The 144,179-nt window shown below is 44.5% G+C and overlaps 1 protein-coding gene across 1 annotated transcript; it reads right to left on the reverse strand.

Moving 5' to 3' along the window:
* Window positions 1–2,402: 2,402 nt before the first annotated feature.
* On the reverse strand, window positions 2,403–109,632 carry ZNF608 (zinc finger protein 608; the record flags this gene model as incomplete). The annotated part of the gene is made up of 8 exons (XM_080804537.1): window positions 108,518–109,632; window positions 59,725–59,980; window positions 12,399–12,486; window positions 9,413–11,873; window positions 7,322–7,739; window positions 6,529–6,701; window positions 5,017–5,170; window positions 2,403–2,488 (listed from the first exon to the last, which is right to left on the reverse strand). Exons 1-8 carry the CDS (start codon window positions 109,439–109,441, stop codon window positions 2,403–2,405), a joined length of 4,560 nt encoding a protein of 1,519 aa, XP_080660663.1. The 5' UTR covers window positions 109,442–109,632.
* Between the last annotated feature and the right edge of the window lie 34,547 nt (window positions 109,633–144,179).

Here is a 144,179-nt window from a genome sequence, read left to right on the forward strand (position 1 = left end):
TACCAAGACAACGTCTGTCAACTTCAAGAACTTTGTAGACAAACACCGAGTAGGGGAACTGCCATTAGATACAGGAGCTTACCACACCTACTAGAAAACGCAGTTTCTAGGAGGACAGGAATTTTAATCTACTATGTTCACGGCTATATCCCAGTCCCTATATGGTGCCTAGGATAAAGTAGATGCTTAGTAAGTGTTTGTGGAAGGGAGGGAGGGTGGAAGGGAGGCAAGGACAGAGGCAGTTAATTCTGTATGTGGGATGTAAAATACACTAGCAAAACAACTCAATGACAAGTCAAATAAATGTTTGACTTTTCTACTGCCCACATGTCCCGAGATGGATACCTTTGGAGCATCATTCCCTATCAGAGAAACCCAAATGTACCAATTCGTACTGATGCGATGCTCTGTGTTTGGAGTAAATACCCAGTAAATTTGCACATGTCCATGGAATTAAACACACCACTTGGATGTTACACCGGCGTCTCACATGAGAAAACTCAGTATGCATGTACTTTCTTTTTCAAAGTGAACATTTATATTAAGCAACCTTTCTTTGAAAATGAGAATCACTCCAAGCCATCGAGAAATAACACGAGACAGACAAGAGGCCGTTATAAAAAAAAAAAACCTTTTTAATTCTGATTGCCAAATTATTTAAGGCAGGTATAAAAAAGGAAAGCATTCAATATACATTTTACATAAAATAAACTAGATTACAGCATAAAACAAGTAACCAGGCAATGGCGTTAAAGTCTCTCTCTTCTAAAACTGGATAATTGTAAACATTAAAAAAAAAAAAAAAGGACTGCAAGACTATTCAAGTAATAGAACAATCACAGATGTCTCTGGTACGCAGGCTATTGGGTTATTTGCCATTCAAGATTATCCAAAAAATGACATCTCATTATTCACAGATGCTCATTATTTCCCCATTTTAATCTTTACATTATATACAACACAGTTTTTGTGGTACTGGCAACCCCATGCCTTTCCATAAGTCTTTTTTTTTTTTTTTCTTCCACAACACACAAGTACAAACAGTGACTACAGGAGCATTTCACACTGATGTGTCTTTAACGGGAGCCACCGAATAGACATCTAAATTGTACCCAAGCGTCATCATCACAGCCAGCCTTTCTGAGGGCCTCACGGGGTATCAAGGAAGGATATGCAAGGTTCGGGCACACGGATACAGAACGTCCTTTATTTACAAGTGGAAAGGAAAAGAAAGTAAGCAGCCTTCTGCGGCCAACACTTTTCAACATGACAGATACACTTTTTATTTCTTTTTACTGAGTGGTTTGCGACTTGGCAGCAGACCCTGTGTGTGCGAGCCTGGTTACTGATACAAAAAAGTAAAGAATATATATATATATATATGTATATATACATATATGTATACGTATATATATATAAAACAGAAGTTTAATTACAGCAACATTTGTTACTCTGTGATAAAATCTGTAATTTACAAAAATGAAATGACTGGTTTTTGCCTGCCATTAAAGGCATTTCAAATTAACACCATGGAACTGATGTTTGTATAAAACGCTTTCCCATGTGATCCAGTCACATGACAACGTACGTTTCCGATCTTGTTATTCTCTGCAAGAGAAAAGAAGACCTTAGCACAAGGTTCTTGCCACAAGTGACACTGAAAATACAAAAACCCCAAGACTGACAGACTTATTTATCTCAATTCTACTCGTTCACGGGATTCCCTTCTACAGAGAGGGAATGAACAGGAGGGTAAGGATACACACCACGGAGGAAGGAATTATTTTCCTGTCTCAAACAACGGGAGGGGTAATTCAAAGTATCGAAGAACAAACATGACCTTTAGCTTTAGGAAAATAAGTATCTCCCTTTGCGACTTTGTTTTTTACATAGGCTAAAACAAAAGGGAGTCATGGCGAATTATTCTAACAAAGCTGTGTGAGGACAAACTGAGAGACTCTCAAATGTTTAAAAAAAACACCCATCTCGGGGCACCTGGGTGGCTCAGTGGGTTAAAGCCTCTGCCTTAGGCTCAGGTCATGATCCCAGGGCCCTGGGTCCGAGCCCCGCATCGGACTCTCTGCTCCGCAGGGAGCCTGCTTCCCTTCCTCTCTCTCTATCTGCCTCTCTGCCTCCTTGTGATCTCTGTCTGTCAAATAAATAAAATATTTAAAAACAAACAAACAAACACCCATCTGTCGATTGCTAACCCATATTACAGATAAAGAAAGCAGGGTCCTGGAAGGTAAGCTTACAGGGGAAGCAATAGGGACATAAAAACACATTACAATAATATAAAACCCCAAAGAGCCAAGTTCTGGATCTAAAAAGCCTATACTATAACCCCCCTCCCCCCACTACGCTGTCTCTACTAGAAAGCGGATTCAAAATGCACAGGATATTTACCTTCTTTGTGCAGGAAACATTCCTGATGCAGATGCCTGGGCAGCCACCTGCTGAGAGGCAACGAGGGCAGCGGAGGTCAAGCCTGATGGGGAAAAAATGCAGGTTTTCTGTGACATTGGGAAAGATAAGAGCAGGTACAGGCCCCCAGGTGAAATACTATAGCCATCTGACCTTTCCTAAACACACACACGCAGCAAGGACGAGCACAAGCCGCGTGGTCTAACCAACGTCTACCATTTATCCAAGAGTCCGGTTTTTTAATAGCTATTCCGAGACATTCCATCTCCTGGACTCTGCACGGAGCTAGATGGTTTGTGCGCGTTCCTGAACGGGACGCTCAGCAGAATGGCAGCAGGTCGCAACACGAAGCAAAAGTCACAGTGAACGACAGCAGCAACGCGCTATGTGCTTCGAACATGATACTTTCATAGTAACTTGGGTCACACTTGAACATTTCCCCAGCGAAGGAACACAAGGCACCCCGTCAGGAATTAGTCAGGAATTCACACAGAATCAGTGAATCGAACTTAAAACAGCCTGCACGTCTACTCTGCAAGAGAGAGACGGCAGTGGAGAGAACGGCATAGCCCCAGATGGCATAAAGTTGCCTAGCGGGAAGCGATTTTTCATTCTACAGCAAAAACAAAAACAAAAAACAAAAAACACAAAACAAAACAAAAAAAAACCAGAAAAATAAGAAAACAGAAGTGCCAACCTGGGGAAGAGTATTCTCCCTCTGTGTCCTTTCTTTTTTTTTTTTTTTTTAAGACTTTAGCAACCATGCTAAAGCAGATTTTTTTTTAAGAAGATTTTATTTATTTATTTGACAGACGGAGATCACAAGTAGGCAGAGAGGCAGGCAGAGCGTGAGGAAGGGAAGCAGGCTCCCTGCGGAGCAGAAAGCCCGATGCGGGGCTCGATCCCAGGACGCTGGGATCATGACCTCAGCCAAAGGCAGAGGCTTTAACCCACTGAGCCACCCAGGCGCCCCCTTTCTGTTCTTTCTTAAACTTTTTTTTTTTTTTTTTTTTTTTTTTAATTTTCATTTATTTATTTGACAGAGACCACAAGTAGGCAGAGATGCAGGCAGAGAGAGAGGGGGAAGCAGGCTCCCCGCCGAGCACAGAGCCCGATGCGGGGCTCGATCCCAGGACCCCGGGACCATGACCTGAGCCGAAGGCAGAGGATTTAACCCACTGAGCCACCCAGGCGCCCCCTTTCTGTTCTTTCTTAATGCCACTAGCTGACGGCAAGCAACATGAGATGAATAAACAGAAACGAGTCTTGGCGCCTGCAGAGCACTTCCCACTTTGGGAGGTACTCTCGTTCTCTCATGTTCACTCGTGTTCTCTCGTGTTCACACAGTAAAAGAAGGGTGTGATGTGGCCCGTGTTAGGGGCTGAATGTGTCTTCCCCCGCCCAAATTCCTAGGTGGATGCCCTCACCCCCAGTGTAACTATCTTAGGATAGGACCTAAACAGTTAAGGTTAAATGAGGTCATAAGGATGGCACCGTAATCCACCAAGATCCACGTCCTTATAGACGAGACCTCAGAGGGTAGCATGCCAGACACAGAGCACTCACCACCAAGCAACCGTGCTAGTACCCTGATCTCAGACCCCCAGCCTCCAGAACTATGGGAAGTTATGCCTGCTGTGGAAAGCCACGGAGGCTGCGACATTTCATCCTGGCCGTCTGAGCTAACTGAGACAGCAAGAACCTGGCCAGTGGATCCGTGGGCAGTAATGGGGCCCGGCACCCCTGCCCCCCGGAGGTCACAGAGCTGAGACAAACGGCACAAGCTCAGCTAATAACACCACAAATCGAAGGCTCTCTCTCGTCGAGGCTGTGGCTTCTTCAAAATGTTTCTCCATCTTGAAAGTCACAGCCATAAATGGCTACGAACAGACCCTAAATTAGAGGTGACTGAAAGTGGTAAACCGGGGGCGCCTGGGTGGCTCAGTGGGTTAAAGCCTCTGCCTTCAGCTCAGGTCATGATCTCAGGGTCCTGGGATCGAGCCCCGCATCGGGCTCTCTGCTCTGCAGGGAGCCTGCTTCCCCCTCTCTCTCTGCCTGCCTCTCTGCCTACTTGTGATCTCTCTCTGTCAAAATAAATAAATAAAATTAAAAAAAAAAAAAAAGAAAGAAAGTGTTAAACGGGATTGTGTCGCTCCTATTACTTCCGGGGGGCAGGAAAGCAATGGGAAAGACCTGAAGAAATCACTGCAATGTCACCAAAGCCTCTTGCCATCCCTTCCTTTTTTTCTCCAGCAATTTCCCTCAAGGAGCTATCAGATCTTCTGATTGTTATATTCAGGTGCCCCAGACCCTGGCTGCCACCCTCCGTCCATCAGATAATAGTAAGCCGCCGATAACATCAACCAGCAACAATTATTAAGTGGGAGCCATCTCCTATCTCAACAGAACACAAAAGATGGGGCCAATCGCCTCTGCTGTGTCACTAGGAAATAAGAATTAAGAAACTTACTTACTCCCTGGAGTTAATGTGAACCCAAAGCTCAATATATTTACTTTGTGACACGATAGGTACTTTGCGCAATAGTTTTCCCGAGCAGAATGACCCACACAGTTAACGACGGAGCTGCTGACCTTGGAAAGGGTCATATTGACCAGGGATTAGTGGGTAACCCATGCCAACGTGGGTGTGGTGGTGCGTGTGCAAGTGCCGCTGGCCGAAGGGGGAGTGGCGGTCCCTCTCCCTCTCTGCCTCCCGCTCCCGCTCTGCGGTCGCCTTTTCCACGGGCTGCAACAGAAAAGAGAGATGGGCTCCTCTTAAGATTCTGAAAAGCCACCGACAGGAGTGCTAAAACCACCTCTGTCCCTTGAGCAGTATTTGTCAATGATTAAAAACAAATGCAGACATACTTAACATTCCTAATTAATGGGAAGACAATTTCAAAAGGCATGCACGAGTTTCAGCGGGCATTAGGCCAACACTAAAGAAACGCTCCCACCTAAGAGTAAACCAAAGGGATCAAGGTTTTCCTAAATGCTGGAAGTAAGAGGACTTTTTTTTTTTTTAATGCCTGCGTATAACCTCAAGATTACAATCTACCCAATTTCTTCCCAGAAACAACTTTCGTACTTTGATCAAGGGGCGATAAAAGTAGTTGCGGAGATTTAAGTCAAGTTATCCTTGCATTTTGTATCTATTATCCTTGTATTTTGTTTACACTGGGTATGGAGGATCTATCTCATAACTTTAAACATGCCCGTCTCTAGTTTAGTCCATTGAAAATACGCATCTCAACACTGTATGTCAGTATCGAGTACAGGAAATCGTTGCCCTATGCCTCTGGAAGCATTCCAGAATCCGCCCATTTCTGAAGGCGCGTAGAGAAGCTCTCAGTTCTCCCAAATCACAGTTAAGGACTCTCTCCTATACATTTCCACCCACCAGAACTGAGCCCACTTACAGTTCTTTGTTCTCACTGGGAAAAAAAAAAAATCTTTGCACTAGAAGGAGGACCCACAGAAAGAGACTCAGAAATCATCTTTTCTCACTTACAGAGTCTCTGGTGGACACATCCACATCACAGATCCTACATTTTATCCCGAACTTCTCTTTTCTAGGCAAGAACTGCCATGTCCTTTGTCTCTCTTCACAACAGCCTCTAGAACTAGCAGATGACCTTTTTCTTGGGGTGTGGGGAGGCGGGGAGCAAGGGGGGAGCCATTTTTCGCAAAGACACCTGCTCTCAAGGCTTCGGGACGTTACGGGGACAGGACCAGGGGTCCAAGCCGAAACACAACACACGCAGCCACCAGCATCTGATCAGGCATCCAAAATACTTTGCACCCAAAGCTGGTTCCTATGAACGTCTACCTTCCCCTCACAGGCGCCCTCCTGGTAGTCGAGGTAGTGCATTCTGCCACAGAAAAGCCCACCAGCACCACACACGCGCACTCTGGCCATTTCCCCCGCTGTGTGAAAGCAGCTTACGTTGGAACATTCCATGCTTTATGTGTGAAGATAAAACAGCATCTTGAAATCACCGCTGGGCTCGAAAGCCATTTATATTTCCAGACCGTTTCCTAGCTTGTCCCCTTCTCTCCCCCCAAAACACAGGACTTTTAAAGCGACAACAAAAGGCGGCTTACAGCAGGAGACTTGCTGCGGTACTGGTTGGCGTGCTGCTGGAGCAAGTCCAGGGCTTTCGATTCCGTCGATGTTTTCGTGTTGATGCTAGGGCTGCTATTGACTTTCTCTGCCTCTTCTCTCCCTGACATCTTCCCATAAACGGGGTAATGAAATCCCGGAGAGAGATAGGCCCCTGCAGATACACAACAAATGCCACATCAAGTTACGGGCTCCATCTTAAAAAAAAAAGACGGAAAAAAAGTCATCTGGGTTACATGAATTTGGGATAAGAGTCAGAGAGCTTAAAATAGGGGCTGACATCAAGCATGGGCTACATCATCGTTAAACTGTACGATCGCTCTCTGATTTTCTTCTCCCAGTTAATTCATCCTGATGAACGGAGGTTATAAGCAGAATTGAGCTTACAGCCGTTTCATACATTTATGTGTCCGCTTAAGTGAAAGGAATAGTAAGTATCATGATTATGACAGTAAGTGCTTAGAGTATTTCCATAGGCAATAAAGTATGTGTCGGTCTAACAGCGAGAGCAGACCATCCGAGTCAACGCAAACGAGAGCTCAGGACGCCTGATGTTTGATCTTAAAAACAAACAAGCAAACAAACCAAAAAACCAACCCCCCCCCCCCCCCGCAAATCCTCATATTAAGTTTCACCTTGGGGACTTGACGCAGCCTAAAAATAAGCAAAACAAAGGTTACTGGCGAAGCGTCTCGTTTATCCTGAGTTTTTTAAACCGCTAAAATTTGCACGCAGCCTGTTCCCTCCAATAGAGTGAGAACCCACGACACGTACCAGGGTAACTGTGCATTAGGACGGGAGAGACAGCCCGGTATGCAGGGTGGCTGGGGTCATACATCTGTGGGTAAGGATAAGCATGCAAGTACTGTATGTAGGACTGATGCTGACTCATGGGCGAGGACACCGCCACTCTCGCTCCCCGAGAGTCCTTCCAGTTCACAGGCGTTTTTCCATCGTCATTTTTCAGCTTGCTCTCCTCCAGGGACTGAGAATCAGGACGCTTGGCCTCTTTGGGCTCCTCTTTAATGCTCGTTAGTGATACGGGAAGGCTGGGCACACCCCCGTCCTTGGTGGGGGTCTTCCTGGGACTATCCTCTTTCAATTTCTTGTCCCTATCAAGCTCTTCTGACTTTTGTTGATCCAGGTATTTGGGCTGGTATACGTAATGATGCCATGTCCTTGAATCTGGATCCTGATTTAAAAGAAAAAAAGAAGACGGAAAAAATTTTAAATTTCAATTTTGGAAGCAAAACCCATTAATCACCATGACAGCATTATTACTCTTACTTCTAATACTAAGTTAACACATGTCTGCCCTTGCACTGTGCAAGAGCTTCAAGCTTCCCTCTCTGACAAAGTCATGACATCTAAGATAGGCATCATTATTCATCTCTTCCACACAAGACAAAACCAGAGCTTTTCAAGCTCCAGGAACATTGGGGTCACACTGCTGCCCAGGGTGGGGCTGGGCCGCAAATTTAGGTCTGCAGGAATCCAGAGCTGGGCGCTTTGTGGGATCCTTCGACGTTAAAACAGAACGCTCAGACATAATTTAATCGAAAACTCATTTTCCCTTTACTATCTCATGTAGGCAAAAAGAATTTCAAAAACTCCCAACTCGGGCTAGTTCATAGTAAATTTAAATCATCTTCAAATCAATTAACATCATTTAGTGGGGGAAACTCTTGGTTTCCTAACATATTTTCTTCACCAACAACAGCTGAGGCTTAGTATACAGGCTCCCATCTCCTGTGCAGATTATCTTACTCAAATCACAAAATTTCAAATTAATAGCACACATTATAGTTTTTCTATTAGAAAACAAAGGCACCTCTAAACCCCTTCAAAACCGTATGGCTCTAATGTAGCCCTGTGAAGCCAGAACCTGGTTCAGGCCTCCAGAAGTGGGGAAGTGAGGACTCCAAAAGGCCTCTGTGACTTCCATCCCATTCAGGACAAAAACCCACTGGGAATTCAGGTCCCAAAAGAACAATTGGCCTTGGGCCTCAGTCTCAACTACTGGACAGAAATGAGCATGAAGAGAGGGTTCTATTGGTCTGATTCCCCAGGGATAAGAAGTGTGGGAGTGGAGAGGGGGACAGGACACTGGGAAACCCCAGAGTTAACTCTCAAGAAGTCCACAGTGAGTGAGGATGTGCATGCCATGACAGAAAGTGTCGGCACGTGTGTGATTTCGTGGTGGCTGGTTTTCAGGTGCCTGCCCGTGGAACCTCAGACTGGCTGAGGTTCCCAGGGGGTTCTCAGGAGGACTGCAGGAGGCCCACGCACCCAGATACTCCCCACCCCTTCGTCTCACAGACCATGGACATTGAGCCCTGAGCCCCGCTTTGGGACAGGCATCTCGGACACCACGTGAAAGACATCTGGGCCCCAAGTGTTATGAAAGAGACGAGTGGGAAATGTGGACTGAAGGGGTCCAGCCTTAATATTCCTTGAAGGCGCCGGGAGAAATGTGGAAATACGATAGAACAAACACGGTAGAGACCAGACTCAGGATCTCAGCGGCCATGTGGTAGTACTCCCTCACTCTGGACTCAGTAAGAAATCAGGGGACCTTGTCAGATGCACAGTGAATGAACGGCAGGGAACACCAGTCTGCCAAGCGCTGGTCTGAAGTTCCTTTCACTACACAACACGACAAGGCAATAGTGGGCAACGCAATGCTTGCAAGGTAGGCAGTAACTCCCGAGGGAACCTTTTCAAGTATTTTTCAGGAGGAGAGGGACCAACCCTGATGAACCCTTGGCTTATTTCCTTTGAAGACGGCTAACCAGATCAAGCCCAGACACGTCCAAGTCTCAGACTCGCTCTCTCCCTGTGGGGGGCCACGCTCCACAATCTTACTTGTTTAAATCTCGAGGTTGGGTCTACACCTGTCTGCTTCATAGAGTCCATGACAGATTTCATTTCTACAGCCTCCTTAATAAGCTGGTGGTTTTCCATCTGCTTAGCTTTGAAGCTGTCGGCCTGAAGGTGCTGCTGGTGACCGGGGAGAAGCTGTGATTTACCTGTCTCCTCAGTTTTATTAGGCACTGGCGGCCCTAGTTTAGAATGGGTTTTGTTAGGCTCCGGGGTAGAGGGAGCTTTTGAGATTGTGGCAGACGGCAGGATTTTCTGTTTACTGTCCTCCTTGCCCAGCTCTTTCAAGGGGAGCTCATTTTTCCTGTCGCAATCTCCTCGGCCAGCTTGGGCCATTTTCTGCTCTGCCAGCCTCTGGTCCTCATAGTACTTCTCGTACTGCTGTCTATAGGCAGGGCTGGTGGCCATCAGGGACTTCTGGTCCATATAGAGTCCATAGGCATACTGGCCATAGTAAAGGGACTGCGCTAGGGCTGGGTGTCTCTGTGTGATCACCGACTGGTGCTGGGGCTGTAAGGGTGCTGAGGTATGGTCCACCTTCTTGGCATCAAGCTGCTCCACCTTGTCTTTCTTTTCTGCGTCCTCCTCGGACTCCTTCTTGATCTTCATGGCCTGCGCGCTCCCGCCATTCCCAATGGCAGGGGCTCCAACCTGCCCGGGGTGCATGTAACTTGGAGAATAGTAAGGGTCATAGCCGTGGTAGTAGGGAGAATGGGACTCTTTCATCTGAGATGATTGTGCTGTAGCCGAAGGATGCCCTTTGACAACACCCTCCTTACTGGAAATGATGTCTGATGGGGAACTGGCCTTGGACCGCATGCCCTCCGACCGGCTGTCGGAACCACCGTCGTCCGCAGCATCAGAAATGTCCGAATAGGCAGGGCTGCTGGTCTTGGCCGCCGACGTCTCTGCGCCGTTTTGGGTGAGCACATGCAGCGGGGCCATGGGAGCCTGGCCATTCACCAAAGTGCTGCATTCCATCCTCGAGGCACTGCCTATGGACGGGCTAGGGGCGTTGTCCGTGAAAGTGTAAACCTTATCCGCCTCAGCTTTGATGCTGGCCATCCGGCTCTCCTGAGACTCTGACAGTCCGTTGGCCAGCCCTTCACTCTTGCTGAGGTGGTCCTTTAAAAAATGCCCAGATAAATCTTTCCCCGCCCCTTTGGTGTCCTCGAGTTTGCCCAGCTTGGCATCCAGCTTGGGGCTCCCCGACTCCTTCCCTTCTTTGTCCTTAAGCTTCCGCTTCTCCTTCTTCTTCTTGTCTTTGAGGGACACAAGAGCTGGGTTCACGGTGATGGGCTCCCCCATAATCGTGGGCTTTGGCTGAATGGGTTTCAACGGAGGGCTCTTTGGTGTGGCCTGCACGACAGTCGTGGTGAGGGAGGGCAGTCCGGGGATGGTCCCCGTGGTGGTGCTCGTAAAGGCTGCAGTGGGTATGGCGATGAGTTGTGGGGGCGCAGGGGCGGGCGCAGGAGCAGGGGCGATGGGCCGGGCAGTTTTAAGCTTGGAGAGATTTTTGTCCATTTTGCAGTTGCTGGCTTTCTTGCCCTTTTCTTTGTCTCCCACAGTCTTCTTATCGATCAAGCCTTCTGCTTCCAGTTTGGGCATCTCCGTGGCCAGGCTGCCATCTGCCGCCGAGCAACTGTCCAGGGCGGCCGTCATGTTGGAGATCACCGGGAGGTTGTTCAGCTCACTGTGAAGGCCCTTCTTTTTGCCAGAGTTCTTGCCCGCTTTAGAGCCAATGACAGAACCCGGACCGTTGCTCATCAGCTCTCTCTTTCCCTTGGGGGTGCCAGGGGGGTGCCCGGAGCCCGGTGAGGCGGGCGCCTTCACCTGCTCGTAAGCCGAGAGGCTCGCGCTGGGCTCACTGCACTCGAGCGCCACATGACTCAAGGCCTCCTCGCAGTCCGAGATCTTGTCCTCGCTGTCGGGCTCGAACTCCAGCTTGTTCTCCGGGTCTAAGTGTGCGTGAGCCTGGTGGTACCTCAGGCCATTAATGTGCTTGTACTTTTTGTTGCAGTTGGGATGGGGACAGTCGATTAACACCGGAGACGAGCAGCCTTGGTCCAAAAAAGTAGTCTCTGGTTTCCCTTGAGGAGTGGTTGGAGTGCTTCTGGAATTCGTGCGGACACGCTTCCCCGGCTTATTGTCCTCAGAGCTGGAATTCAGGTCCAGCTCCATTGGGGGCTTGTTTTTCCTTTTGTTGGTGGAGGAGGGGCTGGCTTTGATGTCCTCCGCGGCGCAATTTGGGGGTGTCCTTCGCCCGCTGGCATTGAGGCTGCCTCGCCTCCCCTTCCCATTGGCCCCCCCTCTGTTCTTGTTCTGCAACCCTCTGGACTCCGTGAAGCTGGCCTCTGAGCCCGGAGCCGCTGCGGCAGACCTGGCTCTCTTCCCTCGGCCCCGGCCCCCTCTCATCTCCAGGTCGCTGGTCGGGGACTCACAGAACCTAGGGAAGCAAGCAACAGAGGTCAAAATGAGCACTCCCAAAAGAGCCAGGTGAAAACACGGAGCACACAATGCAGGCAAGAGCAGCCAACAGCCCCCCAGCCTGAGGGCTGGGCGCAGAGAAGGAAAACACACCCTAGCCTTCTGCTGAGAATTTCACTCCCTGCAAAAGAACCAGCGAGGGAGGATGTATGTTCTTTAGAACACCAAAGAAAAACGACTGGGATATCTAGCTTCAAACCCAGTTCCAATTCCCATTTTAAGTAGAGAAGGAAACAAAGAAGAGAGAGGGAGAAGGGGCAGGGAGGAGAGCTCTCTGTGACTGAAAAGAAATCCCGCATCTGCATTTCACCGTGTGCAATCCTGAACTGCTCCCTTCTCTTTTGCCTGGTTTCAATTACGGGCAGACTTTTATGCATTATTAATCTATCTCTCGGGTTTCTTTGCAAAGAGAGGATGGGGGAAGGTGAGGGGAAGAGGAAGGAGGAGAGAAAACAGAGCCTGAAATAAAAGGCCCGGTGCATACCTGGGAGGGGCCCAGTCGTGCTTGGTGCAGTCCAGGAGGGTCCCTACGTAAGTTTTGTTCCTCCACGTGACGTTGACCACTAGAACACCTGCAAGAACGGGCAATGAAGGAGGACCACGGTTAGCATGGATTCCTCTATTTCCAGATGATGATGATTATGGTGATGATGATGATGATGGTGATGATGATTTTACCAGCAAAGTTCTATTCTCATCCGCTTTCAAAAGCTGTGGTTTGCATTCTTCCTCTTTCTGGTTTCAGTGACCTCAAGTGAAAACCCACAGGAAATAGTGTGTGTGTGCATGCGTGTGTGTGTGTGTGTGTGTGTGTGTGTGACAGAGAGAGAGATCATGCCCATGCGCATGCAGTACAAAAGGGTAATACTGTGTGTGAGAGTGTAATCAAGATACTGCTGACAGAAGGAAATGGTTTTTGCCATGTCCTGCTGTAAAACACCAACACTCACCTCTTAATTTTTCTATTATTACACATAATTGCTTTCGTTTGGCAAGCGGCCAACAAAAACTAAGCGCCAGTTACCAGTGCTTAAACCAGAAGGTGACTGAAAGGCATCGGCTTTGTTTCCAATTCAACAGTATAGAATCGTGGTGATTTTGTATTTAGAAAAAGATTATAGGGGTGCACAAAAATAGGTGTCGAGGGGGAGAGTAGAGGGGCCACAGAGTCCAGAGAGCAGACAATCTGCTATGATTTCTCTTTCCTACTCCTCCCCTCTCTGGCTCTGTGAGACAAGCATCAGCTAGGGTATGGTATCTGTTTCACTGTTTGGTCTTGTTTCATATTAAGGACTCCGAAAATAGCCCTCTTAAGAAAATAAATGTGCACAATAGGTTTGCTCTTGGGGTTACCTTTAGAATCAACTTTAGAAAGCATTTGCCACAGAGGATTAGAAGAAAAATCTCAAAACCAACACACTTGTTTCCTGCAAGCCATTCTGCTTTTCCCAACTGCTTTGCAGGCAGACAATTTAATTTAGCACTGCATCTGTGAATTACTAAACTTAAGTGCACTTAGTATACCAAATGTCACAGGAAAACAAAATAGAACATCCTCTTTATTTCTCTAGAGGACAAGCACCGTATATATTTTTTTAATCACTCGTTAAAAACGTACAATAAAAGAACCTAGATTTTGAGACATACCTAAAATATTAGGGTAAATAAATGAAACACTTAAGTGAGGCTTTGTTTTGTTTTCTGTACCTACAATCCATTCTATCTCAGAAGCACCAAGGGACAGTTCTCAAGGTCTGCTTCTAGTTGATTTGCTCCCTCGCTCACTGCCATTTTGAATTTTATAGAAAACCTGTATTGCACTCCTTTACAGGACGGGACAACTCACAAGGTAAGACTAATTTCCTCGGGAACATTTTCACAGCAGGTAAAAATATTTGAATGGTTGGAACTCAGTCGTGGGGAAGGAAGGATTTCTTTCAAAAAAGTCTCCGAAAGTGCTTTCCCATATGGTCTCTGTTGCTATTAGGTGACAGCTGAATTTACTCACTGTAGCGATGGTGGGAGGTGGGGAGGTGGGAGGGGGACGGGAATGAAGCAAAGCAAGCATTTCCTCAAATCACGGTTGATTCCATTCTAATTCCCTGGGGAAAAATTTTTTTTTTAAACCACTGAATATAAAAATTCATACTGCGATGAGAATCAATGGTAATTAGGCATTTGGTCAAAATTTGCACAAGACAGAACAATTGGAGGAAAGGATTCTTTATGAGCACATCCCTCCAGGAAAAGGGGGGCGGTGGGAGGGGAGGCGAAGGGGAAGACGGAGCTGGTTTTCTCATCATGTGCTCTCTGGGGCCCTGTGTGTGGTGTCAAAGACCTTTGCAGCTGCTTAAAATTCTTTAGCATGTCAGCTATATTTACAGTGCAGGAATATATCTGTATTGCCAGAAGGTTACCGCATTTTAGCTTTAGACGCAATAGGCTGAATCACTGCGTTCCAGAGTCCCTGATGTAGCACAAATGTATAATTAAAATTGCTTGAAAGGAAACATGAAAGAAACAACAAACCCTCCATTCTTGCAGTAATAAAATTAAAAACAGGAAAAGTCTGCACAGACACTTAACATTTGTCTGCAGTGAAAGGCTTTTGTTATTGCTTTTCCCCTAAGGGTTTCGCGTTTCCAGCAAACGCGGGCCGCGGATTGGCCGGCGCCTGCTGGGAACGCGCGCGTCTGATTGGCTGGGCCGAGGGCGGCCGCCCGGGAGCCGCGAGGCGGCGGCCGGGGATAAAGGCGCTGGGCGGAGGGCAGGGGCCGCGGCGGCGCTCGGGGCGCCGAGCACGCCCGCAGGCACGCGGTCCCCGGGACCCGGTCGGCGGTTCCCCAGCCAGGACCCGGGGCACCGTGGGGACCCCGAAGCGGCAGTCCGCCGCTGCTGCCGTGGGGCTACCGCGGCCCGCTGTCGCAAAGGCTGAGCCCACACTGCGGCTTGCACAGCGTGAAAGCATTCCCACGGCCGGAGGCTGTTCCCAGAAGCCACGCCGGCACACCTCGTGGGGAAGCACTAGCGAGACTGCTAGGATCGTCGTTACCGGCCGGCCCTGGGGGTGGGGGGTGGGGAATCCCGGTCGAGCCCATTCTCAACTTCAAAAGGGCCTCCATCCGCCAGCCTGATTTTCCTGGAAGCCCTCGGTATCTGAAATGCTCAAAACAAATGCTCTGCTCCCGGGGAGATTTTGAAGAGTCTCCATCAAGCGGGGCTAATTAAATACGTTTGCCTGTGTCTATTTTTCTTTCTGCCACAGAGGATGTCTATCTGCCTAGCATTCACGTGCGAGTATACACACGCACATGTTTACACAGCCAAACTGGAAAGAAGGCTTAAGGAATGCTTCTCGTATAAACTACAAAGTGTAGTGTCGCTTTGTAAGAAAGTCTGCGTGTAGACAACCCCCCCGCCCCCCCATTGTGAGGGGCCAAGTGGAAAGGTGGTGTTTCAGCTCTCAGACATGCAAATGGTTTGTCGGTTTCTTGCTGAAGTCTCAACAGCTTGGGTACTTGGTAACCCATGGGCATGTAAAGTGGACTCTTCTTTTGAAATAACCAAAATGAAAATTAGTCCTTTTAAAGTTCTACTTTGAATTTCATAAATCTGGGCACAGTTGTATTTCTCATTTATCTTACATACACTGGAAATAAATACACATGTATGCCAAACAGGGCTGATATTTCTTTTAATGCACTTTTAATGCACATTTACTCTTCCAAATGCCTTGCCTGTGACCCAGGTGCTGGGGACACTCTACAACCAGCCTCTTTCATCTTCACATTCTCCAGGATCCCTTGAGGTTTACTGTCCTCCTCTCCTACCCAGGATAATGGTCTTTGTCAAAGTTCTAATAATGCCTGCCCTGCAATGTTTTATATCTGAGAAAGATCTGAAGATCACCGCCAATGAAGGAGGACTACAGGTGAAGACAGCAATGGATAGTTTGAGTGTGCTCACCGCACAGGGTTTTCATATTTTTTTAACGCTTTGTCTTGGATACTGATACAGAATCCAAGCTATGGCCCCATAAAATATGTATTATCTACAGGACACTTAGAAGAATGTGCTTCGCCCTCTATAACCTAAGCCTGTTACCTCCACAAGCCCAAAGAGCCCTGACATCTCCTAAGAATTCCACAGTCACAGGGTTCTAACTCTCATGTGCCCTTGTCAATACTTAGCAGTGAAGTGCTCCCAGAGAGATGATCAGGCCCGCGGACCATTTACTGTGCATCTTCAGGGTATACACTAGGTACTTATTTGGTGCTACGGAATCAGCCACGGTCTAGCCAGACCTCCATCCAAACTCTATTCTGCAAGAGCTTGCAAACTTATCATAAAACCAATACAGGCACACCCTGTCACCCAGAAAGGGAAGGAGAGCTTATGGATGACCTATACCTAGAGAACAGTTCCCTTAATCCATCACATTAAACTAGACCCTGGATAAGATGTTCCTAGGACTTACCCTGCCTACAGTCCCTGCTCAGAGGGTTGTCTTAGGCTACTAGGCTCCTAAAACATGATCCTAACTCTGGCCTCCTTGGATGGTTCCAACAAAGGGCGCCTAAGCTGAGGCAGCCAAACAGGGACTTATTTTGGGAAATGGAATTTGTCACAAGGAAAGGTGATAAGTAGACATCTCAAGGTCATAAGGTACTAGAGGCTGAGAGGTCGACAGTGGGCCAAAGCCCCAAGGATACAAGAGCTAGGATATGAGGAAGCCAATGGGCACAAGACCCTCAGTACCGGTGTGTACGTGTCCCTTTTTCCTCCTCTTCATCAGTGACAGGGGCTCACCAAGCATCCAGGACTGCCCCATTATGCTCCAGCCATCTTGTTAAAATGTCGTTCCTGGTTCTCAATTTAAATCTATCTTTGACTCCCTTGCCCCCAGAGGTGCATTCTGATACCCAGCAGGGAAAGTCTACCCACTGTCCCATGGACAGCCTTTCACCCAGGCAAGGACAACAACTACCGCAACATTCTCACCTCCAGCTCACTTTCTTTTTCCCCCCTCCAGCCTAAAGGAGTTTCTGCAAGCACCATTTATATCACAATTTCAATCCCTCTAAGACGTTCTAGTCCAAATCTCCAAGGAAATCTCCTAATGAATTAGCACCAAAGAGGGACAAAGTCCAATGTTCCCTCTTCTCTGAATGTTCTCCACTCCCACGCTGACAGTGCACGCCACCAAAACACAGCCACCCCCTCCCGAGGCCCCCACAGCACTTCCCTTCACAGCCCTCTGACCAACGGATGCTCACCAGAATCCATGCTTGCCTCTGAATCCACAGCTAGACCCTTCTTAGCCTCCTACCCAGTTAAATGCAGGTCTGTGGCTCACTCAGGTCTATGACAGCTAAGGGAGAGACTGGATGTGTGCCACTTACAGGCCTGGCCCACAACTATCCCCGGTGCATGTCCTTTTCACTTCTTCCTCTTTCTGGCTGGCTGGCATGGAGACTGCAGTGACCTTGAAGGCCACCGGCGGATGGCAGGGTCTCCTTCATCTGGGACCCTGAAGGACAAGGAAAACCCACCAAAGGAATACCAAACCCACTCCATCAGGGATGCAGCAGATAAACTCCTCCTATGTTTGAACACTGCCGAGACTGTCTTAACCTAATGCCCTGTCCCTCCCATGCTGCTATTCCTTAGAGACAGAGGATGCCTCTCCCTCAACCAGAAGACAGGAGCAGCGCCTACACCTGCCCCACCTGCGATCACAGTGCCCGGCGCGCACACAGAGCGAGTGCACTCAACCCCTGGGAACTATGACACGGTGACAGAAGGGAATCTAGATCTGAAGACTTTTTTTCACCATTCTTTTTCAATAAGCATAATCTCCCAGAGCGCAGAGATGACAGAAATTCTCTGTGGAGAGACTGTACTCCAAAGATGTGATAAATATGGTGTATGAATTACTGCTTCTTCTATTCGTGAAGATGTTTCCTCAAGAACTGGGCAATTGCCTGATTTCCCAGCGGATCTAACTCTGTTTGTATTACAGTTTAAAGAGTGTTCCAGAGTCTTTAAAGTGCCTCATCTCTGGGACAGAAGTCTCTGCCAAGCATTGCAAATGCCGAATTTGGAATCACGTTGGTTTTTTTTTTTTTTTTTCTTTTTTGGACTCCTATTCAGACTACCACATCTGGATGGACTTGGCATGCACTCAAGCAGAAAACAGAAACCTCACTCTAATAATACCAAAATGTAACCCTGTTGTGCCACAAACCCCCCCCTTTTTTTTTTTGAAGTTTACACATTTCTTTCCTTTTATATATTTTTTCTAGTGGAAACATTAGTGACAATAAAAGGCCACAATATGCTGTTTTCATGCACCCAGGATGAAGTTCATACATTTCGAGTATTCTATTACCCTACATTTTTATACAATATGACCATTGTACAAGGTATGATTTATCATCACTCCTTCGTACTCCAACTCCCTCCCCTCCCACACTTCACTATTGTGGTTTTGCTGTAACCAATGCTGGGACTTGCTTTAAAAGGTTGAGCTTTGTATAGTACACTTCTTCGATTTTCCTGACTTTAGAGCATCTAACCTTCGGAGAGATCTTTCTTCAAAGGACAAAGTTGGGTTTCTAACTCTTTGGGGCAAATGTTTCACTGACAACGAAGGCTGCCAATGAAATCCCCCACAGCCAGAATGCCTATTTCCCTATGTCAAGTATCTCTGGAGCACGAGGACAAGAAAAGTGTCGTCACATGACCAGAAAATGCAGTATTTTATTATTTTTTTTTTTAAAGAGCTCTACTGCTGAGCTGAATGTTTGAAGAGTCACTTTAACCACATCCTGTAATCAAACCATCTGGAACACAGTGCTGCGATTAGTCACCCTGAACATTGGGCTTTATCTGAACAAATAGCGTACGGCAATGGAGCTTGGGAGATAGGGCAGCACTAACAAAGGGGAGTGTAATGAAACACTTTATGCCCTAGTGTGCCACCACCCCACTCATAAACCCCAGACACGCTCTGCTCTGGTGTTAATGTACTACTTTATGAAAGCACAGTGAGCTTAAAGATTAAAGGACTGACGGGCTAAAAATTGCTGGTTTGGATAGATGTTCCCTGTTGGCGGCTGGACGATGTTGGCACCGCTCTATCTACGTTAATTATAAGCTCTCAGACGACAATTCAGCATTTCTTTTAGGGTTCGCTGTTATTTTCAGGGCATCGGGAACAAGGTTCATTTATGGGAGGATCGTTAATATTTCTTGATTGGCCAGAGGTTCATCTGAACACCGAGACACTGCTTTTTGGTTCCTCCAAACCCTACCCATCAATCTCAAGGGAAAAAAAAATCCACATGAAATCCAAGCAAACTGACTAAGCCAACACCAGAGAGCAAAAGGCAATGGCAGAATGATGTTCTAATCTCCATTTTAAAAGACGGTATTCTTCCTGGACTGAGCTTATCTCTTTCAAAAGTACATTTGATCACTGGGATACCATCTATGGAAATCTTACTTAAAAAAAAAAAACAACAAAACCTGAAAGGCTTTCCCCACACCCCCAACTACCTTGAATAAGCTCTAAGAGGGGAGAAGGCTGGGGGGGAGGGAAACCATAGCTAAAGAAACCTTGTTTCCCCATGGGCCTTATGGTTTAATACACAAAAGAACACACAGCTACTTCCATCACTGTCACCTCCCCCGCAGCCTTTGTTCTGAGGCCTGATGAGCTGTATTGATTTGGGAAAATCATTGAGCTTCTTGGAAAACTAGACTCTCGCTTATTCACTGCCATCTATTTCTTTCCCATGAAGACAGGTGGCCAATACGCAGTTGACTGGTCAGCTAAAAGAGGCTCTTGCTGCTTTTCTTCTCTCGCTTCCCCAGTAACATTACCCTTTCCCACTTCTAGAAAACACAATGGCCTGTTAAAAAGTCTTGTGGGGAAGAAGAGGGAGCAGAAATCAGGCTTTTGTAAGGCACCTCCGGGAACGCTCAGCTGCTGTCCCTGACATTTGCATGGGAGCCTGCTTGGCGTCTGTGGCTGGTGACAGGATTTTCACTGACCAAGCGTTACCCTAGTGGAAGTGTTCGTGAAAACTTCGATAGCCTAAGACAGAACTTTCAAAAATCAGATCCAAACAGATCACTAGAACTTAATGTTAATTTCAGAAAGAGATGCTTTCCTTTAAAAAAAAAAAAAAATCAGTACATACGTTTCAGTAAGTTTCATCATTATAAGACGTCCTAAGTGTCATTACGGATATTTCAGGGAACAAAGAGCATAACGGAAAAAAAAAAAAATCACGGGGAGATCTTGACAAAGCAACTTTAAACTTGACAAGAACAAAACCCACTTGATTTTAAGTTAGGCAGACATGCACACTAAGGAAACAGTATCCTTGATGGCTCAAGGCTACTCGTGAAACAAAGAGATAATGCAACCACTCACACCACAATATTGCTTAGGGGTCAGGAGGCCCTCCAACCTGGGGATAGGCAAGAGGACAAGTTTCAGGGAACGCAGTGGAGGTCGGGGGAGAACCAACCCCCAAGCTTGCTCTGACAGGGCAGCAAGTGACACAGAGGGAGGCTGCATCCCTCCCCAAGGGGAGGCTCTCCAACCTGTGCTCTATCAAGGCTCAGCCATCACACAGGAAAATGAAGTGATACGTACGCTCCAGGAAAAGATAAAAGATGAAGGGGGGAAGCAGAGAGAGGGGGAAAAAGGACAGGGGGAGAAAAAAAACACAACACAAAGTCTTCTGAGACATTTGGAAGAATTTCAATGCACAGAGGGACCCTGTGCACATACAGAGTCTATACATGTAGGTACACACTCATATAAAGAGGTTTCATTTCTTGTCTTTGATCAAACTGTCCAGTAAGTAATGCCTTGCGGCTGGCTGACACAGACGTATGCTACCAAACCACACTGATTTCTGGTGCAAAGTTCCAAGCCCGAATTTTCTCCTGCCCCTTTGCATTCATAGCTCTATAAGTGGGTGAGTATTGATGAATGATTTCTAGTTCCTCAAACCCTCTCTTTTTTAATAAAGATTTTTTTTTTAAATTTATTTGACAGAGATCACAAGTAGGCAGAGAGGCAGGCAGAGAGACAGGAGGAAGCAGGGTCCCCACGGAGCAGACAGCCCCATGTGGGGCTTGATCCCAGGACCCTGGGATCATGACCTGAGCTGAAGGCAGAGGCTTTAACCCACCGAGCCACCTGGGTGCCCCCAAACCCTCTCTTTTTTTAAGGTACCAACTGGAATAGAAGGGTTTCTCATTCCCTCTCCTCCCTATCTTCATGGGGAGACCGGGGTTCAGTGCCAACTATAAGAGAACGGACTCATCCCCCTCCCCCACCGCCCAGGTCTCCCAAGCTTTAATTATTAACTCATTAGGAGATCATTTTTTTTCTTCCTTAATATAGACGCATTCACAAGTTGGGGAAAGGTATCTAGTAAGTACTTACTGAAGCAGGCTTACTCTGAGCCACAATCACGATTCGGTTCTTACTCTGGGACCTCCTAGCATGTTCCTAACATACATCCACGCGTTATTTTAGGAGGCAGCAGCGTATAAAGGGCCCAGGCCCACAGCACATAACCAGGACCCCACCCCCAACCCCACTCCCCGCCCCCGACAACGGAAGGGACACAGCCTCAACACAACGCCACGTTCAGACCCGCCTGCCACGGAAGATGAGCAGCTGAGAGAAGGCGGGCCTTTCGTTTCCCGCGCTCAGTATTGACCACGGCATCTTTTCCGCTTACAACCCCTACAGCCAGGATGTCTATGATGTCATCAGTCCAACTTCAAAAACAGGTAAAGAGAACAACAGGCAAAAAGCCCCTGGCTCCATGCCAAGGCCCCTAGAAGAGAGCATTCTGAGGCCAAAGGCGGGAAGAAGGGTGTGAGATGCTATGAATTTGGAAAGCTGCTTCCGAGATATCTGCAACTCCCCCCAGTTCCAGGTGCAGAGAGAAGTCTGTTTCTGGCTTCCCCCCTCCTGCCAACCCAAGGAAAGGGCAGGGGAGGGAGCAACAGGCAGGGGTGTTAACCCATCACTGGGATGAATGAAACTGCAAGATGCCAGGGACATAAAACCTACGAATGAAATAACTCCTATACTTTGGGGAAGGGGAGCAGACTCAGAAAAAAAATGAAGAGGGAGGGACCGTCCTCCTCTCCTTGCTCACAAACCTCTTGCGCATCCATCAAGGTGGGTGATTAGCAGAGTTTCAGGTTTCAGTGCTAGTGAACTGCTTGTCAAAATACGGATAATATCACGACAGATTATAGGACTGTGTTTTCCAGTCATTTCTTACCCTCCCCAGGTCTCTGAGATACAGGGAGACAGTGGGAACCAATTGACAATTATGCTCACATCAAAAAGCTGCTACTGATGCGTGCATCTCACTGGGACCCAAGAGCCTGGCTTCGTATAAATTATGATGCTTTTTTGAAAGTCAGAGCGCTTATTTGCTTTTGTGCCAGCTCTGGGCCCTTTTCATCTCTCCAGCTCTCCCCGGCCCAGGAGAGCACACATTCCTACGGCTCTGCTGGCCACCAGCTGGGTCCCCCATAAATCATAAATCCTCTGAACAAGCCATTCTTTACAAAGACCAACAGCATTTACTGGAGATGATCACTCTGCTATTATTCCACTTGCTGAAATTTAAAATAGCAATTTACAACAGCAGCTGAAGACCGTGTGTGTGTGTGTGTGTGTGTGTGTGTGTGTGTCCGTCCCCAGCAAGGCTCTGCATGTCTAGGACACACAGAGGCACACATTTTATGTGTCACCTAAAAGTCAGCAACTCTGCCAATCTAAAAAGGAAACAAGGGAGTGCCTCTCAGAGGAACCAGAGTCAGCACCCTCAAAATTAAAGGCAATGGGGTGAATGAGGTCCGTGTTGTTGGTAAATCTCCTTATTCTCACCCGGAGGCAGCTGAGCCCTGCGGGCAGCGTGGGAGGGAGCTCCCACACTCCCATAGTGAGGCCACACCATGGTGGCTCGGGTTCAGAATGTAATAAGGAAAGCTGAAGGAATTAACTCCAATCAAGCTCAGCCTGCAGCGAATTTTACTCTGAAGACTGGGAGGAAGACAGAATGAGAGAGTGTTTGGTAATCCTACGCGGCATCCCAAGCGCCCAAGAAGATGGTCTCTGGAGACAGACCCACCTGGCCCCCGGCCCACTCTGCAGCTGGGGCTTCACCCTTAATGAAGCCTCTCTGCCCCTCCGTTTTCTCATCTATAAAACAGGGACAATACAGATGCCAGGTAAGGTATGGTTTCTGTAAAGCATCAAACACAGGGGCGTGGGTACCAAAGAGTCACCTGGCAAACGGACTCAGGCTTCCTCATCGTGAAACTCCCCTGGAACCCACAGCACAGCTGGAAATGGAGGGAGACCCTTAAATACAAGGAGTTGCACACTGAGAAAATCAGCCGGCAGCCGGCCTGGCTGCGCCCTTGGCAGGTAAAGCACCCTCAGACGGGGCTGCCGGGCAAATTATCCCGGATTCCCGGGGACCGGGCTGTTGGACACACGGTACTGCGATCTCGTAAGCACATCTCACGAGCTGCAAATTCCAACAGGAGGGACTTAGGTTCTTCCTACACCTGGCCCCAACTGCAACCCCCAGGAAGGTCTCCTTCCTGGCATACCCACTGTGGCAGGCCCATATCCCCACCTCCTCCTCCTCACCACTCTGGACATGCAGTTCTAAATCCCTGCGGGCTCCTCTAGGGACGTGGGGTTCGGGGACCGCACATCCCGTCTGCAGGAACAGCGATCTGAACTGAATGCCTGGCATCTGTCTCAGCAACAAAAGGCAAAATTAAAGGTCCCCGGGACCTTGTGGAGAGATGAGCCCCTGCAGCAGGGCTCTGGGGACGCAGAGAGCATTAAAGGCAAACTCATCTTTCCAATTACCATCTGAACAGACTAGATGTCTCCACAATGGTCCGAGGCCCCCTCCCCCCCCACCCCCCTTCCGAAGTCCCTATCTTTTCAGCGAAGAAAAAAGCCCAGCAGAGTTACAAGTATTTCAGTAATGTGCTTAGAGACCAGCTCTTTTCTGTAAACAAGCCTAATGAAGCGTGACTAATAGTGCTCTCCGCAAGCAGAGCAAGGGAAAAGGGCCTTTGTTAGCACTTACTGGAGCAAGTCATCGTTTTGCTGGAGCAGAACAAAACTTAGCTGGTTATTGATTGACCAGCCTCGCTTGGTGTCACCCCGTTGCTGCCCATTTCTGCATACTGTGTGTATAATACATGTGTTTATGTAGACGCAGAGATGTTCATTCACACACACACACACACACACACGCAGCCACCAAGCTAACTTGGGGTGACACTGCCCTGCAGAAGGGATCAAGTCTTCAAGGCTCTGCTCTCTGATATTCGCCTCTCTTCCGGTCTTTGATGGCACCTAACATTTCTCTCCCACCAGCTGTCCGTACTGGGAAGCTCAGTTTCAGAACCTGTGTATACCGACGCTCCCCATGGATGCTTACCGAAGTCACTATGATTTAATCTGACCTATGTATTATATTTGAGGGGCGATTTACTTTGGTTTTTTAATAAATGCCAAAGGGCTGGTGTTTCTTTCCCCCCGTTTTACTTCTCAATTCTGAAACTCCTGAAATCTGGCTCGGTGTATCTACTAAATACGCCTTCCGGGATGGCTCTCGTCCTCTTCTGCGATGAGAGTGTGTCTTAAATGTTATTAACACTGTTAGTAGGGAGATCCGAAGCTGACCTGGACTTCTCTTCGGAACACACAGGAATTCGAGTCAAGACGTGCCCTTCCTTTGCAACTCGAAGCACAAAATTTCCGTATAAATTATTGACTGCACTCTGGCCTCATCTGAAACATTAGCCCTGCAGGCTGATAAGTTCTGACCCCAGGTGGCACAACCACCCACTCCAAAGAGGCTGGAACATTAGTGCTTTGCACTGGGGACTGAGGCGTGAGAGCCCATCAATCAGGCTCCCGACAGCTTTCACGGCCTCTGAGCATTAGGCCCAAGTCAACCTTCGAGATGCCTATTGTTTGCACGAGCCTCTTCTTCTCTGGTCTGATGAAGTTAGGGTTAAGTCCAAGGCTTCGGGAGAGAGAAAGGCTATTGTTAGTAACTCAGTCTTTATTGACTCTGACCTGCAGGGCAGCCAGCGTGAAGTCTCTTCCAGAAAGTAATGCACTGTTAATTGGTGCTCATCATCACGGTGTGTTTTATACACCTCTTTCCAATGAGAGAAGACCTGACTAAACATTTCAGCATCTTTCCCAGGTTGCCTTGTAATTCTCTCAAGAGCTACACACACACACACACACACACACACACACTCACAAGACAAAAATCTGATTTGTACCCATCAGGGTCCCTGGGTTGCTACATTGAATACCAATGTGAACACGGAATGCTGGGCTGGACAATGGGAACATTTGGGAGTTGGCAGAGGGAGCATTAACCTTTTTTTTTTTTTAAGGCAAATTATCTGTGGGCAAGAGTCCATAGGGCAGGAGAGCGCCTGCTGGAGAGACGAGGTAGAGATACCGTATCTCCTACTGAGGTCCTCTGCCTGAAATAACTAAAGAACTTCTTCCACTGAAACTGGTAGCCTGGCGTGCCAGGGGCCAGCCACCCCCTGCGTGGCGAGGGCAGGGACCGTGCACAATGGCCCGTGGGCTTTGTGTGAGGAATACGGCACTCTGAAGGGCTGCAGAGTGACTGGATCCAAAGGCTTTCTGGTTTCCTTTGCAAGAAACACCAAACCATTATCTCTTCTTACCCAAAGAGGCCTCCCCGGGGAGAGGAGGAGGGGTGGGGGTGGCCTGGCAGAGGTGAGTCATCAGAGCACCTCGTCGGCTTCTCCATGGGCCTGGGCAGCAGGTGACCGGACAGGACAGCCCCACAGTAAAGGACCCACAACACTTGCTGAAAGTATTGAACAAGTGTCTTTACAAAACTGAACTCTTTGAAGGAAAGATCACATGGTGACTTTTCGGAAATCCTAGCGGATACAGGGGGGAAAACAAAAACCAAATGGCTTAGTTTCTCACTGAGCTTTCTTTGCTTCAAGAAATTTTCAACCACGGCAAGCCTGGGTGGCTCAGTGGGTTAAGCCTCTGCCTTCGGCTCAGGTCATGATCTCAGGGTCCTGGGATCACGTCCCGCATCAGGCTCCTGCTCAGCAGGGAGTCTGCTTCTCTCTCTCTGCCCCTCTCCCTGCTTGCACACACGCACTCTCTCTATCTGACAAATAAACAGATAAAATCTTTAAAAATAATGAAATACATTTTTTAGCCACAAAATCCTAGCACATTTAACCAAGAGACAGATTACACTGTTTTATTTATTACATCCCCATATCTGAATTAGTACCTATAAATTAATACATACTTTCCCTAATGAGTGACTAGAAAGCCATTTTCCAATTAAACCCTGCTCCATTTGTGGGTTTGACGGTATACTAACTCCGAGATATATGAATGTAATACTTGATCTGATCAGCTTTCTGAAAAGATGGCGGGCAAGAGGGGAAACCGTGCTTTCAGTCCTGATAAAGTGCCTCGCTACAAAGGACTACATTTTCTGGTTTCCTTCAGTTCAACTCAACTTGAATAGTGAGGAAAATCAGAAATTCCTAATTCACTAGGAACACAGCGCCAGAGCAGATTAAACTCATAATGTCATGTGCTATCAAGGCCAAAAAAAAGTTGAGTGGACTCTTCAGGACAAAAGTGAACGTGTAGCCTGTTCTTAGAGAAAAAGAACTTCCTTGGCTATTCCTACTTCGTACAGCCCAGAAATAAGTTCGGAAAGGACGCAGAGAAAACCACCTACAGTATTCAAGCAACTAAGTGCCGTACATAAAGACTTACTCTGATGAAGGGTAAGTCTCAAGTCAGTGAAGATGGAGAGAGTGAGAGAGCACAGACAGGGAGGAAGGGCAGAGGGACAGAGAGAAGCACACTCTGAGCAGGGAGCCTGATGTGGGGCTTGATCCCAAGACCCGAGGATCATGACCTGAGCCAAATGAGCCACCCAGGTGCCCTTGAGAGCATGATTTTCTATAGGCCACAAGAAGAATGTTTTGACACAGATGATCTCATTCTCAGCACCTGTCGGGTTCCTGATGATTACTCTTTTGCTGATGAGCAAAGTAATTCCAAGATGGCTTAACCGGCAGACTTGCCCAGGGTTGGAAAGTCAGAGATGTGAACACAGGCAGTCTGACTTCTGATACCATGCTCCAAAATGCGTTGTGTAAGGTTACCTAAACCTAACTTTATAAGCAACACAATTTCATGAAGGCACTGTATGTGTGTGGATGTGGACCCCTGGGGTAAGCCAGGCCACCTAGGTGAAGACCAGTGGTGTGCTTGGAGTTACATGCCATGGATGGGCACACACCTCTTCCTAGCATCATCTTCAGACACCTCATGTTGGAAGCTTGGAACAGACTGTGGTTGAGAATATACACCACAGAAAACAGCAAACGCTACCAACCAGGGCTCCTGAGTCCTCCACCCCAAAACTGGGTGTTAATTTACCAGTGCAGGGGCACCTGGATGGCTCAATGGGTTAAGCCACTGCCTTCAGCTCAGGTTATGATCTCAGGGTCCTGGGATCGAGTCCCACATTGGGCTCCTTGCTTGGCAGGGAGCCTGCTTCTCCCTCTGCCTGCTCTGCCGGCCGCTCCCCCTGCTTGTACGCTCTCTCGCGCTCTCTCTCTCTGACAAATAAATAAATAAAATCTTAAATTTTTTTTTTTTTTTTTTTTTTTTTTTACCAGCACACCAATGGCTACGGACCTTAATTTGTGGAAATGCTAGTCTTCTTTCCCATAATGTGACATATCAGACAAAACAAGGGTCTGGGGAAAGCAAGGAACTTGGAATCCCTTCCATATCTATGTTTCACTCCTTAGAAAGGATCTGAAGTACGAAACGGAGGGCTCATTCTAGAATTCACCACGGACTACAGTTCTGACTTATCCTTTTTGCTGTCGTTTCGAGGGAGTCACAATTCACAATCCCAGACCTCTCCTTCCATTTAAGCACTCACAGCTAACTGGTCACCAAGGTGTGGCTCTTCTGACTCCCGCTAAAATTCCTGGCTCCATTCCCTCCTCTTCATCCGGACCACGGTCCACACTCAGGCCTCGGTTACCTTTCCTCCGCCACCACTCACCCCTCCTCCACCCTCGTGACACCTCAAAGTGACGTTCAGTGGACCCTGCACACAACAGGTTACTCCAAGCTTCACGCTTTCCTACTACCTTCTGCAGGGAGAACCGGGCCTGCCTTTATGCACTGGAGTCTGAGGCCAGGGGCACAGCTCTGGGAAGCCCTGAAAATGCCTGACCGCTCCTGTGGGTATTTCTACTGCAGGACGTACATGATGTTCAGGAAGCTGAATTTTTATCTGCCGACCTCTGGAGGAGACTCAGCACTGTCTCTCAGAGTGCCCTGCAAAGAGCAGGTGCTCAATAAATGTCTTTCTTTCTTCTTTTTTTAAAGGCAGATGAAATATTGAAATGAACAAAGTGTAAAAGAGTCCCTGTGTTATTATCATGACACAAACCCAAAGGCCGAAGTGAAATCGCAACGGTGATGATCTGTCACCTGATTCCGATCCCTCCCAAGCGAAGGAGCCCATTTCAATCGATTCTTGCCATTTTCAAAATAACCGGTAATAATATGAATGCGAACCATTTGGTTTTGAGTTATCTTCTATTTTTTATTGGAAATTTTTGTGAAGTAAGCGCTCTTACAAGGTAAAGAAACCCGGAACCTTCCTCAAGGATTTCAAAAGCCATCCACTTTTATTGAACTATTACAAAAGCAACTGATGAGGTCCATTGGTCGCTCACCTGATGGCAGAAGCTCCGAACAGAGACCATAACTGCCCAGCCACGGTAGATGCGGACCACTGGCCTCTCCCACTGCTCCTTACAATTTAATGAACAGTCATATCCCACAAATCTCCTCCCAATGGGCCGCCAGGTGGGGATTCTCCCAGAGTCTGGGGCCCCAAAGACAGATGTGTCATTGCTTAAATAAATTTTACAGATGTACTAGATAAAGGCAATAAAGAAAACAGAGCTTTTATAAAACAAAGTTGACAGAGCAGAAAGCTATCTCTCCATAATGGGCGCGTCCGCGTGTGTGTCCCGCGCCGCGTGTGTGTACCAAAGGGAGACAGACAATGAAGGTTAGGAAGCATGAAATGACAGCCTTCTTTGCCTTTCAGGGGACGTAAATTTTATTTGCTGAGTGTAAATCTTCAAGCCATGGTTTTCCATCTGCATGTGTGATCACCAGAAATTGATTTCAAGGAGATAGAAAATTATTTCACTGATGGCTCAGCAACGCAGATCCCACATTATGCGTTCGTGATGACGAACGGGGGATAAGAGGTTCTAAGGTGAGGTTCTAAGCAGTGTCTTCCCGTTGTGATCCTTGCTGGTATGGATTATTCCGCCTGCCTTCTAGGGGCCGTGCTGCTGGAAGTGGTGCTGGGACTGGGAACTAGTACTAGCCGGAAGCTGGCGTTACCGGAAGCGCGCACGTGTGTCACTGGTCCTCAACACGTGGCCCGTGACTTTTAATAGGGCCTCTCTGGTGCCAGACACAGAACTGTCTTTGCCACTGTGCTTTTCGGTATCTCATCTCTCCCCATAAAACAAATAGATTAGTTTACTTAGAAAGCATCAGATCTTCAGGCTATTAGGCTCCTAATCCAGGGGAAAGACAGGAGAAGGACGCTATTTCAATACGGTTGCCTTCACGATGTAGTCAAGAGGCACTTTTTTTTTTTCTCCCAGAAGACTAGTAACTTGTTTTGACTTGTTTCTTCACAACTCAAATGATCCAAGTCTATATCGGAGAGTTGCGTGCATCTTTTTTTTTTTTTTTTTTAAAGGACATGACTTATTTTTTTGACAGAAAGAGAGCGAGAGAGCCCAAGCAAGCGGAGCGGCAAAGGGAGAAGCAGGCTCTCTGATGAGCAGGGAGCCCGACATGGGACTCAATCCCAGTACCCCGGGATCATGACCTGAGCCGAAGGCGGATGCCTAACCGAATGAGCCGCCCAGGCGCCCCGTGTCATATGTGTTTTAATCTGTACAACAAACTGCAGTGCTTCATGTTTAATTCCAGTGAATTATGTTAGTCTAGTTTTACGTTAAGGCATTCGTTTACAAAGAAACTTGGTAAATATGTGTAAGTCACCCTTTGCATGTAAATATTCCACAAAGTACAACAAAAAGACACATAAAATTTTTTTTGAAACAGTCATGCTTTAAGAAAAACAAAAACAAAAACAAAAAAAACTGGGCCATAGCAGCAACCGTGTAAATGCCGGCCATCCATACACGGGTAAATACGGTTACAGATGCAGCGTGTGTCCTCTGGAACAGAAGATTATAAAGATGCAAATTTCCACTCACTTATTATAAATTAGCAATTCAATTGAAAGCAAAAATGAAATGCCTGATCCCTGAATGCATGAGGTACAGAGGATCAATCCTTCAAAATAACTTCTACTTAAAATGCACTTATAACCGCAGTCATTACACTAAGGAAATAGAAGAAAGAAATCTACGAAGATGGGGCTGGGGGCTGGGGAGGACGCAATAAATATTTTTCACAGAGCGTTTATACACAAAGCATGGTTCCCGATCACCTCTTCTTGTTGTTTACATCTAGGTGACCCCAGAGGAAAGCTGCTTCGGACCAGCAGGGAAACTGGGCTCCCGGGGGGAGGAGGGTTTGTTCACTGCAGATCCCGAGACGTGGCCCCTGTCTGACCACAGCTCCCCTCTCCCCTCACGTCGCCTTTGTTGGAAGGACCTGCAGTCCAGACACCTGCTAGCTTGATGTGGCTGTCAGAAAGCAGGCCCATGACAGTGTTAACGCGCTGCGGAGGAATGCCTACTAATAGGAGGGTCTGCCCATCTTGTAAGGCTGGAATCCCAAATTACAGAGGACGTGTTGGCGGGCTAACGAAGGGCACTCCTATCTTTGCCTCGGAGAAATACTGCAACACTGGGAGTGGGTATGTGTGTCCACTGGGAAGTGCATGGAGTGCTGCGTGTTAGGCACTATTTGCAATGTCTTATAGCAGGCTTTCTAACACCCTAATGAGGAGGGTACTCTATTCTCCCCGTTTTACAAATGATGGGCTGATGCATAAAAGGCAGTGAGTTATATCCCAAGGTCACAAGGGCAGGAAGCTGTGACCCTACAGAGGAACCCAAGGGACCTGGCTCCAGTCTGTGACAATTACCCAGTGTCTCCATGTAGAAGCCACCAGAGCATACACAGCTGGCCCTCACTGCAAGGAGTTCTCCTCTTGCACTAATCAGTCAGGGCACCAAATTTAAATGACAAGGTACACAACTGACACAATAAACTTCATCATATCATGTCCTGAGTTCCCACCAAAACAAACAAATCATGTTATTTTCAAGCACAAAAGAATCTTGGCAATCACTTATGCAAAACTTCCTCTCTTCAGGAAGAAGTAAGGCAGGCTCGGAGATTAAATGATGGATCCCAGGTCCCCTGACTAGGGAGGAGAGAGCCAAAAGTACAGCTAGGTCTCTCCCTTTCTTCTCTTCAGGGATCCTGGGGGCCCAGAGAGCAGCACCCAGCATCAGGTAGGTAGCAAGTGGGATGGCAGTTGTGATGGGCTCTTAAGGCTTCTCCAGGGGATAAGAGGTTCCTTTAAAGCTGAGGCCCTTGGGGGAGCCCTAGGGCCATTGCAGAATTTTGCTGCAGTGAGACTAACACACACCCAAGTGATAAAAAGTGGCTCTGGAGAAGCTGGGGGATGGTCAAGAAAAGGCTTCTTTGGTCTGGATAAGGAAGGAGCCAGAGCTCCAAGCAATAGCCAAGGTCCTGTGGTAGGTAACACATGTACCAGGGACTCATCTTTTCATTTAATCAATCCTAAACTGCCTGGCCTAATTAGGAAGGCTGCTGAAGAGGAGTGTCTCAAATTTATGCCACAGAAAATGATTAAAAAGAATCAGAAGACTCCTTGTTGCTGCAAAGGCCAGAGTGGTAAAACACAATTCACTAAGCGCCACATTTAGTACACTGAGGAGGACAAGAAAAGTCAGATAAAGCTCTACCCATTTGCCTTCAGTGAACCTGACCACAGGCTTCCTGGGATAGCACCCTGCTAAGGAGAGAGGTCACAAGTGCCAGAGAAGTCTCCTGACTCCTACACGTTTCCCAGCCCCCTCCCCCACCACTGCCACCAACACCCACCGCCTGCCAGCGAATTGCCATTGGAGCACATCTCTGCACGGTGGGAAGTCACGGGACAAAATAAGATCTAAACTCGCACCGAGAGCCTCTGGTACTTGCTTCATTCTATCACAAAGCTCAAAAAGAAGCTGCCGACTCAGCCTGTAAGGCAGGGCCTGCCTCCCCAGGCGTTCGCTGTCTTTGCTTTGGAAGAGGAGGTGTTCTCAGAATGGCCGTGGGTCATCACAACCCTCTGGCAGGGTGGACAGGGTCCACGGCCAAGGGGCCTGGCAGGCGGGAGTGGATCATGAGCAACACTCAATCCAAATGCAGCATTACTGACAGCAAAAATCCACGGGCCTCGAGGCTCTGGCGTTTTCTACATGTTAAGAATCAGGGTTCCATTTTTGGAAATAGAGAGGTTTCCAGATGTGGGTTCCTGGCTGAACTACAGAGAAATCTGTGAATCTCTTCTCTCACTCAAACACACACACACACACACACCCCCCCCTAGAAGATGGCACATATGGGTTTCAAACCCAGGCTTATCCAACGCTAATGTTTTCCCAAACTCCCTGGGTGATAAAAAATCCTCTTGAGTGCTTATTAAAAATACTGATTCTTAGCTCTCCTCCAAACATCTAAGGTGATTCTTATCAGAGCAACGAGGCTCACAGACTTGAAAGGAAAATACGCACCACACAAAGTAAGACATACATAAACCATGTGGAATTTTTCAAGGACAGAAATGGGGGGTGGGGGGAAGATTTAGATTAATGACTTTCCAACATTCTGGGGGATGGGGCTGCAGGTGGTGACAGGAATATTTGGCGATTCCTTTAGGAAAAGTCACTAAGGAGCCTGGAGTGACGCGGAGAACGTTTCATCTGCCTGAGCCCTTGGACAGTAGTATTAATACAACAGCTTAACTTGGTTTAAAGAAAGAATTATTCCACCACCCGCACTAATCTCTTCTGGCAAGAGGCAGGACTCTTGCCATAGTGACTCACAAAAGATGACGGAGCCTGGCAATCCTTTCTTCACAGAGGGGAACGGGGCCCTTTTCAACATATTAATATAACCTCACTTATTAAGATAAAGCGATGTGCTATAGCACTGGAAATTCTCACACTGGAGACCACTATATATTTTCCTCGCCTTTTCTTTTTTTCCCTTCTTTTAACTGAATGGTTCTATAAATAAGAGTGTCCAATTTTACATCCCAGCCTAAAATATTAACATCTTGATATGCTACGTAATTGTGTGCTCTTTTACCAGCAGTCAAATAATTGGACGGGTCACCGGGCAAGATAAAATAAATTGTAGCTCAGAGCCAAGACTAACGGCGAGGCCAGCTTTTCCACTATTCTAGCTAGGCAGGATTCTCCCGCCAGGGACACACGGGCATGGATGAGGGCGGTGTGTGCCTGAGGGTAATTTCTAACAGCACCTCATCACCTTACAGTAGAGATAGGGGTACCCTGTGCATTTCATGAGGTTTATCGAAGGCCTTTTCTTTTAAAAGGGTAACAGAAAGAAAGACGGACAGACAGAGAAGCAAAGAAGCCAGCCTTTTTCCGCACTGCTCTACCATAAAACCCTCTTGTGAGGTCTGCAAAAATAACAATTCAGCAGAAAGTTGACAGCGGAGCAACCACTGAGTCAGCCCTTATAAGCCCTCTTCAAAAAGCTGCTTTCAGTGAATCAATTTTCAGTGTTGTTTTGGTTATTCTTCGAGAGAAAACTTCCTACCCCCTCATCCTTCTCCTTTGGAAATTTGGTAAGCATAGTTTCTGTACCCTGCTGAGACTTGATATGGAGAGCTGTATTCTACCTGCTATTAAGCTGCTGATAGCAGTGTTTCTGTTGCAATTTATGAGCAATGTCAGTTGAAGGCAGAGAGTATTGTACACACTATATTTTCCCAGCTGGAGATCTCCGTGAACGGAAAGCAAAAACATGAATACACATGCACTGTGGGCTTGAAGGGATAAAAAGGCAGGGGGAAAAGTCAGCAGGCTAAAATCAGGTGGGTGGTCTTGATTATAAACCAGTAGATAATAAAATATTCAAAGGAAGCTCTAACTAAAAGGGTCCGTGGGGGTGGGGCGGGGTGGGGAGCGCACAGAATTCGTAATGGTCTTCCCAGGGACCCAATTCTATAGAGAAAGGACGGATCAGATGACCGGTCAAGAAACCACCCAGCAAAATTACCAAAGAGCCAAAAGACACTTTCTTTCCCTAGAAAACTCTATGGAGAAATACAACATAAAATATTAATAAGTAGCTCATTAGATAAAGTCGTTGATTTACTTCTTTCTTACCGAAATAAAATGCAGAATGGGTCTGTGTCTCTGGTTCCCAATCCCGGTGCACATCAGAAATGTGGGGGAAAGGCTTTTTATTTTTATTTATTTATTTTTTAAATAACCGTGCCATGCTCTGACCTCTAAATACTGTGATTCGGTGTCTTAGCACTTTTTTAAAAACATAATTTTACAACTCTTCCTCCATGAAAATAGTAACTCGCTGAAGAATGAATCAAACTGAGCTTAATTATATCGGTAGGCTCTATTCACTGGGAAAACGGTCTCTAAGTACACGAAAGGAAACATGTGTGCAAAACAGACAATAACAGAAAACCAAAGGACCATTCACTTATTTAAAATGCAGCATAGTTTATGATTTTTCCCAAGTAACACTGGAACAGATGCTCAATCTAGGAACTGACTGTCCTCCTAATCAGAATAGAGTGAGCACTTTTTTGATTCAGACCCTCATCTCATAGTACCAACAATATAAAATAAAAATACTTGAGCCTGCTAAATTTACCAGGCCGGGAGCTAACCCAGGAGAAAAGTAATTACCATTTAAATAGCAACACGAAGTTCTTTGAAGGAACAGCCTTTTGATGTTAGCATCTCCAATGCTAAAAGGCAAAAAAAAAAAACAAAACAAAAAAACAAAAACAAAACCCAAAACCAAAACAAAACAAAAACCCTAACTCAGATCTTAAACATTGTTCATTGTTTTCTAACCCAGAGAAAACAAACACGTCTCCTAAAAGTTCTTTCATCAGAAAGAAGTGGGAACCCCAGTCGTATATCATGGGCTTATATTCGTACATGGTGACAGCAATAAGGTCCTTCTAGATTTCGGTGATTCTCTAAGAAGAAACTAAGAAAGGTAAGTGTAATGAACGGCCTCCTCACACAACGGAGAAAAACAGAACAGGAGAGAGTGGGCATATGCAACAAAGAAGTTTCTGGAGCCGCCACCCAGGGATGGGGAGCTGACCGCCATCCCAGGAAGTCACGACAACCCCCACTCCGCTCACCAGGCAACCTGAGCACCCCTCGTTCACCCTTCCAAGCTCTTTCCGGTAGATTCGGCTGGAGGTTGGCCTCATTAAACTCCCAACTCCTAACTCACAGAGGGGGACAGGGATCTTTTGCCTACAAATGATAGAAACTCTCTCATAAATAACTAGAAACACCAGAGAGTACAATGTAGCAAATTACACTCAGCTGCTACTCTTCAGGATCGCAAGTGATGAACCAGTCGGTAGATCGCACAGGTTGTACATTATTCAGACACTGCAAAACAGGCCTATTTATCCACAAAGCAGAAGGCATGATCTTGTACTTATGATCTCTTCCCGAGTGCCTCACACAACACAAGGCACACAATGGAGTCCAATCAGTACTGTCCAATAGGTCTTGTCTTTTCACTTTTACTCATTATCTATGTGTTTTTAATAGGACCCTACATTTGAGTATCTCCACGAGACTAAAATCATGAAAACAGAGTGAAATGCAAATCAGATAATAGGCTCAAATTTTAAAAGGTCTGGGTGCAGGGAAGAGAGGAAGATTTCCGAGGACAAGAACACTTTTTTTCCATTGGTTTTGGCTTTTAATGACCTATGATATCCCTTCACGTTATAATAAACAGATGAGGCTCTGCCATACCCCCTATTATCAAATGTTTATCTCTGAACAGGCTTTGTATTTCAAGGATTTATGCAGCCTGTACTTTATTATCATTTAACTACAGAAAAAAAGCAATTATAACTGTCCCCTGAAATGTCATTAACTGATATATTTTGCTGCTTGTATATATTCTCCTAAATCTGAAAGCCTTTTGTTTTAACTCACTTCTTTGCTCAGAGGCAAGCCAAGCACGTTATGAGAAAATTCACCCACAACAAATAACATAGGAAAAGACAATACTGACTGGGCTCGGGCCAGGTCCCCTCACTGGAGGGGTATGTGGCACCCCAACCATTTCCCTGGAGATTCAGGAGTGGGGTCCAGGAATTTGCATTTTAGGAAGCATTCCGGGTAAGTTGTACCAACACGCAAAATGATGGAGGCCTTTCTGCGTGGCCTCTAGGTTCAAGCAGCACATAGTTGAGAGCAGTGGTTCAAAGACTGGGACACATTAGCATCACAGGAGAAATCTTTTTAAAAATCCCGAGGCCAATCCTCCTCCAAAACTCCAACCACTGAGAGTGGGGCCCCAAGCATCAGTGTGTCCTCACTTACCAGGGTGATTTCTGGAGGAAGCGATTTTTGCTGCTGTTGTTTGTTTGTTTTTTAAGATTTCATTTATTTATTTGACGACCACAAGCAGGGGGAGCAGCAGGCAGAGGGAGAAGCAGGCTCCCCACTGAGCAGGGACCTGACTCAGGGCTTAATCCCGGGACTCTGGGATCTGGACCTGAGCCGAAGGCACCTTAGCCAACTGAGCCACCCAGGTGTCCAGACAGCCGTGTCTGTAAACAAATCATCTCTTCAAGTGGTTCTCGAGGCTCCCTGCTGATCAGAATAACCTCAAGAGTCACAAAGAAACTAACACACATAAAAACAGTGCTAGACTCCATCCTAAACCAAACAAATTGGCGTATGTGGATGTGCAGCCTGAGCCATGGCATTTTCCCCAAGTTCCTAAGACGAGAAAGGGTCTAGCAGATTCTGAGGTTAATACAAAGTATTTAAACAACTTAGGAAGCTTTTATCCAAACACCCTTTCCCTGCCTGGCACACGACTCTGTTTGTCCAATAGAATCACAAATCACAAAACAAAACAGCCCCTCCTCTGAAGGGTCAGATGACTAATATGCCGAGATGAAAGAACACGGGAAGATTACCAAGTATCAGCCGATGTAAAATTTACAAAACTGAATACCTACCAGGAGAGAGGAAAATAAAAATGTTTTCATTAAGCTTCCAGTGTGCGTCAGCTAGGTGCGCATACCATTCAACAGTGTACGGATTCTGCACGTGCAATTGCTGTGGGAGAGAAATAAAGTCTCCCAGAGCCGTCCAAACTGGCTGCTACTTTTATCTTCGAAGACTGTTGTTTTCCTACAGGGACATTTCTGAAAGATTTTCAAACCCAGTTCCCTTCAACCACCTTTGGGCGACTACACAGGCAGGAACAGTTTACATAATGTCAGCAACACATCTTTCCCCTTGCTGAAAAAGGAATTTTATGTCTACTATTGTTTTCTACTTACTACATCCATAACCCCATTTCACAGATGAGAAAAACAACAAGGCCTAAAGAGTCTGATGACTCACTTAGAAGTCTCTAGTAGCATACATATAAAGACTACAGCCATCTTTCACTTAGAAATATCCTTAATCTGGGGCGCCTAGGTGGCTCACTCAGTTAAGCATCTGTCTTTGGGTCAGGTCATGATCCCAGGGTCCTGGGATAGAGTCCTGCACTGGGCTCCCTGCTCAGCAGGGAGTCTGCTTCTCCCTCTCCCTCTGTCCCTCCTCCTGCTCATGCTCTTGCTCTCTCTCAAACAAATGGATAAAATCTTAAAGAAAAAAAGAAATATCCTTAATCTAGTCTTTTTTTTTTTTTTTAAACCCTTTCCTCAACTCATTTTTCCCCCTTTCTGTGCCCTAGGCACTACACACAGACTCTGGCCCCATATGACATATGGGATAAGACAGGTAACAGCCAGGGTGCCTGGGTGGCTCAGCCAGTTAACCAATCATGGCTCAGGTCATGATTCCAGGGCCCCAGGATTGAGTCCCGCATTGGGCTCCCTGCTCAGAGGGGAGTCTGCTTCTCCCTCTGCCTGCTGCTCCCCTACTTACGCTTACTCTCTCTCTCAAAAAATATAAATAAAATCTTTTTAAAAAAAAAAAAAGGCAGGTAACAGCCAAGGAAACAACAATAATTTTAGGTAGCAAGTCCTTGAAAAAATAAATTAATAAAGCAGTACAAGGGCTAGGGAAGGGAGTCTGGGGATGGGAGTCAAAGAATGTCTTCCTGGGGAGGTAAGATCTGAGCCAAGACTGCAGAGACGTGAACACATGGGAGCTCTGGGAGAAGAGGGCTCTGGCGCAGAGAGAAAAGCAGTGCAAAGGCCTGGGGGGCAGCAAGACAAGGATATAGGAGACATGTTCGGTTCTACTTATTCAACACGCCTTCTCCTAGAAGACACGTTTAAAGACTGGTACTCCGCTCTGGAGAACCTAGTGTGTTCTCGACTTCACATGAAGTTGAAGAGATGTCGTGCGTGGCTGCTGGGGGAATACCAGGGGAGAAGCAACCAGAGCACCTAGCAGCAAGGGCCAACAAGCAACACTCCATCAGCTCAGGGAGGAGAGGTGAAGGCAGCCCATGGAGACAAAGCAGGCACTTCTCACCTATCTTTTCAATCTTAAAATTCCATTTGACTCTTGAAGCTGTCCTTTTAACAAACATTAACGAAACGCATTTCACAGCAGCCGGCACTTTTATCTGGACCCAGAGTAAGAGCGGAGACACAAATCTATGGTTCCTTCGCATTGCTGGGTAAATACACGCCTTTCTTTGAAGTGGGTAATAAATGGCCACCTTACCATCAACTGATACCTGAAATATCTTGCGGCATGCCCTCTTGGCAAAATAAATCTTAAAAAAAAAAAAAAGTGCCAGCATAGTGTTTAAAGTAGATTGGTTTGTTTAAACACTGCCTTAGATACCGAGAGACCGGTTACAAGAATGTTCACAGGGACAATGTTTGAAATTGCAAAGAACGGGCTGTGATCCGAAAGTCCACGGGCGCAAGAATGGATAAATCATCACGGTATACTCAAACACCCCGGCCCAGCAGTGGAAATGAACCAGAGCTCAGGGCTGAGGGGAAACACGGAGCCAAGAGAAGTACCCTGTAGGACTCCATTTATTTGATATTCAAACTATGCAAAACAAACGAGGTGCTGATGTAGGAACTCAGAGGGACACAGTAACACACAGAAACAAGAAACCCCACAAAATGCAAGTTAGTGGTTTCACAGAGAGTGTTAACAGCAGAGTGGGATAAAGGCAGGGGCACACCAGGGGTTTTCAAAGGTCCTGAAATGGACACGTTCCATTTCTTCATGAAGGTGGTAGTAAATACGCATTTGCTTTCACACTGTCCTTTCTACCATATACTCATCTGAAACAGCATTTCTGCATATGGGGTTTGTGTGTATGTGCGTGTGTTTCATCTTACATATATTTAACAAAACAAGTTTTTGGAATGGCCTTTGAGGAGGAACTCAGACCTTCTTCACCCAAATGCTGCTCTGACTTCTTTCACATTTGTATACAAATGCCTTTTTCCAAACAGAAGCTGAACACACCTTCTTCCGTGTGGTTCAGTATGTTGGGGACCACAGCCTGGACAAAAGAGAAGCACCTGAAAAATGCAAGGCAGAGTGCAGGTGAACTCTGTTTTCGCTAAAGAGCTGGTGCTCTGCTCTTGCACCAACATGCAGTCTATGGGACACCGATTTGACACACACCACACAGGGTCCATGGGACACCCCGCAGCGACATCTGCTTACAAGGGAGCATTCTACAGGAAACCAAGGATTCCTTTCCTCAGACCCATAGGCAAGAACTTCCAAAAGCGGGGGAGGTAGAAGGGAAACTAGTCCAGATCCGTGAAAATCAAAATTCATGGAAGAGTGGCAGGCAGCCAAGCCAACTAGCCCAGGTCTGCTCCCCCATCTGCTTGGCCTGTTAACTGTCGAGAAATACAAGCCAATCAGTTCTTCTGCAACTAATTCTCAACGGGGCTCCCAAAAACCAGACTCCATGATGCAACTTCAGTAAGACAGAACAGCTTATTATGATCAATAAAGCAAAGCCTTCCAGCAGTTGCAGAGCCAAAAGCTAGCTCAAAGACCTCTTGAATGGACATGGAGCGTGAACCCCATTCTTCTCCACCGCCCCCCCCCACCCGCCCGCACTGTGGAAGGCCCCAGGGCCAGAAAACGCTCGGATACCAGGAATCAGCTCTGTCCTCATTCCCCTCTACAGATGAGCCCAAAGGCGTTCTCATCTGCTATATTTTATTAGCCCCAATATATGGTAATTAATTTACTGTAGGCTCTTTATTCATAAATGGATCAAATAAAGCCTTACATGGCTTTTGGCAGCCACCCCTTACTAAACTGCGGTGACTAGAAGTTTGTTCAAATGCTGCACAGAAGTCAGCCCCTTCAGCTTGTAAAGTTCAATTAGAGAGTTCTTAGCCTATTGTGTGCCTTAAAGCTTCAAAGAAGGCATTCTTCATGCATTCGCCATTGCCAAAAAGGAGAAAAGCTGGCAAAGAGGCAATTCCTAGAGTGTTGATTCAGGCATTACCAAGAAATTTTAAAACTGCAGCACTCAGTACCCAAAGGCCTCCACTTTGGGACAAAAATCTCAGTGAACTGTAAAAGACGAAAATTAATCTGATTAACCGTGGAAATCTACATAATAATGCAAGTTCTGACCCAGAGCACACAAACAACCACCCACTAGAGTTTCTTTTTCTATATTCCCCCTACAAGTGGCCACTGGCAAGTTCCCATTAATGTGGCCTCAACAGAGTGGGGGCTTAACCAGAGGCCGGAAAGGACTTCCTAGGACCGCCATCCCGCCACAGTGGGCCGCCATCTTGGTTCCCGTGGTCCTGTCTCGAACTGGTGGGCAAACCCAGGGCTAGGGCCTGCTACCGGTGTGAGTCCGACATTTTGGGAGGCTCCGAGTTAGGTGTCAAGTGCATTTTCTGTGTATGCAGTCTGCCTCGGGGAGGGCTTTGCCAGGAGAGCAGACGAGAACTTTCGCTCTGACGCTCCCCTTCCCGGCATGGTTGAGTGACTGGACTCCAGGTCACCTTCCCTCAGGAGGTTCTGTGGTTGCCCTCAGCTATGAGAAGGGGCTGGTGTGCTTTCCCAAGAGCACGCCATTAAGTCAGAAAAAGTCCCCGGCCACCAATCTCCACGCCTGTCCACAAAAGAAGAGTCTTGGTGCTCCCGGTTCTGCAAACCTCCAGCTTCTCCCGCTGCGGGGCAGGAGACTCGGAGGAAAGAGCAGGAAAACAATTCCACGGTGAGCGACCGCCAGGGAGGCCGAGGCTCTAAATCTCCTCGAAGCTGACAACAAATTAGCAGCTTTGCCTGCATCAAACCCGCCATCTGAGAGAGGCTTCTTTTAACTCTGGCGCTACAAACTGCTCCTCACAGATAACACTTTTAAGGATATAAAAACGTTTCCTTCGGCTCACTGCCTGTCACCTATTGACTCGTCTGACAGAACGGCAAGAAACCCACACCCGCTCCCTCTGAGCGCCAACATGGGCTTGAGCCACCCGGGGAGCGGGAACGAAGGAGCGCGGCTGGCTTCCAAAGTCATGCCTGACCTGACCACCTTCCTCCTCACCAAGCATTCATTTACTAGTTCATTCAGATGACCCTTAGGGGCTGGTGGCTGCCCAGGTGCTGGGTACCAGGGACACGTGCGTGAACCGGACAGACAAATAAGAATGCCTTGTATGATAGCAATGTGATATTTACAATCATCTTTCATAGCCGTTCCACTCAACAAGGAAGGACCCTATATTACGCGACAGTGTGGGGGCTGGGGCGCCTGGGTGACTCAGTCGGTTAAGCGTCTGTCTTCGGCTCAGGTCAGGATCCCAGGGTCCTGGGACTGAGTGCCACCTCGGGCTCCCTGCTCAGCGGGGAGTCTGCTTCTCCCTCTCCCTCTGCCCCTGCTCCTGCTAGTGCTCTCGCTCTCTCTCTTGATAAAAAAATAAAATCTTGTGGTGCCTGGGTGGCTCAGTGAGTTAAAGCCTCTGCCTTCACTCAGGTCATGATCCCAGAGTTCTGGGATTGAGCCCCACATCGGGCTCTCTGCTCAGCAGGGAGCCTGCTTCCCCCCCCCCTCTGCCTGCCTCTCTGCCTACTTGTGATCTCTGTCTGTCGAATAAATAAATAAATAAATAAATAAAATATATACCCCCAAAAAATAAATAAATAAAATCTTTATGAAAAATAAAAGTAAAGTAGGGGCACTAAATGAATAAAGCCCCCTTCTAGGCTGAGGAGGAAAACCTGAGAATACAAGTAATGGAAGGTGCTTCAGGTAAGTGAGCAGAGTGTTTGCAGATACAGCCTGTCCGGGGGGCCTGGGTCCACCACAGAAGTCCACCAAGGAAGGGACCTTGGTTTTTATGAGGTGTCTTCAGTGAACCTGTCCTTTGTAGAAGGAAAGGAGTCTTAGAGGTGTCTTAGAGGTGGAGGTATTAAAGTTTTGGTCAACAAACAAGGGAATGAGACTTTTGCTAAACCATCTCAAGGAAATCTGTGACAAAGCAGTTTGGTGGACAAGTTGTGTTGCTAAATACAGATAAAAAGAACAGAAATCAAGCCCAAAGTCATGATCTGGCCAGGACTGATGAGGGCAGCAGGCAGGGATGGGATTGGGAGACTCTATTTCAAAAAGCTACTACATTGTTTTGTTCAGATCACCAAAGGCAGTTAAAAAAGGCAGTTTGTTGTTTCATTTATATGCCTCTGTTTTAAGTTCCCAAACATACAGTCTATCTGGAAACGGAGCCTAACTAAAGCCACACTGGGGGTAGGCGCGTGGGCAAGTAATAAAATGAAGGACTTAATCTCTCTTTAGAAGTTAAGTGATCACTATGATGACACATTCCAAGTTGACTAAAACTATCTCAATTTCAGGTCATGAAATAAATGGCCGCTACCAAGAAAACTCAACAAAGGAACTTAAGGCTCTTTCAGAGTTTTCTCATCCGTATAATGTGGATAATACTATAGTTACTAAACAAACAAAACAACAAAAACAGTAAGGTTCAGTTTTTACACAATGCCGAGTAAAATCTTCACCTTCTTTCCCAAAATTGACACCTAAAAAGTCGGTGACCAGGAAATCAGAGAAGGCTTTTCTGGAGAAACTGATCAACGCAGGAGAAAAGGCATACGGAAACCCCCAGCTGGGAGATCCCCTAGACAGACAATCCACTCAGATCTTCCTATACCATCAAAATGCCCTCCCACACATGTGGGACTTCAAACCAACTTCTGAGCCCATCATCCCCAAGCAGAGGGCCAAGGATCATGAGGTGCTTGAGGAAAATCTCCAACAGGAAAGACTGAGGACAAAGGAGGACAAAAACACAAAGGAACTTGGAAATGAGTCTGCCAATGGAAGGAAGGAAAGAAGGAAGGAAGGAGAGAAGGAGGAAGGAAAGAGAAGGAAGAAGGAAGGTCGATCCTCACATAACTGAGACATTGCATTCATGAAACTAGAACAGGAAGCTTTTAATCCCCGAAACAACAAAAATGAAAAATGTATGAGAGCAGATGCTTTTTTCCAATGAAAATATTTAAAGATAAAGAATGAGAGAACTCCCCAAATCAGAAAATATGTTCAAAACTGTATGTCAGGGCACCTGGGTGGCTCAGCTGGTTAAGCAACAGCGTTCCGCTCAGGTTATGATTCTGGAGTCCCGGGATCGAGTCCCACATCAGGCTCCCAGCTCCATGGAGGTCTGCTTCTCCCTCTGACCTTCTCCCCTCTCATGCCCTCTCTCACTCTCTCTCAAATAAATAAATAAATAAATAACAACCAACACTGTATGTCAGAGACTGAAAAAGGAGAGAAAAGATCAGAGAAGTAAGGGGTGCCTGGGTGCCTCAGTCAGTTAAGCATCAGTTTCTTGATTTCAGCTCAAGTTGTGATTTCAGAGTTGTAGGATCGAGCCCCTATGAGACCCATCTCAGGCTCCACACTCACTGGGGAGTCTGCTTGAGATTCTCTCTTTCTCTCTCTGCCCCTCCCCCCACTCTCTCTAACAAAATCTTAAAAAAGAAAAAAAAAAAAAAAAGGAAGTAGAACTGATACAAGAGGTTCAACATCTAACTAAAAGCAGCTCCAGAAAGAACATGGAAATGGAAATTGCATCCCCACCCAAGAAAGACATCTATAAAATTTCTAACACAATACAGCCTGAGTTTCTAATGAGAGGACCAAGAGAGATTAAAAAAGACTCATGCCAAAGGATGTTACTGAAATGTATCAGAATGCTGGGGATAAAGAAGAGATGAAGGCTTGGCGGGGAGGGGAACACCCATCACACTCAAGGTCTCAAATAGGGATGGCATTGAACTTCTCAAAGACAACACTGGGGAGAGCTCAGAGCAGTGGAGCAAAGCCTTCAAGTATGACAGAAAATTACTGTCACCCATTCCTCACCTAGCCCCTTCATGTGTCCAATATGAGGGGTGAAGAAGAGCCTGCGCAAACATCCAAGATTTCAAAACGTTTACTCCCCGTGAACCCTTTCTTAGAAAGCTACTGGAAGACGGGCTTCACCAAAATGAAAGATAGAAACAAGGGCGATGCCTACGTCGATGCAGGAAACAGGATATCCAACCTAAGAATGGAATCTTCAGGATGGTGTATAGAGAGCTCAGTTTTTGTAACTACTTCATGAGCCTCTGCCTAACCCCTAAAATGCAGGATTGGAGCAGATGGGAAGACTCTGAGAGACTAGTCCAAAAGATAAAATGTACAGAATGCTGGGTGTGTTTCAACAAAATGAGAAGCAATTTATAATTCTGGCATGATGGTTCATGGTGAATTAGTGAGGGGTCCATAGAACACTGAGCAAATAAAAAAGAAGGCAACTAATAACTCCAGGGAGAAAGTCAGGTGAGAAAAGAAAAGTGATCATGGTACACGGCGGTGCTGCAAATAATATATATATATATATATATATATATATATATATATATACATAGTCACAGTAATGTAAACACTGAATACTGACCTGAGGAAAAACTACTTGTGGTAGGCAGCCTCCAAGAGGGCCCCAAGTAATTCCTGCTTCTCAGTATTGACACACTTACATGACATCCTCCCCTCCTTGAGCCTGGGCTGAACTTACGGAGTTCTAATGAATAGATGGCAAAACAATGGGTTTTCTCTCTAATAGGAAGTTATACAAACATCTTGGGTTCAGAGTCCCTTGGATCTTGCTGGGGAGGTAATGTACTATGTTATGAGAAGCCCAGTGGAGAAATTCCTCTGATTCCTGACCCACAAACTGCGGGATAATCAATGTTTGCCACTCTGAGGTACTCTGTTTTAGAGTCATTTGCTACACAGCAATGGGTAACTCGAAACTATATTGGGGGGATGGGCGGCAGTCAAATACAGTTCTGTTGGGGGAGGGGAGTATGCCCTAAATCACTACCTTCCACCTTTAAAAAGCCTAAAACTTACAAAATCACATCACGGAATAGCTACAGAAACGTGTGTTCCAAAATACAAAGAAAATACCAGCTACGAAAGTTTGAAATACTTAGTGGCCTCTGGCAAGCAGGACTGGGTGAAGGGAAAGATGGGGTTTTTCTGCGGTTACAGCCCTAGAACAACTCTGGCTTTTTCGACCATAAAAGACACGTGTAAACTGAATAAAAGAGAAAAATTATACCACATTCAATGTTCACGCTCATGCAACCCATAAACTTTCTATCTTGCACCCATCTTTTGGACACTATAAGGATTTTTTTTTTTTTTAATTTTTAAAGATTTTATTTTTACGTAATCTCTCCACCCAACGTGGGGCTCGAACTTAAAAACCCAAGATCAGGAGGCGCACCCCCACCAATGGAGCCAGTCAGGCACCCCGGGACACAAGGTGTAGATGGAGTAACACAGAAGAGGGGGAGCTCGTGCAGGCATTTTAGGGCAGGGCTTTGAAACGGTACGTTTCAGGAATCTTTTCAGATAATGTCTTCCATGTGCTCATTCTTCCGTGGAATGTACCAGAGCGTAAAATAAATGTCAGCCTACTCAGACCAGACTCCTCTTCACCTACACAACGGCTAATAGTTCAATATAAATGATTTCAGTAAATAAAGTGTTCCAGAAATAGATCCACTTTGGGACACTCATGGGATGGCTACCTGCTGTTCAGCAAGGACTTGGCACGAACCCAGAGGGTGATTTAAGCGTGACGCCATCGAGGCTGACTGTTGGCTCGGAATTTTCCTCAGAAAATTCTCTACGTCTGAAAATGATTCTGGCAAGCACACTCTATGGGATTCACACCCCCTTGTGCCCCAAAACTCAGGTACCATTAAGGAATTAGGTATTCTAAACCCTCCCATTTTACAGATGAGGGAAGCGAGGCCCAGAGTCCTTTCCTGGTGGGCAAGGGACAGTATCTGCAAAAGCTGAGGGAAGCCGCAGGAACACTCTCACAGAACCTCATCGGTCATCATACATACATGTATTTTTATGACACACGGGGCTGGTGGGAAGCAGGAGCGATCAACATTAGGCGACAGGCCACCCTTCTCCCTTTTCCTTTCAACGGGCCTAAATGGATAGATTCAGACCACTGCAGCCAAAAAGATAAAGAATTTTTAATCCAAAAATTATAGGTGCTCCTCGCTGTATGCACTCATGCCCTTCCAGAAGATCTGAATCAACACAGGAGTTTGTATGACATAACTGAATGCGCCTGTCGCTGGCTTCTCATGGGAGATTACCAAAGCGTGTAGCTTTTCGTGTGCTTTCTTAAGTCAAGTGCTGTCACTCAAGAGGATTTTCACTAATCAAGTAACCATCATGTGCGCAGAAAGCTTCAGCTGCCTCCAAGCAATTTTAATGTTCTGGGTTCTAATCAAGCCTATGATGCTTACCAACCGGCCTAGCACTTCTACTACTCTCATTGTCACTTTTCAGTAATTATCAGAATGAAATGAATAGGGCAATGACACCAAACACTGAACCATACAAGCCAACGCTGCCAGAATTTGAAGCTAGAACACTAATTTAGACTCCCTGACAATCCCCTAACACTCCCCTGTAAACACGGGACGACTTTTCCTACTTTCCAAAACAGAAAACAATTTATCCTGAGCAAAAGCCTGGATCTACAGATCCGGAGTGGTCGGGTGGGAGTCAGGCAGGATGGGGGAATGCAGGGGAGCTTATCAGTGAGTCAGAACCCAGAGCCAAAGCGATGTGGGTTAGCTGCCAGGCCTGAATTATTCTCCAGAAGAGGAACCCAATGTGGTCCAGCCCACCTTCTTCTGAAACTTTGACGTGAGCCTTCCTGGCTCACTAGACCCTTCTCAAGCCATCACTGAATCTACTGGAACTCTGTGGTCCCTGATTGTCCTTCAGACTCTGCCTTGATTACCACTCGAGTCATAAATTCCCCACACTTTATTTTCCTCCCTTTGACAAAATGAAGATACAGACGCTAACCCCGCCCTCCGATACTTAACAGTCACATTCAACAAGTCATGCTTGGTTGAAATTCCACACTTGGAAATGAGCTACTGCAAGAAACTGCAGTCTCAGGAGGACTGGTAGGACAGATGATATTTATTTCAAGAAGATGTTTAATTCAAAAGTCAGATATAAAGGGAGATGTCCTAGAGGCCATGTGCTTTGGATTCTCTAGTAAGTGACAGAGGACTTTGTGGTCAGCGCTCTCCTTCTCGATCGCTCAAGATGAATGGTCAGTCAATACAACAGTAAGTACTGGGGTGCCTGGGTGGCTCAGTGGGTTAAGCCTCTGCCTTCGGCTCAGGTCATGATCCCAGGGTCCTGGGATCGAGCCCCGCGTCGGGCTCTCTGCTCAGCGGGGAGCCTGCTTCCCCCTCTCTCTCTGCCTGCCTCTCTGCTTACTTGTGATCTCTGTCGGTCAAATAAATAAATAAAACTTTAAAAACAAAACAAAAACAACAGTAAGTACCTCACTGCATTCTGCTTCTTTGAAAGATGACCCTCCTGGGATCATCTGTTGCATTATCAACTTAGAGCTTACTCCCGTTTCTTTTTAGAACTCCCCAGGAATGTGAGACAGCCTTCTGGTCACCATACTGAGTAGAGATTTTACAGAGGAGACAAGCTCTTCCTTATGGAAGACGGTCATCATTTCAGGCTATGGCCTTCCTAACTTGTCCACGGTTGGGTATTAAGATTCACTGGACTCAAAGCGCCTCTCAGTGCTGGACGACTGCAGCCAGCTCGGTTTCAGCCTCAGAGCACAAAGCCAAGGTCTCCAACCCAATTTACGGTTCTTCTGTGCTTCCAGTACGTTTGGGTAAGAAACCATGTTAGAGGTATCCGCTCGAGGTGCTGGTCAGAAGCAGCTCACCGCTGGGACTGGATTGGCTTCTCATATTCTGAAAAGCTACAAGGTATTCTCCAGAAGCTGAGGAATGTGGTAGAAAGCAGTCTTGGTTGGTTCTCTCTCAACAAATCAGCCTTTGCCGCTCCTCAAGTGAAGTAAGACACGTTCAGTGTTCTCAGTCAGCTCTTTCAACATGACTTATTTCGAAAGTTGTCTGTCAACATGAATATCAAGAAGACAGCAACGTGACAACAGAGAGAGTGTGCAGATGTCCAAGTGAGTCCGTGACGAGCTGGCGGGAGCCCAACGGCCCACAGAGCCAGAGGAACATGTGGCATTGCCTCTAATGGATGGGAAGGGCTTGGCCATTTCTTCTCTTATGATGAAATATGCAATCAAAAACAGCATTTGGGGTACTTTTGTAAAAATATTTGGTGAATATTAAATTTAAAAAACATCTCACTCTATAAGCTGAATTAAGTTCCCACATCGCAGTCAAAACCTCAAACTGACAAGCAAATGGTTATTTGCCTTTTAGCATATTTTTAAAATAATTGGTTATATTCACACACACACACACACACACACACACACACACACACACACACACAGACTTAAAAACTAGGAAAAGCTGATCATGGGAGGTACACACCAGAAATCCAGAAAGGACACACAACCATTTTATTCAGGCTGCCTGTGCCTCGGTTTCTCCGCGAGAGTCACAGGGCTCATGATGGGACTCTTGAACATAAAGCAAAGATGCTAATCAGATGGCGTTGGCAGAGCCATGTAGAGCTCCCCAGGCAAAAGTGCTCTGCTGTTCAGACACACCCAATGTGCCATGTGTCGTGTAAAGAAAGCAGCCGCACTTCTAACGTCCAAGGAATGAAAACACTACGCAACATACCCAAGTTAGAAGGCTTCATGTAGAATGGAGGCCATGTAGGGTGTGGTATGCTTATAACCATCCCATTGCCTATTTGGATGCAAGCAATTATCAAATGGGCGGCAAGGGGCTTGCCTAACTCCCATCGCTTTGAATCCTGCCCTTGTCAGGTCTTGGCTGGATACTCTGCCACTTGCCCATGAGCCTAATTCCTGCAACCTTCTTTGCTGAGAATTCTTTCTGCAACCTCTGATAGGACTTCCCCATAGTATAGCTTCCTTTCCTTTTGCCAGAAGACTATCAGCCAGTCTTATTTGAGGACAGAAGGGCTGGGGAAGGGTACCTATGAGAACACTTTAGTAGATACTATTTTTAAGATGACCTGGAAAATTCCTGCTGCTGTAGCTACACAGGGCAGGAGCCGAGGGAAGAGGCTAGGGAAAAAGGGAAATGAATGTTGGAAGCGGGGGCGGGAGGGATGGTGGACAAGTCAGGGCTAAGTCGTGTCAGCTTGAGTAAGTCAAGTGACAAATGATGTATTATCAACAAATCGCAAGGTGCAAAGGTTTTCTGTAAAGATCCCTCCTTACTCCCTCCTTATTCTGAAGGAGCAGAACCCCAAAGAAGATGTTTGCAAAGACAGAAACAGGAGTGGCTGAGATGGCTTCCAGCTCAGAATGGATGTTTGACAGACCAATTTTTGCCCCTGGGTATTTGAATGCCTCCGAGGAGGTCTTTTTTAAATTCTTTCCCTTGGCGGGGGGGGGGGGGGGGGGGGGGGGGGGGAGGATGTAAAACATCCAGACACAAGCAGAAGTGATATGTGAACCTCTGTTTCACCCAGAGCAATGCCCTCCCAGGACAGGGCACTGGCTGCACGCTGTCTGGGGCCCCTCGGCGGCACACCTGCTGTTCCTGGCTGGTCCACTGTGATTTTTACACAAGGGGAAGAAGGTCGCATTCCCTCTCCGTCTAGGGTAGGACCCTGGATGTGGGCATTGGAGGCTGTGCATTTGACTTATAACTCCATCCTCTGGTCACGAAAATGTCAGTGAGGCCAAAGTTGTCGGGAAGGTTGAGAGAGAAGAGCGTTTTTCAACCAGGGCTATGAGAACTGGTACCGTTTACCAGGACTGCCTTTTGGGAAAGCAGTGAAGCCATCAAACGTTGAAAACATTTGTGTCCTTTGACTGGGTGATTGTTTCTTGAAACCTGATCCTAGAAGAGTAACTGCAAATTCATAAAACAGAACAAATACTTCCAGCACAAAGACAGACTCTGTAGAGCGATATTACTGAAGAAACTGAAGGCAGTGTAAATATCCCAGCCATAGAGGAATTTGAATCAAATTTTGTGTCCATTTCATAAAATGCTTTGTGTCAACAAAAAATGCATCTTAGAAAATGTTTTAAAATCAGAAATGTTTATGGGGGCGCCTAGGTGGCTCAGTCGGTTAAGCGTCTGCCTTCGGCTCAGGTCATGATCCCAAGGTCCTGGCACCGAGCCCCACATCAGGCTCCCTGCTCAGTGGGGAACCTGCTTCTCCCTCTCCCACTCCCCTGCTTGTATTCCCTCTCTCACTGTCTCTCTCTGTCAAATAAATAAATAAAATCTGAAAAAAAAGTCTATGTTTTAATGTTATAATTAAAAGGGAAAGCAGTATTTATCTACCAAATGATCCCAACTTGTCTTAAAAAAAAAAAAAAAGTGTATTTAAAAAGCAAAAAAGGGGCACCTGGGTGGCTCAGTTGGTTGAGCGACTGCCTTCAGCTCAGGTGGTGATCCCGGAGTCCCAGTATCAATTCCCACATCAGGCTCCGGCTCCACGGGGAGTCTGCTTCCCCCTCTGACCTTCTCCCCTCTCATGCTCTCTCTGTGTCTCTCTCTCAAACAAATAAATAATAAAAAGCAAAAAAAGGGAGGGGGAGTAAATCAACAAATTATAGCAGATGCCTGAATAGTGAGATTATAGATGATTTTTTTTTCTTCTACCTTTTGGGTGTTTTCCACCCTGTGGATATCCTCAAATGGCCTTCTATGATCAGAAAATTAAAACCATGCTGAGGATGTGAATGGCAGAAGGGAAAAAAGCAAACCAAATTATTTTGTTTCCCTCTTTTTTGGAGACTGGTCTAGGAAGAGCAAGGTTGGGAGGTGAATTTTAATACGCCGTAATCAGATTTTACACACACACACAAAATCAGTGAAAAAGTAGATTTCTGGAGCAATATTGTCCAGATTGTCTAGGCCAAACTTAATTCAAAAGTAACATATTCTTGACTAGAAAGCTATACTACACACACTGAAACAGGTATCAAGACCATATCACTTTGTTCCGCAAATTTATTCAACATTCAACAAATATGTATGGCATACTGACTCTGTGCCAGGCGCTGGGGATCCAACAGTGAACAAAACAGATGGGATCTGTGGACTAAAGAAGCTTCCAGCCTAGTGGGGCAGAAAGGGATGGTTTGTATACATCAACCCAGCTGAAACTGATTCAGTTACTCCTGCCAAAATCAGATGCGAGCACTATAAAGAATTTCCTATCATTCTGTGCTTAAAAATAAAATAAAATAAAAACTGCGATTACTATGTCATATTGGACTGCCTCCTTCCAAAGCACGCTTTGGGAGATACATGGGAGCTTGCTCGAGTGGAACTCCCAGGACAAGGTGGGAAGTACAAGGGTTCTGCACGTCCAAGGAGGTGTGCTGTCTTGCACAGGTAAATCCCTTTCTAAGTCTCTCCTTTGTACAAGTATGGACAATACCGGTTTACTCTGGACTGTGTTCTAAGGATTAAAGGAAATCATTACCTGGCAAGCATGTCCAGCACAATGCCCAGTACAAACACTCAACAAATCAACCCTTTCTCTCATCCATAAACCACACATAAAAACAAGGAAGAATTGGGGCGCCTGGGTGGCTCAGTGGGTTAAGGCCTCTGCCTTCGGCTCAGGTCATGATTCCAGGGTCCTGGGATCAAGCCCCACATAAGGCTCTCTGCTCAGCAGGGAGCCTGCTTCCCCCTCCCCCCCTCCGCCTGCCTACTTGTGATCTCTCTCTCTCTCTCTCTCTGTGTCAAATGAATAAATAAAATCTTTAAAAAAAAAAAAAAAAACAAGGAAGAATCAAAGACAAGGATGCATTTAGTCAATGGAATGGGGATTGCGGTAAGGAAGCAGTAGTGACTACTAAGGGGGCAGGGTTTCCTCTGGATCATAAAAATGTTCTCAAATTAATTGTGGTGACGGTTGGAGGACTCTTCATACATTAAAAAATACCCACTGAAATATACACTTTAAATGGGTAGACTGGGGACGCCTGGGTGGCTCAGTGGGTTAAGCCTTTGCCTTTGGCTCAGATCACCATCTCGGGGTTCTGGGATCAAGCCCCACATTGGGCTCTCTGCTCAGCGGGGAGCCTGCTTCCCCTTCTCCCTCTGCCTGCCTCTCTGCCTACTTGTTATCTCTCTCTCTCCCTCTCTCTCAAATAAATAAATAAATAAATAAATGGGTGGACTGTATGCTGTGTGAATTATATCTCAAGAAAGCTCTTATAAAAATTCTATTTAACAAGTCAAAGAAATACTTTTAATCAATATGCCCAGGTAGGCCAAAAGCTATTTTTTTGCAACAATGAGAGTATCTCCATTTCGTAATTAGAAAATATATCTTCATTTCAAGGTCACTGTAATATTAAGACACTTTAAAGAGTTTCTTACCAACTTCTATATAAGGAAAAGATAAGCAAGGGAGGACAATACTACCCACACATATCTTGTAAGACAACTTCTTAGATCTTCTACTCTACTCGAGTCTGAAGAAAAGTTTAGTTTGACATGCCTCACATTCTGTATTCACCGAGAAGTTCAGATACAGTATTGACCAACCAAAAGGTTTAATAAGAAAAGGCCTTTACACAGGGAGTTTAAAGCTGACTGCTTCATTCCCTAACACCCAAGGTCAACACCAAAATGTACACACAAATGACACAAAAGAAAAATGTTTGGTCTAAAAACATGAAGCTGAACCCTACCTAAGAGCAGCTTATTTATTTCACACTGACAAGCAGTGATGTGACTATGGTATCGCTTTCCAGCAAAACACACCATCACTCATCATATGCAAATGGTGGCCCCATCAGGAAAGCCTACAACTGGTAGGTGCAAGAGGAAAGCAAACCCAACAAGACGGCCCAGACAAGCCCTCCCTTGGTCCCTTCCTTAGACTCCCCCTTCATTCACAGACCTTTATGGACGACACACTATGAACACCTGGCCTCCGTTTTTCATTTGTGATTTTTCTGTGAAACTGGTAACGTGAGTTTCTGTAATCTTAAAAAACCAAATACTTTGATATGTTTTAGAATTATGTATAACATATATCTTTAAACCAAGTTTATTTTACTTAAAAAAAAAAAGAAAGAAAAACCTTTACCATTGTACCCAGAATCATCAGAGGTAACCAAGATGGCATGCGGTCCAGCAAATATACAAATACGGTTTTCTACTTGGGTTGACTTCCGCATGTAAAAATAGGTGGTTCTTGTACGCTTTGGAAGGCCCATCCTTCGAGCTGCTCTGCCACCAATGGTGATGAATCTCAACTCTTCACGGGCAACCACCACTGCAAGAATGCCCGGGAGGGGGAGGGTCAAGTTTATGGCCAAGACACCAAATGGCACTAACTAGCAGTTCTTCCGGCTTTCTGAATCTCTGTGAGTTCATGGTGAAGATCGAGGCCAGATGCTCTTTCTTACCAGCACACGGATTAACTGACTATGTGCACCTGCCGACCCCCAAACCAGGGGCTGATTTACCTCCACTTAGCCCATTACTGATAGGAGGGAGCATGCTCCTTAGCAGTCTTTAAGTCCCGTCCCGCCCCCCCCCCCACCACTGCTGAGTTAAAATCATCACTGGCATGGCGGGTAATGAAATGCAGAAGTGAAAGTGGACTTCTTACTCGCCTTGTGAGTCAAAGCTGAATTTATGAAATCACTGGGAAATACCTCAGTAAGTAAGAACATTTCACTTAGTTTAAAAAAAGAAAACAAAAACCTATGGCACCTATTCCGTGCTCAGACACCAAAAACACAAAGTGAGCCTGGATTCATATGTAATCTCTTCTCAAATCAAAACTCAAAATGAAAGTTCTATCTCCAGTAATAAGTTCGGCAAGTCAACACCGCAGCACAGGAGTAACGACAACGTATGTCAGCCCCGTCGTCAGTTTGTAGAGGATCGTTTGCCTCTTAATCAATGAACCCGAACCCCCCGATACTGCACGCTGAAACACTGTCCTCTCTATGACTCTGGAGACACAAGAGAAGCAGAAGCACTGACGAGCATCTCCGGTGGTTTAAAGAGAGTCATTTACTTCCCCCGATTAATTAATTACCTTTAAAACAGTAATTCCCAACCTCAGATGAAGAACCTCATACAAAGAACCATTCTGCCTCTTACACCAGGTGGTACGTCTTCTCTCCAACGCCACACTTACTTTCAGAAGCTGCCATTTGCATCTTCACCGTCCCCTCTAAAAGCTAATAGGAAGGCTGCAAGTACAATCTGTTTCATTTGTTATGTTATTAACTTTAATACTCTGGGTTTCTGAACTACTTCAAAAAAATAATTCAGCAGAGAGAAGCCTGGGTGGCTCGGTCGGGTCGGGTAAGTGGCTGCCTTCAGCTCAAGTCACGATCCCAGGACCCTGGGATCAAGCCCCGCATCGGACTCCATTTTCAGCGGGAAGCCTGCTTCTCCCTCTCCCTCTGCCCCTGCTCATGTGCGCGTGCGCTCTCTCTTTCTCTCTCCCCATCTCTGTCAAATAAATAAATAAAATCTTTCTTAAAAAAATAATAATAATTCAGCAGACACCACGGGGAAAGGAAATGAAGCTACCACTTCTGGCTCAGTGAAGGGACAGACAGTAAGGTCCACCCTGCCATATTAGTAAGTCAGAAGAGCAGCACCAATTAGTTGTTCATTAAGTCCCAGACACCCTGTCAAGTCCAAGTCCAGGATCAAGTGCTGGACCCTCTTTCTTACTGGGATGGTGTTTCAATGACGCTTACCTGCCGCACTATAGCTTTTAGGCAAACACTATCCAGGGAGGTAAATAGGGCAGGGCTGTCTGTCCATTTTATACCCAAGAAAATGAGGTAACAACACATGGATGTCCTTAAAGGGAAAAGGTCAAGCAGCTTGCAGGGGTTAGGACATCCCCTCTTTCCCCTGAAACCGTGTTTCTCAATCTTGTTTGCACATCAGAATCCCCTGGAGAGCTTTGGAAAAAAACACCAACGCCAGGTCACCCAACCAGCCCAAACAGCCATCCCTGACCAAGGAAATGCCCGGAAGTGGTGCCTGGACATGTTTTTTTAAATCTCCGGGTGACTCAAAGGCACAGAGCTGAGAACCCCAGTGTTGTAACCTTACATGTTTGAAAGGCCAAAGTAAATTAGAGTTGTAACAACAAAGTGTGTTCTCGGAAAGAGCCAAAAAAAAAAAAAAAAAAAAAAAAAAAGAGGGGGTGAGCCCAGTTAGAAATATGATTTAGTAAAAATCCAAAGGAAAACACGTTCATAAGAGCTAAAAAGCCAAGTTCAGCATGTATGTATTTACACGCTCTGCTGTACACATCATGTTTTTTCCAGTTTGGTCTCCCCTACCCTCGCCCTCCCAAAAAGAGCCAATTTCCAAACAAATAACTATACGAAGGCATGTGCATCCCAAACGTCAGGAATGAAATGCCCAGGAAATTCTTTCCAACATCTGAGAGCAATTCTGCACGAGATGTCACTGCTCCCATGCACTCACCTTCAAGAAGAGAGATCAGAGCCGAGTAACTAAACATCCAAATGCAGTTAATAGTTTTTCTCTCCTCTGGAGCACGCTCTGAAACCCACTAATTATTTCCAGAGGGAACTTCTCTCACCACACATTACTCCTGAGGATAGTCTGGTCCTCAGGCAACCAGGACTCCACATCCTGGCAGCAACACTAAAGGCAAAGCCTGGGACTCAAAGAACCCTCCTCAAATGAGGAATTCCAAGCACAAGAAGCAATTAGTATTTAGTGGGGATTTCATATTGTTGTCTTGCTGGTGCACATTATCCTTCAAAACAGATCATGAGGATACTCCATATTCCCTCCAAAGACCGCAGATAGGAGCTCCTGAAATTTCTAGGATCTCAATACACACACACATAGGATCTCAATACACATACACACACACACACACACAAACACACACACACACACCCCTACCTCTATGAATGCACCTAACAAATTAGGTTTGTGAAAACCACTCCCGGGTATAAAAATCACCTCAAAATGGAAACACCAGGGAAGAGATTTTTTTTTCAACTCCATCTCCAGGAAGTTAATCACAGGCAACCGGCACTTTCCTAAGTGCCTGACTTAAAGCTTGTCGTTAGTGCAACCCCACAGCAGTAAACGATTGTGGCTTCCTGTCCCCTCCCCTTCTTCCCAAACCCATCCCTTTTAGCTCTGCCAAGTAACTGGCTCCAAATGTGTTTGTTCTGTTTCTCTCTTTGTTTTTCCCCAAAGGGAAAAATTAATGGTCAAGTGGATTTAATTTTTAAATTGGTACAAGAGCTTTAAACACACTGTACGGGGGTGCGGGGGGGGGTTGCAGATGGAACACTCTTAAGAAGGGTTGCACATTAAACACACATTTTACGACCCACGCCTTTACCAAGTCGGGTTCTCGAGTTCTGTGGAGGTCGGGAGTTGAGTTTATTCAGCAAGAATAACTCTGTTAAGGAGCTCTGGCTCCTTCTTGTCACCACAGTCGACATCCACACATCCCAAATCCTGGAAAATGTGAGACAGTAACAAGAAGGCTGGAGCTGCAGAAGGCTCCAGTCTTGGGTCTGCAGAGCCTGGAAAGCTGTCAGGGAGCCACAAGAGGGGGGAGGGGCACACCCACAGGATGGGGGCACCGCAGCACACGGACTCGGGAGGCGGACCGCTCAGAGAACACTGTGCAACTCGTGAGACTGTACGTGCATCGCAACCAAACAGAAGGAAGAAAAGAACGTAACAGTAATCCTGACAATACCATCGAGCTCTTTAACAGTTTGCCCAGAGTTCCTACAGTTTCTGAATACATTTGTTTCCCCTAAGTAAACCCGTCTTTTATCAGAAGCTCAGGTTCAAGTCAAAACCAAGCCAACTTCCAAGCGAAGTGAAAAATAACCCAAGACTTATAGGCGTTCCAGAAAGTTTGTAGCTAATTTTATAGCATCTGCCACCCAGTGAGGTCACGCTGCAGGAACACAGTCCTGTCCCACACAGGAGTAAGTAAAGTCAAGACGAGCAATAAACCGACGGGCACTAAGTCACAGCTGGGACAGAAGTGCAAGGCGCCACTTCACCCAAACGAGCACGTGGATTCAAGTGCCAGAAAATCTTTCTTTCGAGTCGATGGAAGATCAACCTTAGCCTTTCCAAATCTTTTTCTGTTCCCGAATCATCAGTACCCAAGCTAATGAACTACGACCTTATTAATGTCTTGATGCTGTCTCTATCTATACTTTTCTCCCCCAAGATACCAGCCGGGAAACCCTCAGTCCTCGCTTCCGCTCTTAGGAAAATCTGAGAAGGCCAAGTGTGTACAACCCAAGGAGAGGCAGGAGGACAGAAGCTGGCTCCCCACATGGGACCTACCTTGTGCCCTGGAGGGCATCTCAATGGACAAGCAAGAGATGAAAATGTGAATTCTAGCTCCTCTTCCCCCAACTCCCCCCAATCTGGCTGCAGAGCTCTATTAAAATTACAAACAGGACGCACCCCCTCACCCCCCCCACCCCAAACACCAGACATTTCTAAGGCCGAAAGCAAACATGAACTATCATTTTGGTTGCGCACACAAGAGAGCTCTTCCCATCTGCCGCTTTCATTCACTTTCTCGGGTTCCTTCATCTGTAAAGACTTTTCCTTACTGATGCTATCTACGAAATTCTGTAACCAGACACAAAATAGATCCTTTAACAGCATTTTTAACACAAGACACAGAATTCTAAGATTCTCCTAAGGTTTTTTGCTTTTCTACCTCGAGACAGCATGTGCTGTCTCTGACAATTGTGCTGGGACAACCTGTCATTTGATTTTCATTCTTTTTTATATATTTTACTTTCTTTCCTATGAGTTGCAACCCTCAATTTTTCCCCTTGATGCAGAGGGACCTAAACAGTGATTCTGAGTCTCGTTACCCTCCTCCCTGTCCTTACTCCTCTCCCAACTGGTCATGATACGGACGCCTGTCCTCTCCCTTATCCTTGACCAACCTAGCTTAGAGGGAAGAATGGGTTGTTCACTCTCCTTTGTTCGCCTGGGGCTTGTTTCTTCCTCATTTTTTTCTATTCCTCTCATTCCCCAGTGGAGCAACGCAGTGCTGTCCTTGGTATTTCGTTTTTAATTACTTAAGGGCCTCTAAGGTCAATGACATCTGAAACACACCAGACCAGGTGATCACGTGCTATGAGATGTGTCCAGCCAGGGTTCGATCCATGGTAGGTATGGTAGAGGCCACATTTATATATTTCTAAGAGCAGTGACAGGTTAATCCTAATCCCCTTGTCTCGTGACTACTGGATTCCCCTTGCCAGTTGGCCTGGGGAGCTAAGGGGCAGGGAAGGTGCCATGTCTCCAGTCACAGAAGAGAAATGACTGGTTCAGCTGGGGCTTAAGCCTCTGAGCTCCGGCTTTGTGAGCTCAGAGCACCAACCAGCCACAGCCACATCACGGGCACGGCTCTCGCTAAACTCAAGAACCCGAGCTCAATTCAGGAGGTCAATTTAAGCTTCAATACCCCACGTCAAGATAAACAAAACAACCATGTCCGGACAGACAGACTGGTTGGCACCAAAGAAGAAAGTGAACTTGAGATCCGTCTGTCGCCCTAATTTCCACCATCCCTCTTAGGGCAAAGGGGAACCCTCACCCTGCTTCCCAGTCTCCCTGTGCTAGCGCCTAAAGTGCAGATCCCTTCCACGGACATCTCATTCACCTTGAACATAAGAGCCTCCGTGTTTATTCCGACAGCATGAAAACCCCTCTTCCCACCTCTCCGCATACCACCAGACCACATCCTCTCACGGGTGGGCATAAACACAGAATGTCATGGGGAAGAGGACACAGGGAAATAGAGAAAAGTAAAGTGTATTTACCTTCTTCTGTTTCATGCCACACGATCCCTTCCAAATTCACACTGGTCCCAGGTTCACAGGGCCCCAGACACTCGGGCTCTGTCACTACTCCAACTTCACACGTATTGACACCCACGGAACGAGTCCGAACCAAAAGCTGCTCGACCGGTGCTGCAATATTGGGTGAAGATGGGGGAAAGTAGGAGGGCAGAATCTGAGGCGTGAGGCTGCTGGAAATCGGTGGTGGCGGCGCTGGCACTGTAAACAGGGGGTCAACCTGAAAGACAGACAGGCTTACTGCAGTGGTGCTGTATTCTCGGAGCCGTTTGCAATGCAATCTGTTTACATCACTTCTAGAATACATCACCGTTCCAAATTCCATTTGCAATTATAATATGCTTTGAGGGTTTGCATAGTGCCAAAAGATAAAGTCAAAGGGAAATGAGCATCTGATTTTTTTTTTTTTCCCCACATGCCAAACAAGGTCAGCATCGGGGCTCTCGCTTCCAGAATGAGAGGCAGGACTTCAACGTCCTGACGTCACCGATGGACAACCGGTCAGCCTCAGTCGAGGTGCGAGAGGTACGCTCTGCAAAATTCAGGCTCCTTCCCTCCTGTAACGAAATCGTACTTCCAAAACTGCAGTATTTTCCAAAGGAGGAACTCCAATAAACACCGCAGATGCATCATTTGGACAGTTAAGCACAGGAGATGGACTGAATTTGTTTCCAACGTACTTTATAAACCATAATGAATTAAATCACTACGAAAATACATTAACTTACTCTGCCGAATATATAAAATACATAAACTTGATTATACACACTCAAACACATAAACTGGATATTATTAGCATGTATTAAGCACCAACTCCTAATTAAGTCTTCTACTGCAAAGTTTAACAAAATTCATACAAATGGGGAAATAAATGTGTGTGCCCCCAACATCAAAAGCACTGGAGTTTCTCCACTGCACCCATCCGTTAGTGGCTCAGCTTGGAGAGATCCCGGATGAATCTGACCGAGACCTGGGATCCCTCCCTCTAAATCCTAGGAAACAGACATGACAGCCAATGTAAGAGCTTACATTGTAAGAGCAACGGTATCTCCGTTGCACCTCTATCTTAGAGAGCAGGCAAGGAGATCGTCCCCATAAAACGTCCAGGACCCCAGACGTAACAAAACCAAAGGCTGTGCACATACCAAATAGGTCAATCACCAGCCACCCCATTCATTCATCAGACTCATTTTAACCACCGTTAAGACTATTAGAGAATTTGTTGGGGCCCTGCTCAAACAGGTGGTCAAAGGCAGACAAGCCCAAGGCCAAGCCCATCTGCACCGTGACTCCACATTCCTCACGCCCTCATGTGACACACAGATACCGCCCACCTGTAAGGGATGACTCCTTGCACACACTATCAGCCGAGCTAACGAGTCGTATGTATAAAAAAGGGCACACAGAAGGTTTTTCCAGCAAAACGCCACCTTAGTCTGCGGTTCCTATGTTCCCAATTAACCTTTGTAAGAAATCGACACTTGGCTACAAATGTACTAGAACATAGTCTTTGTTGTTTAAATACACACACACACACACACACACACACACACAGACACCGCGCATGCATTTCAAGATAAATTATATGAGGAAGTGTGCTCCTAGTTCAACAGCTGAAGCAGTCATCTGTGTGGGCTCCTTGTTCATATGACTGTAGGAACTATTTCTACAGTTTGCCTCTCACTGAAATGATAAACTGACGTTCACTTGCCTGACTGATCCAAGACGCAAGAGAACAGCCCTCCACCCATCTGCATGGGGAAGAAACTTAATTTCCTGCTCTCAGAGCTGCCATAAAACTTTAGCTCCACGCTTTGTATTGTTCTGCGTTCTTGATCACAGAGCCCAAGAAAGAAAAGCGCGTAGCGGCCCTGAGACCCCAGGTCTGGTGATTTATGCTTTCATGTAAATGCAGCTTAATGCGGATCAGAGTTCCTACTGATAGTTTCTATTTTAAAACTGAGCTGACAGAGGAAGAGAGGGGTACTGAGGGAGGAAATTCAAGTGAGGGGTTAAAAAAAAAAATCCAATGCTACATTGTAGTCTTTTCAGCTAAAAGATTGTATGAGATAAGAACCACTTTCCAGGGATGCCTGAGTGACTCAGTGGGTTAAGGCACTGCCTTCAGCTCAGGTCATGATCCCAGGGTCCTGGGATAGAGTCCTGCATCAGGCTCCTTGCTCAGTGGGGAGCCTGCTTCCCTCTCTGCATCTGCCTGCCATTCTGCCTGCTTGTGCATGTTCTCTCTCTCTCTGACAAATAAATAAATAAAATCTTAAAAAAAAAAAAAAGAAAAAAAGAACCACTTTCCAGAATTTAAAAGGGGGGGGGCGCTGAGGGAAATGATAAACTGGCTCCTTTATAGGTTTTTTTCTTTCACATTTGCCAACAACTTCTTAATTTGTATAGTTAGCTGTAAACTGACAATGATTGGTTGCTACATATATAAACTGAAAAGACAAAACGGAACAATATTCTCGAAATACCCTTTACATCCCTTGATCGACAGCCTACATTAATTCTAAGAGAACGAACATGGCTTCAATTAGATATACAAGAAAAGGGGATGAAATAAAAGGAAGTAAGGCATACAAGAGGGCATTAATTCCCTGATATGGGACATCGGGATACAACGAGGCAAAGCCAGTAACACCAAGTTATAAGGACAGGGCGTTGGACACGAGGATTTTGGCCCCAACTCTGACACTAATTAGCTTGTCACTTTGGGGAGGCACTTAACCTCCGCTGAACACCGTCTTCCTCAACTGGAAAATGTCATCTCCAGCCTTCTACTGATGGCAAATACCGAAACAGAGATTTAGTCCAGAAATCCTATCGTCTGGACTAAATCTCTATTTTGGTATAAACTCCAACTACGAATATTCCTTCACACACACACACACACACACACACACACCCCTCTACTATTTGGGATATTTAAGAGAAGTCAAACATCAAATTTCTGAAGAATCTAGAAGGCTTGAGGGGAGAGGCCACGGTATCCTGTGCCTACCAGCAAGTGAACTGTGTTTCTTTCCATCCACACAATCCAAAATGCAATGGTAAGAGCCTGGCTGACAGCATTTACAGAGGGGACCTTGGAGCCCTGTCCCCACGTGTTTCAAAATGAGAAACTAAGGTTTATAGGGTTGGACCAGAAAATATGAACTCATCATAAGCAGTTACCCCATGCGATAATAGGCTAAAACTCTTAAAACTCGATAGAAAGACTCAACAGGTAATACAGTGAAGACATTCAACTCGTTGACTCACACAGTCAACTTCTCGGTTTTTCCACAACACTGGCTTCCTCAAGAGAGCTCACAGCTGCCATTCCTATAGGTAGGTACCAAAGCCTCACTACCAGTGAGAGAAGAAAGGGGAACTCTTCTCCCTTGGGATTGCAGAATGCGGAGTGAAGAACAAAGACCACCCTTCCGGTCTATTAGAAGCTCCACTTCCCCAGAAGTTACCAACCACAGAGGAGGATGGGGAATTACTGCGGCCCCAGACGTGTTTTCTATCTGGTAAGTATGCTGATTCCTAAAACATGACAGGTTTCTGCCAACACAAAAAATGAGGTAAGAGACTGAATGTCTACTACCTCTTAAAATAATAATTAGATAATATGCTAGGCTGGGCCCACATGTCTGGTGGCATCAACCTACAGGGCCGAGCTTCCCTTCGGCCTGGTGGTGACCTGCCCAGCTGCAGGAAGCTGACTCTGCATGTCCAGCTCTCCCCCAAGACAATCACAGAACGTTCTATACCTCAAAGACCACCTAGCCCAACCTCTGCCTGTTAGAGAGAAATATGGCCCATATTAGCAAGAACGCAAGAAGCTATCTCCGGGGGGCAGCCCAAGTGAGTAGAAAGCAGCAGCATCCTAGAAGCAGAAACGGGACAGGAGGAGTTCAAATACACACTCCGGGAGACAAAAGAGGTGGAAGGGAGCAAATTCAGTGTCACTAGTTCTTTCTGCCAGCGAATGTCCCCCTACAGGTTTCAGTTCTCTAACCCGGTCTAACACAAAGCCACACACACCATATGCAAAGCAGGGACCTGGAGGGATTTTCAGGAGTGTTTTTACCTCATACAAAAGATCAGCTCCACTGCACCCTGAGTTCCAGGTCACGGATCCATAGACAGAACCGCACCTTCTTCAACCAATGAGGCTCGCGGAGACAGAGGGCGGCAACGGTCCCTAGGAGGACTCCCTCCAAGTGGCACACACTTGTACTTGGCCATGGTGGATCTCAGGTTCTAATCCTGACCTGGCTGGTACTTGCTGTGGGGGCCCCCTGAGCAAGTTACTTGGCTACTCTGAGGCTCAGTGTCTGGACCTAAGCATGGGAGTAAGTCTAACACATATACCCCCAGTGGGTCAGAGGGAAGACTCAATGAGATAACTCATGCCAAGTGACGGCTCAGCAAAGTGCTTAGCTCAGTAAATGCTGGCTTTGAGAAAGGAAAGGAGAGGGGGGTGGGAAAAAAAGTCCCTGGTCTGATATTACACAGTTCTCTAACCCTGCCTCAACCTTACAAAGCTCCTTTTTATATCCTACTATATTTAACATAAATCTATAATCCCCTCCAAATGCATGGTTAAGTGCAGTTAAAGTGTGTTAAAAGTATAAGAAAAGGGGCTTAACCCTGAGCAGCTCAGCCCAGGGAAATTCTCCTCTTTTCATACATGGGCTTCATCTGCCCCTCAACTCACCCCCCCCCACCCAATTTTATAGCACTTCCTGATGAGTCCTACACACCTACAAAATCCCCTCCTAATCTCTAGTTGCACCCCCTTTTTCATGCAACTCCCCCAAAACCCACCTCTGAGTTGCCCCAACTTGAGCACGTATCCCCCCAATAAACAGTAATTACACACCTGCTATGTGCTAGGCACTGGGTAGCCTGCTAGCACACCAGAAGCAGGTCAAAGCCAAGCAGGTCCCTGCTCTACTGGACATCCTGCCTCATCAAGCAAGACTGAGGCACTCATCAAATATTCCTACAAATGCAGTCAAATTGTCCAAAGGGGCTGACCACAGGGCCTGAGTGCAAAACACAGCATGTAGCAACAGACAGTGGGGTACGGGGCACCAGGCCTCAAAACTGGAATCCCAGCTCTACCTTCAGCTACAGGACCTGGGGACAAGTCCCCTGACCTGTCTGGGACTCCATGTCTTATCTGTAAAATGGAAATAATGAGATCAGACAAACAACCTGAGCTCAGCTCCTGGTACAGAGCAGTACTCAACCAATAAAAGCTGTTGCCATTGTCAATATGGTTACTGTGGTTACAAATACACATGACACCTTAACTAAAAAGAAATCAGTAGGTGGTTTGGCCCTTCAAGGCCAAATACCAAGATCTGCTGCATCTAAAGCAATTACGAATACCTTGGGGGGGCGGGGGTTGTAAGCGGAGAATGCTAAAATAGTACTCACTAGATATTCCATGTTAAAAAAAAAATCAGTGGGGAATTATTAGTGTAATACTACTAACATCTAGAATACAAGATTGTAATAGAGAACCAGACAGTTTGAGCACCGGTTCCTTTGTCAAAGCTCTTTTCTGTCATCTTGATGGGACACTGATGTAACCTATTACAGCCCCAAAAAAAGAGAAGCAGGAAAGCAGCCATCTCCAGTTGGGGCGGGGGGTGTGGGGGACCCATAAGTCTAACAGCTGGTGGTGGCAGCCTGTCAAACCGAGGAAAGTTAATGTCAAGAACAGACGCGCGGCAGTCTCTCACTGTTATTTTTGCATGATTATTCCCAGGTGTTGGTGCACGCTGAGCAGTAGCCTGGCTATTTATCACTCGAGAGAGCCTAAGAGCATGGGAGTGGGGGAGGAGGGGGGTAGAGAGAGGCGGGGAAGAAAAGGTTATTTACACAGATAGCGGCACTTAGTGTATGCAATCAGAGGGCTGGGGGGAAAAGTCTGCAGAGGGATTCTGGCAATATTTTCTCAGTTCACCTTATTTCAAGGGCTTCCTGAGAGCTGATGAGCAAGGAAGGCTCCAGAGCCGACGGTGAGCTGCCTCTTTGCTTCCCTCCAACACTGACTCTGTCAGCCCTGGATGGGTTCCAGGACAGGAAAAATGACAGCCAAAGAGGCAGGGTCGACAGGGCAGGGGTGGGAGGTAGGGGGAAGACGCCCAGGCAGGCACAACTGCACCCCTCTGATCCAGCAAAGAGACAGGCAGGTGATGTGCAGGCAGAGGGAGAAGGGCCAGCTTCAAGGGAAGATGGCCCTCCCACACCCTGGGACCAGTCCGCGCACCCCAAGGGGAGCTTGCCCTGGGGTTTCCTCCAACCAGTGCAATGATCTCCACACTCATCTGACTATTAACCCCCGCTCAATCCTGGGATTCTCAGATCAACAACCACCAGATTGGCCACCATGTTTTATTTTGCTCAGAAAATATTTTTACATTCTTGCGAGCATGCTGGGGCACAATGACTTAATGCTCATGACGTTCTCTCATGGTATTTGGCTGTTTTTACGAGATCGCCCACAGTCACCTCTTTCATGTAAAACGCATTAGACAGAAAGACTGCACTTCATGTATGGGGAAATCACAGCTGTTTGACGGTGACCACTGCCACAGTCTGTCCCCTTGCATTTTCACCGCCCTCGGTGCCTGACATCGCTGCTGCTTTGTCAGCAAAGCGAGAGAAGCTTACAAAACCAATTGCCTTCTGCACGGATCTATTTTCCAAAGTGAAGTGTCAAGGTTCAACTCCCATCCCTGACACAGAAACCTGAAGAGATGTACATTGGTCACTCCCAATACTGGCTTTCCCGAATGTGGCAGAGACTTTTCCTTTTGGAACCAAGACTGAAGCAAGTTCTTCCTTACACCTTGTTTCTTAAGCAACATGGGTGAGTTCTTGGTAAGGGTCTACTGGGTACAAGGCATCGGATACTCTCCATCTCCTTTATGGCTCAACATCCCCATTTTATGGAGGTGATCAGTGAAGATCTCAGAGGACGGACAATTTACTCAAAGCCAAACCTCTCTGACTTCAAAGTTCATGTAAAATTATGAACAGGGACAGCCACTGTTTAGCTCCTATCACATAAGAGGGACTTAATACTATAGATTCTCTCAGTCCATCTTCGCAAGACTGTGAAGACAAGTATTTCCAGAATGAAGAAAAGGAAATCGGGAAAGTAAGTGACTATAAAAGGTCTCTGGGGGTGGTGGCCAGGCCCAACTTGAACCCACAGTAGGGTAAGAAGAAAAGCAAACTCTTCCAAACAACACAAGATGGAAAGAGGCTTTCCTCCCAAGGTAATTTCAGACCCTCCTCTGTATACTGGAAGCCACATGCCTGATTCACCTTTCAATGAAGCACGTTGCTGGGAACACTGCTTCTCGGGGCATCTAGGCAAATCACTGCAATTCCTCCCAGAAAACTCCCTGAACCCAAAGCTCAGGTTTGGTGGTGTTAATACTTGAAATCATCCAATTCTAAATGCTACAACCACATAACAATGGCTGGGAATTATACCATGGCTTTCACTTTCTCATTTCCAGGTCTGAAGACCAGAGGCTGCCCTAAATAAAAGGCCCCAAGGGGGACACCGGGTGGCTCGGTAGTTAAGTGTCTGCCTTCGGCTCAGGTCGTGATCCTAGAGTCCTGGGATCGAGTCCTGCATCCGGCTCCCTGCTCAGCAGGAAGCCTGCTTCTCCCTCTCCCACTCTCCCTGCTTGTGTTGCTTCTCTCGCTGTGCCTCTGTCTATCAAATAAATAAATAAAATCTTTAGAAAATAAATAAATAAATAAAAGGCTCCACGGTTCACCTGCTAAAGTGCTTTTAAAAGACTCAGCCATGGACCCAGTAGGGTCTGACTGGGGGATGGACCACGGCTCTGGCCCCCAGCCACTTCCATTTCCAACTATACCAAAATCATAGAATGCCAGGCCAACAGTGTCTCTGTATGGTGGGGCCCAGGTGGTGGGGGGAGGGGGTAGCAGGCAGCACCAGGAGGAGAAGACTGGGAGGGTGTCACCGCAGAAGTGGCCCTCCGAGCAGACTGCAAAGCAGAGACACCTAAAGGCCAGCAACATATATACAATTGACTTTAGACAAGAGCAAGTACCTTTAACTTCATCCTCTAGACATGACAGCTTTCCAAGCCAAACAGAAGGTACCGTAGGACGCAAAGATAGAGTATAATTAAACTACTCGAGTCAGTGTCTGAAATTTGTTTTTGTTTTGAAGCCAAATCGAATTCTCTGCCAGAAGGCCCTCAACTGTGTAGAGTTCCAGGACTGTGGTGCCCAGAGGGGCGCAGGGGACACAAGGACTCCGTCCTGGGACACACGGACTCCACCAGACCATGTCAACTGTCACACACTTAACTTCCTTTGTGTTCTCTGCAAAAAACCTGTCCAACTGCTGAGCCACAAATTCTTCTATTTAAAAGTGCCACGGACACCTCCCCCTGCTCAGAGTGCAGGCTGTGCTTACAGAGTGGCACGAAGGGACCAGTGTGCTCACATCTCATCCGTAAGGGTTCTCTGTTGTCTCCCATCCTGCCCATTTTCAGAGTGACTCGGACCACAAAAATAAGCCGCAAAGAAAGGAGACCACCACAAAAGTGCTAAGAAAAAAAGAGAACATGTATTTTCTTTTGTTAATTCTTTGCACGAGTTCCCTGACTTTGTAAAAAGCTGCATGACTGAAAATTTCCATACAAATCCTACGTACACCAATTAGACCTGGTTCCCAATCCCCTGTGAGTGAAAAAAGCAGCTCAGTGATAAAACTCTGGATTTTTAACTCTGGATTAGGCTTAGCATGGGGACAACTACAGTTCTAAACCAAATCAATTTCCAAACAGCTGGATAATGACTATCTTAGTACATACACTGATCAGCCTTCCAGTACCCATCTTTGCATGACTCTAATTTCTCCTTGAAATCGGGTTGAAATTAGGGAAAGGTCACCGGCCTTTCATTCTACTTTTCTTTTTTTAAGATTTATTTATTTATTTGAGAGAAAGAGAGAGAAACAATGTGAGTACGAAAGGCAGAGGGAGAGGGAGAAAGAATCTCGAGCAGACTCCTCACAGAGCAGAGTCCACATGGGGCTCGATCTCACAACCCTGAGATCATGACCTGACCTGAAACCAACAGTCAGACCCTTAATCGACTGAGCTACCCAGGCGTCCCGCCTTTCATCCTGTTTGACACAGGCGTAATTTTAAAGGAAAAAGGAAGGGGTTAAAAAAAAAAAGGAAAGAAGGGCCTATTTGGGGGAAAAAACACCTTATTCGTCTTTTCAATAGCAATTCTTTTCTTTGCCTTGTGTTAGGGAATCTCACCTGTCACCTGCTTAGCAGAGTATTTTCAATGAAAATTCTAGACATTTGAATTATAAATGCAACATGCTCATAGTAACAAACTCAATAAGAAAGTGCCTGAGTCACACTGTAGAGGTGAGATGTAAGACAGTGCCTTAGCATGGGTCAAAACCCTGCTTCTCCAAAGCATGGCAGGTCAGCCACAGAAGGTGACAATTTTGACTCGCTGCCCAGGACACCGCCTCAGTACCATTCACTCTCCTCCCTGCAAAATCAAAAACTGCTCACTTAAATTCTTTTCTTTTTTCTTAAAGATTTTATTTATTTGACAAAGAGAGGGTGAGAGCATGAGCCGGGCGGTGGGGGTGGGGTGGGCAGGGAGAGAGGGAGAAAGAAGCAGGCTCCCAGGCTCCCCACTGACCAGGGAGCCCGATGGATGGGGGACTCCATCGCAGGCCCCCAGGTTCATGACCTGAGCCAAAAACAGACACTTAACAGACTGAGCCAACCAGGTGACCTGCTCATGTAAATTCTTTATCACATACCTAAGACGCACAGCATGAATATCTTGCCTCCCTTTCCTCCATTATCTCCCAAATGCTGATCCAAAATACTGATCAACTTCAATAAATGAATGAAAGCTTTGAGATTCTAATTTCATACTGAATCAAAATAAAGGACTCAGGAAAGCTCTCCATGCTCTATCAGAGAGATGGAATGGTGAGAGAGAGAATCACAAACTCCTACCTTCATCTACGCTCCCACTCTCAAGGACACCTCCAAGACATTCATACTCATTCCACCGGCTATCCCAGGGAAGACCACCGTGGCCTCTCCCAAGTTCTGCACCCAAGCTACAACTTTTTAAAGTTTCTCCTCACAAATCCTTAAACAAAAAGAGCTGCTCGTAGGACCAGAATTCTGTCTTCCCTCCTGAGAACAAAGATTCTAGAAGTCAACAGGTCACTCTCTAGGGAGACTCTTTCTTCTAACAGTTTCTTATGCATGCTTTCAGAAATGTTATCCACATAAAAACGTGGCCAGGGGGTGGGGGTTGGGAGGGAATCGCTTTTTGTTTTATAGCCTACAGCATGAATTTTAACGTGAACGGGTACAACGTTCATAATTTTTTTAAAAAACCAACCTTTTAATAAAAAGATGCTTAGGATAAAAGTAAGCAAATGCCAGTGCAGAGGGGAGAGAGCATATGATTAAGGCTATTATTTCAAGTCCTTGTGCAGAAGTCCTGAGATCGGGACGCCTGGGTGGCTCAGTTGGTTAAGCAGCTGCCTTCGGCTCAGGTCATGATCCCAGCATCCTGGGATCGAGTCCCGCATCGGGCTCCTTGCTCGGCAGGGAGCCTGCTTCTCCCTCTGACTCTGCCTGCCACTCTGTCTCCCTGTGCTCTCTCGCTCTTTCTCTCTCTGACAAATAAATAAATAAAATCTTTAAAAAAAAAAAAAAAAGAAGTCCTGAGATCAACAAGACAAGGGTAGTGTAAGGTCTTCTTTTTGTGACAGGAGGACCATGTACTGACTATACACTGAGCCCATGTAAGCTGCTGCTTACTAAACCCACCTCCTTCTCAGGGAAGTCATTTCTTCATGCGACAAATTTTTGCCAGGGAACTACGATGCACCCAGCATGGCTGCAGGAGCCCTGGAGGGGCGCCAAGGCCATGGGGGAGACCAGCAGCCAGTGGGCAGGGCTGAGGTGGCACACTGGGGCAGCCCCGTAGGACGGGGTGGAGCATGTGGAAGATGGATCTGAAGAAGGGCAGGGTGGAGCCTGGGGGACAGGAGTCAGGGACAGAGCTGGGCCATTCTAGACACGACCGTCAGCAAAGGGGTTTGAAGCACAGGGGGTCAGAAAGACGAGTCCAAAAGGGAAAAGCAGGGAGCTCATGATAACCCTCAATCAGGCTCAGAATTTGGGGGGTTCCATGGAATTGGAAGCCAGTACCAAGGCTGTAAATTAGGGGCGTGGGAGGCTCAGACCGTTCCCCTGGTAAAGAGCACATGGGACACTGTGCAGGAACAGAGGAGAGGGGAAGCTGGAGGAAGGAGGGCGGTTGGGAAGCCATGACAGTAGTCCAGGAAAGAGGTGATGGCCGCTGTGGGGAGGGGAGGACAGGACAGGCAGTGCCCCCCATGGTGGGAGCAGAGCGCTAATAAGATCAGAGGAGTGGGGAGGTATGGTGTCCAACACCAGGGAGCAGTCAAGAGAAATCCATACCCACCCCTGAGGAGGTGGACCCGCTGCTACCCCGCCCCTCCCAGAAGAGCAAGACTGACAGCTTTTTAAAGTCTCGTAACTCTTAACAGATCCCTTAATTTCAACAGCAATTGGCCTCCACATAGTATGGCCCCATTGGAACCTTCCGTTTCAATCCTGCTGAAGAAATGGAAAATTAAACAAAGGGAAGTAGGGAAATTCAGCAGGGGTAGGTTCTCAGGCACTGTCACTTGTCATCAACTGCTGACCCCACAGGAAGAGAGGCCCTTGCAGGTGGATACTACGTTACTACCCGAGAAGGAAGAAAGGCTTTCCTTCTCCCCCAGCAACAGCCCAGCCATTCAGAGACAATCACGACTCAGCCAATGAGAAGGCACCATGCTTCTAGCTCCCAGTGTACTCCAATGGACTCTTTGTTTACAACAGCCCTCCCACCACCCCCTATCTTCCATAACCTTCTCCAGACTCCCCTGTGGGTTTTGCTGTAGCTTGCTTGTCCTAGATTGCAATTTGCTGCTATTCCCAAATAATCGCATCTTTTGCTGGTAAAATAACTGGCAGTTTTCGTTTCAAGGTTAAGAAAATAATGATTCAACCCCATGGCTGCAGCCACCTCTTTTCCATTAGACAATTCCTGACCTTTGAGAACTCAGACTCCACCCCCAAATTCCATCTCCCTCCATCTTTCCATGTCCCCGGCAGCCAAGAAGATGATGAGACCTTCACTTCAGGGGGCTTTATCACAAAACCAGTGCATGTCCTGAATATGCTTTTTCAAACTGCCCTCACCTGATCCTGCCGCTCCCTGATGCCCTGAAGTATCCAAGGAACCTCCCCTTGAGAATTACTGCCCCTCCCAAGACAGAAATAAACTCTTCCAATTCTCGGTGCCTTATTAAAAATATGTTCCCTCGTTTCCTATGTTCCCACCCTGCAGCTACAAATCCTGTTTTCTCCAATGCAAACACACCTTACCTTCTTGAAGCAAGGAACCTGTGCAGAGGATGTGTACGAAGGGTATTTTACCCTGGTTGGGCCATCAGTCCAATGTCTATACAATGGTCAGCAAATAAAGGCCCCTGGGTCAAACACCACCCGCTAATGCATTTTACTTATTTCATCTTTAGAGTCGAAAAGGAAAAAGGGCTAATGGGGGGGGGGGGGGTAGGAGGCAGGGTCACACTATCTTAGCATTTGTATTTCCAGAATACTTAATCTTACATGTGTCTTATCTCAGAACAGATTTTAGATGACTATAACAAATTACTAAGATCAATTTTAGAGTAGGGGCACCTGGGTGGCTCAGTGGGTTAAAGCCTCTGCCTTCGGCTCAGGTCATGATCCCAGGGTCCTGGGATCAAGCCCTGCATCAGGCTCTCTGTTCAGCAGGGAGCCTGCTTCCTCCTCTCTATCTGCCTGCCTCTCTGCCTACTTGTGATCTCTGTCAAATAAATAAATAAAATCTTAAAAAAAAAAAAGACCAATTTTAGGGTAAATGACCCAAACTCATAACTATCAAATAATACCTGCTCTAAATCTCGGTCATATAAAATCTTAAGATGATGAGGTTCAAGATAAGTGGATAACCGCAACTTTTAAGGTAGACACTATAACCTGTCCAAGATTTCTTAACCAATGAATAGAACATTTTATATAATGGTGGCTTCCCCTGCCCCACAAAAGAACAGAAAACAGCGGACAGACTCCATATACTAATCTTAAACCCTGTGGGCAACTGAGCCTCTCATATTTATGTTAAAATGTATATTTCTATTATGCTCTCCCTTAATATTACCACATTTCCAGTTAGTCGATAAACACCTGCAGACAGTGTTAGCAGGAGACCAAGCTAAATTTAAATCAAGTTAATTTGAGTCATGATTTAAATCATCAGTCAAGAAGAACTGGTATCTTTTTAAAATTAAAGAATGCATACTTATTTTTGCCATAATCGTAATATACTTCATAAAACTCGTGTATATATATATATATATATATATAAATATTATTTCAAAGTGGCAAAAAAACCTTTAAGATACTCCAATTATCTTTATCTTTACTACCACCACACAGCCCTTACATATGAGTACATATTTTATACAACCAAAACCATATTCAATCTTTCAATAGATTTTTTTTCCTATTTTACAGCTGTATCAGGAACTCCAATACAGCTGCTTTATGTATCAAAACTCAATGAAGAACCCATTTACATCACTAAGAGACTATCTTCTCCAAGTTAATCATGAATATTTTTCCACAGTGTGTTAAAATCAAACAACCATAACCCAAACAAACTTATATTTACATCGCTTTCTTTAATAAAAAAGGGAGGGTAGGGGTAATTTTCCTCAACTACAAATCAGTTTAAGATAAGAAGCCTAGTTAAGCATCTTTATTTTTCCGTGCTAATCAATAAACAGTATTCTCTGATGACACTGCTTATTTTAATTACAGGCTTAAAATTTACTAGGGCCAAGGAGTGCTCAGGTCAAAGCCACTCCCAGGCATTGAAGGCTTAAATGTGGCACCTAGAACTGAGTACACAGGTAGTAACAAAATTGGAGAAAACAGTTTCATCTACGTACAAATGCCAAATATAAAAGACACATCTGTCAAGCATTTACCTAAAATTTTAAGTATCTTTAATAACTCTGAAGCACTTGGAGATCTTACCAAACTTCTCTTTTGTTCTGTTTTGTTTTGTTTGGGTGAGCTATGGGCAATGTGTTTCAGGGAGCTCTGGTGTTAAGTGTACTCTCTTGCATTCTCACCGTTCTAGAGCTCTAGCAACTCTGTAAACTGGGAACAACTTACTAATAAAACCCTTACTCCCAATCTCTGCCACATAACTTTATTCTGAGTATGAGTTAGACATTTTGATCAAATATTTAACTTTTGTCACACCTTAAACCATTATAGACAGCTCTTAAACGCCATGGGCCTTTAAACTCTGTAAACAGAATTCTATTTGTTAAGATCAAATAATTATGGCAGCACTACTTCTTTGAAGTCTAATATCTGGTCTTAAAAAAAAAATAAGTGAAGATGAATTCACTAATGTTAGCAAAGAGAGTCTGAGGGGTTCTGGAGTGACACAGCCCAAGGGTCTGTAGAAGTACAGAAGGAGAAGAGAAAACCCAGCTTGGCCATTACTTAGTTGCTTTTTCTTTTCTTTTCTTTTCTTTTTTTTTTTAAAGTTTTACAGATAAAGTTGTCTCAAAGACACACGAGTTTATGGTAGGATAAAGGCCAAGGCTCCGCTGAGGTTCCCAGTCAAAGCCCACCACGGGCAATGGGCAACCCGGTTGCATTCTGCTGCGCCCAGACCTCTGGGCAGATGGGGGGCTCTGCGTGCGTCTGTGGCAAGCCAAGTATCTCCACCTGGACAGCAAAGCAGAGCAACCAAATGATTTCTGTGGCTATTACCTCTTCCTCTCATAACACCTCCTAGCTTTCTCCTGCTTTCTCCAAACAGCAGAGTCCTACCTGGACGCCCGGGTTCAGTACACAAGATGATTCAACAATGAGGACAATCTAGATTGTCAGAATTCTAGATGGCTCTACCCCAGCCACGTCACCATCTGCGTAGGAGCCCACACTCTGAGAACTGCCTCCCCCGGGGGGCATCTTTCTCTTCTTCTGCCAGAGAAACACGGCCCCGAGAGGCAAAAAGGGACCCTGCCACCCCCACCTGTGCACCTCCCCAGGGAGAGCAGGTAATCTTTCTCTGCCTATCATCCTCCACGTGCCTTGTTGGAGGAACAAAAAAGTCTCTTTCACATGCATAAGGAAGTCTAATATTTTGTCAAACAGGAATGAAAAATAAACCTAATCTAAGCTGTCATAGAATCATGAAATGCCTCTGGCAGTTCTATCAAAGTATGTAGACATGTACAGACTCTTTGAAGAAATGAAACTGCAGTTTATCAAGTGTGATTTATAAGCAACACTGATGTAGCTGGGAGATAACACTGCTGTCTAATCATTAGTAGTCAGACAACAGCCATGTGAACACATCAATTATGGGCCACTGCCAAAAGCCCTTGAGATCTTGGAGATTAACAGCCAATCCTCTGTTTTACAAGCTCACATCAAAAAGAATATTAATAAGAGGAGGGGCTATGTGAAAGCTTGTCAGAGTAATTCAGCCACTAACACAAGGCATTTCTCCCCCTCTTCTCTCTGTTGAATTGGCCCAAGGAGGAAGCTGGCATCAGCTACAAAGTGCGACGCTGCCAATTTCTTGGAAAATGTTTTTCACTAACATATGGGAACTTGTAAGGGTCTGCAAAACTGCTATTTGGTGAAGAAAGACAGGCAAGCCTTCTCCGTGTCCCTTTTTTCATGCTGAAAAAACTGGAATCATTATTGACTCATTCCTAAATTAATATGCATGGCAGAAACACCCACAAGCTTTTTCTCTGCCCTCAAAATCAAAGAATGTTGGGAAACCTCAAGTTTGCAATACTGCCACCCTCCACCAAAATCTAATTCACTACCAGAAACAACCAGTATCAACCTGCACATTCCTGAGTTCCTTCAAATGAACACGGTTCTTCCCCAAGTAGGACAAAAATAAAAATGTGCAGCCTCTGATTTTGAGGACTTAAATGTCTTCCAACTATCTCAGGAAGACAGATACAAATCCCACCGAAACTTCTGCAATTAGCATTAAACCGGCTCTCCCAACACAGACACGGAAAGCATTTGCAAAAATATATGCCACAGGCATAGCGCTTATTTCTGTTATATCAGTATTTAACATATGCACCAGTGAGGCTGGCTGTATTTTTGTAAATGATCAGATTAAACCAAACAGCTGGCAACTCACAGTTTAGTGGGGTTCCAGCAGGCTCCCTAATATATGAACATAAGCCACACTACAAAATGCATGGCCTGGGTCTCCCTTGCCACAACAAAATCGGTTTGCTGTTTTTATTTGTAGAACAGTCTGCATTCACGGAGCGTTTTCCTAATATTTCAATTGTCGTTCATCATTTCAAAATCAGCATGGCGCAGTGGGAAACACATTAGGGGAGGAAAAAAAGAAGCAAGGGGTTTCTGTTGCTTCTCAGTAGTCAAGCTGTTTGGCCCCTAACTAAGTCATTTAATTCAAGGACTTGCTTACAAGCAACTGTTAAATCAAAGACTCTTTACCTGGGGTCCAACACTTGGTGGAGTCTGAGATACCATGCAATTACAGAAGCAAAGGTCTGTGTGTTTACACACGCTGGTGCACTTGCTGTTTCCCTCCCCCAGCAGAGAGAGCACATAGGTGCTCAATAAAACTGTAACCGAAAATAGACTTAAGAAGCACTGAGCTAGTGTCTGTAAAGTCAGGGTCAAGAGCAGCGCTTCCCTTTGCATAATACACACGCTCTACACATGTCTGCTCAAGTTTATCAGTCATCAGCCTGGCTTTCTCATCTCCTAAACCAGAGCACTAACAAGCTCTCTAACAACCTTTAAGACCATCATGAAAACCAACAGGAAACGACTTTAGAAGTACTGAAACATCATTTAAGGCGTTACTGAATTCAACAAACATTCCCGGGGCACCCAGATGCTAGTGGCTGTCCAAAGATAATTACTGATTGGATTTTTTTGATATTAGAAAGGATAGAGTCTTCTGAGCAAATAATTTATCTGGGGAACTTACTTAGTTGGGGGAAGGGGTCTCAAAAGGAGATAGACTATCCCGAGGCTTTGCTGATGGCTATACTAGAAACTCACTCCAAGGGCACCTGGCTGGCTCAGAGGGTTAAGCATCTGCTTTTGGCTCAGGTCATGACATGAGCCGGGGGTCCTGGGATGGAGCAGTCCCACCATCCCCCACCCCAGCACTAGGCTCCCTCCTTGGCGGGGAGTCTGCTTCTCCCTCTCCCTCTGCTGCTCCCCCCGCCTGTGCTCACTCTCTCTCAAATAAACAAACTACGTTTTAAAAACAAAGAAAGAAACTCACTCCAAAAGATGCTGAGTTCTCACTAATGGGCATCATCATCGCCATCTTATAATACATCTAATTATAAGATTTCTTGTCTCACCCCTTTGCCAGCGGGAGTGCTCTTGCCCTCAGAAAGGCACACGACTCAGTGGACACCAGAAAAAGAACCAGAGACGCGCCCTGGCCAAGGAACACAGCAACATCGGAACTCGTTCAGGTGAAAAACACTCTCACAATAAATGTGGGTAGTTTCAATCTATTAAATTATATGGGCTAGTGGGTTTTTTTGAAAAATATCTTTTAATAACATGTTGAGTTTAAATGGCTAACTTCAAGGTAAAAACCAAACCACTGTTCCATTTAACAAGTTATGACTATTAATGACCCATCATTGTAATCAATGATTACACACCAGAACTGTCCAAATGGGCTGTGATCCAAGTTCTTATACAAATTTCACCAAAGGTAAAGGAGCCAAATTCATCCCTGAGCTCCTAAGATCTTATTATACTCCAAACTCCTGGGCTGGCCTTTTTGTTGTTGTTGTCGTTCCCCAAATTAGATTGTTAACTTGTTTAAATTTTCCCATGGTCACACCTAAACTTTTAGCTATAATTGGCACTTCTCTGTAACTTGAATAATGGCCTTTGTTTTTCCCCATAAGAGTAGCCTTCCATCGTAGCCCTGAGGGTTTTATGGGTGACCAAAAAAAAAAAAAAAAATCAGCCAGCCAACAGGATACCACTGCGATCTGTTCTTCTGACACAGCAGCATAACCCTTATGGGTCCACAGACATGCTCGACCAGACCCAGCAAACCAGGTGTAATACAACCAACTTTGCAGATGGCGGTGCATTAAAGAATTAAAAATGCCACATAACGTGAGATACAAAAAGATCCAGGTAACTCCCAGCAAGGGCTTTGGCCTATGATCTCTCCTTGGAAGAAAGACAAAAGGTATGGGCCCATTGGATCCAGCCCCGAGGTCCTCCTATGTCTGCAACTCTACCAAAAGCAGACCCAGTTCAGCCAACATTAACGAAGCAATCCCTACAACCAGGCACAGTGCTCCGTGCTGCAGAGATCTAGAAAGTAAGATGCCATCCATCCGCTCACAGGTCTCAGGAGGGCACGGGAAATGTACACACACACACACCAGTGACAGACAGAAAGAGACTCAAGTCAGAGACTTGGGGGACATGACGATTCTCTTTGGAACCGGCAGGACACTCAGAAGACTACGGAATCCAAGAAGAAGCTAAGGCCCAGGGATAGATACAGTGACATTTACCCAGGATCGTAAAAGTCAAAGCCAACACATCGAGTGGGACCCAGTCTCCCAACTCCTGTTCCACGGCTTCTCCCCTTGGATCAGGACCTAGGCAGAAATGGGAGCCCCACTGCAGAGAATACTCTTCCTGAAGGACACCACGAGCAGGATTTCCTGGCTCTGCTCTGCTGACCAAGAGAGCAAGAAAGCAAACTGGCAGTTTTCTGAAGCTCAGCTGACCAGAAGAGATGACCCCTACAGCAGGAGTATCACGGCAGGCTTTATACGCTCCCAAAACATTTCCTCCCACCTGCGTGGCAATTATCTACATGCTACTAAACCAAAAGGGCTAACTAAGTAAAATCAGTTTGTCTTTACTGCTAAAGCACACACCGGGGAGGATATTTACCTGGCTGTGAATATTCCTAGGGCTGGTGCTGCAAATCCTTTGTCCTTTCTCCTCTACCTCCCCTCTGACCAAGTACACTAATTAACCACCTGCAAAACACTTAGTGACATTATATTTAAAGCAATAGTGTGGGGATTTTTTTTATAAAGAACTATAAAAGAAAGGAAAAAAAAACAAACAGGAGATTCTAACAACCATTCTTAACATTTGCTTTGGGGGGCTGGGGAAGCATCCTCCAATGAGCTGTCTGCAGCTTTTTCTAAATGCACACAAAGAACCCCCCTGTAGAGCTGAAGAGTGAGAACAGTGGTAGGGGACCCAGAACTGCGGGTTTGGGAACAGGAAAAAAATTAAGCATTTTTTGGGTGATTCAGATGCACAGCTCTGATTAAGAACCAGTGATTTAAATTAAAGGTATAAGGATTCTGGATATTTGATCAAATACTATTTATCTTTTATTACTTACAATAGAGGATAATAAACAATATTTATTATAAAAGCTATATGATTCCAAAAGCCAGTAAGATAAAAGTTATGCTCACAGGGCGCCTGGGTGGCTCAGTTGGTTAAGCGTCTGCCTTTGGCTCAGGTCATGATTCCAAGGTCCCGGCACTGAGTCCCAAACAGAGCTCCCTGCTCAGTGGGAAGCCTGCTTCTCCCTATTCCTCTGCCCCTCACCCCAGCTCATGCTCGTGCTCTTTCAAATAAATAAAACGTTAAGAAAAAGAAAAATCATGCTCAACTTTCAGTTGAAGACTACAAAGATAGTCAACTACCACCAGAGTAGTACCAGAAAAGAATTTTAATAGTCTCAAAGAAAAAAAGGTCTTCTCACACCAGTACAAAATCCAGAAGCCGCAAAAGGGAATGAATAACCTGACAATTCAAGACAGTTACACAGAGGGAAAAGAAAGGGAAAAAAAAAAAAAACAACTAACATAAACAGAATCAAAAGGCAAATGAAGAGATGGGGGAAAAATGTGCAAGCACAGGAGAAAATTTGCAAAACGTAAAAAAAAAAGGTATATTTATACATACATTTAATTAACATACATTGAAATACTTTAATAAAAATGTATATTTATATTTATACACACATTTAATATACATCGAAATACTTTAAATTGATTTAAAAAACGGCCAACTCCCTAGGAAATGAGTCAGAGGTTATACATTGTCAATATATAGGAAAACAAAGAGATACAATGGCTTGTAAACATGAAAAGGAGAAATTAAAATTAAATTAATTTAAAATAAAATAAAATAACGGGTTACCATCAGACTACCACAAATGAAAGCCAAATAATTATAATTTACAGTATTTGTTAACTTGTAGAAATACAAACACTTCACATCCCACTTCACATGTCGGTGGGAACACAAGTCAAGCCATCAAGTTAGAAGACAAACTTTGAAATATATTTGTATTAAGATGTCTACTAGAAAAAAAAAAAAAAAAAAGATGTCTACTAGAGCATTCTGAAAATGTAACTGAAAAAGACTGTCAACACCCATAGGCTATTAGTAGAGAATCAGCTAAATTATGGAATTAAAGGTGGAAAATGGGGGCGCCTGGGTGGCTCAGTGGGTTGGGCCTCTGCCTTCAGCTCAGGTCATGATCTCTGGGTCCTGGGATTGAGCACTGAGTTGGGCTCTCTGCTCAGTGGGGAGCCTGCTTCCTCGTGCCCCGCCCCCCCCCCCCCCCCCCCGCCTGCCTCGCTGCCTACTTGTGATCTCTGCCAAATAAATAAATAAAATCTTTAAAAAAAAATAAAAAGGTGGAAAACGAACACAGGATATCCAAGATATCCCTAGTTATACAAAAAGAGCAAGGTACAGATCCGTTTCTTAAATGTGCTCGGAATCTGTATAAGGAGACAAGAAATATAAATATATATGCTTCAACATATGGAGACTATTTCAGGAATGACACACAAAACTGTTCAAAGTAGCTGGCTCTGCAGAGCAGGTCTGCGGGGAAGGGGAGTAAAACCTACTTTCCATTATATAATATTATTTTAGTACAGCTTAAACTTTTATAGATTCAGGTATTGCTTTCTTAATTAAAAAAAAAAGTCAACTAAAAGACATCTGAAGGGGCACCTGGGTGGCTCAGTGGGTTAAGGCCCCTGCCTTCGGCTTGGGTCATGGTCCCACGGTCCTGGGATAGAGCCCCACATCGGGCTCTCTGCTCAGCGGGGAGCCTGCTTCCCTTCCTCTCTCTCTGCCTGCCTCTCTGCCTACTTGTGATCTCTGTCAGGTGAATAAATAAAATCTTTAACAACAACAACAAAAAAAAGACATTTGAATAAATTTAACTAGTGTCTCAAGGCTCTAAACCAGTCTCCCAAATCAGAGGCACATTAAATACCCAACAGGGATATGAGAGGTATCCACTGGAGGGCAAGAAAAAAACATGAGGATTTTTATTTATGCACTTACCCAACATTTTGGAATTATATTTTTTGTAATTTTAGTAATGATTGACTGTATTAATACAGTGACATATGGAGGGGAGACTCTGTGTAAAGGGGGGGTATATGGGCGTACACACACAACCGGAGACACCTGGAAAACATTCATTCTGAGGAAAGTTTAACGGTTGCTTTTTAATGAGGAAGGCACCATTTTGTCCACTTTCTGAAAAAGCAACAACAACAACAAAAAAACAACTTAGTATTTATCATCTTGCCTGAGGAATGGAGGCACAAATCAAGCTTACCGTAGCTTCCCAAACCCTGAGAACTTTCTAGAACATCCATCACAGTGCAGCAGCCCCCGCACCGTGTTCAAAAAGCCTCACCCCTCATTTTCTGAGTCTTACTTGGTTCCTCAGGGCTCCCTGGAGCCTGGCCTCAGACTCTTTCTGGAACTTCATCAGCAAGCAGGTAGGTTCCTCTTAGTCTCATTCAGCTCCAGCCATGCTTGGAATCTCCTAGAACCACACACACACACTCTCCTCCAGGGCTTGTGAACAGTTTTCTTGCCTAAAAGTTCTCTCCCCAGGGGGTCAAATGGCTCCTCCTCACTGTCTACCAGGTCTCTACTCAAACACACAAAAAATAAAAACTCTCCTTTCCCACCATCCCTCTCCACCACCTCCTCCCTCTCGATTCCTTCCTGAAGCACCTAACACCTCCGGAAATACATTTATTTGTCCAGAATTAACTAGAATAGAAGCTTCATGAAAGCAGGAACTTTGCTTGTTCACTACTATATCTCCAGGACCCAGACTGGGTTTGGCATACAGACAATAGGCAGAAAGTGTTTGCTGAGTGAAGGAATGAATGAAGGAAAGAATGAAAGAAGAAATAGAAATCTGCATGGACACTTCCGCCCTTCCTAACATTTCTACCATCAGAACACAAAATGGTCAAAGCTCCCAGATTATTGGAGGAAACAGGACATGAAAATTCACTATTCAGCTGTCGTCCACGACACCTATATTTAAAAGCATTTCTTAAGAGAGCAACAATATCCTGCACAAATGATAAAAATGCAACCTAATTTTTATCCCCACGAAAACCAAACGCCCTTGCATTTCTGTACGTATTTTCTGACTTTTGTCCTTTTGGAGTGGAAGACTCGTCCAGGCTCCGAGAGGCCACAGATGCACCCAGGAACCAGATCTCCCCTACTGCCATCCCACCCCAATTCCAGGGCACCCCGTGCCCGCTCTCTCCAGGAGATCAGCTCTCCTAGTTCCCCTGTGTCATCTCCATCGGCACGCAAACAAGCTATTTAACAGCTATTTAATATTTAACATTAAATATTCCCTGACCCCCTGCTGTCCCTTACAGAAAAGTGTGCTATACTCACTTTTTCTGTGTTCTGTTTCCTCACCTCGTATCCAAAATCCCAGTCCTCTGATCAAACTTACATTTCCTCCACGACCACCCCCCACCTCTCACCCAGGACCGCTTGGATTAGAGATCACCAACAACAGTCATCTTTCCAAAGGCAGCCCTCACTTCTGAGTCTCATCATAACCTGACTGCTTGGCAGTCTCTGACACATGGGAGTACATCCTTCTTGCTAGAAAGTCTTCACCGGCTCTTGGGAAGCACCAGACTGGATGGTTCTCTTCCTCCCCAATGGACACACTGCTAGGCCCCGCTGATGCTCCATGGCTCGGCCCTGGCCTCATCTTTCCCAGCTGGACTAGCTAGGTGACCTCTTCCAGGCCACTGACGGAAAAGCCCACCCACTTCTCCCAATCCGTGCCTCCAGCACTGGCCAGCCCATTGTGCATCATCACTTGGAAGCCATGCGGGTACATCCAAAGTGTGTCCCAACTCTTGACCCCGCCCACCCCCCAAATTCTAGATGTTCTCCTTAAGCGTCATCCTTTCACACTCACGTCTGAGTCTTTCCTCATTACCTTCAACAACAGGAGCGCTTCTCACCGCCTCCGTGACCAAATCTATGCCCTCCTGTCTCTCCAGGACCTCTGGAAAAAACCGTACAATGGAATCCCCTATTTCTCTTCTTGCCTCTCTAGTCAGTTCTCCACACCAGAGTCAAATGTAAGTTTTCAGAAACAACCAAATCATGTCTCTCTCCCTTGCTCAAAATCCTCATCATATTCAAACGAAAATCCCAACTCTTCGCCACGACCTACAAAGTCCTGCCTGATCTGGCCTGCACCCAACTCCCAATCCAATCTGGGCACGGTGTGCCTGGAACACGCTCCATGTGTTATTATCCAGGTGGATTTTGGAGCACGTGCAGTCAACCAAGAGCGAGACCAGGAAGCACATCCAGGAAAAAAAAAAAAAAAGAAAGAAAAGAAAAGTGCAAACATCCAATCGCTGGGAGAAGAGGCCTTGGTTCCCCTCAAGTCATCATCAGGCGCTCAGTCTGTTCTTTCTCTCCCACCTCAAGTTTGTACTTGACATAGCATTCTACCCGGTTCATCTCCTAAATACACGGTGCCTGTCGTCAAAGTCAAAGGCCGTAAAGAAATGTCAACAGAAGAGGTTCTCCATAAGGAGGCAAATCTCCTCTTTGCTTTTTCTAGTGAATCTCTTCTCCGCGGTGTCCTACGGGATTTCCAAGGGCCAAGAATACGTAACTGTGTATTTCCAAGTCAAAGCTTCAGAGAAAATAAGAGGTACTGCTCACTGCCTGCACAATCCTAGGAGGACCTCTTCTGTGGCAAATCGAGAGGAGCTGAGAGATAGACTGGTGAGTTTATGTCCCATTACCTTTCTGACCTGCATCCCAAGAACTCTAGTACCCCTGACCATGTACAGCTGCCCTCACAGACGTCTTCAAGTTACGCACATTATTTCTGTTCCTCAAATCAAATTCATCATACATATTAGAAAATACACTAAGAAAATACAGCTTATAAAAAACCATGTATCTATAAAATACATTAATATAGGAAATAGAAATATATGACATTTATCTTACTCTCAAGTCTATGACTCGCTCTATAACTTAATGGAGGTATCAATCCTCAGGATCTCCTATGCCTATCAGGTCCCTGTTGCAAACGCCCTCCTTACACGGGTTATAAAACTGCCCCTAAAAATATCCATTGTGAAATCAAGGGTGGGGGGGCGTGGAGCCACATCAGACCCTGTTTCAACCTCATCACTTACACCTTGCTGTCAACTCCACACATACTAAGAAACATCTATAGACGAGGCTCTGTCCAAAACCAGCTTTGGGGACAGAAAGATGACTGTCCCAAAGGCATCATGCAATTGACACCAGGAAAGATCTCCTAACTCTCCTCCTACGAGATAGTCCCTACAGAATTTCATCCCTTGGGCCTTCAAAAAGTCTACTCACAATGAGGGAGTGGCACCATCTGAAAATCACCAGAAGGGTCATTCCAATGGATTACTAGCGGAGGGCGAAACTATTGATAAATGGAGAAAAATCAGGCTCTAAGCAAACAGGTAGATAGGAGAAGATAAAAGGATAGTTGTATTTTTTTTTTTTTTTAAGATTTTATTTGACAGAGAGAGACAACATGAGCTAGGGGGTGGGAATAAAGAGTGGAGGGAGGGAGAGAAGCAGACCCCCCCCCACCAGAGAGCCCAATGTGGGGCTTGATCCCAGGACCCCGCGATCCTGACCTGAGCCAACGGCAGATACTTCACACAGAGGAGCCACCCAGGCACCCCAAAAAGAAGGATATTTTTAGAAGGAACTCTGCCATGGCATCAAGGCAAAGACCACTTCTGCTCTGGGGCAGCTGACCTTTTGATCTTGTTCTCCATGCCACCGACGATAAGAGCCTCCAAGAACTACACTCACACCTCCTTGGGCTACACCTTCTCTTGCCCTCTATTTCGTACCCATTCCATAATCAAAATCACTGACCCCACACAGATGGTCCTCTGCTTATCTTCCTCACCGTGAAAGACAACCTCGTGCTCATTCCTTGTGCCATTTGAAAACACTTTGGGCTCAATCATTAAAAGTTAAAACAAAAGATATATGCTAACTGTAACACACATAAATTTGCCTTATTTCTCCATGTTTTCTGAATATTATGAAATCCTAGTTTATCTATAAATATGTGGGCAGATGTCCATTCCTGTGACAGAAATGTGTCCACCTGCTTGCCTTCGAAGCCACCCTAGGCATTCCACTGGAACAAAAGAAGACTTGTCAGCAGCCCAATGGTCTAAACTTCCTTCCGTGATATGTTTACTCTTCTTGCCTCTACCTCTCCTTACAAGGCCAGGTAATATAAATAAAGTTCTCCATGGAGCCCCAGCAGCCTACCAACTTCAAATCTACTTTACCGACCCAAGAGAAAAGGGCCAACTTCTATCCTTCAAGCTCGGATCTGAAGCAACCAGAAAGAAGGTCCTGAGTCACTTTTCCACTCCAATTCTTGGACTCACTCGGTCAGGGCAAGCAACAGTGAAGAACGAATGGATGCAGACAAGGAGACCCATCCTTCCACAGCACTGGGCTCCCTCTGTGAGCTTCATGAGGGCAGTTCTGGAAGAGCAGGCAAGCCCAGGCCTCAGGGAGCACCACAGCGAGGAGACACCCGCCAGGCGACAGTGCCATTTCCCTCAGGTTTTGTGAGGTTAACTGCCAATGCTCTTTAACCAAGAATCGAGGGTGACAGGGAAGCCACATCTTCTCCACACACTTGAGAGGAAACCTATTTTGAGCCCAGGAAAGACCAAACATAGACATATGAACAAACACTTGACACAGAACATCCTACGCCATTAAACGTTAGAAACCCCTTCCTGATCCTCTGTGCATACCGACCACTATACTAAATTCTTCAAGCTTGTCCTGGGCTGTAGGCCCGTAGGTATTACATGTATGTTTAAAAATCTAAAATACACCAATATGCTTTATTTAGTGAGTCCCAGTCACTCTTCATTCTTTTTTGTTGTTCGGTTGTTGTTTCCTGCGCTCCCCCAAAGGGTACTTTGAAATCTTTCCAGTTTTTACAATTAAACCTAACCATCTGGACTAAAATCTTCACATTCACTAAATTAGTCACAGATTTTGTGGGTAAGCTGAGAAAGTAAATGCTGCGCTCAGTGCTAGGATTTAAACCACATCTACCACAGCAAAACAGTTTGCAATAATCTCTCCAATTATGCACGCACATTCGGGCTCAAATAGCACGGAGGCAACCACACCTCATTGCACAGAATATTCGCACAGTCAGGATTACCCCTCAGCTCACGAAGTGAGTTACAACACGTCCAAAATGCAAGTCTCTAAAAACCTGTCAGAGTTTATTTTACAGACAAAAGGTACAATAGGGCCCATTTCTCCCCAACCTCTGAATTCCCTCCCGCTACCAGCGGGTGCGGACAAGCTGCTCACCCAACTCAGGGGTGCTCTGAAAAGATCTGGAGAGCTAAGGAGGGGAACACCACTAAAAATTGGACCTGAAGACACTGGGCATTTTCTGGATTTTTTTTTCTAAGAATGAAAATCCTCGAACCTCTTCAGGTTTCACTGAAAGTGTCAGAAAGATAAAAACTCGATGGGTTTAAGATTCCAGGTACTTAGGGGCACCTGGGTAGCTCAGCGGGTTAAGTCTCTACCTTCGGCTCAGGTCATGATCTCAGGGTCCTGGGATGGAGCCCCGCACTGGGTTCTCTGCTCAGCGGGGGCCTGCTTCCCCCCCCCTCTGCCTGCCTCTCTGCCTACTTGTCATCTCTGTCAAATAAATAAATAAAATCTTAAATTAAAAAAAATTTCAGGTACTTAGCTGAGATCCAAAAAATACAAGGAATTTCGGGTTGTCATTCCATCCCTGGTAAAGAGCTGTAGGTCTGACAGAACCCCGCCCCCCCCCCCCCCCAGTCCATCTCACCCTGCACGGGACTAGCTGCTGGAAGGAACTCTGCAGATGTCCTAGCTCCAGGGAAGTGGAAAATACCTTACAAGGAAAGAAGGTACATGAATTTAGAGTGGGCTTCTGGAGTCATATGCTAGCCTTTCAAGGGAGACTTTAAGTGAGCTTTTAATATGAGTTGAGACAGAAAGGACTAGACTTTGGCATCAAAATCAATTTCAGAGCATCTTAGAGTCTTAAAAAGGTTAACATTCTTCCTTTCTCATTGCAATGGGCAACAAAAGCATCCCCTTCAAGAGTACCCAGAATATGTCAGCAAGCAGGAAGCAGAGAAGAGACAAGGGGAACTCATTACCAGGCAGGAAGCTGAGCACCGACACCTCGTTCTTTCTGTTCCTTATGTCTATATGAACGTGAGCTGAACTCCCTGAAATACCCAGGATGTTCAGGTGGCTTTTAAAACCCTCACAAGCATTCCCATTGGCTAGGCCCTGATAAAATGGTTAAAGTCTTTCTTTCCAGGAGGGATTAAAGCTGTAAAGAGACTTCAAGTGTGCAAAATCCTCTAGGCCGATGGTAACAGGAGCGATTTTTTTTTTATCTTTGCACTTTTGGTTTGGTTTGCTAAGTAAACTCGGGTTGAACACATATTAACAGTCAAACGACACCCAAAGAAATCAAATTCAGGTGAGTGATGTGGGGATTTACTGCTTTAGTAAAACGTAATTTTTTTTTTTTTTGCATGATTGCTTAAAAAACATCTTTTACACAAATGTTATCCATTGGGTGACTAGCACCACGGTGCTAACTTTCATGATTTCAAAGTTTAAAGTTTTAAAAAATTATGTTGGGGAGCGCCTGGGTGGCTCAGTGGGTTAAAGCCTCTGCCTTCAGCTCAGGTCATGATCTCCGGGTCCTGGGATCGAGCTCCGCATTGGGCTCTCTGCTCAGCAGGGAGCCTGCTTCCCTCTCTCTCTCTCTCTCTCTCTCTCTCTGCCTGCCTCTCTGCCTATTTGTGATCTCTGTCTGTCAAATAAATAAATAAAATTTTTAAAAAAATATATTTAAAAAAAATAAAAAATTATGTCGGATGCTCACAGAAGTAAAATCCAGGCTCGCTAGTATAGAAAATATTAATAGAAAAGCATCCGGAACAAACAACAGCACAGTGAAGTCACCAGCTTGACAAGACTGAAACCACTTTGACCTTTTACCCTCTTTTCCTCCTGTTGCTCACCACCCCCCAAAGGAGAAAGATTTGTAAAATGAAACCATCAGCCATGATTTCGACTCAAAAATCAAGCCTTTTTTAAAGTGATCATGACCGGATGCCTGGGTGGCTCGGTCGGTTAAATGTCTGCCTTCGGCTCAGGTTATGATCCCGGGGTCATGGGATCGAGTCCCAGCATCAGGCTTCCCTGCTCAGAGGAGAGTCTGCTTCTCCCTCTTCATCTCCCAGCTCTTGCTCTCACTCTCTATCTCAAATAAATAAAAATCTTTAAAAAATAAAAAAATTTTTAAAAAGTGATCATGATACCAAAATAGTAGGACCAGAACTTATTAAGGAGAAAAATGAAACAAAACAAACCCCAAGATTACATGAAGCCAATTTGTTGTATTTAAAGTTCAATTTTTTCATACATACATCAAATAACAACTTTCCTGGCGTTCCAGAAGGAAAGCAGTTTTTCATGGCCAAACAGAACACAAAGACATCATGTAGCAACAATACTTGTAAGTATCCTGTTTACACACAAAAGAGCACTTCGAGATAAAAGGGTTTCTTCACTCCCAAGAAAATGAATGCGAAAATAAAAACAGTGAACTAAGGAGCTGAGCATTCAAAATGATACTTTTAGAAAACAACACTTTACCAGTATTTCCTTAAGCCTATTACTCATAAAAGGATTAGGAGAGCAATCTGCAACCATGATGGGAACTAACGCTATGATTTCTGGTCTTCTACTGTTGAATATCATCTAGTCCTAGAAACGAAAGAGACATCCTGAAATTCTGGCGCCGGGCAAACAGCGTGTCCCCCCAAAATTCCTTTACCACTTCACTGCCATTGCTGGAGAGTTCCCCTCTACTGAGTACCAAGGCCACGAACTAAAGAAATAGTGGGGAATTTCTGTAACAGGTCTCAATTATTCAAGAGAATGCATTGTCTAGGGCTGTTTTCACAAAGGCTTTCCAATCACCACCTGCTTTCCCACATACCTTCTTTCCACTTTATACTCCCTGTCTCCTCCACCACCACCAAGACCACCACCATTCTCCCCTCATCAGAACAAACAGGGAAATTCACCAAGAGCCATTGTCCCTCTCTCTCGGTTGGAAGAGCCTTAAGTTTTTAGCTTCTGAACAAGACAGCAAAGAAATAACCCGCCTCTCCCTGCCTCCCCTCTCTCTATAGCTAAAAAGTACACTTGGCCAGGCAGTTCTCACCCTTCAACAATTCATTCTTCTTTTGAGAAAAACAGGAGTAAAAACAGCTGAGCAGGATCACAATACAGAACACTGGGCATTCAAGCCCTATACCTTACAGCCTCATTCTTCCACCTCCTGGTCCATAGGATTTGGTGACCTAATAAATCTTAATCTGTAAACAAATAGTTTGCTCTACAATTAAACCATTCATTCCTTTTCTTTTTTCTTTTTTTTTTTAACTGTTTGGCGGCTACCCAATCCAGAGACTTTTAGGTCCCTCCATTATTTAGTGCTCCCAATGGTTAAAAGGCAATAAGCTCATTTGGAGTTTATAAACCTATGCACCATCAACAAAAGCATGTAATGCTTCCAAGATGCACAGTGGCCTCTATATGCACAATGGGGAGCTGTGTGTAGTCTCCCCCAAAGCAAAAATGCCCAGCCCCAATTAAGCGCCCTGGGGGCCTTCAAAGCATTTATGCTAAGTTGCAAATACAGCAAGATCCACTTGAACTCCAACTGTCTTGTGTGCTTTTCCTCCCAAGGTAGGGAAAAAGCCGGGGCAGACTGACCTCATTAATGGGTAATTAGTGAACCCCGGGACTTGAGGGGCTAGCACAATTGTGCCTATTGTGAGCATTTCACTATGGGTCCACTAATTTCTTTTCTTTTCTTTTTTTTAACCCAGGAGGTCTCTACAGGCTGAAAGGACCACTTTTTAAATTTTTAAGGATTTCAATCTGGCTATGTTTTCTACTACCAGTCAGAGAGTAGAAAGAAAAGAAGCAATACAAAGAGTGATCCCACTTCTTTCGTGCAATTCTGCCATAGCTAAAAGTTTTCAAATAAAATAAGTTACATATACTCCATATACAGTAAATATTAAAATAAATTTTGTTCCAAAGTAAAATTAATGCCCCACCACCTGATTACAGGGGCTGAAAATAGTATGTACCCAAACGACTTGATAAATTAATGTACGGCTTCTATTATCATATTTGATGATGACGTTGAGGGGAGAAAACCTGATTTTCATGTGAAGGTGTTATTTAAAACTAACACAAAGTAATGTGATCAACATAACCACTTTACCAACAATAAAATTATTCACACTTCAAAAATCATTATTATTGTTGACATCAATCTGCCAAGATGCCGAGGACTATAAAATACACCAGTCTACCCCGCTTAAGAGTACCAGCTTTCTGTAAATACAAAGCCAGAGACCCACTGCCTTGGTCCAAATTCGCCTGAAGATGCGAAAATACTTTGTAAGTTAAGTAATAAATAAAGGTAAACTTGACCTCTCAGCAACCAAGACCTAAACACCTCTAATATTTACATATAATCAGGTGAGTCAACGTCTTCCTTTTAAAAAAAAAAAAAATCACTGAAAAGAAGTAAATGGGCTTAAGAGTAATGATCTCCCTCCCTCAGAACCATCCCAGAGTTCGGCATCTGGGCACAAACTTCTGGGGTAACGTTACCGATTAATCAATCACCAAATTCGTTTATCTGGGGTTCCTGGCTCTTGAATATCCAATGAAAACAAGTCAGAGGTGTGTAACAAGTCTTTAGTGTTTTGGCCAAATAGACTTAAGCTCCATTTAGAAGTGAAATTTGTGCCTGTGTTGTATTAAGACACCACACCAGGACCCCCTTCCATTACACTTCGGCCAACAACTCTGTTTTGTTTATTTTAGAAAGGCTACAAAATTTATCTGCATAACAAACATATGTAATACATTTGGAGAAATCTTGAAAAGATGGAAAAGGCTTATTAAAAGGTGGGGAGACCCCACCATAGTAGTTGTGCTTTTTCTTTTTTCTTTTTTTTCCTTTTTAAAATAAACCCCATACAGGAGGCTTGGGGGAGGGGGGGGCATGCAAATCCTGGAAGCCATTCCAAACAGTTGGAAACTCTCCCTCTTCAAGTAAATCCAAGGGCTCAAAAAATAAATATTCAAGAGCATTAATTTGTTTCTAGATGTGTGCGTGCAAGTAAAACAGCAGTCATAATGTGGAAATTTCAGTCACATTTTGCAACTAATTGGAAGCAGATTAGAATTCCGCCTCGGGGGAACGTTGTCAAACTAGAAGCTGGAGCAAATGAAGAAAGAGGTGAGGGCGTCCCGAAGAGCTGACAGATTTACAACGCTCAGGGCTATAAACGGGTGCTGGGCGGGAAGGAGAGCGCGCCCCCGGCGGCGCGTCCCCGCCACACACACCCCCAGCGGGAGCGCGCGCGCGCGCACAAGCAGCACCGCTGAGCGGCCACGCCCCCGGGCCCAGGCGCTCCCATCTGCCGCAGCCTAGAACAATAAACCGGCCTTCCGAGCAAAGCAGCGGTCGGATCCGATAGAAAACCTGCAGCCTGATAAACTGGAGCATGCAAAAGTCCGCGGGAGAGAAGGTTTCTTTCTTTTAAAAGGGGGGTGGCGGGGGGAGAGAAATCAAACAGCTGCTCGCTTTCTACTTCAGTGTCTGGCATCTGCTGCGGCATCATGGAAAGGCTGGTGAAGGATTTGGGCAAGGAATGTAAATGGAGACAAGTGGCCAAATGGAGTCTGATGCGGAAAAGCTCGATGGCTGTTTTTAAATCATGTTGTTCCCTTTGGGGAGCAGAAGCAAACAATATTACTTAGCTCGGATTCCACCTTCAAAGGGGTGTGAAGGTTGGGGAATGTGAATCGCTTTCCAATCAGTTACTGTAGATGGGAAACAGCAAAAAGGGGGGGAAGCCCTCCATTTGTCAGAGGGCTGGGCTCACTGGCCAGAGGTCTTCACGGAAAAGTGAAATTGAAGTACTTTCTTATACACTTCACTTACTTTAAATATATATAAATATATATTCATATATATTACGTATACACATCTATACATATTATATATTATATATGTTATATATACACACATACACAATATACATCTATATATTCTTCCATCACCACTACTTACTACTTCTAAACTGGCTCACGGGACAGTTTCTATTTGTTGTGCCTATTTTCCCCTTGGTTGCAAAGATTCGGTTCTAATTTCATTTCCATCACAAAAGAATTGGCAAGGAACGCAAACACAGAAAACAGAACTGAAGGGCTGCTGTGCGAGTCCTAAGCCTATAATAAAGCACAGATTTGATAGCATTATCCATGTACTGTGGTGAACCACACACAAATAAACAGTTCTCCATGAAGAATGAAAACCCAAGGCTTCAAGCCTTCCAATTCAAACATTATTGTTGCTTTTAACATGAGCCATCCATAAAAATCAGCCAAGGAGGTGACAGGAAATCCAAAAGTCATCTGGTCTGGCTTCATGCACTTTGCAAAACAAAAGTGAGGAGATGCTTTCCAACTCATCCTGATGATGTTCTGCGAGAGGAATGGGTCAAACTGTAAAATCTAGGCAGAGAAATCAATGGTATTTTTAGGCCAAGTGAATTCCAACCTGTGGTGGGTGTAGGAACCCAAAAAAGTACAACCTTCCAGAAAGGGGAAAGCTTGCTAACCTAACTAGGAATGACTCAGACGTGACCTTTGAACCTTCAGTGACCAAAGGCAAAAGAAAAGACAAAAAGTTGTACCTAAAGGAACCAGAGGGCCAGATGTGCATCTTCCTAAGAAACCAAACCAGTTTTCTTTAATCAAAAGGACGAACTGTGACTTCTAGAAGTTTATGAAAGTGTGACCAACTGGAACTTCATCGTCTGTTGCTAATTGAAGCATATAAAAGAGTCCATTTCTTAGAACATACTACAAACACTTTTTTTTTTTTTAATTCACTGCCACATGACAAAAACCAGAATCTAGTTGACTGGTGGGAGATCAGTGCAACCAAAGACCATGCTATTATTTCAAACTGTCAGGGGAAGGCAGTAAAATTGCTACCAGGTCTCCTTAAGTTACCCTTCAATAAAAAGAAGCCATCAGGGAAATAAGAGGAAAAGAAAACACATCAAAACCTTAAAAGTCCCTTTAAGTAAAATTATACGTCTGTGGCACCATGCCATCTGCTTTCTGGTTAACGTAATAAGCCAATTCCACCACCGAAATATCTGCTTTCTAAAATCATTATATACAACACAAAATATAATCAATACATTTTGAAACTGTAAAAGCCACATTCATATGGCATTATTGGAAGAGGCCTACATGGCCCTGTAGGCACGTTTTTCTTATTGTGCTGGAGGACCATGAGGATTCCCAGGAGGCAAAAAAGCTCAGTGGTTGAGCTAGAATAATCAAACAGAGGAGGACGGTAGGGATGAAAAAAAGGAGAACACCTTTGAAAAATCAGCAGTCGTACTTATCCATCCATTCAAACTCATTTATTTGTTCTAACCAACACACCCTTCCCTTTGAGTTCTCTCTTACAGCTCTAATGCGAATTTTTAAATCTTCATTTAGGTTCATTGTGGGGGTGCGGAGGGGGAGATCTTCTGAATGCCAAATGCCATCCAGGTACTTCAAAGGTCCACTGTCCTATCAAAACATATTTGCTTTGTGATCATTTCAGCTTTTCAGGTGAAACCCATCATCTCCTTTAATACATGACCAAAGGTATCTCTAATAATCTTTTTTTTTTTTAAGATTTTATTTATTTGCCAGAGAGAGAGAGAGAGTACACACAAGCAGGCAGAGAGGCAGGCAGAGGCAGCGAGAGAAGCAGACTCCCTGCTGAGCAAGGAACCCGATGCGGGACTCGATCCCAGGACCCTGGGATCATGACCTGAGCTGAAGGCAGCGGCTTAACCAACTGAGCCACCCAGGCGTCCCGACCAAAGGTATCTCTAACCAAAAGGGAGCACATATGCAGAATTCAGCATGTGCGGTAATGTGCCAATCCCACCCTCTTGAAGATCCTTTGAGTTCTCAAAAAAAAACAAAACAAAACAAAAAAAAAACACACATTACAAACAGCCCAACTGCTGGTCAACAGACTATGAACAGTTTAACAACCTTCCCATTCAGTTGCAAAAGCTTTGTTCCGAATGCCAAAAACCCTTAGTTTAAATTAAAAAGAACTTGCAACAGACAGCAACGAGGCACTTAGGGAAACTTCAGTGGGGAGAGAGAATTGAGCAGAGGAGGAGTCTGGGCACTGGGGGCCCCATTTACCCTGCTGCTGAGTGGAACATAAAAATCAACGGTAACACTTCTTTTAAAAGAAATAAAGCCCATACCAACTAGATAGTACCAGTCGAATCCCAACCCAACATCTATTTATGCAATTATAACATAACATATGTAACATAAATAAAAGACAACAGACCCAAAATGGAGTCATTTATGCCAAGTCACTTATGCCAAGCCCCACATCAGCAAAAAAAACACTTCACACATCATCTAAGTGCGGTTTTAGCCTCTTCCAGGAATGTAATCCTTAACTAGGCGATCTGGGATTACCTGATCAGCCCAAGTGAGAAAATCTGTCTGAGACCCCTTCCCTTAGGAAGGGAACCCTGCCTGAAACAAGGCTTTGTGCTAATAAACTTCCTCTTCCTGCAACCTGTCTGCCTTGAAAAACCTTTCCTTTCCTATGGCTCTCCAGAGCTCCTTTCTATTTTCTAGACAGCATGCTGCCTGATGCACAAATCCTTCAATAAAGCCAATTTGATTTTTAAAGTTTCTCAGTGGAGATTTGCTGGTTCACAGATCGGTGGCAGTGGCAGTACCAGGAGGAGACTACTAAGGGTACTGGGGATGGGGAAGGAGAAAGGCAGGCTTGGCCTCCGAGAAAACTTTTTTGAGCTGTCCTTTTCACCACTGCCAGGGGGAGGGTTGTGAAGGAGTTCCTGTCTGTCGGTTCTGAGGTTCACTCTCTTGGCGTAGAGCTTTTGATCTAACTAGTTTCCAAAGCTCCTCATTTGACTGGAATCCCTCCCCAAAATCTTCCCCCAGTGCTCCCAGATTCCACACTGGGTAATGCTACTGGTCACCAGACTTGAGTCCAACTTAAAAAACCTGGAGAACATTCATTCTGAGGAAAGTAACGGTTTTTAATGAGGAAGGTACCATTTAGTCCACTCTCTGTGGGACTGGACAGGGTCAGATTTAAGCCGGACTTGGCCTGACTTAAGCTGTCCTGGGTCCAGTGTGAGGCCTTGGGTGAATAAAATTTTGTTTTAGGTAAGGCTATATTGTTCCTGGGAATCTTGGAAGACAAACAGAACAAAACAAAACAAAACAACAAAAAACAAAACAAAACACAAAAGAAATATAAAAAGCCACAGAACTGATGGCATGTGTCAAACACTGAACAACTGATACAGCACTCACCACCTAACCCTGAGACTTTCATGTTACGGTAAGTTGATGGAAGAGGGTAAGACTGACACTAGTTCACCTGCCAACCTCAAGAAAATTTCCATGCAACAAGGTACAATGTAAACCACCACAAGATCCCCAACCAAGTGACATATCCCTCCTCTTAGGTATTAGTTTGGCTCTAAGACAGCCAAAGACTTATGGGGGTGGGGGGGGATCTTAAAACCCAAAGAGTTAAATGTACCACCTTCTGGCATACCTACTTATTTGGTGTCCGAGAACTATGGCCCCAGGAGTTATAGATCAATTAAAAAAAAAAAAAAAAAAGAATGCGAAAAACCTTACTGAGCTTGTTTCTGTCCTAAGCACTTGGCTAGTTAACTATAAGGTTTGGAGGCTCCAAAATATGGCAAGATACAAATGTGGGTTACTCTCCATTTGTAGCTAGGGTCCTACCAAACTGTTGCCAACCCTCAGGGGAATTACAATGACCATTACCGGAATGCTCCCATTGACAAGATCATTGAAGAAGTGCGCTTAAAAAGCAAGCCTTCCCAAATCAAACAAACAGAATGGGTTATCTAGTTTAAGTCTCTAAAGTCCTCAAAATTCCAAAATAGCTACATTGAAAGGTTCATTGCAGAGAGTCAATGAAAAATTCAAAGTACAAAATGTACCTAAAACAAGAAAACCTGAAGCCAGACATAACTCCCACTGCTCTCCTTCACCCTCTGAATACTCAATCTATTGATCCTTTTTCTAAAGCCACTTTTCACTCTGAAAAGACTAGTAAACAGTTTTAAAATAAGACCACCCAAGGCTCCAGGGGACCCTCTTCAGGTATCTTTTACTCCTTGGCCAAAGGCCAAACTAAGGGCCATAGTTCCAAAATGTCCTAAACCCAAGGGGACAGCCTCAAAAGTTTCTGCCAACAGATGATCTTCTAAGACTAAAGGATTAATAAAAAGGCAGAAAACACAATGAGGTCATGACAATAGGTGAACACTTTGAGAAGAATATGGAACATGACAGTAAACCAAATCTACCAAACTGTCTTACAGACAATCCTTTATCTACTCTTGGGGGACACCACAGGGTGCCCTCCCAGAGTTGAGGAGACTCAGGAATTTTCTGGCAGTCTGCTGTGTTTTCCCTTTAAAAGCCAAGGGGAAACCAACATTAAAATTAATGAAAAGCCGTGCCAAATTGTGGTGCACACTTTAACCGAACTAGAAGCCTACAGACAGGATCCTGGGAAAACTAACAAAAGCCAGCTAAGGAAGAAAATTGTTACCAGAGTCAGCTCTCCCAAATCTCTGTAGCACCCAGTAGAGAGATAAGAATCAAATATCTTTTGCACCCTCTTTGGGGACCCCTCCTGTGTCCATGGGTTGTTGAAGATTGCCAAAAATCTTTACTGTTTGTCCCAGGTGAAAACTGACAAAATATTTTATAGGATTTTTTTTCAATAGATGACCAAATTGGACGCTACTATTCACAGCATCACAGGATGTTTTTAGGCCTTCCCCCCCTAAAGTAAAATAAAACTGTACCAAGAGGGAAAGAGAAGAGCCTTCTAAAGTCATTGTGGAAGGATTCCTAAAATTCTCAAAAAATATAAAAACCCCAACTCTTCTTTCAAGTTCATGTGATCTAAAATAATCTTTTGTAACAACTACATTGAGGTTGTTGGTTTAATTAACATAGGCACGTCTTTAGAATTATCAACACTGAATATAATGCAGCTAGATACAACTTTTCTTCTACCTGGGTTTACTAATCAGCTAAGTTCATGTTATCTCTGCTACATTTGTCAACCAGAAAAATGACTTGGGATGATGACTACCTTTGTCTAATATCTAATGAAATTTTCATAGGTAATTACAGGTAAGTGTTAAGAACAAATGATTCAAATAGAGGAAAAGGAGATAAAGTTTTCTCTGTCAACTTCTCAGCAACCTGTCTCCAAAACTTTTCAGCCACTTGAAACAAACTTCTGCTAAATTAAATGATAAAGTCAAGGCCACTGAAGAACTATCTAGATCATCTCCAAACAAAACCAAACACAGACACATTGGTCAAAATAGGTTTATCTACTCTGGGCTCCTTTTACAGAGGAACTAAGGCTATTTGGGTCCAATGGTAAACTTGTAATGTGCCACAGTGCATTTACTATGAGGAAACATTTACTTCTAGAAATTCTGATAAGTATTTATAAACTCGCCAAGCCACAGAATGCTACTGTAACAGAGAGTGCACAATTGTTTACTTCTTAACTTTCAGGAGAAGGGAAAGTGTTGAAGGGTTAAAAATTCTAATGTATACAACTGAAACGACTAGAAACAATAAGGGACACATCTCTGTATCCAAAGAAAAGTAGGATGTGGTTTAAAAAAAAAAAAAAAGGGGTATGAGGAATGGAGATACATTTTGTTGAGAGAAAAGTGCTTTTGTCCTAAAGCAAGGGTGGCTATTTCAGGATGAAAAAGAAAAAACAGATGACAAACTCTGAATGGAAAAAAAGAAAGTTTCTGAAATAAAAAATTGGGGGGAAAGATTTTTATGCATGACCAAACTTAATAAGATTTAAATTTGTTATAAGGGTTTTACAAATAGGCTTTAATATCCATAGTATATTTATATAGAACCGAACCTTAATATTCTTTCATCTGCTGAGTTTTCTTGGATTACTGGGCTCTAAGACAACTATTAAACTTTCTGTATTTGTCTGTGAAGTCTTTATTTTACTCATTTTTTTTTTTTTTTTAAGAGTGTGAGCTCTATGCCCAAAATGAGGCTTGCACTCATGACCCTGCGATCAAGAGTCACATGTTCTACTGACCGAGCCAGCCAGGCACCCCTGCCTGGGAACTCTTTATCTGCCCCTATGGTTAAATAGATGTTTAACCATACTGTTTCACAGTGACCTAAAATCTTAACTGACCAAGTATTTTAAAACCTTTGATATTTCTGAGAAACTTCCCAAAACTAAATCCTAAATGAAGTCTTTTTGACTAAAAACTAACTTTGAGATTTTTCAGAGGGTCCCTAAAACATCTGAAAAGATTTGTTTTCTCTGCTTGTAGAAGGGGAGATGTGAAACTAAGTAGGCTTATTTGTTATGCTGAATTACCTGGGAAGCATTGTCAAAAAATAATACTAACACTCCTTCTTTCCCCCTTCCTCCCTCCTCAAAACCAGGACTTCTTTATATTGTTATTTGTATAGGTATATAAGTGTTCCAGAAAGTGTAGAAAATTCCTAAAGTCCAATATTACAGGATTATTGTCATCATAATTGCAGGTATCATCTTAAAACATGTGTGACAGAAATAACCAAATTTCAAGTCTTTTCACTTTCAGACCGTTATTGTTTCACCCAGATGTTTTCACAAACGTGTTCCTGCAAAAGCACATCATCTTCAAGGCTTCAAAACAAGGACTCTGGCAAACACAGGTTTCTCATAACTTTAAGATCATGATAATCAACCAGTTAAGAATTTTCAGAACTAATAGAAAATGTGGATTCAAGCAGAACAAAAATTAGTAACATGGGCCTGAATGAACTAAGGAGGATGATTATATTTTTATGACTTCTTACCTGAAATACCACTTATTTAATGTTGTTTTTCCAGATTTAGGGAAACTTTTTCCCTTAAGCTATTTATGACTTACAATAATTTGGTAAAGTATACCTTCATGAACAAAGATGAAACATTTACTTTTTTCCTCTGATGTCTTCAGAATGTGGAAACTCCTGAGTATTCTTTTTATGGCAAAACAGTTATTTACATAAGTTCAATGAGAATCCATTCTCTTTGTAACAGGACACAATTGGGAACACTGGTAATATTACCAAGACTTTTACTGGAACTTTGTATTTGAGAGACATGTGCATAGACTCAGGACCCGAGTGTTTTTAAAAACTGAGGTTGACTTTATGGAGCCAATAAAGACCCTTGGAAAAACTGGCAAGGTACCTTGCTTACAAGGTTCCAGCAAAGTTGGCTTAAAAAGAGCATTTTTGATCAATCACTATTCTTCCTGCACTTATGCAAATAATCAGGCCAAGCTTAAAGCAAACAAATTACTTTTACTGTGACTCTTTTGGGTATAAAATGGAAATAACTGTAGAGAGAAAAAAATGTTGCATTTATCTCTGTATTAGATTTATCTCTATATTAGATTCTAATCGTATTAATTGCCTCAGAGATTTTGTTATTTACCTGTAAAGGACTGGGCGCTTAATTCTTCCGGTTTCTTAAAATCTCTGGCTATAACTCCAACTAATGTTTCCAGTTTTCTCCCAGCCCTACTGAATTGGAATCACTAAGAACAAAGACTGCCCGTCGGTTTATCTGGGAGGATGTGCCAGGTTTCCCTCACTATCTGGATGGCACCAAACCTCGGAGACTTGAACCTCGGTTACACAATGTTATCTCATAGCTGAAGAAGTCTCCACCTGACAGGTCCTCGACTCCAGCTGGAAACCTCAAAATCAAACTGACTAGGAAGACAAGGAGCCAACACTGAGGTTCACTGTTTTTTTTCCAAAATGTCTGACTAAGACTTCATACTTTAAACCTAAAACTTTCTTCTTCTCTTTCCTTCCTTGACTCTGGCACTGGCCTGAAAAGATAAACACCATCATCCGTATGTCCCAGGTCACTGCAAAGGAGGGTAACCCACCTCCAAACATGGCTGGACTTGCCACTATGCTCCTGCCTCAGTTTCCCTCAAACAAACTTAGCCCCTCCCCTATTTCATCTGACACCCTAACCATAAGAGTCCGTTTCCACGTCTCTGGGTAATACCCAAAAACCAGGGAACTCTGCAATCTAGTTGGGTGCAAAGAAACCAGAGTCAAGAGTGACCAGAATAGGGCGCCTGGGTGGCTCAGTGTGTTAAGCCTCTTCCTTTGGCCCAGGTCATGATCTCAGGGTCCTGGGATCGAGCCCCACATCGGGGTCTCTGCTCAGCGGGGAGCCTGCTTCCCCCTCTCTCTCTGCCTGCCTCTCTGCCTACTTGTCATCTCTCTCAAATAAATAAATAAAATTTAAAAAAAAAAAAAAAAAAAAAGAGTGACCAGAATAGGGCACCTGGGTGGCTCAGCGAGTTAAGCCTCTGCCTTAAGCTCAGGTCATGATCTCAGGGTCCTGGAATCGAGGCCCACATCGGGCTCTCTGCTCAGCAGGGAGCCTGCTTCCCCCTCTCTCTCTGCCTGACTCTCTGCCTACTTGTGACACCTCTCTCTCTCTCTCTGTGTCAAATAAATAAAATCTTTTTTTAAAAAAGTAGGTACATTTCACTGAAAAAAAAAAAAATAGTAACCACGTGTATGGTCCAGAAACTTTTTATTTTACTGGCCTCCATGGCTATACCAGCACCCCTTCATGATTAAAATTAGTTCCCTTTGGCAGGTCTCGATTTCCGGGGTTAGGAATAAACATGAGGCTATGACCAGGAACCCATCCTGAATTCTTGAAAATATTAAAGAACCCACTGCTAATGCAGAAGCTGTCCCCAGAACATCCTAGACTCTCTGACCAAAGTTATTCTTGCTAAGAGGACAGCCCTTGTGTACCTTTTAGCGGAACAAGAAGGGGTCTGCACTCTAACCAACACCACCAGCTACACCTGGATTCACGTTTCTCGGGATGTTGAAACTCAGTTACTGACGATCACTGAGCAAGCCACTGAACTTATAGAGTGACTCCTTCAGCGGAGTCTTTCTCTGACTGACTTGACTTTGATTGGTCTGGGTGCTGGGAGCATGGCTTCAAAGTACACTCCTGGCATTGGGCACTATGCTACTTATAACCATCACAGTCCTCTCCCTGGCACGCTGTATTCTCTCAGAACCTTTAAAGGTATGTTCCCAACTGCGAACTCCCAAGCAAATGAGCTCCCTAAGACTGGAACCCCAGAAAAGGAAGGATGAAAATGACCAACTAAAAACTGGTGAGCCTGAGGTCATCACCTGTGAATCCCACCCAAAGGGATCAAGAACTGGGAGAACTTCATGCCTTAAAGTTTGACCCTATCTCTCAGTTCAGCTAAGTCTGCTCAAAGCGGGGGAACTGTTACAAAAAGAAACAACAGGCTCAAAATGGAGTCACTTGTGCTAAGCCCCACGTCAGCAAACCAAGACTTCAATCTAACTGCAGTTTCAGCCTCACCCAGGAATGTAGGCTTTTACCCATTATTACGGGATTACCTGGTCAGCACAGAAAGAAACCCAACAGGTCCCTCCTGGCCTCCTTAGGAAGTCGCTCTGCTAATAAACTTGCTTCTCCAGCCCCCTTTCCACCTTTCAAAACCTTTCCTCTGTCCCACAGCTCCTCCCTTCTGCTTGCAAGATGAGCTACTGCTCCATTCATGAATCCTTGATTGAAGCCAATCTGATCTACTAATTTACTTAGCTGAATATACCCATTTAATAATCACCCACACACCTATGAAACAGGAGTTACAGGCAACAACGTGATCTGAATATTAGCCTCTAATGACAACCTACGTCATTCCGGAGGCAAAGAATTCCCCTGTTCTCCTCTCCCGATCTCTAACCTTAGCTGTACAGATTAAGAGAGTATTATTTATTGGGCAACAATCCTAGGGAAGATGGGTGATGTCCACTGTGATACTGCTAGGGACTGCCCAGTGTTTCCTTAGTTTCTGGCTTCCACGTTCTACAAGAATGCTCTACAAGTAACTTAAGGAATAAACTGTTTAGTATTCAAGCAAAACCCTTGATGTTCGGATCACTGGCAAGTTCAGAGTGCTGGCAATCAAAACTATGTTGTGCTACAGTAATTACTATGAAAAACTTTCAGCGCTTAATATTAAAGAATAGAATAACATGATCCTTTCCACCTCTTCTACACCTCTAGAGTGTGTTCAACATGGCAATTATCTCCGTTCAAGAAGCAGAGTTTAAAATGCACTGCAACTCAATTATACCCATGACTTTTTAAACATATACTTCAAAAGGCAGATTTCATCACATTCAAATCGCTGAACAAAATCTTTTCCCCAACCTATAAAAAATAGATTTTTATCCCTCTCCCACAAGACCCCTTCATGCACAAAGACAATTTCTTTTGAGCTCCTGGACCCATTTTTTTATTTTTCATTTATTTATTTATTTATTTATTTAATTTTTTTTTTTTTTTTTTTTTGCTTTATTAAAACAGAAGGAGGACGGAGCCGCAATGAAAGACAGAGATCCCATCAGATAAAGCCAGTTCTAAGGGCAGCCCTCCCAGACGTCCTGGGATGGCCAGCCTAGAACTGCCACCATTTTAAAAAACCAGATCGCACACTTGTTAACAAAGAACACGTTACTTTGCGACTTCTAAAAACGCAAAGGAACTAGGAGGGGTAGATTTATGATTTAAGTGCTTGTGGCTAAAATAGCTTTCCAATTATCAAGGGCCTCTTAGGAAGAGCAAGAACGCATTATGTGTTAATGACCACAACCAGGGGTCCCTTCTTGACTCTTCTGTCAGAATCCGAACAGACCTTCCCTGCAGCTTCACCATTAACATGTCTGTTTCCTGTCAGCCCACTCCGCGATAATGTCATTTATCTCAGGGAGGCATAAGCCCAGTCATTAGCTTCCATAAAAGACCTCAAACAAAGGCCGGATACCGTTTCACCCAGGGCTCTCACTAAGCCCAGAACCAAGCTTGGTGTCTAAAAGTCAAGGACTCCAAAGTTATCATCGTGAAAAGAATATTTTCCTCATTAGCAACCATCCCAGATACAGCTCTGGAGGAGAGCAAGGGCTCTGTAGAGTCAACACCAGTCCAAAGTGCTATCACACACAATTAGATTACCCGATAAACGCTGACCAGAGTTAGCCTGGGAGAGCCTTTGCCCCTCCTGCCTCCAGGGGGAAAATTGACAGAATAATTCAGGTACTGACTAAACAGTGCGATCTTTGAAGAGCTGACCCCTCGTTGTGATTGCCTGCAGGAACCGAATAACCATTATAAAGGGCTCCATGGCTGGGCTTCTGGAAATCTTTTAAAGAAAAGTGGAACTGGTTAAAATAAATGTAGGAACATGTGTTTTCACAGTGTTGCTCGTATTACTGCAATTTCAAGTTTCTATGAAGTACCAGGTGAACTTTTTTAAATTAAAAAAACAGACACAGTCAAAATTGGAGCAAATCTCAGCCATTCAATCCTTGTTTTTCAAGCTGAAAACGAAGAACAGATGGTACTTTCCATGTTGTTTGAATCTGGTTATTGAACACCTCTGTGGTTAGGGAGATTTCTGCTTAGCACGTTCGGCATACATTTCATTTACTAACTATAAAATGCTGCTTAGGAAAAATAAGTCTTTATAACACTCTAATTAAAACCATCTTGCCGCCAAGCAATTTCACTTGAAGAGCATTCTTAACCTGGTGACATGTGGACAATGACTCCGCACCCCACGCCCCCCTTTTTTTTTTCCTCCCAGACTATTGGCAAAGTTATTAAAAGTTGCTAAACATTACTCATCTCCTTTTAGCATGATCTCGATCTGTAGGGTGTTTGGTTTTTTTTTTTTTTTTTTTCATCTCTCCCCCATGCCAGCTCCGTTTCAAATAATTCGTTCAAGACTCAGTGATATGCTTGGCCACACAAAGGCTCCCAAGTTGCTTGGGTTCTCACAGCAAACTTGCTCAGGGAAGGACCGCCTCTGCATCTACCTCAAAAAAGCCCTGTCACCCTCCCAGGCCGCTCACAGAAATCTGAGGAGGGAGCGGGATCAACGCTGACTGGGAGCCCAGCCTTAGTTACCAACGTTTTTCACCGCGAAATCCCTTATGTGTAGCTTTCCAGACAGTTTGCTGTCCAACAACAATGGACTTTGTTCTTTAATTAGAGCAAGTGACCTTTCTGCCCTTTTATTTCACAGCAGATAAACTGTACTATCTAAGCAGAATTTGTAGGGGACACCGGATTTGGGGGGCTGGGGAAGGAGAGGCAGGCATACGGTCCCCAAAACTCATTAATCAAAATATGTTCCTAAACTGCTCACACTCACTTAGAAAATGTGCCAGAATTCCCTAGTGAAGTGTAAAAGGCTTCTCCAAGAGAGTAAAATAAAATGAATGATACCCTTATAGACAGGTCCATTTGTAGACACCACCTTTAGGCTGTTAAGGACCGGCATAATGAAAGCAATATGATATCAGGAAAGTAATTCTCCTTCCTGAATATGCACTGAGCAGTCAGAACCCTGAGACACGACTGTAAGCTCTCCCGTGCCTTTCATGTCTATTTAAGTATTAGGTGTTTTTAAGAATTCTCCTATGTCGTTGAGAATTTTCTGGCAATCAAATAAAACCATGTACCCTATTTAGCCCGGCCGAGTGCCTGTGTCTGATAAGTCAAAACTCTAAGACGCTAAGGAGAGCCTCTGTAGAGGTTCTTACGCTTTAAAAGAAAGGAGGGGGAGGGTGGAGAAGCAGGTTTTAACAACCCAAAGCCAACCCGTCAAATCTACTTATTCAGACATGTCACTGGTGGCTTAACCACAAAATGGGCTATAGAAATATAGCTCCAACATCTCAGAATTATGGCATGTTTTGATTTCGTTCACGTATTAAGGGAGTGGCGACTTTTACAACATACTTGTGGTTTCCACATAAAGGAGTAGAACACTCATTGATTTAATTAGGTTTCATAAGGTCCAATTTATCATGTTTTACATGACTTTGTGTAGTGTAGAAACAGAATAAACAGACCAAAAATAGACATTTAAGCATGCTGTGAAAATTAACCGGTGACAGCAAGTCTTATGAATCTCCTGTGAAACCTTTCAAAGGGGGGTGGGGGGGTGGAGGAGACAGACGGAGGAAAAGCTCCCGCACATCAAACCCCCTCCTTGGGTTTTCACGTTTGGCCCCTCGTGAGCCGCACCTGATTGCTGAAAATTAATCATCTTCACTTTTGAGACCCTTACTCTTCGCCGGCCAAGAACATCAAGCAAGGCGGAAATTAAAACATTCAACAAAACGTCAGAAAACCTTTCTCTGAAGATGCCTCGGTGTGGAAATAGTCAGGTAAAGCGCGCCCTCCTTGTACCTCCTGAAAGGGTAGCCTCCTCTCGTTGCAAAGCAGTCCCTAAATTGAGGTCTCATTTTCCGAGCTAGTGGAATTAGAGTGACCCCCCCCCCCGGCCCGGGGTGGCATGTGGGGGGCAAGGGAGTGCCATCTCCGCGTGGCCAGGAGGCGAGCCTTCTTAAGAGAAGTTAAGAGGTGAGGTGAGGTGAGGTGAGGCGAGGTGGGGGGGTGGGGAGGGGGTGGGGGGGAGAGCCTAAGGATCAGCGTTCCGGAGCCAACACCCCCCTCCCCCTGCTAGACAGAGAATGCCAACGCTGCACGATTCAAGCCCCTCGGAGCCATCCCTGATGGGCCCCTGTGCCAACACCAGCGGCCACGGTTGGCGGAGGGCGGTGGGCTGTGTCTCAACGCGCCGCGCTTTCTCCTCCCCGCCCCCCCTCCCCTCCTCCACCCCGGCCCGGCCCCATCGCGACTTGTTTGCTCTTCGTTTATGCAATTCGTATCATCCCATTTATCCTGCTCTGACTGAAGATGAGTTGCACGTAGATGAATAATTTAATTCCTCCATTCTTTCTCTAGTTTCCTCTGTGACTGGAAAGTGAAAAAGAACACAAAAACTGGAGAACCGACACCGTGCTCTAATCTCAGTTGCCATGACAGCAGCCTTTGAGATACTGAAATGTTCCGATTGCCAGCTAAACAAAATTGTTGAATGTGAACATTTGGCTGGAAGATTAAAAGGCTAAGGGGAATGCAAAAGGGCAGTACCTCCCACATTCCAGGCAGCCGTGAATCCAATCAAATGCCTCTGACTCCTTAACCACAGCCATTGTGAGCACTGGATTAGGGCAATTCATCTAGATAGTTAGAGCAGATTAGAAGTGCAATTTGAAGACTATTGGCAACAAAAGTAAATGCCCTACTGTACTAAGTAAGAAGATTTCTGAACGCCTTTTAGCAGAAAATCATGTGCAACTCCACAATGAAATGCTGAGAAGCGAAACCTGGGATTTTTAAAAATGCGTTTGGGTTCATTGGTGTAAAAAGCTGTCGGAGCCAAGGTATAGGAATAAAAGAAGTGTCCGGAGGCTGTCGGTGATTTGGGCATCATCCGCACCTTAATATACTTTCCACAGCTTCTAAAACCAGAAAATTAGAACCTCTGCCTGTGCTCCCACTTTAATCTTGAACCCACGGCCACAAAGATGGAGAGGTTTGAAGAGAGAGCAGTGGATAACTGGCCACAGAAATAATCACCCAAACACATCTGACAGTTCTGATCAAGTTAGACATTGGGAAAAAATCGAATTATTTAATAAACATATTTCCAAACAACCATGCCAGAAACTACAGGGTATGAGTTTTGCTTCTGCGAGGCACAACCCACAGATTTAATCTAAAGGTTGATTTCATACAAACATACTCACACCCCCAGCTCACTTCCAAACTGCCCAGTAGACAGAGCCCCTTCCGTCCTGGGACACTATTCAACGCATGACCGTCAGCAGACCAGTAAGTCACAGGCCTCCAGCACCAAGCGGCACATACCCCCCCCCAAGGGGGGGCAGTTTCTCAAAAGGCAGTCTCTAGACCTTAAGACAATGATGAGAGATGGCAGGAAGGGTCCACATGGCTTAAATCGAGGATCCCCCATTACTCAAATGCCACACTAAATTCCCATCCCCTCTGGCCCTTGCCCCATTCTCAGGAACACCAATCCGCCCAGTCTGTTTTACTTCTCTTACCAACCTTTCCACTCCCTAGGCAAGCTAGAAATCCAAGGGATGAAATCTCCAGCTAAGAACTGGGCGAGGGAACCAGGGTAGAGTCCTAGAAACCACCAAAACCGTTCCAGTCTTTCCACACAGTTAAGAAAGCAATGACCCCAGGACGCCAAGGCTGGGGTTTAAATTCAGGACCTGTAAGGGGAACCCATCCAAGGAGGATACCCTTTGACAGAACTATTTTGGAGAAAGTCTAGGGAAAAGAAACAGATTGAGGGGAGAGTGTAAATGAGAACACTCGACATAACCTCTTCCAGGGAGGGAACGTGAACCCTGCATGTAAGGACACATTACCAGAAATACTAGGGCGGGCACCTGAAAACCCAAGACAGCTCTCCTTAGGCGAGAAACCAGGACCTGAGTCAAGCGGGTATAAGAGCAGGTCTGCTATTCAAAGCACACCACCGCCGGCTGACTGGCCAGGAGCCCTGGTGCAGGGCAAAAGGCACTTGGAACACCCAGGCCCTCCCACCTGGGGACCCAAACACTCAGCACCGCCCGCGGCGGCGGCGGCGGCAGGAGAAGCAAGAGCTGCCAACACTGCCCCCGAGTCAACCCCCCCACTCCAAATATCCACGGAGAGGAGGCACACAACAGAAATCTCACAAAGAACCAGGAAGCACGAAGAAGTGGGAGGCACACAGAGGCACACCCCCCACCCCCGCCCGACACACACCCACACAAATGCACACAAAGAGGAAAGTGGGAAATCGAGGAAGGCGACTTGATCCTACCTTCTCGGTTTTCAGTTTCTTGATTCGCCTGTGGCTCTCCTCCTCCTCCTCTTCCTTCTTTACCAACACAGAGTTTCCCATGAGCCCTGAATCCGGGGCACTTTTGCTAACTTCCCCAGCAGCCGCGACGCTGCCACTCCCAGCGCCCCCGCAGTGGAAGGGGCTGGCGCCACCTCCATTGCTCTTGGCCCCAAAGCCATAGAGGTGCCCCCCGGAAGGGGCCTGGCTGCCACAGCCATTCTGGTGGCCCTGAAGCAGGTCGTGCTTGTCCTTCCTGGATTTCCCCGCATCCTTATCCCGCTTGGCGCCTCGGCTGCTCTGGCTTTTACCTGGCTTCTCCTCTTTGCTTTTCCCGCAGGAGGCCGCCCCCGCGGGGGCAGCGGAGGGGCCGGTGCCCGCACTACTGCCGTTGGGGTTGCCGCCGCCGCCGCCGCCGCCGCCGCCGCCGCCGCTCACACTTTGACCCAGCGCTGAATTCATGCCAGTTGCCTCTCCAGGGCGCCCTTGGACTTCCTGCCTCTTGCCAGTGCCGCTGATCTCGGGAATCCCATACAAGGCAGCAGAAGGCAGAGATTTATTACCATCCTTAGAAGTTTTACTCCTTTTCACTTTTGATTTGCTGGTCTCTTTGTGTGAATTCCCCTGGGGAGCGGAGGGCTGAACAGAAGCAAATTTTAGGCCATCAGCTAAGGCTGCGGTAGCACCGGCCCCACCGGAGGCCAGACCTCCACAATCCTTGGAGTTGCTGCTGCTGGTGGTGTTGGTGGAATTATTCATCTCAAATTTCTGTCTGTCCTTCTCCAAATCAGCGTCCAAATCAATGATTAGATTTCCAACCCCGATTTCCCAATCATCACCACTGTCATAAGTATCAACCGTATTTGGATCCACACCTTTTCCTGCAGCAGAAATGTTCACTGACATCCTGAAGATGGGCTCTCTAGAATAAAAATCCGATGAACTTTCCTTTGGAGATGAGGGGACATTCGTTTAGCTCCGCTGGGCTTTCTCTTAAAAAAAAAAAAAAAAAAAAATCTTCTAATCTTCCTCTTCTTTTTCCTGCCCCAGGAATGTGTCCAGAGATTTTACACCCTTCAGTCCAGGTCCACCTTTTCCTGTGAAGGGGGGAAAAGTCGAATATTTCTTGTCTGGGTGTTACCAGAATAAAAAACGATTAACACTGGGGAGTCAGTAAGGGGCACAGGGAAGGATGGACAGGAAGGTGGTTCATATATTGTCTCCACAGTCGGGTTTAAAGGAAAATAACCAAACCCAAAAAACTTACCCACGACAGTAAGGATCTTAACAGTAGCTTTAAAAAAAATCCCTTTATCAACAACATAAGGATAGGCACTTTTTTAAAGGCATTAAGATATCTTAAAGATCTGTGTCAAGTCCAGGAAGGTTTAAAAAAAAAAAGTTCAGGATATTTTTTTCCATACATGTGTTATCTCAACCCCAGAAACACAGCCTGAACACTCAAGACAAGAGAGAGGAACACAGCTTTAAACATCCCCAAACATGTCCTAGATCTTGCAGTTTCAAAGACCAGACCTTGGAAGTTCTCTGAGGCTAGTTTCAGAATGATGTTTCTAAATTTTCCATATTTCTAATTTGATTACTTCTTTTTACAAATCGTCTGGGCAATCTGTTTTTTGTTCCCAGTAAGGAACAGGAAAAACAATGAATAACTACCCCCCTCCCATAAACACATACCCTCTCTCCCCCAACAGTTTATACAATTTTATTTTTGAAATACACACACACGTCTTTACGAGCATTTCTCTATAGGAAAGACAGTGCTAAATAAAAGGCTGAGTACCTGCCTTCTGAGGGGAAAAAAAAATCACATATAAACAATTCTCCCGTATTCCTAGGTCACAGACTTGCTCAATCTGTTAAATATGGTGCCACTGACTGTACGGGGAAACTGATTAAGACATGCACTTTAAGTAGTCTGCGCCAAGGTGGCCTCAATGACCGCAAATGAGTGTGTGTTTGACAAAGATCAGTTAAAACGGTTTTTAAAGGGATCAGCCCCTTTTAACAGTTGATTGTCGAGAAAAATAAATAAATATACATACACACACACACACACACACACACACACACAGACATTGCTTACCTTTAATCCTTTATCATTTTTTAATTAGGCCAGCAAATCAAAATGCCTTTCCCACTCCACTCGGCAAACAAGCCTGTGCCTCATTTTACTTAAACACCAAATGATCAAGAAGGAAGAAACCAAATAACACATCTCAGCCAGAATAATCACTCGATAACATTATTCCACCTCCCCACCCCCCTTTTGGCAAACGGATCAGGAGTCCTTTTCTCCTTAAAAAAATGTGTCACTGTACAGCTGGAAGATAATGTTTCACATTCACAACAGAAGTACCAAAGGTTTTTTTTCCTCTTAACAAGCATCGAGAATAATAGGTTTAAAAAAAAAAAAAGAAAGAGAGAGAGAGCTTAGAGAAAAAAGTTTTCCCAACTTCTCATTCCGCCTTCAGTTCCAGACTTCAGAGTCACCGTGATCAGTAAGTAATGATCCCATGTAGCAAACCTACAGGCGTCCGCTAGTAACAAGACAGAATGTGCTAACATCGGGATAAATTAGTGAAAGGGAAGAAAGAATAAGAAGAAACGACTGAAAATCTGGGCTGGATTCCGCCTGTTAGTCGGGAAGTGGCATTTTTCCGCCCGTCCTGACAGATTTGATTTCTTGAACTAACTTAAGAGGAAAGGAGGGGGAAGACGAGGGGAAGGGGGAGGAGGGGAGCGGAGGGGAGAGGAGGGGAGAGGAGGGGGAAGGAGGGGAGGAGGAAAAGGGGAGGAAGAAAGGGTAGGATGAGAAGCCCCGCAAGAGGAGAAAAAGAAAGGTGTGGAGGGGGAGGGGAGCAGATGATTCAGTGAGCTGATAAACCAGTTATAACAGCATTCGCTCGGGGCTGGGGGCGGTGGGCGGTGGGGTGAGGAAAATAACGGCGTTTAAAATTGGTTCAGTCTTCGAAACCCAAAGGATGTGATGTTTTCCTGTTTTATGTTGTTTTAAGAAAAAGGAACCGAGTTCCTAGTATAGTCCCTGGGGGGGGGGGGGGAGGGAGGGAGGGGAATCCGCTGTCTCTCAAGCCAATCAGTCATGTGGTAATTCGATAATTAGAGTAAAAAAATATATATATTTTTTAAGGCGACCTTTTTCAGGACAGTTTTTCCCATTGATAGTCGCAGCAAACGGTGCGTCTCCCTTTTATTTATTTTTCTCTCCTCCTCCTCTCTCGCCCACCCCCTCCTGTGTTTAGTCAGATGGCCCCGGAGCTTGGCTTAGTATTTTTAATTAGCTGGCGTTTGGAAGCTAAAAGCAGTAATGAATTGTTGATGGATTGGAAGTGGAGAGTCGCTTTGCTGGAAATGTCGGGGCTGGGAGAGGGGGATGGGCGAGTTAGCAACAACCAACCATCTAAAAGGAGCGATTTTGTTACAGTGCAAGCCTTTCACATCACGTGAGGATCAAGGGCTCAATTGGTTGTCGTGAGAACAAAAATGGTGACAAGCGTATCAAGAAAATACTGATCTGGTCTTTAAAAAAAAGCTGAAGGTCTCTCCCCTCCCCCTGCATACACTCCCCCCCCCACCCCCGCCGCCGCCGCCTCCCCGCGCCCCCACCCCCCTGCAGTGGGCGCAGCTACAAGTTATGAATGTGAAACATTTCTCGCAGATCTAGGCTCTCGGAAGTTGGAAGGAGTGAAATGTAATGAGCACAAGAGCAAAGCAGATGTTTTAAAGAAACACCTTATAAACCTTTCCTCAACTTATCTCCAATTTGTCGGCTTTCCCGAGGGGCCAGGGATGGGGACGCCCAGAAGAGGGGGGAGGGCACCTCCAAGCTACTTAGGTTTTAGGGACCCCCTCTTGTCTTAAACAAAGAAAAACATTTTGCTAGCTCCCAAGCCAGGTCCTGTAATAAACACACCATTGTTACTCTATTTGTGGGTTTGTTTGGGTTGGGTGGGGCTTTCCCCCCCTTAATGGTGTTTTTGCTGCTTGCTTTTTTAAGGAGGTGGAAAATGGTAATTATAACCATTACATGTAATGGGTGACTATTCCCTTGTTTAATATTAAATTATTGGGCACTAGGATGTGGCAAGAGACAGAAATCGGCTTGTTCTGCCCTTGCCCCCATTTTCCTGGCTCGGTTTGGAAGAGGGTCTTGCCCAGCTAGGCTAGGAGAGGGAGGGGGCGAGGTGAGCTAGGGAATGGACACTGCAGATCAGTATATGTAACTGTGTCACTTTTATTCTCCTTGGGTTACAGCCCAAAAGGTAATTTACTCTAAGTTACCCCGAGTGCCCAGTCAAGCTTAATTTGTGTGAAGAAGTTACAAATGCTTCACCCTCCACTGAATAAAATTCACCCTTCTTGGGCTGTTTTCTCAATGCAAAAGCCAAACCCTGTAACTAGTTCCTCATTTCAATGCATAAAACTCGCACATTCCCCTGCATGAAGTCCCCGCTAAGTGCTATATAGAGACACACCACGCAACCGTACTTACGGTCTGTATTGGATCGAGTTGACCTTTTCCTTCTAACTGCATTGAATGTGTTTGGTTGCAGCCGCTTTATTTTGGAAATTATAATCTCTTCAACAAATTTATTATTAAAGAAGATGGACCATCAAATGTCACAGACCGTCCTGTGTATTTTTTTTATAAAAGCAAAAATTAAAATTAAAAAGAAAAGAAAAGAAAAGAAAAATCCCCCTGGTGCACACACACCACAAGCTTGTTCTGCAACACTGAAATCAGGACTGAAACACAACACACACACAGGGGGAGTGGAGCAAAAGGAGCTCTCAGCCTCTATACCTGAAAGGGACTTTTCTTTGTTCCCATTGCCCTTTCGCATCAGGCCAATCAGAGAGCAGCTTTTATGAAACTGGGCTCTCTCATTGGCTAGCTGCTTTCTCTTGGCTACTGTAGGGGGTTGAGATATACACACGTATAAAACACACACTGAGAGCGGGTGGGGGTGCGGTGGGGGGTGGTTGTGGAGACAAAGCGTTTTATTTTCCAACCAGATTGGGGTTGAGGAACCTCCTGCAGTAACGAAGGGGAAAAAAAAAAATGGTGCGCCCGTTTCAATGACTACATCATTCACATAAAACACTTATTTATTAAAACAAATCTCAAACAGGCTGCGAGGAAAGGATGTCGGTAAATACAAGTTTGATTGTGTTATCTTGGGGGAAATAATGTATGTGATCGCTCGGTGGCAGAGGGAAGCCAAATGAGCCACTAGCGCGGAGCGAGGAGAAAAGGGGAGGCTGGCTGTGTGGAAATGACTGAGAGCGGTTTTTGCTGGCTTCCCTTCCTTGTTGCAAGGACTCGGCAGCGCGAACTCCCAAGACCGATTTTCTGTACTGCGGCTTCTGGCTTTCAACCCTCCCCCACCACTTTGCCCTTCTTCCAATTTTTTTCTCCCCCAGTCGTCTCTCTTTTTACTCGCTGATTAAATAAGAAAAATCGATCTGGGGGTAAAGGCGGTGGTGGGGAAACAAGTAACCCTTTTGTTTCCAGTCTTCTGGTCTACAAGCACTCAAGTGTGAAGGCTAGCAACCATTTAACCACCACTACGGGAACGGTTCTTCCCTGGAATTTGTAACAAATCTTTTCCACCTGGTCCGAGGCTGCACCAAAAAAAATTAAAAAATAAAAGAAGGTCCCAGCCAACCATATTGAACACCCCGGGCCAGCCTCATTTTTTTACAAAATCGATTTGTGGGAGATAAATATACTAGAAAGATTAACCCGTTAAACAGTCTCCCAGTGTGCATTTTTAAACAGAAAGATTGCCAGAGTTCCCCTCCCCCCCATCTTTAACCCTATCTTGGGGAAAGGGAGCTGCAAAGTCCTCTGACTGCCACACTGCTCAATCCACCAGGAATACAGAAATATTTTAGAGTTTATTATAGGGCGGATGCCAAAAACCAAGTTAAAGGGACTCTGAGGTCACAGAATAAGAGAGGTTGTATAACATAAGTTCAGTATTGTACTGTAACAGCAAATATACTTAAATTAATGTGTATAAATCTATAAGGGCTTTAAAGTACCTTTATTTTTAATTTTTCACTGTTACTTGCCATTCCTTTTAGGAGCTATGATATGGAGATTTTAAAGTCAAAGTGGGATCTGAGTTTCATTGGAAGCATTATGATCCCAAGCATTAAAGAGCCAGCACTACTGTAATTTCCACATGACAAGTGTAATGCGGGAATGTGTCTTCACTGAGTCAAATGGACATACAAAGTGGATTAGTGCTAGCAAAAGACAGCTTATGATGTAAATATTCAGTGAGGACTTTGTGGGTCAATAAAAATATTTGTCACATGTTTTAAGTAATGTCTATTGACTCATGTTTGGGCTTTCAATATATTTAGTTCTTAAAAAAAAAAACCTCCAATTAGTTGTTTCACTGGCCACGATGAACTAAATTCGATGCTGCCAACAGCAACAAACAGCAGTTCCCACCCTTTCCTGAGGTCTAGAAACTAGAGGAATGAAATCTGGAATAGTCCTTGTCTCTCCCTAAATAGATCTGTATGTAAATCAACCCTGTACATCAACAAATGAAGGAGTCAATTAACCACCTGATATCCACACACGCTCCATTTTAGCTTTGATGTTTGTTTTGTATTTTTGAATGTACAGATTTTAGAATTTTTTTTTACGTCCCATTGATAATAACGCAGCACCATAAGGTAATTAAAAAAAAAAACAAAAACTTTTCTTCTTTTGGAAGAGTGGTTCCTCACACCTCCAGATCACTCTTGGGCACCTCAAGGTCCCCAGGGTATTTACTCCATTTCAGCCTCTGGAAGACCATGGCTACCCCATATATTACATCACCTTGGAAAAATCGATCACCAGCTCTGATAACAACTGGATTTCAAAAAGCTCAGAAAATGAGATCTGAAGTTGGTGAAGTTGAAAAGGGTACAAGCACCCCTCCAGCACACTCCCTTGGTAAAAAGCAAATCACACAGCATAGATTTGAGTATGACTAAAACCAAGACTCGGGCTTCCTAATACTCAAACAATCTGCTATAACCCTAACATTAACCCCTAACCCTAAATCTTAAACTTTTTTTGCTAAAGAAGCCCCACTGGCCAAAGATAGAGCCTTAGGCCAAACTCAGTCAACATATTTAACCCAAAGCATTTTCCTCCCTTTCCGACAGAGCCACACTCCATTGGCACCCCACCCCCATCGCCTGCCCTCCGCATTCTTCCCCAAGATTTGAATAAGCCGGAGTTGTTATGCTCCCTTTGCGTGTGTTTGTTTTGTTTTGTTTGACAAAGGGGGCAATCAAGAGACTTCAGAGGGCTATCAGCTAATTGATGAGTGAAACTAAGATAATTAACTACCAGCTTTAGAAAATCAGAGCTACACCCCTCATAAAATTGCGAAGTTCTTGATTTTGGAGAAGAAAAATGTATCTTTTTCTCTTCTGGGATAACAGGAACATGCTAGTCTCCCTACTAATATCCTATGCACAAACTCGGTAATACCAGTACGCTATCGGATAATATGTGCACTTTATAATTTTACATTTTAGGGCCTGTCTCCTCAGAGATGTGGTAGAGGAGAGGAGCAAGCTGGAAAGGAGTCTAGAAGGAATGGAGCGGACGGAAGCAAGTGAGAGGATAGTGTAAAAGGGGCTGTTAAAGCGTGTTATCCTCCAATCACCACCACCAACAGCCCTGCTCTGGACATTCTGCACTGATCACATGATCAGGAGGTCCTGGCACAGAACTTTCCCACCTTTTTAAGAGCAAAAGAGCCCAAGGTTGAGGAGGCCCGGGGCTTCAAAGAGTAACAGAGAAAAAAACAAAGTCGTCTGTCTTTGGTACCTGTTTCCTCTGAACAGCGGGATATGATCAGGGGATCAGAAAAAAATTCTGGAGCTGTTGTTTACTCGGAAGGAAGTATGTACCTGGGCCCAGCTTTTCTAAATCCCTGCCAACAGTGACATGTACTCAGGGCCAGGGGGAAAAAGTGGAAAGCAAAGTTATCAAAAAATAAATAAATAAAACCTACCTGGAAATGGGCTTAATTTATGGGAAAGGGAACTTAATTTAGGCATAATGAGAAACTCTGTGGCTGCCCAAAAGCTTGTGGAAAAAGATTCTTATCTGTTTGAGGCTGTTTATGAACAGACCTGCCTCAAGGTAGTGGGCAGGTGACCTGCCCTGGTTTCTAGGGAATGTGGAGTTGGTGATTTAAACACCTACACAAACACTAGAAGGTCTTCACTCTTTTTACCTCTGGGTAACATTTTAGCTTCCCACTTGCAAAAGGTCTTTTAGAGAAAACCCTTTCTCTGCCTTTTTAGAAATGCTTACTAAATCCAACTCAAGATTCTGTGGAGTATTTTTAACAATATCCATCCTAGACAACTGTCACCAAAAAGAGATGAGCAGTATTCTTGCTTAAATAGTTCACATTTTTGCGATATCCTGAAACATTGCCAGATCAAAATAAAGTGACAAGACGCAAATGTCAAGTGAAGAGAGAGCACCTGTACACAGAAACGTTTCCGGTCCTTTCCCGGGGACAAGGGACAGGGTGGGATGGGTGGGTTGGTAGGATTTATAGGAAAGACACTGATGCTGTTCACCTTGCCCGAGAAGACTTGGAGACATTCTGATACACATTTCGCAAATCTGGACATTTGCACATATTGTGTAACTTTTCAGGTCACTTCTCTACACTATCAGCTCACCTTCAATTTCAAGTCCTGAGAGTATAATATAACAAAGGGACCCCAGGATGAAGGGAAAGGGATGAATGGCTGTCTTCACATTTTGGTGAAACACTGAAATGATATAAAGCAAAATTTCCATGCTCTGATTTCAGACTACCCTGAAGCTTAATAGTAAAGAAAGAGAAAATTAAAGAAGATGCTTCCTTCTATCTGTGTGTATATTTTCCCTTTTCCTTCTTCTCCCAATATTCCAACTGAAAAAAAAGAAAAAAAGAGAAAAAACAGCAAATCTTGTCCCTTTTATGCCCTGCAGTTCTAGAGAAACCAGCAAATATGGCAAAAACAGTGCATTCTTCTAAGGAAAACATTTGTACACTGCTCACATTGAGAGAACGGCAATGTAGGTCAGTGTTAAGTGTCTGAAATCTTACCTCCGCTTGGCGCAGGCCCTTGCGGCATGGGGTGCACTATTCTATCTGAACCCGCGCCCAAGCAAGGTCTGCGAATCGGTTAGCAAAGGACGGGCAATTTACATCGCATGTAATGAAACCATTTCTGGAAAGGGATTTTTCTTTTATGCCAGGGGAGACCGGGCACATAAAGGAGATCAAAACACAAGCTACAGTTTTTTAAAACTACTTATTGGAGATTGCTGTTGCTGGTTTTATTACAATATGTATTTTACAGATTTAGGTAATAGCCCTGATTTTTCAAATCGACCTCTGTTTAGACACGTTTCACTTTGGGCTGTTTCTTGTCTGCAAAATTACAGTCATTTGCACGTTATTACAGTGAGTAGGAGACAGATTGTATTTAGCGTTGGGTGGGGGAAGGGTTATTATGGGAAGTGTTCTGCTACGGTCAGCACATAATTTCAGCCTGAAGAAAATTGCTTCTGAATGGCTGGTCTGTTAGCTAGCCAAGGAATGGTCACTAGGAGAGACTGAAAAATACTTCTGCTTAATCTGCATTACAGAATTATTCTCATTTCCAGAAAGATGGTCTGTGGAAAGAATGATGGTTAAACTAAATTTTAAACCTTGTAGGTGAAATGTTGTCACTGCCCAATTTGAAGGGAAAACAACAACTCCAACAAAAGACAATACCACCAAGCCGGAAAGGGCGCAAAGGGAGCGAGGCACAGCCAGCCCGTCCCACCCCATCTTCTTTCCGTGTTTCACTTTCTCGGCTCCCCCTCCTGCCATTTAAAAAAATCTCTAAGACTTAATGACAGTGGGTTTTTAATATAAAATTTTCCCGATCCAGCTTCTTCTTGGAAACAGTGACAGAGTCCCCCTTAACTGTGAACGTATTTCATGTCCTTTTGGCGCTGGAATGTAAAGATTTCTCTAGGCTTTACAAACTACATTCCATTTGTGCCTATTTCACAGAGCTGAGGGATGAATAAAGAGGCTTATCAGAAATAGTAACCCCTGTCTGATTTTAATTTAAATCAAATCCTTACGCATCTCCTAAGAAGTCTTTAATATCTTTGGTTAGAAAAATCAGGAGACTAAAGTTGATTCCAAAGAAAAATCAAAGAGTACCATTATATTCGGCTCCTTTGGCTGCTGAGTATCACTTTTGTTGTGAACAACTGTGCCTCTTTTGTTTTCAAAACAAGCTTCCCTAAAGGATGAATCACTACAATCGTTGGAGACTATGCAATAAACAACAGAAAGCCAGATACCCATCCTCAAAGCTCGGCGGAGTCTCCAGTCCACCAGCCAATCATCATTAGGGAAATGTGTTTCTCAGCCTCCTGATTGGCTGACTCCTGGGCCAGGATGTTCAGGTTTCTACAGCTCGACAGTACGCTGCATGCCAGCCCGCTCTGTGGACCCTCTTCTTCCAAAAATAGTTTAATCACTTACTCTTTTCCTGGCTTTTCCTTCTTTCTTCCCCACCCCCCGCCCTGCTCTTTTCCTTTTTTTTTTCCCCCCTCTCCTTGTCTTCTTTTTTTAAGATTCTTCACATCATCCACGGACGCACCTTCTATGTAACACCTTTAAAACGTAGTGATCATACGTTTAAGGCGTGAGGACATTTATTCTAATCATAGGTTAATGTTTGCTGTTTCTTTGGGTTCTTACGGCGTTCCCTTGGATTTTAGAGGAATCCCACAAAACTTAAAAGAACACATTGTTCAAGCGTATTCTTTAATTTGTATATTCTTATCATTATCTGAATTGTCTCTGAGATCTGTAAAATTTGAAACATTACATTAAAACACTGTTAACTGAATACTGAGAAGTAGTCATGTCAGACCATTTTTAGGAGCAAAGGAGACAACATATTTTTCTTCATAGCTAAGTCATTATCCATAATTTTAAAGTGCTTTAAAGTTTTTCATTGTTATCCCCCAAAGACCCACAAATATCTTAAGGATACACAATTCTTTCAAACTTAAGAGAGATTTGTAATTCAAACCAATGAATAATAATGGGCAATATATGCGTGACTTACCATGGTCCAGAAATGCCTCTTAATTTTTCATACATATTAATTCACTTAATCTATGTTTGTAGCAGTGCCATAAGGTAAGTATTATTATCATCAGATAAGATGACAGGCAGAAAAGATAAGTAGATTTTTCAGGTATCACAGGCAAATCTTGGTGGAGCCATGACTGAATGTAAAAAGCCTACCCTGAATCTGAACACTTAGAGACTGTTCTACACCGCCAGCAAAACATGGCTTCCACCCATTTTGTGGAGCATGGAAACATTAGCAGGTGGCCAATGACTTCTCTTCCTAGAAGAACAGTGAATTTAAAGAAAAATTCAAAGAAAAGCCACCATGGTCATTTTTCTACCGGGGATCAATATTATGCCAAGTAGCAGAATGGCACCCAGGACTCAGCATTTTTTTTTAAATAACAATTTCTTGTTATTACTGAACTGAAAAGTTTTAAACATAAAAAAAACTTTACCATAATGGGTCGCAGAATAAGGTTAAAAAATGGTGTAAGACTGGTCATTACAGACTGGTGGTACATAACCTGAGATCACATTATTTTTTTTATGTAATATATGCATATATTTGGCCATTTCTACACTAAAAATTAAAAGGAAAAGAAGCTACATCTGGGAGAAGGAAGAAGTTATTCAGAAACAGTTTATCCCTTGGCTTTGGAACATTTTTGGCATTAATCCAGTAGGGTAAAATTGTCTCAAAGAACATTGCTGAGTATACAAACAAACAGCAGATCATACTTGCTTCCTGCCATTTGCTTCCTCAGGTTTTTGTTTATTTGTTTGCTTGTTTTAGGTCCAGTTCACTGGCTGGACCATTTATGGAGAAGATCTGTCATGTTCTATTTATATATGCACTTAGGAGACTCGGTTCAACACTTTATAACTTTCTTAAACTGCATTTCAATCAAGAAGGAAAAAAATCAATCCCATATAGAAATATATTCAACAGAAATTAAGGAATGAAGATTCAGTATTTCGCTACAGGCATATTATACAATGGAAGAAAGAAAAAATTGGTAATTTTGATTTCTACAATGCTTCCCATCTTATTGAAAGAAACAGAATTGTAAAAATGAAACTGACAGTTTAGTCATAGAATTTAACTCTTGAGATAAAATAGCAACATACAGTGAAAGAAAGTAAATAGTATAAGCAACACTGAATAGAATTAGACTAAATGAAGAGAAAAACTGTTTAATCTTTTCACAAAGAGGACTATGACACTGAGATTAAAAAGAGCATTGAAGAAGATGAAATCATGGTAACAGTTCCTATTCTTAACAAATAGGATATAATTCTGTGAAATAATGAGATTATAACACAAGGAGTCACTGATAAAACTGTTACAGAAGAAAATGGATAAATCATTACATATAATGAGATTTAACCATCACTGTGAGAGAAATGATACGTAATTAGAAAAAGGAATAGAATATAAAAAGAAAGCAACCTTTCTATCCATGGTTCCACATTACCAAAAGCCTAATGATAAAGAAAGTATTTATGGGTCTATTAATAAATTACAGACACAATTATCATTAATTATAATAACAATCGACCTCTCAAATCCAAACATGCGTCCTATCAACCTTTCAATTTGTCTAACAAACACCTGTAGGGCACCTTTCTCTCACTCTGTGAAAGGTACTATCCTATGCATGTTACAAATATAAACTTATTTCCTGTGATGAAGTTTGAGATATTCATTCAAAAAAAACCTCTATTGTGTTGCACAGGCTCACAGAAGATGCAAAAAAGGAATAAGACTTCATCTCTGCTCTTAACGATGCTTCAAATTTCATGGCTGAGACAAGACACTTGCCCAACTCCAAAGAGGATTTACGATGAAAATTACAAATGTATGCTTTGGGGAAGAAGAAATGCTAACTTGACCTAAGGGACCAGTACAGGTGCCTGGGAAGGAGTTGGCCAAATCATTATACCACATTAGGATGGAGACAGAAGAAGGTCATGCCAAGCGGAGGAACACGATGAACATAGGTGTAGAGGCAAAAAAGAATAGGAGAGCCGTGTTGGTCCAGCTTCGCCAGATCCGTAGACAGGGCTAGTATGAACCTGCACAAAGGAGTTTTGGTGAGGGAACACAGAAGCTGACATCCAACTCATGCTCTGTTCACCCCACTATATGCCCCGGCTCTGTGTTGTACCAGCCTAAGAAAGGGCAGCCTTTTATAAAGTATAAAAGGTACTTTCAGTCGGACTGGGTTGGAAGCATTCTTTTATCCTCTATGAAGAAGAGTGAGTTTATCACAAAGCAATGGATGGCCTAACTCTAGTAAGACTATGGAAAAATGATGACTCTCTTATAAATTCACTGACAGTCATACAGATATAAAGGATTGGTCGTCCAAAAATGTCCAGGAGGGAGTGAATGAATTATATTACCCAGGCCTGGCTAAGGTCTTGGAAAGGGCAATGTTCAAAGATGTTTTTTAGACTAATGAACTTAGAATGAACTTCTTTATTTTTGCATAGAGACGACTGGAGACAATTGGGAATGACTGGGAAATGATGCCCCGGAAATGCAGGGGACGAATAAAGCGAACAAGCAGCTCAAGGTCTAGTCAGATCATATTTCAGCCCACAGGTATACTCCGTGGACAAACAAGAATGATAAACACATCGTACGCCAGCTCTGAATTTAGAAACAGTCAGTTTAGAGAGTACAAAGTCTATAAGAATACTCTACAGCCACATTAAATAAACGAACCAGAGCAGGGAGGGGACTTTATGAAGGAAAGACTGTTGAAAGATAGGTCTTTATGAATGAAAACATGTCACCTAAAGCACAAGTTATGTCAACAAGAAGAACATAAGGTCAAAAATGGAACCTCTGGGGAGCACCAACGTCTAAATTTGGAGACAAAAATACAACTGCTTAGATGATGAATGAGTATGAGCAAGCAGAGAGATTAAAACGACCCCCCCCCCCACACACACAAATCCAACTAGGTAAGGGATACCTCTGAGAAGAGTATGACCAATAATTCCAAAGGCATCGGGGAAATCCAGTAAGTTTAAGACAGAAAGCGTCCACTGCCTTTGATTGGGGGGAGGACTTTGTGATCTCAGAAGCAGCCATGTAAGTAAGTCGGTAGCAAAAAACCAATCACGAACCCTCAGGACTGAAACGGAGGGGACAATGGAGAGATGGAAAGAAGCCTCCTCTTTTCAGGAGCTTCTGTTGGAAACGAATAGAGGAGAGTTTGAAGAATGAGTCCAGGGGGAGACTTTCGGTATTGTTGTTTTGTAATTTTCCAGTATGAAACCGCCTTCGACCTCCATCTTGAGAGAAAAAAGTCAGTAGAGAGAATCACTGAAGTTTTAGACGTGCATTGATGGTCCTAGCTGAGGAAGGAGAGGAAGGGCAGGAGACAACTCAGTTTTGTCTAAGGCGAGACAATTTAGCCACAACCAACCGAGCAAGGATTTCAAGCACAGGAAATCTCAAACAGGGGGCAGAACGGAGACCTTGTGAGCGGCTTCAACAAAGTGGCTACCGTCATGCACCAGGAGCATAAGGACATCGGTGGAGCCCAGAACAGTCCCAGCAGGCTATGGAACTGAAAGAGCCAATGTGAATAGACACTGAGATAATTAGAATTTTTTTTTTTAAATTTGGACACCTAAGCTCTTAATAATTCAGTATATCCAGTAACTTTCTGGGAAGCTGATGAGTTAAGGGGAAAAGAAACTTCACTTGGGATATTATAACAGATTTGTCTTGTCAAAGTATAAAAAATTTAACATGTATTGTCCTAAATTAGTCTCTCCATTTTTAACAGGGTTTCGCTGACAAAAATAAGAGGGAACTATAGGGCTTTACTTTATACTCCCAACTTTATATCCTACCACCTAAAGGGCAAGGCTTCTCTGTACATCCCTGGACAGCTACAGGCAAATCAAAAGTGAGGTCGGTCATTGATCCACATTTGAGGGACTTGCCTCACTGCAAAGTGAAGCTGCTCACTTTAAAACCTCACCAGTTTATTTTATATTGCTTTTTTATTCTTCTACTTAAATATCATTTATTAGGGGCACCTGGGTGGCTCAGTGGGTTAAGCCTCTGCCTTTGGCTCAGGTCATGATCCCGGGGTCCTGGAATCGAGCCCCGCATCGGGCTCTCTGCTCAGCAGGGAGCCTGCTTCTCCGCCCCCCCCCACCCCGCCTGCCTCTCTGCCTACCTGTGACCTCTGTCAAATAAATAAATAAAATCTTTAAAAAATATATCATTTATTAAGCACCAACTATATTTCATACACTGGTGCTAGACTTGATACCAAAAAAAGCAAAACAAAATATTTTATGGATTAATTCCTGAAAAGGACCCATTTTTAAAAAATATTTTCAAATATATATTTTTTTAAGTTGGATGGTGTCTTAGGGATGAATGTAACTCTGCAAAGTATGAAGCTCTGCACTCCAGAAACAAGAAATGAATGAGTGAACCCCTGTATCCCTTAGTGGAAGGAGAGGTCACTATCAGAAAACAGGGCACAGGAGGTCTAGTTCCAGAACTGAGCTTGTCAAAACTTCAAGTAAGACCAGGTCATAAACACAAACAATACAAAACAAAACATGAGGCTGTTTCCAGAAGAAAATAAACAAAGCTACCTGCAACCTTAGCTTCCATCTCAGAAAATGTATTCAAATTCGGTATAACAGGGGCACCTGGGTGGCTCAGTTGGTTGGGTGGCGGACTCTTGATTTCAGTCCAGGTCATGATCTCAGGGTCTTAAGAGGAGCCCCATGTTGGGCTCTGTGCTCAGCAGGGAGTCTGCTTGAAGATTCTCTCCCTCTGCCCCCTCCCCCCATGGGATGTGCCCCCTCTCTCTCTCAAATAAATACATAAATCTTTAAAAATATATAAATTCAAGGGGAGCCTCGGTGGCTCTGTTGGTTAAGCATCTGCCTTAGGCTCAGGTCATGATCCCAGGGTCCTCAGATTGAGCCCCATGTCCAGCTAACTGCTCAGTGGGGAGCCTGCTTCTCCCTCTCCCACTCTCCCTGCTTGTGTTCCCTCTCTCGCTGTCTCTCTCTCTGTCAAATAAATAAAATCTTTAAATAAATAAGTGAATAAATAAATAAATTCAAGATAATAGTTCAGAAAGAGCAAAGTTCCTACAATGATAAAATATAATTTTGAGGCCCGTTGAATTACGGTTATACAAATATTCTAAAAAATTGTCCTTTTAGAAAGATGATTATACAAATATTCTAAAAATCTTTCCCCAAACATTCCAAGATACTCTAAAGGAAAAAAAAATAATTGGAAATGGTATATCACTCTCAAGAAGAATCAGAAAAAATTTATGGAAGTCATGAAATATTATCATCTGGAAAAATATGATACAAAGGAAAAATGTACAAAATGGATATGCACAGAGTGTCTGATAATAGTACTAAAACCATTAAATGAATTACCCATGGAAAAACAGGATACCTAGGGTTTTTCGTATCTTTAAATATATTTCACTTCTATTTTTTCATTTGAAAACTTTGGCTTGTAACGATTCTGATTTTTTTTTAAAAACTTCATTTAGGTATAATTTATGTGCCATAAGGTTTACCATTTTAAGCATATAATTCTATTAATTTTAGTATATTTACAGAATTTTGCAACTATCACATCTAATTTTAGAATATTCCCATCACCCTAAAAAGAAATCTTATGCCTATTTATAGTCACTAACGGGCTTTTTCTTTTTCTTTTTTTAAAGATTTTTCATTTATTTATTTGAGAGAGAGAGAAGGAGCGGGGGTAGGGGCAGAGGGAAAGGGAGAAGCAGACCTCCTGCTGAGCAGGGAGCCCAATGTGGGACTCAATCTCAAGACTCTGGAATCATGACTTAAGCCAAAGGCAGACGCTCAACCAACTGAGCCACCCAGGGGCCCCCACTAATGGAATTTTAATAACAATTTTAGAAACAACATTTAATGATTTGGTACTCTACAAAATGGTATTCACATAAAAGTCATGATTGGAAAATGAGTTTGATATTAAAACCTATGACCCTTGGGGCTCCTGGGTGGCTCAGTGGATTAAGCCTCTGCCTTCTGCTCAGGTCATGATCTCAGGGTCCTGGGATCGAGCCCCGCATCTGGCTCTCTGCTCAGCGGGGGGCCTGCTTTCTCCTCTCTCTCTGCCTGCCTCTCTGCCTACTTGTGATCTCTGTCTGTCTAATAAATAAATAAAATCTTAAAAAAAAAACCAAACCTATGACCCTTACCATCTAAAATATTCAACTTCTGGAAGCATCTGGATACTCCTTTATAGAACTTGAGAGAAGTTCAAGGCACCATAAAGTAAAATCCTGATGTAGGGCTCGTCATAATTATGACAGTCATCTTTTTTTTTTTTACTTATTAATTTTTTTAAGGCTCTGAATTCCTCCCTTCTGCCCACTTTGTAAAAGTGGATCTAAGCCCTTGAAATATTTTTCCTTGCCAGTTGCATGATGTTAAGCCTTGCTAGTAGAAGGCACTAGAAAGACACCACAGAAGAAAAGGGTTTTGCATCCCGGTTCTAGCATATCCACTTGGCAGGCTCCCATGGCAGGACTGGCTTCCCCAGCACCACGATCCTATAGCGTAAGGCTCTCCTTCTCCAGTGCACAGTGACCAGCAGCTTCCGCGGCACCCCCACGGCCAGTCTGGTAGCTAAATGTCTCTTAAGAGACAACTTCCTGTGTAGAGCTTTCTCCAACCACCTAGGGGGTGGATTTCCTGAAAGGTCTGCTGGCCTGTCTTCACAATGACTTCTTTGCCATCCAGTGACCCAAGGCCATGTTGTCTCCAAAAAGGTCTGGATCTCAGCTCCAGAGAACTCTTCTTTGGGTGCTGTATCTCAGCACTGAGGATAGTGGCTATACATATATATATAAAATGTATTTATATATATAGTATTATTTCTGATATGATATGCATATTGCTATTCTTACATTCTTTGGAATTCTCCTAACTTCTTAGTAGCCAGTCCCTTATTACTTAAAAAGTAAGTTATACTTACTACAATCCCGTTATACTTAATGATCACTTATATTAAACGTTCCTGTTCAAATTACTATTTGGTTTCTCTCTCTCATTAGATGCAAACTGATAAAAGCATAACAGAGAGCCTAACATCCACTTACTATGGACCAATAAGTATGTCTAATACGGTTCAAGAAGAGAATTTACACTAATTTCCAAAGGCGTAAAAAACAGACATCTCACAATGCTGAATTAGGGCAGACCAAACACTGGACCAGAACTCAAATGACCTGAGAATCCTGGTAACTTCAGCCACTGTTCTAATTATCTAAAGCCATGTAGCAAGCGATATCCAAACACGGTGGCTTAAAATAACCACCGATTTTATGTATTTCATCATTTTGGAGATCAGCGATAAGGGCAGGACTTGACGATAAGTCTTATGCTCCATGTGGCGTCGGTGAGGTTCACTGGTGGTACTTGGCTGGAGTGTGGGCTGCTCGAGAGGTCCAAGACAGCTTGACTCACATTTCTGGCACCCTGAGGCAGTGCCTGGAGGACTGAGCTCACCTGGGACTGCCAACACTGGTGCCTACATATGGCCATTCCCGCCTGGTCATTTCAGGATAGTTATATCCCTTACTTGGCACCTTAAAGCTCCAAGAGTAACTGTTCTAGTGTCAGAAGTGAGAGCTGCCTGGCGTTTTGTGAGCCAGCCTTGAAAGGTACATAGGTCACTTGTCTGATGACGGACCATCTTGGTTTGTCTGCTTTTGAGGACTTCCTGGGACACCTGCAGTGCCGAAACCAAGTGCCCGGAAACCCAGAACGTTTGATCATCCTAGTGCCATATTGTATCAGTCACGGGGTTACAGAGCACCCAGATCTCAGGAGAAGACATAGACCCCTGGGGAGGTCTATGGGAGAAAGTCAAAGAATCTGAAACTGTTTTCAAAAACACCCAGCCAGGGGCGCCTGGGTGGCTCAGTCGGTTAAGTGTCCAACTCTTGATTTTGGCCCAGGTCATGATCTCGGGGTTGTGAGTTGGGGATCTAGGCTGGGCATGAGCCTGCTTATGGTTCTCTCTCTCCCTCTCTCTCTGTCCCTCCACCACACCCTCTCTTTCCCCCTCTCCAAAAAGAGAGAAAGGAAGAAAGAAAATACAAATACCCAGCCAGTTAATCTCTCTGACTCAATTTCCTTATTTCAAAGACATAAGAGGTTTGGAGAAAGCAGCTTCTTTTTTCTTTTTTTAAGTTGGTTTTTGTTTTATTTTATTTTTATTTTAAGATTTTACGTATTTATTTGACAGAGAGAGTGAGAGCACAGGCAGGAGGAGCAGCAGGGAGAGGGAGAGACAGGATCCTACTGAGCGGAGAGCCCAACGTGGGGCTCAATCCCAGGACCCTGGGACCATGACCAGTGCCCAACTGACTGAGCACCCAGGCGCCCCATGAGAAAGCAGCTTCTAAACTTTGATCCATCTCTAAACTTCGAATCTATCAACGGGAAACAGAAAAGGCATCAAAAACTCTGCTTGGGGTTCATGAACTCAGTGTTGGTACATCTAGGTGGCATGTAGATGACTATATTCAAGGAGAACCTCGCATCACTTTTTCTTCTGGTTCATTTATTAAATTTCAGTCTGTGTAGCTGTGGGTCATTTTTTAATGACTCTTGTTCAACAAACCTGAAACTCTTTTAACTAGCGACTTTTATTTGTCTTCCTTTCTGGGAATTTTTCTTGACTTCCATCCTTCCTTCCCTCTTTCCTTCTTTTCTTTCTTTGTACTTATTTTTTTAAATTTTATTTTAAAGTCATCTCTGCACTCAACATGGGGCTTGAACTCACAATCCTGAGTTCAAGAGTCACATGCTCTACTGACCGAGTCAGCCAGGTATCCTCTCCCCCCCTTTTTTAGAAGTTTTCTTTAAGTAATCTCTCGATCCAACATGGGGCTCAAACTCATTTCTCCAAGATCAAGCACTTCTTGCTCTTCCCACTGAACCAGCCATCCCTTATCTCTGCTCTACCCATCTGGTGGGCTTACTGAATAAATGTTAAAACTTCTGGTTATATCTTCTGTGTTTCATAAGTACTTTCTCTCATACTTTCCATGTTTCTGTCCGGGTTAGTCAGCTAGGGCCGCCATCAGAAAATACCACAGACTGGGTGGCTTAACAACAGAAACTTATTTTCTCACAGTTGTGGAGATTGGAAGCCCAAGATCAAGGGCTCTCTCCTTGGCCTGCAGATGGCTGCCTTCTTGCTGTGTCCCCGGATGGCTTTTTCTCCGTGGGAATGTATCCCTAGTTTTCTGTTTGTGTGTCCAAATTTCCTCTTGTTACGAAGACACCAGTCAGTTTTCATTAGAGCCCACTTGCATGACCTAATTTAACCTTAATTACCTCATGAAAGGTCCTTCCTCCGAAGAGAGTCACATTCTGAGGTAGTGGGGGTTAGAGTTAAACATGAATTCTGGGGGGGCACAGATGGAGCCCATCACACAGTTGTTTTGCCCGGCGTTCTGACAGAAACCCTGAGCTCAATTTTCCTCCTTATTAATTGGATCACAGCACATTCGTTCGGCTATTTCTCCTATTGAGGATTTTAATTTCAATAAACATTGTTCTTATTTCCAAAAACCCTTAAGTTTCGTCTTTGGATCTTCCTATTCTTTCATGGATGCAACATTCTCTTGAATCTTCCACAATAGATTTTTTTTTTTTTTTTTTTTTTTTTTTAGTATAATGACATGATTCTATTCTTCAAGAACTTTCCCTCAGGACTGAGTTCTGCTTCCTGGTTCAGAGCCTTTGTTTTCAAAATATTTTTCTTCACGTGTTTGGTGATATCTTGCCATTGGAGTGTACTCCTGGCTTGTCTTCTGGGTTGGGACCTCCTCTTGGCATCTGTAAGTTACCAGGCGTCCTGCCTCCAGCGGGCACCTATAAGAATGCCCACTTCAGGGACCTCTTCCTCAAAGGTTTTTTTTTTTTTTTTTTTAAGATTTTATTTATTTATTTATTCGACAGATAGAGATCACAAGTAGGCAGAGAGGCAGGCAGAGAGAGAGAGAGAGAGAGGGAAGCAGGCTCCCCGCTGAGCAGAGAGCCCAATGCGGGGCTCGATCCCAGGACCCGGAGATCATGACCTGAGCCGAAGGCAGAGGCTTTAACCCACTGAGCCACCCAGGCGCCCCTCCTCCTCAAAGGTTTTATCCTAATAGCAGAGTTACATAAAAGGAAAGGAGGGCAACTGAATGCAGAATGTACTTCCCACCTCGGTAGACCTCATGTTACACAGGGCTCCTCCCCAGCTTGAATTCCTTGCTAGAAAATGTCACCATCCTTTTCTTGCCCTGTTTCAAAAGCAGTTGCGGTAATAATCTTGAAGTAGGAAGCCATTGTTTCCCACTGTCCAGTTAATGGGGCAACGGGGCAAGGAGGTGGATGCTACTTGTGCAATTTTCTCAAATGTGGTTCTTCGGGTGCCCTGAGGATCGTGTTGGACCCCCCATTAGGCCCTCGTGCATGTTAGGTCACTGTCGGGATTGAGGCTATGCCCTCAACAAGCTGACAGCTTTAGTGGCTTTCTTCTATCCATGTTTTTCTTTACTGGTGTTTATCTTCCAGGAATTTCTCAAAATCTGTGGCCTCTCCTGGTAACTTGTCATTTTGTAGCACTCTTAAAGGTGATTTTCTGTAATTTCGGGGGCATTTTGGATGTAAGGTGGAAAATACCATCTTGATATCATCCCTGTTAAGTTTTAAGTGGAAGAATGAACAATAATCATGTTCTTCTTAAAAGGTTTCTTTTTAAAGGATAAAATACCTATGAATATAAAGCAAAAAGGCATATGCTTTCAATACTTTACTATGTATCTTTGCGTACCTTTTCTTCAAGCACTTATAAGTATATACAGAATATGTAGAGGGTTTTTTTCTTGTTAAAACTGGAATTGCACTCTCACACTCTTTCTACCATTACTTTTCTAATTTTTTAAAAAAAAAATTTTATTTACTTAAGTAGTCTCTACACCAAACATGGGGCTCAAACTCATGACCGTGAGATCAAAAGTTGCACACTCTTCCTACTGAGCCAGCAGGGCACCCCAGTGACTTTCTCACTTAAAAATAAATGATAAGCATTTGCCCAGGTCAGTAGGTATAAAAAAAACTCATTCTTTTTATGGCTGCAAAATATCTTTAGCATGAAAATACTGTCATTTATTATGTCAATGCTCCAACTGATGGATGCCACGGACCGAAGATTTATGCCCCTTCAGAAACTCCTATGTCAAAATCCCACCGTCTAATGTGATGGTATTTGGAGACCAGACTTTTGGAAGTTTCTTAGGTCAGGAGGGTGGAGCCCTCATGAATGGGATGAATGTCCTTGGAAGACAAACCCCAGAGAGCGAGCTTGCCCATTCTACCCTGTGAGGACGCAGTGAGAAGACAGCTATCAGTGAGGAAGGACTTCAGTGAAGACATAGGCTCTCACCAGATGCTGAATCGCATGGGCGCCTTTATCTTGGGCCTACCTCCAGAACTGTGGGAAGTGATTTGTCTTGTTATAAAGCCACTCAGGCTATTTTGTGATAGCAGCCTGAACAGAATAAGAACAGATAGATCGTTTCCAGAGAGCTTATGGTTTGATTTCAAACCCTCAAAGAGGGAGCAAGGTATTATAGGAAACAAGAGTGCCATGTAACATTTTCTATCACTACAGAAAATATTCTTGGGGCGCCTGGGTTGCTCAGTGGGTTAAGCCTCTGCCTTCAGCTCAGGTCATGATCTCGGGGTCCTAGGATTGAGCCCCGCATCGAGCTCTCTGCTCAGCAGGGAGCCTGCTTTCCCCTCTCTCTGCCTGCCTCTCTGCCTACTTGTGATCTCTCTCTGTCAAATAACTAAATAAAATCTTAAAAAGAAAAGAAAAGAAAATATTCTTAAGCCACCATTAAATATGGAAAATGGAAAAGCCATTTAGTTGTCTCTCTTATGCTTGGGATTAAAATTATTATTAGACAGAAAATACTAAGTTACAGTGGCCACGGCTTAGCATGAAAGCAAACATCTCACCAAATATTTGCTTTACACGGGTCATTTGAAGTTCTATCAACTCTGAACACATTGCCTTAAACGGTTGGAATCCAAAAATCGTGGTGCTACTGCTTTCCTCATTGTTCCTCTTCATCCCTGATCAGTTTACTTCTGCGAGATGTTTTGTCCTAATATTTATTTAAGTGTTCTCTGGGTGCCATTCTACTCAAAACTTTAGCCAGAGGATTTCACTGAACCCGTAACACCCAGAAAATTATTACTCCCATTTTAAAATTGGACAGATTCTGTTCAAATACCAGTTTTATTCTTTGTTAGTGGCATTGCTCTGTGCAAATAACATAACTTCTTTGAGCCTTGGTATCCTTGTAAAGAAAATAAGGAACATGCTGTAGCATTCGATAATTAGCAAACATTTATCAGGTTCTTACTATGTGCCAGGAAGGCTCTCAGGCACTGAGTAGCAAAGATATTTTCAGGATTAAATGAAATCATGCATGTAACGTGATATTTGGCACAAAACGAGAAATTTAAATGGGAGCTACTATTAGGGTAGGAAGAGAGATACCAAATTTGAATCCAAGTCTACATGAGGCCTAAGTCCCTTTGCCCCACCCTTTTTAAAATGACTCCACAACCAACAACATGGGGTTGTACCTCTAATTCACAGTTTCTTTCACTGGTTTCTGCAATCCAAATCCTGTAATTCTTCCAAGGTTGAAAAGTAAAACAAGGGGCCCCTGACTGACGTGGTCGGTAGAATGTGCAATTCTTGATCTCAGGGTTGTTGAGTTTGAGCCCCATGTTGGTTGTAGAGATTACTTAAAAATAAAATCTTAAAAAAATTTTTTTGGTGGGGGGGGCACCTGGGTGGCTCAGTGGGTTAAAGCCTCTGCCTTCAGTTTGGGTCATGATCCCAGCGTCCTGGGATCGAGCCCCGTATCGGGCTCTCTGCTCGGTCGGGAGCCTGCTTCCCTCCCTACCCCTGCCTGCCTCTCTGCCTACTTGTGATCTCTGTCTGTCAAAGAAATAAATAAAATCTTTACAAAAAAAAAATTTTTTTTTAAAGTAAACTGACAATCACCCAGGGTTTCAGCTCACAGAGGTATGCTTCCTTTTAACTAATTTTTTCCTTCTCTGATTTCATTATTTCCTTGCACTGTGTTCTACATGATCTTGTTTTCCAAAGGTCATCATCCATTTTTTCTCTAGTGCCTTCTTGAGTGTATCTCATCTTTCCAGACTTCACGCGGACAGACCGTACTTTCTACTCCTTTCATGGTTCTTTTACGGGGCTTAGTCTGTGACTAGACATGTAGTAGACTTAGCAATACACAAATGAAACCTGATTTTACAAAATTTGCACATCAAAAGAAATGGAAGGACAACTGGGATACCTCATGGGGTGGGGGGTGTGGAGGCAGTGGAAGAGCAGAGCAGTGGAAACTGGTAAGGGGCAACATTTGAACATACTGATGCTTGGGGCACCTGGGTGGCTCAGTCAGTTAAGCAACTTGGTTTCAGCTTCAGGTCATAACCACCCAGGGCCCTGGGATCGAGCCCTGCATCAGGCTCTGCACTCAGTGGGGAGTCTGCTTGAGATTCTCTATCCCACTCTGCCCCTCCCCCAACTGGAGCGCACACTCTCTCAAAAAATAAATAAATCTTAAAAAAATAAAAATAAAAAATGAACACATCGAGGTTTTGTGAAGCTGAGAGAGATTCAGACCAATGCCCCCAACGTTACAGGAATGGAACCGGAAAGGTGAATGCAAGTCTGTGGGAGTAAACGTCTGACCTACCACCAGTTCATTCAGGGTTGTAAACAGAAACAACCTCACAGTTCAAATGGGAAGCCTTTCTCACTGCTTCCCCAAATCAGCAATGCTATTCCTTCTTCACTAGAATTCTAGAGTTCACTTGTTATTTTTAGTTGATTACTCAACGATTTCTACACTAGGATCCATACCAGAAGAGGCAAGTAGGCAATAAAGCCAAGCATAGCCAGAATTTTTTTATCTCCAGCAGCCTACGACATCTAAAATCAAAAAGCAGAACTAACTATATATCAGCTTTTCACATGTATATAAGTGTAGGCATATACTTTTCTATTTTTAGGTAATAATTCCTTGACTAATTCGACCCCCCCAAAAAGCAGTGTGGTTCATGGCTAGGAGAGATCTCTTACAGCAGAAGAGGATTTGGGGATTTGCTATTAGTGGAATGAGTAAGCTGGCTGAGAATGGGGGCAGGCATCATGGAAAGAGTTAGAATCCTGGATTCAGAGTTAGAATCCTGAGTTCTTGTCCTAGATGTCACTAATCAACTGTGGCGCCTAGGGCAAGCCACTTCAGTTTTTTGCTGTGCCCTAGTTTTTTGTGTTATAAATTGGGACAATAAGGTGTGCTCTACTTACCTCATTAGTTTGTGGGGAGGGTCACAGGAGTTAATGTGTATGAATGTACTTCTAAAAGATAAAGCCATCTGTCAATGCAATGTATTTTCATTTTCTATGTTGACTATCAAATAAACCTGTGGGTGGATAATATTCCATCCTGACTATCATGGGTCATACAAACAGGTAAAATACATCTGTTAATATTACATAATGAAACTATATTTCTAGTATTAAGCTCATTTGCAGTATGAACTGACAAGCAGTTTTATACGTATAAACTTAAGACCATGTTAGAAACAGATATACTAGAGACTGATGGCTCTAGGAGATGCTAAGATAAAGACGTAACAACAAATAGGCCGTCTAGATCAGTTAGTTTAACACTTGGTGGGGGTTGAGTGTTTTGCTATAGCAGAAAGGATTTGAAAATTTAACCCGAACATGTATGCAGGTAAATACTATGTAATTAGAATCAAATATTTTTAGTTGGAAAAGACCTTAGAGAATATTCTAATCCAACTCCCTTAATCTCGCAGCTGAAATCATGGAGACTGAGCTTGCGTGTGTTTTTGTTCAAGACCACACAGTGGAGAAAGTGGCAAGATTATTCTAATACTCCGGTTACTCAGAGCTATCTCTGAAACCATTTTCCAAGTCCAAAGTGAGAGACTGGCCCAAAGCAGGAGCAGATTAAGAATCTGGGATTTCAGAAACGGGTAAAACAGATATTGCCAGCATGACTGATCTAAGAGACTATGTAAAGTTCATGGACATCCGTGAGTAAAGGCAGATTTGTTGAACGATTCATTCCAGTACAGAAGCGAAAGTGAGTCAAACAAATTCCAGAGGAAAAACAGGCTATCAGAAGAGAGACCCTGGGATGGAGACCACGTAGACACAAGGAATAGATTCCCCAAGTTAAGGCTGGCTACCCAAAATGCACTTGGGAATACTAACAATAAGAGAATAATGGTAACACTATTGTCACTATACCATTACTACAGCTACTACTGCTACTTATAGCTAGCTTTTCTGCTTTTTAAAAAGATTTTATTTATTTATTTGAGGGAAGAGCAGAGACAGAAAGCGTGAGCGCACAAGTCGGGGTGAAGGGGCAGAGGGAGAAGAAGCAGGCTCCTCGCCAAGCAGGGAGCTGATTGTGGGTTTTGATTCTGGGACCTCGGAATCATGACCTGAGCTGAAGGCAGATGTTTAATTGACAGAGCCACCCAGGCACCCTTAAGCTTGCTTGCTTTCTTTCTTTCTTTCTTTCTTTCTTTCTTTTAAAATCCAATTCTCTTCTTAGAATCTCACACATATACACAAAATTGAGAAAGGAAGCATTATCCCATTTCGGGGAAGAAGAACTGGAGGCAGAGGGGGAGAGCTGGAGTGTGGCTTGCATTAAGTCCAAAATCCACGTACTACCACAGTGGTCCATGACCTCCAAAAAAGGGCAGTGAGAGAACATGAGTTGAGTTTAGCAATATCAGTCCTTGACCCATAAATCAGCTGGTAGGGCTACAGTGTATGACTTCCACGAATTATCAATGAATCTGAATGCAATAAACTCCCCACAACCTACATCAAAACTTTATCTCAAAATTCTAATTTCACATTAGCATCCTGCACTGATGCAGTGTTATGCCTACATCTATGATTTTTTCGTTTTAGCGTAGACATGATAAAGTAGATATAAAGTGCAGGTAGACATCAGCTCGTAATTAAGCCTAGCGGATTGAGGTGTACACCAGACAGCAATCAAAATCATCGGGTCATTTCTACACTCATTAAATATTTAGTAGGATTATAGAACCAGAAATGTATCGATTGTTGATAGGTCTTTGTAGGAGAAGCTGTTTCTGGGCATCTATCATATTACCCACGTTTATTCATTCCTTCATTCTTTCAGCACATCTTTACTGAGCATCTACTGTGTGCCAAGCTCTGTTACAGGCAGCAGGTGTATCTGTTACATACAGCCATATACCTGCTGTCGTGGAATGTGTATTCTAGTGAAGCTGAGAAATAAGAAGAAAGGAAAAATGTAAATACGTATGATCATTTCAGGTAGTAAGAACATTTTTTTTTTAAGATTTTATTTTGAAGTAATCTCTATACTCACTGTGGGGCTAGAACCTACAACCTTCAGGTCAAGAGTCACATGTTCTACCGAATGAGCCAGCCAGGCACCCTTCGGATATGAAGAAATGTTATAAAGAAAATGATAGGAGAGAACAGGATGTCCCCCACCCCTTCCTTAGTAATCCACAAAGATCCCCTTTCTAAACATAGACAATGAATTGACTTTAAAATCGGCACCAGGAACATGCTTGTATTACAGGGAATATTAACTAAGCACTGCCCATTTGAAAGAGAACCAGCCCCAGGAAAATCATGTCTTGGTTCTGTGTGACCACAGGATGCATGGGGTAGGGCTTGGTAGGCATTTTCCCCTCTATCATTGGCCATTTACTGCAGCCTCTTTGGTGTGACACAATGTTGCAATTCCAATCCGCTGTTAAAGACAGATGAGACACCTGACTGCCACAGACTGGTTAGCTCCAAATGAAGGCACAGGACATACATTCCTTTGTCCTCTCATACCCATCAGACAAAATTAGGCTAAGCCACTAACAACGAACCGGCATTCTGCAGTCATCAAGAAACTCTCGATACTGGCCGGGTCATTTTCATAATGCTGTTGTTTCCTTTCCATAAACAACGAGGCTCCAGAAGGGAAATCATGCCAGGGGAAACGTCATGATCCCAGGCCCCTAGGACTGAGTCCCACGTCTGACTCCCTGCTCATCAGGGAGCTTGCTTCTCCCTCTCCTCCCCACCCCTCCCCCGGCTTGTGCTCACTCTCTTTCTCTATCTCAAATAAATCAATGAAATCTTTAATAAAGTAATTAACCAATTAAAAACGCACAGTGTGGGGCAGTAGGATTGGGATGGGGAAAGGGTATGAGGTAGGAATGGGCAAGACATGTGAAGAGGAACGAGAAAGTCAGCAACAAGAGGGAGGGGAAGGGGAAGCGGATTCTTTCTTGGGACCTTGACCTTGTGCACCTGCATTTCTTACAACAAGGGAAGTCCCTGTATCAGATCTATCCCAGCCTTCAGGGGAAGGTGCTTTGCTAAAAACAATGCCAGCAAGCACAGTCCACTCTGAGGGATCTCACTGAGTTTCTTCTACCCAGGCCACTGAGGCTCCGTCAGGACAACCGTCCCCAGTGTGTTTCCTCAGACTCAGCCCAAGGAATGGATTTTCCTTCCATCAGTCCAAAGCCCCTGTGGGACTTGGGCCCCATCAAATGCAGATTGACATCTATTTGTAGCCCAACTAGAAAAGGCAGTTTCATTCTGAATTATTTAACATGGCAACATTTTGCACATATAAATCATGTCCAGCTTTATTAGATTAGGCCAATTGAAGAAATATATACACCTGCCTGTCCAGGAAAGCCCTTCATCTTGGGGGAGCCGACTCCCGGGGGGGACATCCCAGGAGGTAAATTGAATACTGAGTGGTTTATCTGGTGATGCGGCCTGCATTGGAAATGGAAATTCCTGCATGGACATCGCGTTTCACATCAAAAATGAGAACCTAGTTCATCTCTCTTGGTTACCGGGGTACTAATCACTCCAAAAATGGAGATTTACATGACTATGGCCATTCTGTGCCCTTGATGTCGGAGCTGGGCCCCGTCAATGTGATAATGTCCCTAAAGCCCTTTGAGGTCCTCAGATGAAAGGCATTTTATAAACACAAACTATCACTTGCATAAATCAGCCAAGTAGCTTGGCATTATTTCTCTCCGTCACTGGACTTGCCTGAATGGCACAGGAGATAGCAAATGGCGTACACTGAGATGAAAGGACAGAGATTAATAGGGGACTGGCTGCTTTATAATCAGATAAGGCCTGATGATGTACAGTGGATAGGCCTGATTTTCTGTTACGAGGGAAAAAAAATACACCCGGGGTTGTTCTCATTGTACTCGAAATCGCAGAGAAAAATCTCTTTCATAAAAACAGGCTGTATCTCAAATGATCTTCCTCATTTAAGTTCGCGGGGGGGGGGGGGGGGGGGGAAGGGAATCACTTAGCGCCGCAGAAGGGGATCGCACTGAGAAAATGGGATTGGATTCCTTCTCTCGCCGCACCCCCCCCCCCCACCACTTTCTTTAAACCTTGTTAAAGGGAGAAACTATGCATTTGAAAAGAAAAACAAGATGAGGAGACCCAGTGCCATTACTTTGGAGAGCTGAGAGGTGGAGAATGGAAAAGCTATTGGTCTCAGTTTTATGGCCACAATGGCCTTTTATGAGTGGGATTAGATACGGCCGCGAACTGGTGCGCCATTCCCTGGCGTCCCCACGACAATCTGGAAAAAGGACGATAAAAATCAGTTTGTCGTGAGGTTAAATCACCAAAGACTTCCTGAGATTGGCTTTTCAGATTGTTTTTCCCCTTTGGAAGGGAGATGAAAAAAGAAAGAAATATGGACTAAAAGCTGATGTTTCTCCCCCTGTCCCTTCCCTGCTCCGCACTCCCCACCCCCTGCAAGATGTTGCATTCGGAAGACATGTCAGCCAGTTGAGGCATTAAAAAGATCAGTCTCTGGCTGGTGAATGAAAGACTCCTGCGCATGTGACTCACATACTAAATGGAAACCTGCCTTCAAAGCCTATTTTACTGCCTAATTATATATACACAAAATGTAGCTGTCTGTTTCAATCAAATCATAGGAAAAGGAATAAAACTCCTCTAAAGATGCAATTTTCATGGTTTGTCATAACCTTAGAAACACTGCTAATGCAAACGGAGAAAGTACAGCTGTATGGTCCAGATAAGGTTCCCGTAATTGTTTTTCTTTTAATTATTACTTTATAAAGACATTATACCTCCTACTCCGAAGAAAGAAAATTAGTGTCCTCTGTCTCTCCCCCCCTCCCTTTTTTTTTTTCTCTTCTCCCTTCCCATTTCACACCAGGCTTGTTGATATGCATTTCAGATGTGGCTAGAAGCCAGTGTAGCTATGGAAATAATATTTAAGTCACTGCCGTAACTACAGGCTTTCAGAGGATTCCAGGGAGGAAGCCTTTTCCAAATTTATGTTTTGAATTGAGGAGAGCTTTCCAAAGCACAAAACAGAGTGCCAGGGACTGGGATAAAGTGCTTAGAACCAAACAACTGTTTGTACTCAGCTTGCATGGAAAGAGTTTCCATTTGTGAGGACGGATGTATTTCTTTTTGAAAATTATTAATTGTAGGAACATTTTCATTGTTGTCATCCTCACTGAAGAATGATGCCATAAAATACACAAAAGGCTTCCCCCCCAACATTTCATATGTACAGATCTTTCTCGTGCAATAACCCGAAACTGTAAAGTTTAATAAGCCATTACTAATTTACATATTTTCATAGATTCAAATCATTAAAATGCAATGATATTTTAATGGCTTAATATATATCTAATTGCAGATTAAAACTTTCAAACACTGGAGATGGCACCGAACGTACCACCAAGGGATTCCAAGTACCTAATTCAGAAAACGTTGGCAGCTACTAACATTTCTGAGGGAAACAGAGTTCATTACTGAATGAATACATTGATTATCGTGTAATGTGCATCTTTTTAAAAAGTCATCAATGGGGGGCGCCTGGGTGGCTCAGTGGGTTAAAGCCTCTGCCTTCGGCTCAGGTCATGATCCCAGGGTCCTGGGATCGAGCCCCGCATCGGGCTCTCTGCTCAGCAGGGAGCCTGCTTCCTCCTCTCTCTCTGCCTGCCTCTCTGCCTACTTGTGATCTCTCTCTGTCAAATAAATAAACAAAATCTTTTTAAAAAAAGGTCATCATTGTAAGTACACCTACCACTCTTCTCCTTAATCTCTTCCCACCCACCCTAGAACTGTTAACTTGGAACCTGCTGTATTAATCCATAAAATAAACAATATGATTAAGAATTCCATGACGATTAAGCAGATATGATCATAAAGCTATTCTCAATGACTCTGAGAAATCCCGCAGCATGAAAAACATGTAGAAAATCAGAACAGGCAAGAAGTGAATGAGGCTTGGACTTTAGAAGCCATTGCCTATATCCTAAATTCCAATATGGGAGTTTCGAACAGTTAAAAACAAATGTCCAGGGCGGCTCAGTCAGTTGAGCACCCCACTCTGGGTTGTGGCTCACATCATCATCTTGGGGGGTCGTGGTCCCATGTGGGGTTGTGCGCTTAGTGTAGAGTCTGCTTGTCCCTCTCCCTCTCCCCCTCCCCATCTTCCCACTCCTGCACACACTCTCTCTCTCAAATAAGTACATGATATCTTTAAAAACAAATAAAGACAAATGTCCATGAATCTTCATAGCAGCATTATTGACAATAGCTAAAAAGTGGAAACAACCCAAATGTCCATCAACAGATGAATGGATAAACAGACTGGATACACACACACACACACACACACACACACACACACACACACAGAAATAAAAGAACAAGGTAGTGATCCATGTTACAATGTGAATAAATCTCAAGGACATGCTAAGGGGAAGGAGCCAGACAGTTAAGGTCATGTACTTTGTGACTCCATTTACATAAAATAGACAGGTCAGTCCACAGACACAGAAAACAAACAGGTGGTTGTCAGGGGCTGAGGGAGGAGAGACTGGGATGTAACCAGTTAGTGGGTAAGGGGATTGGATTTAGAGGGATGACAATTTTTGGAACTAGCTAGACATGGTAGCTAAGCAACATTGTGAATGTACTACACGCCACTGCATTACTCGCTTTAAAATTGTTAATTTTATGTTTTGTGCACTTTACCTCAATGAAAAAAACTACAATTGCATTATTTACTTACTCCCTTGACTCGTTCATTTATGACTTCAGGGAGCATCTATTTACCATCGATTATGTGTCAGGCAATGTGGTAGGGCCTGGGGATGTCCCATTGAATCAGTGAGGCAAGCCTCAGGGAGCTTGTGTTCGCTGAGGGGCAAAGAAAGCAAAGTGAGCCAACCATTGTTACCATGAGGGTTATCTGACCGGGCATGCCCGAGTCAGTGGTACAGGTGCTTTACCTGGAGGGCTTAATGAAGGTCTTTCTAAGGGGATCACATTTGAGTTCAGTCTTGAAAAACATGGATATATCAGGGGAAGCAAATCACGAGAGGAGAGAATAATATATACAAAGGCTCGAGTTTTTCATCTTACAGGGACAGAAATGAGTCCCAATGGTAACCAAAATGAGTTAGGGTAAATGCACAAGGTAAAATCAAAGAAGCAATAGCGAAATAAGTCAATCAGAGAAAGACAACTATCATACGATCTCCCTGATTTGAGGAAGTTGAGAGGTAACGTGGGGGGGGGTTGGGGATAGGAAAAGAATAAATGAAACAAGATGGGATCGGGAGGGAGACAAACCATAAGAGACTCTTAATCTCACAAAACAAACTGAGGGTTGCTGGGTGTAGGGGGGTAGGGAGAGGGTGGTTGGGTGATGGACATTGGGGAGGGTATGTGCTATGGTGAGTGCTGTGAAGTGTGTAAACCTGGCGATTCACAGACCTGTACCCCTGGGGCTAATAATACATTATATGTTAATAAAAAATAAAAAATTTAAATTAAAAAAAAAATCAAAGAAGCAAGCAGGAGCCAGTGTACGTAGGATCTTGTAGGTCACATTCAGAAACTTAGATTTTACTCCAATCATGTTGGAAAGATATTGAAGAGGGGTAAGGAGAGAAGGGACATGTATTTTTTCAAACGATCATTATTTGTGACCAGTGAACCAACGGGAAGGGTGGGGTGGTATGGAGACAAGGGGACTGCCAGCAGGCCACTGTCGATCATGGTGGCCTGGACCAGGCTATGGGCAGAGGAGACGGAGAGAATGGGACAGAAGCAGGATCTACCTGGAAGGTAGAACTCTCCGTACAGATGCTGGCTGAGGCGGGTAGTTGGGTAGACAATAGGGAAGCTCAGGGATGACACCTATTTGGCCTGGACAACTGGATGGATTCTGGTATCACTTCCGGAGATGAGGACCGTAGTCTGTTTCTAAGGCTGCGGTCACAACCGATCACAAACGTAGCAGCTTCTAATGACACAAATTTATTATCTTAGAGTTCTATAGGTCAGACGTCTGACAGGAGTCTCGGGGGGCTAAAGTCAAGTGTGGGCGGCACGGTGCCCCTTTCGAGAGGCTCTAGGGGAAAATCTATTTCCTTGCCATTTCCAGCCTCTAAAGGCCACCCACATTTCTTGCCTCACCTCATCCAATTTCTTCTGCACGTCATCTCTTTGAGCTTTCGTCTATCATTTCATCTCCCTCTGTCCCTAGCTGGGAAAAGTTCTCGACTTTTAAGGATTAAATTGGGCCCATGTGGATAATCGCATGGCTGTTATCTCTAGTTTTCTTTTCCATTCTCAGAGGTCCTCTCTTCTGCCTCCTTCTTCCACTTTTAAGGACCATTGTGATCATGTTGGGGCTCTCCAGATAATCCCAGAGCATTTTACCGTCTCCAGGTCCTTAATCTTAATCACATCTGCAAATTTCCTTTTGCCACAGAAGATAATATATCCACAGATTCCAGGCATTAGTATGTGCACATCTTTTTTTTTTTTTTTTTTTAAGATTGTATTTATTTACTTGAGAGAGAGACAGAGATAGCGAGAGAGAGAGTACGAGCTGGGAGGAGAGGGGGAAGCAGGCTCCCCACTGATCAGGGAGCCCCACACGGGGCTCCATCCCAGGACCCTGAGACCGTGACCTGAGGCGAAGACAGACCCTTAACCGACTGAGCCACCCAGGTGTCCTGTGTGTGCACATCTTTGAGAAGGCCAGACTTCTCCTAGATAACTGGGAGAGGACAAGGTTTAAGATGATAAATAGAGATTTAACCCTGAGACGACTGAAAGATACCCAATGTGGATACTGGAACTCCATCCGCATTTATGTCTAAATTTCAGGAGAGAGGTCTTGGCTAATAAGTATACATGTGGAAATCATGGTCTGTAAAACCATGATACCAGGCAAGCTCACCTAGAAAGAGAATGAGGGAGTCTAGAACCAAGCCCCAAAGCACTCTGGCATCAAGAATGGGGGGGAGGGGGCAGCAAAAGAGAATAAGAGGCAATCGGGGAATTCAAGGCAAAGCATAAAAGCATAGCAGGAAACTAAGAGAAGAACATCATTTTAAGAAGACATTCTTAACGTGGTCGAGAGATAGAAGAAGTCCAAGAAGCGACCTTTGAGTTTGGCAGTAAGAAAACCACTGGTGAACTTGCCAAAAGAGGTTTCCACGGTGTCCGAGTGAACGTGAGGTGAGAAAATGGAAATCATGAGATTAGATCATGTTCTAAGGATGTCTGGCTCTGAAAGTCAAGAGGGAACTGATGCACCCTATCTGGAGGAGTTTGTAAAATCAAAGGGGAGCTATTGGTTTGTTTGCTGGCTGTTTCAGTAGATGGGATATACTAGCGTGGTGGTTCTCAAAATGGGGTCCCCAGACCAGCAGCATCAGCGTCAGCTGGGAACTTGTCAGGAATCCAAACGATTGGTTTCCGCAGCAGGAGGGGCTGGGTGAGACGTTCTGGGGGTGAGACACAGCAATCTGTGGTTTATTGAGCCCTTCCTGTGATTCTGACACATTGTCAGTTTGGAGACCCAATACTGCAGCGGTGACGGCTATGATCTCAAGAAGAAGGAAGATCGGTGTTATATAAGAGGGAGGATGCTCGAAGTCTGGCAGAAAGATAGCAGGGGTCCTGGTAGAAGGGTGGGACATCAGTTGAATTAGGGATATTTCCCCTGGAAACATCCTCTTTTTAAGTAGTAATGTAAAAAGGATGGGTCCAGTTGGAGGTAAGGCTGCAGACCAGTCAACAACAAGATGTCAACAAGACCTGACCCACTATTTCTTTTTATTTAAAAAAAAAAAAAAATGGAATT

This window comes from Martes martes (genome assembly GCF_963455335.1).
Source record: "Martes martes genome assembly, chromosome: 5".
In the NCBI taxonomy this organism is placed as follows: domain Eukaryota; kingdom Metazoa; phylum Chordata; class Mammalia; order Carnivora; family Mustelidae; genus Martes; species Martes martes.